Consider the following 144,179-nt stretch of genomic DNA (forward strand, 5'->3'; position numbering starts at 1 on the left):
ACTTTAGAAACCTCTAAAATTATTAGCGTTTCTCTACTATATTGTGCATGTATTATATATGTAAACCTTTGAATCAATCTATATATTGTAAAAAAGCGCATCAAAATCCGTTGTGTAATTTTAAAGATCATAGCATACACAACAGAAAACAAAGTCGCTTACCGCTGCAAACAAACAGACAAACAGCGGTAAGCGACTTTGTTTTATTCTATGTAATAATAAATTATGTGAATTTCTCGCTACCGTAAAGTCGTTTAATTTTTAATATAAATATCATATCGTAATCCAGCATAATTTTTATCACTTCCAGTACTATCTTATCTGCTGTAAACTATAGTATTAAGGGGCCGGGTATGATTTATTGGGGTCTTAGATATTTTTACCATCAAATCGAAATGGCTAGATGCTTGTGGAATTACAATTTACAGCCGAAATAAATAACTTTTTCTTATTCCATTCAAGACATGTATCATATTTAAAGTCAGACTGTTGTCGAGAAATTTAATATTAAGAAGAAATATTGCAAGAAACCAAAGTGACCCAGTGGTTAGAACTCTACTACTAGCTTGACAATATATACAAATATACATTTATATACATATACTAACTGTGCCCGTGACTTCAAGCGCGTTTGAATTTAACAAAAAGTTATTATTATAGCCTAAATTACTTCTTATTACACTAGTTTTCTGCCAGTGAAAGTCCCATCAAAATCAGTCCAGCCCTTCCAGGGATTAGCCTGAAATAACCGACAGACAGACAAAAACTAAAACAAAAGTTATTTTGGTATATGTATCGTGTATACATACATATGCATTTAGTAAAAAGCGGTTATTTTAATATTACAAACATTTACTCCAATTTTATTACAGACAAATATAGATTTACCGGCCGACAACTGTATATTGAAAACATCCCAGCGATAATCTGAGCTTACGCTCCGGCGCACCGCACCAACGAGGAAGACACAAACGATTTTTTGGTCTCGTCACTGATCGCATGTCAAATAATATTGTTAATTCATTACTTTAAATGCCTCGCACTTTTATCTGATACTGTTTTCTTTTCCGATGTTAATGCTTCTACTGTTTAGTCTGAACCATTTTGCTTTGTGTATAGTGCCGCCTTAAATTCTTCTTGTGTTGGTGAGCATTAGTGTGGAATAAACAGTTGAACTGTAAGTCGTTCATAATATATTCTCGTCTCTAATTACGTAAGTGCCTATAATATGTCCACGATGGTATATGTCTATCTCTGAGGCATAAACCCACAATAACCATTTTTAATCTTTTACTTTATACAAGAAATAATGGCTTATTTACGAAGTGGTTTTAATCAATACAGCATTAATACTTATCCAATTATTTACCTTAAATACATTGTGCATTTAATGTAAATCAATATAGTTCTTTATAGCATGTAATTTAAATGAATATTTTCGAAGATATTAAATTGTTTTAAAAGTCATAATTTTGTAATTTATCAAGTTGATTTACGTATAGGATACATTTTATTGTTGAATACCATCGAACAAACTGTTTTAGTAAAGGTAGATGAATTTATTTTCTGTTCATTACATCTAAACGGAACTGCATTCATTCGTGAAATGTTGGAAGCCCTGCAGTGATACGCCATTTCGACACGTGTATCTTTTAATTGCTATAATAATTATTTTTGATGATCGTGTTTTGAGATGTATTGAGTATGTTCACACAACGAAGTTAATTATATATTTTTTTAATTTGGTGAAAAATTTCAATTGATTATTATTTGTATAATAAAATGTATAAGATATAATTCTTATAAAACCGATTCGTACCGAAATATTCTAGTTTATTTTTTATGTAAGTACGAATGAAAATGTAGAGAAATACTAGTGTAATAAACCGTTCAAGGATAGATTTAGCGCACATTATAATGCAAATTTTGCCCCGTTTATATTGGCAGCCATCGAGCTCCGCACACAAGTTTAATGTTGTTCTATCGTTAACTGTTTTAATACTTCGATAAAAAAATACGCATAGTACTTAATCATGTATTATAAGATGTGTTTGATTATATAAAGAGTACTAATTACTTTGGCTAGATGCAGGGCCGGCCTCAACCATTTAGGCGCCCAGATATGACCAGGATCGGACTAGGATGGTCAAAGGCCCTTGGAAAAAATCGAGGTCCGATTCTAACGATATGCATAGAGTGTTACATACACTCGTATGTAGGACGGGAGGCAGAAGACTACAGATCTTAGCGCTCCCCCAAATTTTTCGCCCTGGGCCGTCGCCCAACCTAAAGCCGGCTCTGACAAGATGTATGAACATAAGACGTTTTAATGGAATATATAATTTTATAATAATGATGTTAAATGTTTTTTAGTTTGAAACGTTCGTTAGTGCGATTAGGGGAAAGACCAACTCGAATGCTTTAACGGCAAAAGGAATGACGCTCTCTTGTCATTACGCCCTGCCCTTCGTCGCGTGCGTGAATCGTATGTATTATACATATAACTTTCTTGAAATATATTTATTTTATTAACGAACCCTTTTTGTTATTCAAAAATTATAAATGATTTTAATAACCATAAATTTCGATACTTTTCTGCCAGACCAGCGCCATTTTTTTATATCGATTCAAAAACATATACGTTAATTATATTTAACTGACAAAAAAGGAAGGTGGTTATCTGTTTGTCGATCATCTAATATTATTTACTATTTTCTGTGTTTTAAATCTTTAATTAAGAACATCTCCATTCATTGCCTTAAATCTATCAGAACGAATTATATAAAAGCGTACTAAGTAGTAGTCATTCAATTTGCTCCTCAAAGCGCAGTAAGTTTTCAAGTAGGTCTTATATTTTATTCGGCGCCATAAATTCCCCAAACGTAGGCCGTAAAATGTTTATTGGTAGCTTAGAGACCAAGTTTCGTTGACATTTGCATGTCTCTCTTTGATAGTGACAAGTGTACAGGCGGCTTTAAACTTTATTATAGAAGCGATAGCGTTTCAAATCGATTAAATTAAAGTGTTTTGGTTTTGGCCAAGCACTTCGTAATAGTTGGAAAAGTGATTTAATGAGCGAACTTATAGGATAAATTATTTACATTGAATAATAATTATTTATTTTACTTAACTTTAGTTCGAGATTAATTCGTGAAAATACATCTGAGCAGGGGAAGACTCGCATAAGCAGTTTTAATCAAAATTAAAATATTCTTTATTCAAGAAGAATCATACTCTTGCACTCTTGAATCGTCATGATATAATGTTGAATCAATTTAAAGCTAGCACTGATTCGGAAAGTAGATTCTACCGAGAACAACCGATTTTTTATCATAAAATTATTTTAGTAAATATGTAAAAATTATATGTATTTATTATGTAATTGTATATTATGTAACAACTATTACCGGTTTCCAAAACCGCGAGAATCAGCGAGATTTTTTGCATGATGTTTATCGCCGAGCGCAGACGCAAACTCCACATGTATAGACAGTATGAGTATAACGTAATGATCGGTTTTGATAAACTTGTTTAGCCAGTGGTCAGCTCATACAAAAGATAAACTTATCAATTGAAAATCCGCTATAAAATCTATTTATAAATTTGTATACAATAAAATAAGGAAATTTATTATATTTAACTAATTATTGTTGAATCTCTTGTAGGTACCGCCCACTTCCCCAATATTTTACCGTTACACAGCAATAGTTAGTATAGTTGAACTTATTATAGTTATTTTCCAGTCTAAAGTCACAAGAATATAACACATTAGTTCCCGTGGTTGGTGACGCATTGTTGATCTGAAGAATGATTAATATTTCTGAAAGTATCGGTGTCTACGGGCAGTGCTGACCAATCATTTTGGTAGCATTGTCCATTAATACCATGACTTCGATCAAATGACCTCCGGATATACAACCAACTGACCTCTAGACCAGCGAGGCAGTTAGTTATGCAGCGTAATAATTACAACTCATTACACAACTTAAAATTTCTCTCTTTACAATGATTAAGCTTGTCCAGAACCGTTCCCGAGAGATTAATCACAGTTAGACGTCCAGTTCTAAGCGCTGGGGGTCTTTGCTTTAAAATTTACGTTCTAATTACCTCGCATTAAACTTTAAATGTAAAACTTTATTTCCGTTTCATTTGTTGAAATAATTAAGAAATAATTATAAGGCTATATGCAAGTCGCGTCGGGGTAAAACAACTCACTCATCAGATATTCTACCTCCAAACAGCAATCCTTGGTAGTGATGTGTTCCGGTTTGAAGGGAGCAACTGTAACTAAAGGCAAAAGAAACATAACAACGTCGTTCCCAAGTTTGGTGGCGTATTGACGTTATAAGGAATTTTGAATATTACTTGAAATAAAAAAAATAGAATGTCGCGAGCAAAGGTTTTTGATAGGGAGATGTTTTGGAGCGAGTAATACCACAGCTCAGTGCAGAGAAATTAGTTTATGGGTGTTCTCGTGATATTCGTTCGTCAAGCAATTCATTCAGTATTGTTCGGATTAGACTTGCAATCATTTGTTATTTATATATTTATTTTTTTGACAAGTAAGCGAACTGGCAAGTGGCTACTACTGTCCATAGACAATGATGACGTAAGAAATATTAACTATTCCTTACAACGCACGTGCGTCGCCAACCTTGAGAACCTTGTTATGTCCCTTGCGCCTGTAGTTACACTGGCCCTCACTCTTCAAACTAGAACACAACAATAAAGAATTTCATTACTGAAGGTCGTGCTTGTCCTGAAATTTCACCTATGTGTCGACTAGCTTCCTCCACACCACTCTGTCCTCGGCTAGTCTCAGAATAGTCGGCATATTGAGTCCCGTTATATTTTGAATCTTGTCGGACTAGCGGGTAGGTAATCGAACGCGTGATCTTTTGCCTTCTATTTTGCCTAATACAACCAGTTTATTCGGACTATCTGGTTGCCTCCGGGCAATATGACCAAATATCTTAGACCTCGTTAGTAGCATTTAGTGCATAGACTGGTAGTAATCTTTAGTCGTTCTAGAATAGACTTGTTGGCTCTTTTTGTTGTCCACGGTAGAAACAGGGTAGAGGGTACAATATTTCCAAAAAAAGTGAGGTTTTAATGTCTGTATAAATTTATTTTTTAGGAACAAGATTTTTATTTTTACTTAGATTTGGCAGAAATGCAAATTTTTTGGAATTGTTTCACTGCCCCTAGACCTATGCATTGTAAGAACGGTTAAATATCTTTTCTAATAATAGAGAAGAGTTTTCTTTTTAACGTGGAAAAAAAATCTAAACCAATACATAAAACACACATACACTTTTTTGATCATAATATTGTCCCTTTTTCTATAACCACGTCTAAAAACAACAAAAAGTTATTACCTAATAAACGTCGCTAATTCTATTGTACAAGTCACGTACAATTATTAGCCCGTTCACATCGCAATATTTAAACATTTTTTTTATGTTATGTTGACTTCCGATTAATTCCATATGACGTCTGTTGTAGTCTAGATAAAAAAATGTATAAAAATACATAAAATAAAGAAAACTCGTGCTCGGTGGTGCAGGAAAACATCGTGAGAAAAACCTGCATGTGTCTAATTTCAACAAAATTCTGCTTCCTCCAAAACGACCTTCTTCTCAAAGGGAGAGGAGGCCTCCCTTTGAGGAGAATATTTGGAGCATATTCCACCACGCTGCTCCAATGCGAGTTGGTGGAATACACATGTGGCAGAATTTTGTTGAAATTAGACACATGCAGGTTTCCTCGCGATGTTTTCCTTCACCGCCGAGCACGAGATGAATTATAAGCACAAATTAAGCACATTAAAATTCAGTAATGCCTGCCTGGGTTTGAACCCGAAATCATCGGTTAAGATGCACGCGTTCTAACAACTGGGCTATCTCGGCTCTCATAAAGTTTACCATGGAGTCATTTAGTCATTAATAATTATAAAAAGGCACAAAATTTTTGAGCGCATTGACTTCAATACATTACACAATGTATTTTTAATTCAATCTCTTTTACCTACTTTACCTCGGAGTGGATTAAACTTGAATGAATATTAAAAGAATATAGTTTTAATTTTTAATGATTCTGCATTAATTATAAAACTGTTTAAACAGAGCTTATATAAATGTTGGAAAACGCTTCATGATTTAAACATCCATTCATTAAATAGAATAATACTTCGTTAACAGATATAATGATATACCATTTTTTTTTAATTTTCCAGTAATAAATTTTTCAATTTATTATAAAATAGTTAATGAATAGTATACCAACTTTACGTTGGTATGGCTCGCAAACAAACACAGCTAACACACACATATACGTACTCATGATTACATACATACATATAATCTACACTCGATATTATCGATATATTTACACTTTATACATTATATCAAAGAGTTAGTGAATAAAATATTGCTGTATTTTATAACAGCTTATGTATATCTCAGAACCGGGACCAGGTGCCCCCTCCTTTTAAAAAAGGTTAGGAGCTTATTTAGACGTTTCCCACTTTCCTCGTGATGTTTTCTTCAGGGACAAGCTTGAGATGATTTATAAACAGAAATTAAATATACGAAAATTCGGTGTATCAATGGGTTTGAACCCGCAATCGTCGTTTAAAATTCACCTGAGCCATCTTTTTTAACCTTATTATAAGATCTCTAAGAAGATCAAAACAACCCGTAATAAAGATAATCAGTATCGTATATCTTAGATGTGAAAAAAAATGTACTTTTATAACAACTCACACTGTACTGGCCTCTTGGACAGTACCTCAAGCTATTAGTGTATTGTATTAAATGTTTTTTATTAGTATAAACTGTTCATTCTATTGTTATACAGTCCTTATAGTATTCTGTCCTTATAGTATTCCATAAATAAAATCTTATAACTATTAATATTATGTTAATTGATAAATTGAACGAATGATGAAAACGCGTTGTATGAATATTTATTGATTGTGATGCAATATTTGATAAAATAAAATAATTATATATTTATTTAAATTTGCAAAAGAAAAAAAGACTCCGTTTTTTAAAGACAAAAGGTATTTAATAAGTGCGTTGTCAGTACTTCTCGTCTATACAAAAAGTGACTCAGTAGGTAGTATAGGTAGGATTATAATTAGTCTTCTTATCTACATTCACTTCCTTAAATAAGATTTTGCAGATATCTTTATTATTTGTTTTTTTTTTTTACAATAACTAGGCCGAGCAACTAGCTTTTTTAGTAGTAGGACTTTGTGCAATCCTGGGTAGGCACCACTCCCTATTAATATTTTAGGTTTAATCAAATGAATCCAAGTGTGTTTCGGTAGTTTTCTGTTTTGATAATTTTGGTATTAAAGGTTTTCCTAAATTTAAATTTTGACAAATTTATGTAGTATATTAAATGACAAACATCTAAAGATTTCTTTTATCTGAAACTCGACAATGTTTCATCATAATCTGATGAATGGTTTAGAGACGCATAGATGACAATTATTTAAATATTTATTTTCATTTGTTACGAGTAGAATTAAGAATAATCATTTTCATTCGAATTGATGACAGTGACTCTTTTAACTGAATGAAATCTCGGGGAATGAATAACAATAAAAATATTCGTTTTTAAATATTTTAAAGAAACTTAATCTATGATATATCAGACAACATATCGAGTATTATAAAATGTAATGTAATTACTTAAAATATTACATAAAAGTTCGACGTTCGTCCTCAATTTTTGATTTACCAAAATTATTTTTTAATTATCTATCACTCAGGCAACGATCCAATCTTTTGTGCCTCTGATGACGTTCCGTTGAGAATATTTAATCCTTTTAAGAAAAAATAACCAGTACGCCATCAAACAAAATATTTAAAGTGGTTTTAAAATATATATTAATTTTAAATATGCTATATATATGTATATTATTATATTGCTACAAAGAAGATGCAACCAATTCCTTGAAAAAAATTGCTGAGTTGTTGTTTCCCAATACTTGGCTTTAGCCAAGGTTCTGACCTAGTCGAGACAATTAAGGTTATTGGGAATTCTGCCAAGAACACTTTTTTTTTCTTAATTTTCTCTTATAATCGCCACACATGTATTGTCCGAGTCTATTGTGTATCTGCCTATTGTTAGGTTATTTTTTTACTGGTAAATGGGCCGACACATGGTAAGAATTACCCATTTCTGACATCGTCTTTGCGCCACCAACCTTGGGAATTAAGATATTATGTCTGTTGTGTTACATTCACTCACCCTTTGAACTGGAACATAATTAAATTATATATTGCTGTTTGGCGGTAGAATAGTATAGAAGAGTTTCGTAGTTTAATATGCCGAGAAATATCACAATTAAAAAAATTGATTGCAGTTTTTCTTTTGTATTTTCATTGTTATCTATCAGTTTTTTTTCTGGACTATTGTCAGTCAATCTTAGTAGAATTATGGATTCATAGACTGTTTTAGGTTACCTGTATTTCGATAATTATTTGTAACACGGAGTTAAGAAGATGGTGAGACACTTTCGAGTACGTGAACTCTCCGTCCGATTCGGATTGCTCTTATGAGACTACGAAACTGAGAGAATAGGATGTGCACTCTGCACGTATTATGCTTATGGTCCTGCACTAAAATATTATTCTACGTTTACCAGTCGCTATTGGGAATAGCTAGTGTGACTGAAATCCTTACTGAAAGACTTCCTAAATTCAATTGTCAAAACCTTGTCGAATAACTCAAACTATAATAATTGGTTAAGAAAGCATATTATTCAATACAAGATTACACAGATGATAAAAAAGCCTGGAGTTAATACTTGTTGACTTCCAGCCAGGATGTATTACATACATATGTAATTGTATTTAACTAACATGACTATTAAATGTTAAAAAGAGTATATGCTGAGTTTCTTGCCGGTTCTTCTCGGTATAATCTACATTCCGAACCGGTGGTAGCTTCACTTAATGTAGTTTGTTAAATGACGATTCAGAAGTGCTTATTTAATGTCTACTTGAATAAAGTATATTTTGATTTTGATATGATTTGATATTAATCTACCTCTTATTTCATATTTTTATTTTCAATTTCGAAAAGTCATAACGTTACGTAATTCCACAGAAATTTAAACTGTACTAAAATTATAACATTTTAAAATTAAATGATTCATGCAAAATATTTTACACGATTTATTTCACTGAATCATTACAAAATCGACATAACATCGCTGACACGTCAAATCCACAACGTGCTCGCAATAACCGCTAGGAGTCGTACTAGTATTTTATTTCTCTTTTCTTTCCTATACTGCGAAATTGACGATCGTTGGAGGCCTGATGGTATGTAGTACGCGCACTGCTGGAAATACAAATTAAAATTTTATTTATGCTAAGAGCGCACCTATAGAAAGTAAAATTTCAGATTTCACTTGCGCGCCTATTACACGCTTCTCTCGGCGCTCGATCTCATTTTTATACTTCTTATCTACTCAATACAGAAATATTCTGCTTTTTTCATGCTGTATGTATTATTTTCAAGTTTATAATGTGTTAAAGTCATCGCTACGACCAACGCGTATATAATTTAGAACCTTATATTTATTTAAGTTAAGTTGATTATAAATTTTGTTTCAATGTTATTTAATTTCGTGATATGATTTTTACATCTTCGGTCTTCCAACATTAATTATTATTAGAATTTTGTATAAATGGCGATGTATTTACAGTGAACGACTATAATTATCGTTGAACTTGAGCAGAGTGGGTACTCTGCCGACTTGGTAAATATTGTTTATAACGATACAATTCTTTCGCTGTCCTGGCTCGCCTTCCATTTCAAATGTTTTTTTTTTCATATCATAATAATTAATAAAGACTTCTGGCAAAATATTTTCCGATTTAGAAGTCTCAACAGCAGCGTGTAGTTTAGTAATTGCCAAAAGCGTTTTTATTGTTATAAAAATAAAACCAAAAGGTTTTACGAAAAAACTTACATTATTTATTATTAATTAACCAAATTCCGTCTCAATTTTATATAGTAATGCTATAGAAAATTGAGACGAGAATAAGTCAAAAAAATTTAAAGATTCGAGATTGGAGAATTATTAAAATGATTAATAAAATATTAATTATTTTGTATTTTCCATTGAGATAATTTTATTATGTTTTTGATCAAACACAACCCTTGAAAGTATAAATAATAATAATTATTATTACCATATTATTTCACTTGATAAAGTAAAGTAGGTCTTAGTGCAAGTCCGTCTACGGTGGGTACCATTTACCATTACCATTTTTTAGCACCATACAGTAATTCTGTTGTGTTCCGGTTATGAAGGGAGAACGAGCTATGGTAACGCTAAGCAGAAAGGACATAACATCTTAGTATCATATTTTGGTGATAACTTGCCATCATGTGCTCCAGACTATCTACTTAGTAAATTTCTAGTTCTTCTCAGACTACATAACATATCCATTTAAGATTATTTTTATAACGCATTGTGTTTTAAGGTTAATTTATTCATCTGTCTGTGCTACTTACCGTCACGCGCCCGACCTACCGACTCGTCACGTCCACTGCAAATTGTGACACATTCGCGCGACCGCAGTCTCCCGCGCACGTGTGTTGAGCATTATCTTTTATTTCTTACTTCTCGGCTAGGAGATTTTCTCATTGATCATAGTATGGATATTTTTTTAATGGTTGAATTAGCTATTACTGAAAATGTTAGCCATACCGAAACACGTTTTAGCTTGCATCCTTTGGTTAGTGTAAATCTAAACTTTTTTAACTTTGCCGTTTCATAAATTCAAATTTGTATAAAATACATTGGTAAAGAAGGCATATTATTCGATACAAGATTATATAGATGATAAAAAGCGTGGATTTAATGCTAGTTAACTTCCAGGCAGGAGACATAACACACATATATAATTGTATTAAACTAACATGACTGTATTTTTAGATGTTGATAAAGAGTAACTTGCCGGTTCTTCTCTGTAGAATCTACATTCCGAACCGGTGGTAGCTTTACTTAATATAGTTTGTTAAATGACGATTCAAAAGTGCTTGCTTTGACGATTTAAAAGCCTACTTGAATAAAGTATATTTTGGTTTGATTTGATTTGATAAACAAATAAATTAGCAGTATATTATATTTATGTACCAATTTAAATAGTGTAATGTTTTATGATATTTATCCTTCAATCCACAGCACACCCACACAGCCTCGTGGGTCTTGTTGCTAGGTACAGCTTCATCAGGTACGTTCTCGTATCTAAGTTCAGGCCAATTAACTCTTTATTGGGTTTTACTATCAAGAAATTCTCAGTAGACTTCGATCAAAGTTGTGTCAGAAATCTCATAAAATGTCGTGTTCGTATTTTAAGATATTCAAGATGAAAGAAAGGTTACAAAAATCTGTTTTTCTTAAATAACTCGATTTCTCTCTATTTATTTTTACTAAAATACCGTACAATTTTTGTTTAAAACAGTTTTTATACTATCAATGGTTTTTATGATTAGCGCAGTTCTGAGCCAAACGTGATAAAATTAATCCGAGTTTCACAGTAAATAGAACGATGTATAAAGTTAAATTTTACTAAAATTAATACATTAGGAATAACTTTAATTATTTATCTACTAATGTATACTGATACATGTTACGTCTAAATCAATAAATATAAAATCAAAGCAAAGTTTAGGTATATAATATTAATGTTAGATGGGCCGAATGTGGATTGGACCGAATACAAAATTCAGCCGAACATTCGGTGAAAGTAAGAAAATGACCGTAGTTCGATCGTACAAGTAAATCTTAACTTGAAATAAAATAAAAATTTAAATATCTTCCTTTGTTTCCAATATATTTTATAATAAAAAGAGTTATTTGAAATAATCAGCAAAATCGAAAGCAATATCGAATATAAATAAATAAATAAATGTTATTTATATATATAGAGTTAAATGACCATGAGAATATAAGGGCCTTGTTTTATTTTACAGTTATGTTCGATAGTATGGTATCCATTAATTTCAGAGAAAATAGTGCAAGTAGGTATTTAATTTTACTTTTCTCTTGCACCGAATGTTACAATTTTGTAACATTACATCAGCGAAAGATAATAATCGAGCATTATGGTATATAAACTGACTCGACCTTTATCAAATGCAACGTCGAATCTATATTTTATTTTATGATATCGGAAGGCGGACGATCAAATAGGTCACCTGATGGTAAGTGGCCACTACCGCCCATAGCAAATGCCCCTGTAAGAAACTTTAACCATTCCTTACAACACCAATACACCAGCAACCTCGGGAACTAAGATGTTATGTCCCTTGTGCCAGTAGTTACACTGGCTCACTCACCCTTCAAACCGGAACACAAGAATACTGAGTATTGCTGCTTGGTGAATATCGAATATCTGATGAGTGGGTGAGAGATGAGATTATTACGTCGCAGGTGAATGTTTAACAATCAGTACGTAATCCTAAAGTAACTAAGTTAAGTACATGAAGTACTAAGTATATAAGCTAACATCAGCATAAATAAATAAATATTTATTGAATGTAAATATTATAAGATACAATCACAAGTACTTTGTACTTCGGGTACGATTAACTTCAAGGTTATTTAGTCGATTTTAATAATTCTTGCTACTGTATCTATTGGCTCATTTCCAGATTACATATTTTTTTATTTATTATAATCTACTGACTATTATATCATTGATATTATTATTATTTATATTATAAGCGAACGAGCAAGTAGGTCACCTTATAGTAAGTGAGTTGTTGCAGTTGATGACCATCGCTGATAGACATTTAAATTAATTATTGACGTAGGATATATGAGAGCCGAGATGGCCCAGTGGTTAGAACGCGTGCATCTTAACCGATGATTTTGGGTTCAAACCCAGGCAGGCACCACTGAATTTTCATGTGCTTAATTTGTATTTATAATTCATCTCGTGCTCGGCGGTGAAGGAAAACGTCGTGAGGAAATGTGTCTAATTTCAACGAAATTCTGCCACATGTGTATTCCGCCAACCCGCATTGGAGCAGCGTGGTGGAATATGCTCCAAACCTTCTCCTCAAACGGAGAGGAGGCCTTTAGCCTAGCAGTGGGAAAATGTACAGGCTGCTAATGTAGGATATATGAACCATTCCCTCCAAGGCACCACCAACTTTGGGAGCCAAGATGTTGCATCATTTGTGTCTGCGGTTATACTCACTCACCAGACCACAAGAACACTGTTTGACTGCTTATATTTGATGGGTGTTTCCTACCTTGATTTGTTTACACAATACAACCAAGTAAATTAATTGTCTCAAATTTGTATAAAATTTAAGTTTAATAGAGAAGACGTAATTTGAGTTATAATAAAAATATCTATTACTAGACAGCGGTATGTAAAATGTCAAATACGAGATCTTATGTGACCCTCATCTTGTCTACTATAAAGTTCTTAAGCTTGTAAAACTTGTATTTCAACTTTTAGAGGAAATTTTAATTGTGTACATATATAAAGTTATCATTGAACTATATATTACATTCCACTGTTAGCTAAGCGTTGCCACACATATAAAGATAGCCGTCGATTGCATAAGGGAGTGCGTAATTAAATCCGTAGACAATTTTGTGCTCAACATTTTTGGTCTTTTTGTTGAATATACTAAAAAAAAAAAAAAAAACTATCACTTTAACTTCATTTCATAATATGTTTACGATATTTAAATGATATTTAGAATTCCATTTTCAAAGACATTTCTTTAAAAAATATCGCCGTAGTTAGCGTCACTAGAGCTGTAAGTGGACGCAGCGCCTCCAACGACGGACAACAAATTTAGTGTACATATATACTTTGAAACAGTCCGATACCGGTTTTAAGCCCAACTGTACGTACAGATATTACTCGTTGATAACGCGACGTTACGAAGCAGGTGAGCCAAGAAATGCATTGAAATAGTTACTGATTGAATATTATAAAAAAAAATCTTATAAATACTTACAAAAAAAAAATTAAAGTGATAATTATTATAAAACACTATGAATTTATTTACTGTAAAAATTGTTAAAAATTAAAAACCTACTATGGATATAAGAGCGAGAAAATATTTAAAAAAAAACATATTCTTGTTCGAAGTTGTTATTATCAAGTGTTTAATTGTTTAGTTAAAATATTAACAAGTTATATATTTCAATAAAACACAAAAATACAAGTTATGTGGACATCATTTATATGGTTAGATAAATATATAGGCTCTTACTTACAATATACGCCTATCTGTTAATAAATATATCAACCGAAATGTGGTGTTCTACGTAATATGTGTTTACAAGGGTATAGTTACGTGGATAAATCATACGGTTCCTTAAGGTGAGGCACGTGAAACATCGAAATTGATCATTATTGAAAGAATTAATACTTACTAATTAAATAATATTAAATTAAATACGTAAAAACAAAAAGCTTCGTGATTATAATACATATATTTTCTTAATTAACTCAATAATGTCTACCGATTTATTATTCGTCTTTTCGAATAGAAAGAGGCGCCGGAGAGGCCGCGCGAGGGTCGCATGAGGATCGCATAAGAGAACGTCATGGTGCTTGGCCTCGCGGTATTCTATTCGGTTTAATCTATCAGGCGTTATTCAAAAAGTAATTGACTTCGTACAAGCCCATCCACAACATAATTACCGCCAAGCATTGTAAACACAATACACTCAGGATTGTTGTCTTACGGTCCGAAGGGTGGGTGCGCTAGTCTAGCTACAGGCATAAGTCTTAAAATATTTATTATTTAATTAATAGTTTTACAATATAATATTATGTATTAAGCTATTGGTGTATAAATATTTGTATGTAAGTTTATGGCGGCAACACCTACCCAGATAATGTTTTTAAAAATCTCTCTCAGATTAGGTTGTCTGGAAGAGATGGCTAATTAAAACACATCAAATATTTGTATATATTTTGTTTTTATTTATAGTATTATTCCTTTCTTTTTTTTTGATTATTCCAAAGATTTCACTATTTTATGTACAATAAAGAATATTAACGTAATACGTACCTATTAACATGACAAGGGACATAAATCTCAATTCCCGTATATACCCAATGTTTATAAGCAGTGGTTACACTCGGGTTGCCAATTGCCAGCCTACCTATGCGAAAAGTACTACAACATAGTTTTTATTATAATATTCAAAATATTAATATTTAATACATTTTGTTATTTTAATAATTGTATGTGTAATCTGTTTTATTTAAACTGTTATCTACACAGATCCGCTTTAACCTTGCGAATAGTTGAGGTTCGTTCTCGTCTAACTCTTGATAAATAATAAAAATAAAACAACTCGACGTTGATGGAAAAACACTAGATTTATATGTAATCTATTATTATCTATACGTGCTATATAATATGTAAATTCATAATGTTAGTTTTATTTGTCTATACATATATTAAAGTCGTAACTGATAGAAATCTGTACATGGAAGATCACATAAATATGATTTTTAGATTTTTTGTCTGTTCGTTTGTTACCACACTGATGTTCTCTGAGGTATTGTAACTTAGGGGTAACATATACATAACATAACAGCGTTTGTTTCTGGTTGCGTGTTCGCAAATGCAAAAAAATCTATGCTAAAATCCCCAACGGCACTACGTGTAATATCGTGTAATTTTATTATGCAGTTAGACACAATACATTAAAACTTTTTAATATTACAATATTATGTTATAAATTTAAAGCACTCAAATAAGTCATCTATAAAAAAAAAACATAATCCGTCCATCCATTTGGAAACTAAAATGCCACGACAGACGTAAAGATACAAATATATTATGTCAATCATATAACACCCCTACTTTTGAACAAACCAAACCAACGGAGTCTCGGGAACCTGCTAGGTAGTTAATAATAAACTACAACACTTAAAATTTTAATAAAATTAAAAAGATAGTGCAATTGGAAGTATGCCGAATATTCTCGTACCAAAAGTTCGACTTACGAAATTGACATAGTGACTATTGTGGGACTAAGGAACGAAATTACATTACATTACATTAGCAGCCTGTAAATTTCCCACTGCTGGGCTAAGGCCTTCTCTCCGTTTGAGGAGAAGGTTTGGAGCATATTCCACCACGCTGCTCCAATGCGGGTTGGTGGAATACACATGTGGCAGAATTACGTTGAAATTAGACACATGCAGGTTTCCTCACGATGTTTTCCTTGACCGCCGAGCACGAGATGAATTATATACACAAATGAAGCACATGAAAATTCAGTGGTGCCGCCTGGGTTTGAACAAATCATTGGTTAAGATGCACGTGTGAAGAGGAACGAAATAATCATACGAAATGCCTTAGGCGGACGATCCAGCTCTCCTCATCCCGCGGGTAAAAAAAGATAAATACGTATTTTTAATTAACTTGTACAAAGCGCTAAGCGTGCAGTTGCTAATCACTTTGTTTATTAATAATGAGCGTACAGCGTTCACCGATTCACGATAGAGGACGCGGAGGCGGATCAACTCTTGATTTAACATCTGTTTCTAGGGAAATAACTATTATAAACTCTAGGAAAAGAATATATTACAAGATGTAGATATAAATATAAAAGCCGAGTTTTCGGAATTTCGTAAAGTCACTGATACTCAAAATAAAAATTAGTACAACTAATAGAAACTGAATTAAAACATATTAAGACAATCACAAAAGCAATCAATAAAGACAGCAAATGAAATTATTTTACAAGAAAACACAGCTGTACGTACTGAGATCACTGAACTAAAACAATCCCAAACTCAAATGCAAAATCGTATTAAAGATCTTGAAACCGATTTACAGTAACTACAAAGCCAGGTCACAACACATCGTGTACAATCGAACTGTAGTCAACCTATACCAAAATCGCTACCGCTTGTTAATGAAAACGCTGTCTACGAGTTAGAAGAGCGATCGGAACGACAATAACTATATATTATTGTTTTTCAGAAAAAAAACGTAACCTTAAAGTATGTTTAAACGTAATCTTAATAACAGTTATATTTGCTAGTTCTGATCAGACGCCTGCGCAAATAAAGTACACGCAGTCCCTTATAGACGAACTGTCACTTCGTGAAAAGAACGGTGAAAAAAATTGGCTATAGAGTACATAACCTATACCTAAAATAATAAATAAATTACTGTGACATATGCAACACACCCACTTCATAAATTTTATATTTCTATGCTAATATACGCAGCATTTGTAAATTCGAAATGAGAAAGAGCTGATGATGGAAGAGCTTAATGTATACTGAGTAACATACTTGATTATTTAACTGAAACCTGGATCAAAAATGAAAAGGATGCAAATTCATACTGATTGCCTAACTATTCGCACATACATAATTATTATCGCTCAACTAAAAAAGGCGGAGTATCGATTTATATTCACGAAAGTCTTCAGTATTATGTTCCAGAGGAATTACGAGACGATAGAGTTCACTACTTATGGATATACTTAAATAAATATATAAGCTCAATTTATGATGAGACTAAAAATTAAAATAAGCCTATAATGTGATGTTCCCTACCTTCCCTTATCCTTTTCCTATGATTAAATATTAGCTGATAACAAAACTATTTAGATAGCTTTAACTAACGGAAAATAAATACTTGAAAAAAAAAAGAAATGTAAATGTAAAGTAGGTTTAATAGCACTTTTGCGCGTATAGGTGCCGACCTCGCTAGTAAAATACATCGTAATCAACCCAAACGAAATATATAACACTTTCACTTATATAGACCGGAAACCTTAATCTAAACTTTCTAATTTTGATTCATGCACTGAACAAAAAATTATCAGGCATTGACGGTATTTATGTTAAAACTATTTTATGTTTAAAAGATCTCATTGCTCATACCTTACACGGTGTATAAGTAAATTATGGCAATATAGGCACAATTCTTGATAGCTTAAAAATTGCCAAAATTGCACCAATTTACAATTAGTCTGGTTCTAAAACAGACCCTAAAAAATTATCGTCCATTTCCAGTATTTTTATATAAACGACATTATATCGTGAAAAATTTAGTATCTTATCAGCTGTAATTGACCTCTTTACAAAAATAAGTCTATAAATAGACAACAAAAACATAAGCTTAGGAATATTTATTGACTTGGAAAAAGCATTTGACACGATAAGTCACTTACTAATGCTCGCTAAATTAAGTAACATCGGAATATCTGGACCAGCCCTTAATTTATCGAAATAATATCTTACCAAAAAACACAAATAATAAAAATAGGAAAATTTTCAGGTACCTTATAGAAGTGCTACCTGGAGGATCCCACAGGGGTCACTACTGGGTCCTTGTTATTTTTAATATACATATATAATTATGTTAATAAAATTGGCTTATCGGGGCATATCTCCTTGTATTCTGATGATGCTTGCCTCTTTATTTTGGTCGAAATAGAAAAGAATTAGTAGAAATCGCTCAAAAAGATCTAAATAAGTATAATATCTAGTGTCATAACATAAACAATGATATACTCTCTAGATTTTAATAGGAGAAATACTTAGGTTTAATTCTAGATGAAAAATTATCATGGAAATCTTAAATTATAAAAGTAAAAAAAAATATAACGCTCATTAGTTCACTGCGCAAAATGGCCTCTTGTGTACCACATAAGAACCGGTTTACAATGCTCTTGTTAAATAAAACCTTGACTATCTAATATAAGTCTGGGGTTGCGCTCCAAAAATTAGTCTTAAGCCTCTCGAAATAGCACAAAACAAGGTTATCAAAGTACTTTTTAATGACGATAGACTGACACACAGCCATACTATATGAAGAAACATGCAAATATGAAAAAAATACTCAGCTTCGTCAAATTCATACACAGCTTAAGAAATAAACACAAAATAAATCTTTATAATCCTAGAACTAAATACGGTAATAGAAAGCGTTCTATATAAAGGGGTAAAATTATACATGTAATAGTTTATCGAATTGTAAAAAAGTGTGTGCAAGTATTATTAGTATATAGTAATATTTTTGTATGGGAAAATGTAAAGGGAATATCAACTTTGTATGTACGTTATATGTTTTGCTCATTGTACAAGTGAACTGTAAGGTTCTTTATGAGTAATGAAAGTTCTTTAACCTGAATAATAATGCGTAAAAGCCGAAAGTTTCAACTTTTCTAGTTAAAAAAAAACAATAACTTGTATAAATGCCCTTATTGTACTCGTATGAAGCCGGAAAGATTAGCTAATCACATATCTACCGGAAAAGTTGTCGTGTGTTTATTAAATAGGATGATTGTCTATCGTCATGGTGCGAACAATCGGACCACATGCGTCTGTTCGCTTGTTAATTTAGTCACAATTGTAATATTTGGTTTCAGCATGAATCTTCAACTTTTGCTTGGTGCTGGACTGTGTTTTGTGTGCTGGTTTTACTTAAAATGGTCGAAAATCAAGAGGTACTGGGCGGACCGTGGCGTTCCTCATCTCCGTCCAGTTCCAGTACTGGGCAATCTCACCTTCATACAGAAAGAAAATGCTGTTAGTTCTGCTATTACTGTTATGTTGTAATCATAATATATTAGAATAATATTATTGGCACAATTATTTTTTTCTCATAAAGCGAGAGTGTAAATATACTTTACAAGCACTTCTATAATTTACATAATCCTATACACTATAATATGCCTTATTTATTTTGTTATTTACATTCGTTTACAACTTAGTTATAGAAAAAAGTATAGAGTTCGGCAGAATTTTGGTATAGAATCGAATACCCCCAGGTTGTACTAACTTTGTCAATCGTAGTCACTTTCCATCAGGTGAGCCCCCTGCTCGTTTGCCACCTATGATATATGTAATAAAAATACAAGTTTATCAGAAAAGTGACAAATATAAGAAATAAAGACAGACTTGTTGCTCTAAGTTTTCGTCTTCAAAAAGTGAACTGATAGTGGTTGGCTTCCTTTTATAATAAGATTTAGGCTCAGGTTCCATCACAGGACTAATTGAACACTGTACTAATTGTGAATAGCAACATTGTAAATCAGTTTATTTGAAAAGAACAAATATGTGAATTTTCTGTCGTTTCATCTTGCTGAAGGCTGTTTTCCAAAAATGTTCAAATATTTACGATTCAGAAACTTTTCATAGTGATGATTGTGTTAACTTGAATAAAATACAATTGATTCGATTTGATTTGAATAAAACCTCCTCACCTTTTTTCTTTAGGTTTTTTTTTTTCGATCGTGGAATGTGTTCGTTAATAAATAAAATTAGATTAATTTTTTGGTCAAGGATATTTTTTTCTTTCTTCATAGGGCATTTGGTTTCGTCGTATGAACCAACATCTGAAAAGCCCGTACATAGGCATCTGGATATTCTGGAGACCGGCAATAGTCATCAATTCGCCAAAAATTGCGCGTGACATCCTGATCAAAAATTTTGGAAGTTTCCGAAATCGCTTCTTAAGCAGCGGTGAAACAGATCCAATTGGAGGACTTAATTTGTTCACTGTAAATGTAAGTAATATAACGCTAGAACTGAATTCTTCTTTGCTTGATTAATTGGATATTCATAGCTTTTAATATTCTAATAGGATCCTATCTGGTCCACCATGCGGAAACATCTCAGCAGCGTGTTCACAACTGCCAAACTTAGGATTCTCCAAGATTTGATGCAAACCAAGGCTGAGGAATTGGTTCAAAGGATTCACAATGATCGCGATTTTAAAATACACCTTAAGGTAATCAGTCTGTTTGAAATTTAAAGTATAATGATACTCTCAGTTTATATTTGCATTTCCGTGTAAAATTAATTTTACAACAACATCGGTATTTTCGTTATATACTTTGTCAAACCGAAATATTAGATCCCATTGGAGTTGAGAAAATATACGTATTAATGGTAAGGCTTTGCTCATTTGAGTAAGTTCTACCCTGGTCTGGTATTCTGCCAGTAAACAGCAAAACTTAGTGTTCGAGCGTAAACATTCATTTAACCATCTACAAAGCGCAAAACTGACGTCAACGACTGCGATTGGTCTTTCAACGCAATATTAAATTATAACAACACAAACCATCTTGAGTGAAGCGCATATCTTTTCAATTCACTTTTAATTTGAACTCCAATCATTAACAACTAACACTTATTACTGTTGTGTTCCGGTTGGAAACGTAAGAGCAACTACAAGCACGAGGGACATCTTAGTTACCAAAGTTGGTCACGCGTTGGCGATGTAAGCATTGGTTAAAATTTATTAGAGCACCAATGTCTTTGAACGATGGTGACCACTTGCCATCGGGTGGCCTATTTGCCTGTTCACCTAAATATATATTTAAAAAAAAAAGAAACTAAAAATTCCATTAAAGTAAAAAGGAAGCCAGGCAAAAGGACATAAGTAAATTGTTTTGCTTATATGTAACATGATATTTTCTTTCTTATATTTTTTAGAAAATGTTCGTAGATTATACGACGGATATAATTGGTTCATCGGCGTTTGGTGTTAAAAGCGACGCGACCCTCACGAGTGGTGGGCCTCTTAGGGACGTCACAAATGATTTCTCAGCATTCAGCATCTATAGAGGCATTTCGTGGTGTAGCATATTCTTTTTTCCAGAAATAGTCGATTTCTTTAGGTAGGTTAATATTCTATCAATGTATTATATTATATGAACATGTAATTAAAGTTTGTCACGTCAAGCTTAAAACGGGTAAAACTGCTAAGCTAAAACAGCTGCCTATAATAATATTATGTCCTAAAACATTCTGAAACGCGTTGCATCTTCTGGTATAAATTTTATGTATTTTGGTTTAAAAGTTTTTTATTTAAATGTTACACTTGAAATTTTAATTTCTATCAATTTAATAAATCATTCTCATCTCGTCGATGTATTTAGTAAATAATTCGTCTATAAATTAAGTTTTAAAATAATATTGTTATTTAAAAATACAAAGGGTCGTAAGATATATCATTGTATTTAATCGTATTCGTTTATGTTATGAAATGAATAGTTACATAATAGTTAATTTGTTAAATGGTTTTATGAAAACAATACAACTTCGGTTAATATAACAAGATCTGATGGAAATTTAATTTCTAATATTTAGAATATATTTATTACTTACATCAAATGTGGTTAATGTTATTATTGCCAAATGTGTTACTCTGTAAAGATGTGAATGAATAGATTCTCGTAATCATCACTACACAGTATATGATGTGGTCTTGTATCAATCTTATACAGCTGATGTCCCTCACTAATTCTGAATTTAACATAACATAATACCAATTTAATATATCAATATATAATAGTTGTATCATCTGAGCATCATATTACGTCAACGTCAGTCATAGTACGGTTCTAAATACAATTATATAGCATATGAATAATATCTGACCTAGAATGCTTATCGGCGTGTTTTGGTTTGTTGATAATATAAATAAATAAAATTAATTGACGTAGATAATGATATAATAATGTTTTGTTATTATTACAGATTTAAATTCTTTCCAAGAGCTTCAACAAAATATTTTAAGAAAATATTTAAAGCTGCGACAACAGAACGTAAAACAAATCAAAATGATGCTAAAGATTTACTTGAAATTTTGATTAGAATCCAACAAGAAAATGAAGGTAACATATGCGATTAAGTTTCTATTTAAGAAGGAGAATGACTATAAGACACAAATAAGGAAATATTTACGATATAATAATCTCTGTATGAGTTCTTATCGTAATTTTTTTATATAGATATAAGTAGTGGTATTTCGGCTTTATATTTAAATACATAGTATAAAACAAATTCGATTACCACTGTCTGTCCCTATGTATGCTTAAATCTTTAAAATTACATAACAGATTTTGACATACTACAGTGTTGTAAAAAGTCCCCGATGGTATATGTCTATCTTTTAGGGATAACCCACAATAACCATTTTTTATCCTTGACTTTATACGAGAAATAATCGTTAATTTTTGAAGCAATTTTAAGCAATAAAGCATTAATCCTTATCTAATTAAGTACCTTAAATACATTGTGCATGTAATATAGATCAGCGTAATTTAAATGCATATTTTTGAAGATATTACAGATTAAAAACGCGGGGACATTCAGGGTTTGTATTATCTAATGTCTGAAAAACAGTGAACGTTGTAAGACATTCTGTAGTCTATTTAGTATCAGTATTGCACCCGTGCGAAGACGGGTGGGTCGCTAGTTTTAGATATAAAAAAGCGAAATACCACTCACCGATTAATCACGAGATCTCAGAAACTATAAGACCTACAAACTTGAAATTTAGCAGGTAGGTTCCAAATAGGGTATAAACATTCGCTAAGAACGGATTTGACGAAGCTCGGGATTGAAAGTTTGTATGAAAGACCTATTTCACTGAAGTAAGAACTTGAAATTTAAAATGTATGCTCTTTAGATAGTGTGGAGGTGTACTAATAATGTAGCTTAAGAAATCAACCCACTTTAGGGGGTACAATAGAGGATGGGAGTTTGTATGAAAGTCCAATGTTATTGAAGTTAAAGTAATTATGGCAGAAGGGTTTTATATGATATTTTAGAATAAGAATTATTGAAAACAACTACTTACCATTATAAGGAGGGATGTTTTATTACAACATTAAAAAGTATTGTATTTTGTTTCACTAACAATTTAAGTCTCCTAACCTTAATAGTTTGGAAGGTAATGTGTACCGTTGCGTGGAATTAGGGAATAGTACAGTAATTTCCAGTCGAGACGTGATGGCTCAGAGGCTAGGAGACGTGAATCTTATTGATTGGGTTGGATTTGGGTGATTTTGATTTATAATTCCTCTCGTACTCAGCGGTGAAGGTAAACATGCCTTTGAAGGATGAGATTAGCTACGCATTATAGCACCGTGAGAGAGTAGGTTCCAAGCCGTAGGATAGGAGGTCTTAGCCTGGTAGTGGAACATTTACAAGATGTTACTTTTACAGCTTTTTCTTATTTTTTCTGATTTCAGGTTATTCAGATGACCTTATAATTTCTCAAGCAGCTATCTTCTTACTCGGTGGATTTGAAACTTCAGCGACTGCTCTGACGTTTATTACATACGAGCTGGCTTATAATCCCATATTACAGGTAAAAGTAATTTATACGGATCTGTAATCAATTTCAGATTTATCTTCTCTATGAAAGATATCAATATACCAAGCTAGACAAACCTAATAATTGAACTCATAATTTATTCCAACAATTTTAGATTCCATAATCTCAGCCTTCAAAATTTTTAGATGTTAATTTTTACAAGTAAAAATAAATACTAAGTCTAAATATAATGCTTATTAGTTTGCGTTGTTACGCCTCAGACTCGATAATTAGAGTAAAATTACTTTTTAGATAATGAAAGACTAATGACTGCAAATAAATCGTTTAAGGTCAAGTGACGTCCGGACGCTGATGTTAGTACCGCTCAGAGTTGTTAGTATTTACCCAATACAATTTTAATATTTGGTATGAAATTTATAATTGAGGATATATTAAAAGTCATACAACAAAGGCTTTATATGTTTCCAATAGTAGTTTTCTTTGGCTTTGTACAAGCCAGTCTGGGTAGGTACATCACACACATCAAATTTTCTACGTAAGTACGTACGTAATTTCATAAGCAATACTTTGAGTTTTTGTGTTCCGGTTTGAAGGATGAGTGAGCCAGTGTAACAAAGTGCACAAGAGGCATAACATCTTAGTTCTCAAAGTAAATCGTGGTAAAGGCATTGTAAGAAATACATTAGCAATGTATTTCTTACAACGCCTTTACTATAGGCGTTGTAAACCACTTACTATCAGGTGTTCCATTAGTTCGTCCATCTCTCTATACTATAAAAAAGTATATATACATATAAGTCCTGTGAGATTATTAATCAAAATCAAAATATTCTTTATTTATCATTTTGAATCTTCATAATGTTTTACAAATAGCCTTACGTGTAAATGTATTGTGGTCAAGTTTTTTAAACGATTTGTCATAATTCTTCTGTCTCCGTGAATTATTTGATCTCTCCGTTATCTTCCTACGTAATTGTTATTTTGTAGTTACGGTGTATTGCATACATACAATACACCGTTTTAAATCCGGGCCAGCACCACCAAGTTTTTAGGTATTTAAGTAACGGGAAATACTGTTTAAGAAGCTAGCACGTGACAAATGGATATTCACCAACTCACACTGGAGTAACGTGGTGGAATAAGCACAATCTTTGAGTGATGGAGCCCAGCTGTGGGATGTGTTTGGGATTCGTTCTTATTCATTGGTTGCTAATAACAATGTTTGTGTAATTTTATTGCTCTCTTTTATTTCAGGATAAACTATATCAAGAATTATTGGAAGCCGCACAACAAAACGGAAGCGAGAAATTCGATGCTAACGTACTTTCAAATTTAACATACCTCAATTGTGTTATTAAAGGTATCATTTAAAACAAATCTATTAAAGCTACCAATGACAACCAGTACACTTCAATCTTGATGATTGCTGATCGCATTGACAATCTAAGGAACGGTTGGCGGTGACTTTCTATCAGGTGGCCCATTTGCCCATCTTAACTAAGCTATATTTAAAAAAAATTATGATGTTTTCTTGATGGGCTTGTGTGAGCCCTGTATAGTAGGTAGCACAGACAATCAACGACACGTGTTAAGCCAGTGTAATCACAGACATATAGTATATAACATCTTAGTTCTCAACGTAGGTGGCGATGAAGGAAAACATAGTGTGGAAACGTATGTATCCATGAACCCAACTCTAAGTCCTCTTCCTTAAAATGAGAGGAAGCCTTAACCTAACAGTAGGACATTCATTTGCTATTGGATTGCAACAGAGCTTCAATCTTAGCCCATTCGACCGTATTGTCTGATTTTAATCCTTTTTTTTTAATCGAAACGATTGTCATCAGATTTAAAAGACTTTTAGGGTTACTGAGACGGTTCTGATCTATTGATTTAAGATATTATTGTTTAATTTGCACTTCTAACTTTATAAATATGGATTATCACTTAATTGAACTTAAAAATATCCATAGTTTGAATATTTATTATGAAAGAACTAAGAAACCATTTTAAACATATTTTTAACCAAACTTTCACAGAAGGTCTTCGAAAATATCCAACAATGGGCTGGCTCGACAGAGTAGCCATGAAAGACTACAGCATAGATGATAAGTTAACTATAGAGGCTGGCACGGTTGTGTATATCAATAGTATTGGAATGCATCATGACCCTGAATACTTCCCTGAACCTCACAAGTTTGATCCAGACAGATTTTTACCAGAAAACAGATCTAAGATCGAGCCATACTCATACCTACCATTTGGAGAGGGTCCAAGAGGCTGCATTGGTAAGAATATATATTTTTCATATCATTTTTTGTAACAAATTATTTAGGTAAGGACATAAAATTAGTAACATTAAATTGCTCGTTTAAATTGTAATAGATAGATTTATATTAAAATCAAAATAAACTTAATTTGAGCGAGCTTTTACGAGAACTTTTAACTGTCCTTTTAAAATATATTTAAAAAAACACGATCGAGAGGCATGTTGAATCTACCGTGAATTTTAATCGTGTTGGATTTTTTTTGTAGAAGCATCACCTTTGTTCTAGTTGATTCAAAACTAGTTACCTGAAATAGTAGAAACATTTACCATTCGTATTTGATATGATAAATATATCAGCACACACATGCGCGCACACACACACCTTGATTAATAAACTATTATGTATTATAAAAGACAAAATAAAATACGACTAAATAAAAATGTTACCAAAAACACTCTATTCCCAGAAATATTGAATTTCACGATGGATACTCTCATATTCATTCTTTTGTAAATTCACGAGAATCATTATCCTGAATTCGTTTAATAAATATATATTATTTTATATTTCAGGCAAGAGATTTGCTTATATGACGATACAATTCGGTCTGACGTCGGTGTTACTTAATTACAAGATCAAATCTTGTCCGAACATGCCTAAGCCTGCAGATATTAAGATGGATAACTGTGGACTGTTGTTACTGCCCGGAGAAACGCTTAACGTCGAATTTATTCCAAGAAAATAACACAATCTATATAGTTATAGCATTCAATTAAATATGTTATGAATATAAATTTTGACTTTGTTTTATTTATTTAAGAAAGGCAGCCGAATAAAGTAACTATTTACCATCATCCATTTAGATGGTTAGGGGTCCCTGAAGGAAGCACAAAAATTTCACTACGACTTCAATGCGCCGCTAATCACAGAGTATCAAAGTTGGTGTACCGAGTATTTTTGACAGATCGTTACTACATACAGAGTACGTGCACCTTAATCGAAGCTTTCTAGCGGTAAATAAGTGATATAGTTTTTATATTCAATGCTAATAAGCCTCTATGATAGATTTCTCAAATATTCGGTACAAGAACAACTACTAAAATTGGCTCACGATGGCCAAAAGTAATAAATACAATGTAGATTTCTAGTTTTATTTTACAATTATGATTTAAACTATTGTGTATAAGAGCTATATTACATATTAGCTAATATCTCACTTACTTACTATATTTAGCCGTAGATCAATCCAATCCAAAGAAGAACTATCAAAACAGTATCAATTTATCGATTGATTTATTTCTTATCATTAAACGTGGTCGTCATGCATCAGTAAGTCGTGAAACATTGAAATTGATTAATATTCAAGCGTTTTTTAATTATTATTAAAGAAAACCAATATTGTAACATAACATAAGCAGCCCGTAAATGTCCCACTGCTGGGATAAAGGCCTCCTCTCCGTTTGAGGAGAAGGTGTGGAGCATTTTCCACCACGCTGCTCCAATGCGGGTTGGCGGAATACACATGTGACTGAATTTCGTTGAAATTAGATACATGCAGGTTTCCTCACGATGTTTTCCTTCACCGCCGAGCACGAGATGAATTATAAACACAAATTAAGCACATGAAATTTCAGTGGTGCCTGCCTGGGTTTGAACCCGAAATCATCGGTTAAGATGCACGCGTTCTAACCACTGGGCCATCTCGGCTCGCTTAATATTGTAATAATAATATTGTAAAGATGGAGTAAAATAAATAAAATACTTGGTTTAGTAATATGTGGTATAGGTTTTGACGTCACCGCATCCGTACTGGTTTTGTCTCTAGTGACGATAGATTTTTCAAATTAAAAACCAACAAAACTAATAAAATCTTCCTGGGTCCTTTTGGTTGGGGTCTCTTTAGCTGGTATAACTTTTTTTAGAAAAATAAGTTAAATAAAAGTGATTGCTAATTTAAATTACGCATTCCATCGTACCATCGACTGTTAAATATGATATATTTTCTGTTTCTCACACTCACTCTCATCACTAGCCCGTCTGTCAAAAAGATCAAGCTAGCTTGAATAGGGTAAAATTAAAGTAGTAACCAATTGACGTAACTCGTACATTGCTCGGACGATTTGATGATAATGTCCGATTGACATTAAAGAAATAAAGAAAAGAGTTTGGTTAGAGTTTTATAATTTAACTAAAATTCCCTTCGATAGATTATAATCTAACCTTAAATAAAGCGTTAACTTGTAAACTGTGAACTAGATATAATATATAGCCTAACGGTATTTACAATTATACGGTGCTATATATTTTGTAAATACTCATAGTTTTAAGAAATATTTGTATCTGTTATTATTACTAAAAAAATACTTATTTTATTTTCAATTTTATTGATATTATAAGTCATAACAAAAATGCTCTAAATAACATGACGTGTGAATATTTACTTTAGAATAATCTTTATGTTCTCGTTAACGAGGGTCAGGTCCAGTGATGGTCAGTTTCGTGATTACGAATAATTATAAATTAATTTAATAACTTTGATATACATATGTACAAAAAAAAAAATTATACAAAATATGTCAAAGAGGCAAGCTTATTCCTTGAAGAGAGTCGAGACGGTATCTTAACCGATAATTGTGGGTTCAAACCCAGGCAAGAACCACTGAATTTTCATGTGCTTAATTGGTCTTTATATTTCATTTCGTGTGAAGGAAAACATCATGAGGAGACCTGCATGTGTCTTATTTAAACGAAATTCTGCCACATGTGAATCCACCAACTCGTATTGGAGCAGCGTGGAGGATATGCTCCTAATCTTTTCCTCAAAGTGGATCTCCTTAGAAGGCCTTAGCCCAGCAGTGGGAAATTTACAGGCTATTACTAATGTTATATTATACTATTATTCCTTGAAGATATTTTTTACAGTTCAATCAAGTTTTTAGTTATCAAAAAATATGTATCTGCCCTTTCTTGGGGTTCAAGCTTGCTTCATATCGAATTTTATCAAATTCTGTTCAGTGGCTTAGCGTAATAGACAGAGTTACTTTCGCATTTATAATATTAGTATAGAAGTGAAGATTACACGTAATTATACAAATATTATACATAAATACTATAGCTAAATATACACTATACATAATATACGTACGAGGAATTTTCCATAGTCTCGCAGCATCTACAGTAAAGCAGTAGGAATAAAAATTAAAGCGCTCTCGTAAGTATTAAAGGTTTTAACTATTAATACAAGAAATAAGAATAAACTTGTAACCCCGCTTTCCACTCGCATACGGTACAGAGAACGTGTTCGGACAATGGTATACGCATATATAATAAGATACCGGAAAATATAATTACCATTTAACAAATTTAAATTAATGTTGTCTTAGATTTTCGCGATTATTACACATTGAAATAAAACTAGTTTTTAACGGATTTAATCGCGTATATTAATTATTTTAACATCCCGACGTTTCGAGCACTTTGCAGTGTTCGTGGTCACGGGCAGACTGCCCTAGTTTTATTTCAAATTTAAATTAATTATTAAATCTTTTTATTCATCGTGTTTCATCACAAGACTGATTGAAAACTAATTGTGAACAACAGCATTGTAAATCTGTTTATTTAGAAAGAGCAACTATGCGAGTTTCTTGCCATTTCTTCTCGCGGGATGCTGCTCTCCAAAACGGTGGTAGTGTTTAAATATTGATGATTCTTAATTATGAATTTTACTTGAATAAAATACATTTGATTTCGAGCCGCCCCCACTTCATTAGCATTAGCATTAGCAGCCCATAAATGTCCCACTGCTGGGATAAAGGCCTCCTCTCCCTTTGAGGAGAAGGTTTGGAGCATATTCCACCACGCTGCTCCAATGCGGGTTGGCGGAATACACATGTGGCAGAATTTCGTTGAAATTAGACACATGCAGGTTTCCTCACGATGTTTTCCTTCACCGCCGAGTACGAGATGAATTATAAACACAAATTAAGCACATGAAATTTCAGTGGTGCCTGCCTGGGTTTGAACCCGAAATCATCGGTTAAGATGCACGCGTTCTAACCACTGGGCCATTTCGGCTCACTTCGCACGGGGGCAATGCTGATAATAATTATCTCGTAAAATTTTCCATGATTATTTCTCGTAAAAAGTATATATAAAAAATGGTTGTTTTGGGCTATCCCTAAGATATATATATATATATCGCTGACTTTTATGAAGACCTTTTTAAAGTGTACGATACTGTAAGTCCATTATTTTGATCTATCTCGTAGGGTTCAACCAGCGTTTGCTGTGTAAGTGCAAAAAATGTGTTCATTTACGCCATTACTTCAGAAACCTCTAAAATTATCAGTGTTGCTCAACTATATTGTGCATGTTTTATACATATAAACCTTCCTCTTGAATTAATCTATCTGTAAAAAAAAAGCGCATCAAAATCCGTTATGTAATTTTAAAGAACTTAGGGTACATAGGGACAGACAGCGGTAAGCGACTTTGTTTTATACTATGTAATAATGATGTCAAAGCAGCTTCGAAGAGTTTATAAGAGGCGAGTATCAGGGATACCAAATATCGTAAAGAATGTCACTCGAAAGGAGTTATGCTCGAAAGGTGACATAGTGGTGATATGGGGAACAGTTAATATTTTTAAAGGACCAAAGTCTATGGGTAGCGGTAATCACTTACCACCAATAGCAAATTTGTTAGTCTGCCTACACATATCACAAATAAAAAACGTCAAAGAACATTATAAATCGATTAAAATATTTAGGTTATTGACATTCGATAACAATACGTGACTGCAATGTTATGATAAATAGTACAAAGTAAGGTCAACTCTCATTAAAAATACAATACAACATATATAAATATATAATATTTCGAACGTCATTCAAGTTTAAGGTTGTGTCTCAGTGGCAGCGGGGACCAGTGATGTAATATCAAATCTTCGTTTATAGAGTTGTTTCATCATCCTAAAAACTTTTCATTGACAAAGTTCTAGATGAATCCAAAGTCGACCTAATTAGGTATGAAGTTTAAATCTTAATTATTTATTCACATTTTGATAGCATCACGTGGTAATGTTGTGATTTTTCTTTTTAATGATTAATTATAAATTCCTGATAAGACTATGAAGATAATGAATGAGAAGTTTTTGATAGTGATGAAACATATAAATATCAAAAAGACGTCAAAGTTAAGTCAAGTGGTTTATTTTGTAAAAGTGCCTGATTGTCAAAAAAGTACCACCTGAAAAGAACCGGCGAAAGAAACTCCTAAAGGAATTTGAAGTGCTTAAATTCGGTTAACAATTTAATTTTTGATAGCCACACTCAGTTCAATTTCATTTGTGCTATTTCTAATTTATTTAAAAATGTATTATAATTCGTATTTTTAATCATTTATTATGATTAATTTATATTCTTAATACGTATTGTGCAATGTGCGAGGCTGCCTGTAAATAATAGAACATTTGCTGTGACAATTTTCCAATGCATTTTTTTTTATTTTGATGTGATATTGTATCTACTGTTGGTTGTCCTATTGAAAATAAAATAAAATCAAATAAAATATGCTTAACGACAAACTTAATTATATATACCGCATACGTTACAAGTAAAGTCTAAAATGAAAAGATTTGTCATTCAATGGGAATTATTTAGATTCGAACCTTCTTTTTCATAACATCATTCATACATCTGACAAAACAAGATTTACTTCAGTTCATTTTTAGTGCCGTTAGTTAGTCAGGATATTTGGCATCTATGGATGTCTGGCAGTTATGGATAAGTAAACACAATTTAACAATTGCGGCTTTTATAGACCAATCACATTTGATCCTTAGACAAGTCAACTTTATAGTCGTTTATTTAACGTTCATAATTGCAGCACTCCTAACCAAAGTTTGGCCCTTATTTGTTTCAGTTGCACAATCATGTATCTGCTGTTCCTCGGCGTAGTTGTGTGTTTTGTAGTTTGGCTTTATATCAGATGGCTGAACATCAAGAAATATTGGGCAGATCGAGGAGTACCTCATTTACCGCCACTACCGTTACTGGGCAATTTTACTTTCCTGCTAAGAGAGAATATTGTGAGTCCCTATGAATAATTGTTTTTCGCTTACTTTCAATTATTTGTTGTCTTGATTATAAGTATCAATTTTATTTAGATAAGAAATATGCGAGCCGAGATGGCTCAGTAGTTGGAATGCGTGCATCTTAACCGATGATTTCGGATTCAAGCCCAGGCAAGCACCACTGAATTTTTATGTGCTTAATTTGTGTTTATAACTCATCTCGTGCTCGGCAGGGAAGGAAAACATCGTGAGGAAACATGCATGTGTCTAATTTCAACAACATTCTGCCACATATGTATTCCACCGACCCGCATTGGAGCAACGTGGTTGAATATGCTCCAAACCTTCTCATCAAAGGGAGAGGAGGCTTAGCCCAGTAGTGGGAAATTTACAGGCTGTTTATGTATGTTTATGTTATGTAAGAAATATGCCATTGCCTCACTACCACCTAACTTCAGCATAAAGCATGATCGCGTTATCCCTTTTTGTTGAATCAACATCTACTGACCAATAAAATGAACCAGTCCTTCTCTCATCGGTAGTAATAATAAAATTTAGATTTATAAAAAATTATATATTTTAAAAATGGGTTTGCTCTATTATATCTAATTCTGAGTTTTTCAAATGTAAACAGAACTGAGATATATTTGTAAACTAACGATGTAAGTAGTCCTTTGAACTTTTATTTAACCGGGACTTGTGGATTGTTTATGTTCAATGCAAAGAGAAGGTCTCTTGTCATTAATATTGTATTATATATTCTATAAATCTTTAAATGTAAACAAGTGTCAGACGAGAACAACCTTACTATTTATAAGATATTTGTTAAATATTCACTTTCATCTTCATTGTTTTAGGGAGTTTGGTTGCGTATGTTATATGAACAATTCAAGTGCCCATATGTAGGAATTTGGGTATTTTGGAAACCAGTTCTTGTTGTCAACGCGCCAGATATTGCTCGTAACATTCTCGTTAAGGATTTTAATAACTTTAGGAATCGCTCAATGAGCTGTGGATATACAGATCGTATTGGGGGACTGTCTTTACTCATTGTTAACGTAAGTCAAAACTTAAAGGATTTATTTTAAAACAATCAATGTAATAATTCAAGCTTACGCCTTTAAAACATTATCGGATTTTATTAAATGACAGGATCCTGTGTGGTCACTGCTGCGAAAACAACTCAGCACCACATTTTCAGCGGGTAAACTTAAATCTGCCCAAGAGTTCATTAGAAGCAAATCAAAGGAACTGGTGCAAAGGATCCATAATGATCGTAACATTAAGATTGATCTTAAGGTACGTAGTTAGTTACTATATTATATTGTTATTTTTTTACTTTTAAAAATATTTGAATTAATAATAATTGCGGTTGTGGCAAGAATGCTGCAAGAATTCATCTGTTAGGTTATATGTTAGGTATGAAAAACTCACTCATCACATATCCTACCGGAACATTGTAATACTTAGTTTTGTTTCGTTTCGGATAGAGGACTGAAAGAGCCAGTACAGCAGGCACAAGGGATAATAAGTCTTAGTAATCATCATGTGGATCATTTGCCATTCTGACCAACCACTATAAATACAAAAATAATACACATAAATAAATATATATATCTATATATAAACATTGGACAACATCACTTACATTACTCTGATCCCAATGTAAGGAGATAAAGCACTAGTGTTATGGTAAATCAAAAGTAACGACGGTACCACAAACACCCACCGGGACCTCGGAGTGGCGTACCCATGAAAACCGGTACACCCTACTCTACCACGGAGGTCCTCATGGTTTGAATAGTTAGTTTATGCAAAGCCGTTTATATATTTGCTAAAATATTGGGAATGAAATGAGCAATTAAGTAATTATCCTTAATAATCTTTACTGATATTGATTATTGGGTAATGGGTGGTTTATTTACACCAATTTGCACTCAGTAAATATCTTGACGTGTAGAAGTTTACAATATTTATTTTATAATTGCTATTAAATTGAAACATCAAAATATTTCATGACAATTTCTTTTCAGAAAATGTTTGTAGACTACACGACGGATATAATTGGTACTTCTGCGTTTGGCGTTAAAAGCGATGCGACGCTCACAAAGGGTGGACCTTTGAGGGATGTAACGAATGAGTGGACGAAATACAATCTCTATAGAAGTATATCTTGGTGTAGCATATTCTTCTTACCGGAACTGGTCGATATCTTTCGGTATGATACATTAGCATCTAATTTATTATGTTGCCGAGTAAAAATGATTGTAATAAATTACGCTAGATGGCGTGGACTTATTATTTGTCATAGCTTGCTAAGTGTTTATCAAATGGCTAATGACAATGTGTTTTATAATGAGTAAACTGTAACTAGACAGTACCTACTACTACTGCATGGCGGTGATTCGATCCAAAGTCTTGACCAATAAATATGTGCAACGTTTAAACCGCTAAACCTATTTAGATAAAGTATGTTTTATAGATAATTCGAATCCCGAAGAAGGACATAGTCTTCTTTTAACCCCTTGAGGGGCAAAAATGAGAGGTATAAATGTTTTGTAAATTTCACGAATGAGATAATCAACTTGTTTGTTTTTTTAGATTCAAAATGTTCCCAAGGTCTTCGATGAGGTATTTTAGTAAAATATATCATGAAGCTGCTTTGCAAAGAGAGAAAGATTGGAAAGAAGAAGAAAATAGAGACTTACTTGATATATTGATAAGAATTCAAAAACAAAATGATTGTAAGTGCTCTGTCTTCTATTTCATTTTAAATTAAATTAGACGTGACAATAGATATGCCTAAAAACTAAAAAAAAAAAGACATTTTAATATTTTAAAGTAACTTTAACATACATTTTCTCATATCTAAAGTAACTTAAAATTTTGAAGTAATTGTATTAAATTAACCGTAATTAATTAAATGTATCAGTGCTGGTCAAAAGCCTGCTTTTTCTTGAACCATGAATTTGTAGGCTTTGCACAAGTCCGTCTATATTCTACCGCCAAACAGTGTTCCGGTTTGTGAGATGAGTGAGCCAGTGTAACTATGTATAACCACAAGAGAGATTACATCTTAGTTAACAAGGCAGCGCATTGGCGATTATTTATTAGAGCGCGATATTTTAAGTAATGTAATTGTAGTTCTAAAGGATATTACAACACTAATGACTTTCTAGTTGACTTGGCACACCTTGGCAATGAGATGTTCGCCTCCAGGCTGCTTCAAATCAAAAATATTTTTAATTATACATGTAAAATGAAAATAAAAAATATATATCCCGCTGAGTTTCATTCGCCGGTTCTTTTTAGGTCCGAGGTGTTGAATTACGAACCGGTGATATATTTTTGACTATCAATAAGCAAGTGAACACTTCTATATTGAAAAAAAAATTTTGACTTTGACTTCGAATGGTGGCCCGATATCCCGTTTTCTCGCGATGTTTTCCTACACCATCAAACGATTTATGATTTATATTAATTCTTACATACAAATTCATCTCGTGAAATAAAACTGAAAACAAATCTGATCTCATGAATGTCAAACATATTAAACATTTATTTTTCTAGTTTATTCAGATGAACTGATAATGGCGCAGGCTGCTATTCTCTTACTGGGGGGGTTTGATACATCAGGAAATCTTATGACGTACATTACGTATGAACTGGCCCATAGCCCTGGAATACAGGTATACATAATTACATCACTAATTTTTAGTTTTATATAGCTTTAAAATATATGTATATTATAATAAATATTTATTTCTGTACACTGTAGGAAAAACTATATCAAGAACTAACAGAAGCTGCCCAACGTCATGGCAGTAGAGATTTCGATATGGAAGTCCTCTCAGAGTTAACATATCTTAACTGTGTTATTAAAGGTATAATTATTATAATTGATGCGTTCTAGTCATCCTATGTCGGCTTTTTAAGAAGGAGACGTAGTATATTTTTAAACAATAATCAAGTAATATTTCCGACAATGAGGATATCTTTAACATAAAAATATAGTGAAAATATTTTACCATTTCTTACTTTGAATCTTACAGAGGCTCTCCGGAAGTATCTTCCAATGGGCTGGCTCGATAGAGTCGCGGAGAATGACTATAAAATAGATGATAAATTAACTATAGAAGCTGGTACGACTGTGTATATCAATAGTGTTGGAATGCACTTCGACCCTCAATATTTTCCCGAACCTTACAAATTTGATCCTGATAGATTTTTACCAGAAAATAGAAATAAGATCGAGCCATTCTCGTATTTACCATTTGGAGAGGGGCCAAGATTTTGCATCGGTAAGTTAATTTTACATTAGAATATTTAGAATGGAGAAAAACATAGGGAACGTAGAACAGCTTCCTAAATGACTGAAGTGCGTTCTTTCAGGTGGATTCTTAACTGGTCGTTTCGTTGACCAGTGAGGACCTTATTTTTGATCTGAGAAGATAAGAACTAATATGCGGTCTATTAAAATTATTGAAGCGTTGTTTTGTTTCTGTACGTTGCTGTAGCCTAAGTTATTACATCAGCTATCTGCCAATGAAAGACCCGTTAAAATCGGTCCAGCCCTTACAGAGATTAGCTGGAACAAACAGATAGACAGACAGACTGACAAAAATTGTAAAAAAATGGTATTTTGGTATATGTACCGTATAAACGTACATATGCGTTTAATAAAAACTGGTTATTTTAGTATAACTAACAGACACTTCAATTTGATTATATGTATAGATAGATTATGTATAACTCTAAATTGTGAGCAATTTACTGTCTTATTCTAGGTAAGAGATTTGGGTTGCTGGCAGTAAGAATGGGCATGGTGGCAATTTTGTTTAACTACAAGATGGCGCCTTATCCTAACAGCCCCAAGCCCTCTGATGTAAAGATGTCAACTCGGACGATATGGTATGTTGCTAGAGAGTCTTTGAACGTTCAATTTATTCCTCGATCGTGAACTTAAATGAATGCGTTGGTAAATACTTGTTATTACTTGCGAATAAAATAATTATAAAAATATTTTTTGCATTTTATTAGAAAATTAACTTGCGAAATTTTCAACATTGTTGGAATTTGCAAATACGTGGAAAACGAAGTTAAAATAAGCTTTCTGGTAATAGAGAATAATTGCGTATTATTTGTTTAATTATGAAATTATTGACATTGCTCGTGATGGTCATAATTAATATAATTAAATTACTATTAAACATATAAACATAAATCAAATTAATACCTACTAGTTCGAATATTTTTACCTAATATTTTATTAGACTAATAGAGTCCCTCGAATCTTAATGTTCTAGACAGATTTTCGGAAAAGATGGATAATCTCCAATGCTTCCCGAATTATATACAAAATCAAAATATACTTTATTCAAGTAGGGTTTTACAAGCACTTTTGATCGTCATTTTACAAACTATATTAAGTAAAGCTACCACCGGTTCGGAATGTAAATTCTACCGAGAAGAAACTCAGTAGTTACTCTTATTCAACATCTAAAAATACAGTCATGTTAGTTAAATACAATTATATATGTATGTTATATATTCTGCCTGGTTCAACAAGCATTTATATATTATAGTGGAGTTATAGTAGATATATATTATAGTGGTCCATTGTCTTCGTAAACATAGCTGCATTTTCTGTTGCATCATTGATGTCGGATTGGCTCCTAATGGCTTATGAATCCAGTGGAAGGTAGTTTGACATGACGATATCCATTTCTGTTATAATGTCAACTTCTAACCTTCAGGCTGCTCTTGAGAATGTCTTAATAGAAAAACCCATTTTTAATCGTCGAGCAGGTAAGGCATGTAAATTTACAAGACTTGCATCGAAAGTTCGAGAAGACATTCTCAGTACTGTGCACAAAATAATTTCCTAACACGTTTATTTCGATAAAATATAAAGAATCCATTTGATTTACTTCATTAAATTTTTTTTGCTGTGATCTGTGTTTGAACTCGATTTGAATCCACAGCAACCGTTTGTTTTTGGGATTTAATCTGTGAAAAATTGCAATGTAAAAAAAAATAGCAGTTCCAAGATGATGAATACAACTATTTTTAAACTAAACGATAGATTATTATCAGGATATATTCGGAGGTTCGACAAAACTGTACATCCAACTCGAATATTAATTTTTTACTACTCCACGATATAATACAGCAGACTACTTTTTAATTGTAATTTGTCTAGCTTTGATCAAGTAATAAGGTAAGCTTGTCAAGGTGGTTTCGCATCATTCTATCAGTAAGGTTAGGATGATAATATTAGTGCAGGCGGACAGATGTTCGAGAACGCCTTCATTAAAACTTCAGAAGCCTCTCTTTGTGTCGGATCCGTGATATTTACGATCAAGAAGTTTTAATTTTCGCAGAAATTCTTTTTTAATTCGAGAAATGCGTATGTTTTGAGGGACTGTCGTCAACAAGAGAGCACTTATGATAATTGATGAGAGTTTTCTCTATATATGTATGTCAAACTGATAATATAAATATATGTTTGGTAATATAATGTATTATATTACTTAGAAAATATAAATAGTAATACGGCGAAAAGTCAAAGATAAAATAAAGTCAAAGTTGTAGGTACGATTATAACTACTAGGGTTTTTACTATGTTCACTCCAAGCGTTAAAGCGTTTGTTAAAATCTGTCTTTTAGGTACGTTCCACTCATCATATATTTTACCACCAAGAAGTAATACCTAGAATTGTTGTATACTGGTTTGAAGGGTGCGTAATTCATACATACATATGTGCGTATAAGTAAAGGTACTAAGGGCTATGAGATCTTAATTCCCAAGGTTGATGTCGCATTGGTTATATAAAAAATTAGCTTTGCCCGCGACTTGGTACGCTTTTGAATTTGACAAAAAAGTTGTTGTTGGCTAAGCTATTTCTTATTACAACAGCTATCGGCCAGTGAGAGTCCTATCAAAATCGGTCCAGCCGTTCCAGAAATTAGCCGGAACAATAGACAGACAAAAATATTAAATATTATTTTGGTATATGTACCGTGTATACATACATATGATTTTAGTAAAAAGCGGTTATTTTAACATTACAAAGAGACACTCCAATTTTATTATTATATATATAGACGACTAAAATTCCATATGACGCCAATTTCTATGGGCAGTCGATGACCCCTTATTTAGGTAGGCTTTATTTAGTCCAAGCCATTAATTGCCATAATTTTTAAAAGACCATTTCGTACCAAGTTAGTAAGCCACTTAAAGTCGGTTGCAAAGAAATATGAACAGAAACACAAAATTGACGTAAATCAAAAACATTTTCGATATTTTATGTAACTACAAAGTTAGGGTAGAAACCACAATGAACCAGGGAACTGTACGTGCGAGCGCCAGGGGCTGTCAATCAACCGCGCCACGGCCCGCACAATTAAACTTTTAATGACGTCACGCCGCACGCATTCCTCCACACAGTTAATATATTTGCTATAGTACTTCTACAGAGTTTTAGTGAAATGTTACAAAAGGAATCATGTATTTTCTGATTTAATTTAGTTGTACTACTAATATTCTTTTGGTAAGGTAGGCTAGACTATCGGATAGCTGAGGTTACCTAATAATAAATTGTAAAACAGTAATAATACAATCTGAATTACCAGATCTTTTATTTATGATTACAATTTCTCCGCTCCTCACCTCACCTCAACACTCCACTTCTCCGCTTACAACCTCTTTTCGCCTCAGCTCATAATGTCATCGATATCCACGTACACTGTGATGGGATTGAAATATAGTAATATAATATGATTTCTGTACTAGTACTTTTTTCATGTCAAACATATATTGGCGTATCTCTTGGGTAAGAGCAACTTATATGCGGTAACGGAAAACGACATGACGCTTATGCCGTCGTCTCCTTCCCGATCTCTTATGTATACGTGGGGTGTGTAACATTATACTTCTTTAATAAACTGTTATGATTTGTAAATTTTGTTTATTTTATTATTAACAGCATATAAAATTCCCACTGCTGGGCTAAAGCCTGCTTTTCCTTTAAGAAGGTTTGGCGCATATTTCATGACGGTCTTTCAATATTAACACGTAGAATTATTATTATTATGAACACAATTTCAATACACAGTTATATTTTTTTTCAACGCGCGTAGTAAAACTTGGTGATTAAGCATTGTGTAAGGCCGTTTGAGTAGGTTCAACAATAGTACCAGTAAGGTACCTGTTATGTTCCGGTTTAAAGTCAGTGTAACTGGGTCTGTATTAGGAATACAAAATCTTAGTCCCCAAGGTTTCCCAATAGGTGGCAAACCAGCAGGAGGTTTACCTGATGTATAGTGACTTCCATTGGACATCTGCAATATCGGAGTTGCGTTGCTTGTCTTTGATGAATAAGTTGATCTACTTTAAATGGAAGACAATCGAACTCCTCGGAATAAAATCGATCTATCGGTTTTATTATTAAAATAAACAAATTAATAAAATACTTTAATAAAATGTGAAAAAATGTATACCATATTGCCACGATATTGACGGTATTGACCAAACGTATTAGGATATCGACTTCGATTCTCGCAACTGCCCATTGATAAAAATTGGTTGTTCACCGAAGCGAATATTTGAACAAAAACTTGTGAAGAATATTCATGTTCCACAGTTTATTAGTTCAGGACTTGTCCGGGCGAGGACAAAGGTGCATCAATCACGCAGTACACGCCGTCCATCAACGGTCAGCCTTTCAGTTTTGTTGAAAAATGTACGGAATTACGACCTCTCTCAACCTTTATGTAGTTTTAAAGGTGTAACCTTTTGCGGTGACAGTTCCATAGTTTCGTCTCATTTATCTTGGACTAAACAAAAAAGCGTTTTATCAACGAAACGTTTTGTTACAATATAAATTGTAAGCGACACTATTCGCTTAGTGCGATATATATCTCTGAGAATATTTTACGACTTGGTAGTAAATTGCGTCCAAAATTCTAGAAATAATCAAGTCAAATGTTACATTATTACCTAGAAAGGAATTTACTAATTTTAATTTTATTTAAATGTATTAATTTTATATTTTTACAAAAAATAAAAAATATGGTCTTATCGAAATTGTTTCTGAAATTTTTATTTCCTTTACCTTTTCACAAAAAATTAAATAAATCATTAAATTTAAAGCGTGCAATATACCTACTATTTTAAAAAAAGGTGGTAACTTAAACGACAGCTAATAAGGATCCTGATTGATGAATTTACATCAATTCTCAAAGGGCTCGGACTTTCTGTGAGTGCCTCATGGGGTGACATGTTTGTCTCATTTCATGTCAGAAAACGAGTTAGGGGTTGATATTGCTGCGGAAAATGTTGATTTTCGTGAACAAGCGAATATTCTTTGTTTTCATGACGGTATCTTTCTGTTATTTATCCAATTTGGATCTTCGAATAATAGTGTGTTCGAGGGCGAATCGTGCAAAGACTAAAAACGTTTCTTATTTTTGGTTTTATGTATGTTAACATTTTAGACTTTTTTATTTTTAATAGGAACATTAATTACCAAATGGGCCATAGTCAGTGGTAACAATACCTTACATTACCATTGCATGACCAACGTTGGGACTAAGACGTTAAATGCCTGTAGTTACACTGGCTCGCTCATCCTTTAAGCCGTAACACAACGCTTCTGAATATCACTGATTGGTAGTAGAATATAGGATGAGTGGGTGGTATCTACTCAGACGGGTTTTCCCAATACCTTACCACCAATATTATATTAACTGGGTTTAATTACCAAAAAAAAAAATATACATATACCGAAAAAATTTGGAAAAGTACGAAAAATAGTTTATGTACATATATATAAATAAGTTAAAGCACAGACGAAACTGCACTCCTCATTTATACAAGCTCTTTAAATGTCTCGGAAAGTGTGAAATAGACGTAATTTAACATTGTTAATAGCCCTTCTTAACGCTAAGTGCCCGCTCTTGAGTCTAGGATAGTTTTTGCATAAGTATGGTCGTTTGTACTTTAGTGTAGTTGTTACAATCTGAGTTTAACATCAATCGATTATTTTTTAATTTATGAAAAATAATTAAAAAAAATATATGGTCATTAATTTCATGTTCAGTGACGTAGGTAACCACAATTTTGGGATTATTAAGTATTTGGATTTTTTTCGATTCTTTAATTAAACTTATTCGAAAATTTACAGATCTCTATTCGCTTCGTAAATTGCAACCTCCGACCTGAGGAGAACTAATAAAAGAAAAATAAAACGTTTTTTCACAACTTTCCAGCGTTGCATTTTAAAAAAAAATCCGGTTGCGATTATATTTTTTACTCGAATAATTTTATAATAACTGATTACTAAATCAAATATTATAAACTAACTTTATAATTATTGCCCTGATATTATTAATAATTTGCAACCTCTTTCACAATTTTGCATTTTAACAGTAACTGTAAATATATGGTTCAACATAGAACACTCATACAATAAACTAATGCCAAACAATGTAATATGTGTTGATCTTTAGCACACGGATAACAGTATAGATACCTGTCCATACTGCTACCTATATGTTACAGCACGGGTCCCTTTCTGATGCGCTTATTAAATTATCTTGTAAAAAGTTAAGCTTAAACTAATGATTTCACAGTCTCAATTACAATGTTTACAGAACAGATACGTAAAAGTTTGGAGGTACTCTGTCTATATTTGTACACCGAACTTTGTAGAGATGAGATGGTCCACTGTCACAAATGCGTTCAAACTAAGGCCAGTACCACAATTATCATCACTTGTGTATTGTATGTTTATGATTCATTTCGTGCTCATGATAACATCGTGAGGTTTCTAGGTGTCTAATTTCAATGAAATTCTGCCACATGTGTATCCACTAACTCTAATTTCAGCAGTATGGTGGATTAAACTCCAAAACCTTCTCTTGATTTACTACTTTGTATTGATGTCTTACGCAACAAACCAATATTTATAACAAACACAAAAGAATACATCATATAACAGTCAGGTTACGAAGTAATTTTAGGGCGAAGGCGGCCTTCTAAATCGAATAAAATTAATATAGAGAAAAACAAAAAAAATGTCCCTGAAAATGTATTAAATTTCAATAACCATGAAATGAATATAAAATATAAAATAGGACAAGCTATTTAAGAATTCCCAATAACGCAAACTTGCGGAATCAATTTCCGCGGGCTCTTGAGATTACCGACGATCCTTTTTAATTAAACTGAGAGGACAAAATATTTCAAAGATGGAATGGTACAAAGGAATAGGTTTCAGTTTCGAAGAACGATATTGATAGATGCCAAATATTGAGCACCAAAGTTGTACATGATATTTTGACGATATTATTTCCAAAAATAAAGAGGATGTTAAACGACATATTTTAAATTTGGAAGTTGAAATTTTGACATTTATCTACGATTTAGTTTAATATCAAAATTTTGTGTATGTGTGTGTATTTTAGACGTATGTATTGCTTTGCATATCTCAAACTTAAACTCGAATTCTTTTATTCAACATGGAAGCATTACACTTACTTATTGATACGTCTTCGTTCTACATTCTTGATACGTCTTCGATGTAAATTACTAACTCAAAAGTTGTTTATTTTGACGCATAATTTAGTTGGTTACTGGTTAAGGATTTGGTGCCAGTTTTTTTTATAGTATAGGTCATCACCATCGAGGACAAGGCGTTGTAAGAAATATTAGACATTCATTAAATCGCCATTGCGCCACCAACATTGGGAGATAAGATGTTATGTCCCTTGTGCCTATAGTTACACTGGCTCACTCACCCTTCAAACTGAAACACAACAATACAATGTAGTACTATGTAGTGGTACTTACGCAACAGGCTTACAAAAGCCATCAAGTAGATGAATTTTATACAATTTAAGTCAGTTTGTTCTGCACAGACGTCAATGAATGGTGCCGTAATAAGTTTTCATTAAATTATATACTCATATTTTTTGTTTGCTTTGCGTAAACAATGTCAAAATCAAAAATCAAAATCAAAATATACTTTATTCAAGTAATCGTCATTTAAAAAAATATATTAAGTGAAGATACCACCGATTCGGAATGCAGATTCTACCTGGAAGAACCGGCAAGAAGCTCAGTAGTTACTTTTTAGTCAAATGTCAAAAAAATAATTTGTCTTAGCTAGCGGTGATAAAAATCGTTTATGTTATTTACCGACAGCCAGCTGAACGGCAGACATATAAATGATTAGTTCTACTTCTACCTGTACCCTAAAACGATCAGTAAGTAAATTGCCAAATAAATCGTTTTATTACAATTATTGCCACCACTTTTTTACATATTCATGATCTCAATAAAAATAGAAATCCTATTTGTAAAAGTTCAGCAACAATATTTTTTCCTTGCGAAATTCATTTGATCCATAAATTGACTGAGACCCCCTGAGTGATTACCTCTATGTTAAGGGAAACAAATAATAAAAAAAATTAACGAATACATTGCTATCTGGATATATAAAGGTAAGAGTTTAGGCTTTGGTGATGCAGTATTGTATATTTAATACGGAAGAATATCGTAGTTGATTTTTGCATAGTAACGAAAAATGTTTATATACACTATAATCTAAAGGGTCGTTTTAGATTAATAGACTACCTTTTAGGGCAGCCCTTAATGGCCGCATTTGTTTCTTCGCTTGTAAGAAAATGCTGCGAATATTTATGTAAATGTTAGCCGATATTGTTTTAGTTTTCCATTAATTTGATAAACTCGAAAATAATTTAATCTGGTAAGAAAATAAATAATAACTACTAAATTAAGAATATACAAAGTAAAGCAACATTGAATCTTCATGTGCTCAATTTGTGTTCATACAAACAGAAATACTTAGAATAGTGTGAGTCCCGTATGCAAGACATTCGTAGATAATGTCGAAATATCGAACTCCTCCAAAAAAAAAACATGATAAAATATCCCGTTTTAAATACTTGTAGTAATAAAAATAACCATGTTAATTTAAAATCTTATACTTAGAATACTTTTGATCCAGTTCAACCTGAGTTACTTCAGGCACAAGGCACATAACATCTTATCTAAGGTGGGTGGCGCATAGGCAATGTAAGGACTGGTTAATATTTCTTACAGCGAAAATTTCTATGGGTGGTGGTGACCACGTACAATCAGATGGTATTTGCCAGTCCGCCTGCCTAAACTATAAAAAGGTAGTTTGCAGCCAAAATCCAGATAGCGGTGCTGCTAGATTTGGATAGGAGAGTCCACCGCTTTCTCAAATTAGCTTCCTGTGTCCGTACCGTCTGGTCGCGTGGTGGGTGTAATCCACCGCCCATTATAAATATTAATTTGTGTAAAGTGTATTTAAGTTTAGTATTGTTAAAGGGCGTGAGACCGTGTAACTACAGGTACGAGGGAAATAACAGGTTGATCGCACATTTGTATGCACATGTAATGAATGTTTAATATTTCTTAAAAATTAAACATTCATTTACATATTTAATGTTACGTGTCAATTAAATTAAAATAAAAAAAAATCCTTATTCCAATGTATAAGTCTAACTAAGATGCATGAAATCAATGTTCGTGTAAAAAATATACCCTTTAATTTTTTTAAATAATAATCATCGGTAGATGTTTAAAATTGTTAAGTTTCTCGGCGTTTTAAAGTAAGTATTAGATACAAATATTTAGAATTTTAGTAATAATGAAATTTTTAAAATATCCAGTAAAACGCCACTGAATTAATTTTTTATTTGATTTCCACTCCTAAAATAAATATATGTGTAAAATGTTCGATAAAACAGTATTTCTTCTTGTACTTGAAAATAAACGAACTGTCATAAATTCTGCGATAGATTTTTCCTACCTCGATTATTTTCAAACGGCAGAGGTGAGCGCGTATTTCATTTCACCCGTTTAGCACGATAGTTCCTGAGTTATAGGGAGAATCATTCTCCTTTGTGGGCTTTCAATGCTTCAAATATTTTTAGAATACAAAAAAAATACTACATCAACCAAACACGCCTTATTCTATTACGCTTTTAGCAGTTCAGAATATAGGTTCTAGAAGAATTGCCGAGAAAATTAGTAGTAACATTTTTCTGTTTTAAAATAATTATGTCAATTAAATGTAATTAAATACACACAATAATATCGTGCCTAAAAACTTATCGATTGTCAAGAAGAAAATGTGAGATGAGAATGTGATGAGAACCGGCGAAGGAAACTAACGGGACTAAAACTGCCAAGGCTTGAGTTGTGATCTTATGTTGCTTGATTGTGATTGACGATCGTGGATTCAAATTTTATCAAACACCAATTTTGACGTACCTAATATGATAATTATGTTTCTAAATGATCTCAAGCTTGGTTGTGAAGACATTGTAAAAAAAATCTGCACGGATCTAGAAGTTCTTCAACAAGTGCTTGAGTTTATTTTATAAAATATATTCGTGCTTTAATATTAAAATAGTATTTTAGGTATTCAATTATATAAATAATTTAATTAACAATAAGAACGTTTCGGTATCATAGGCTGTCAATACGTATAGTAGTATAATAAAAAAAAAAAAACTCGACAAAACACAAACGCTAACGTCAGTCAATAAATGATAATAATATAAAAAAAATACTATTCATGTCACAGCTACACATGAAACATCATCATCAATCTTGAGCGTTACTAAAATACGAATGATTCTATCAAAATAAACTTCAATCGTCTCGGGAATATAATAAAATTTAAGTTCATGTGTCTATGTCGCTGGGAGATTTATGTGTGTCGTTACTTCAATAGATTTCGTGGGGGGATTGAATGCAGTTCGCTCGCTTTGGTCTCTATCGGTTTAGTGTCCATTGATTGAGTGTTTTGTTTTTTGATTATTTTCATGGACAAAGCAATTTTATTGCCTTTCAAAACGGTTCGACGAATCCGTTCTTTATTATGTTCAAAATGTTATTCAGGCTTATCACGCGAAATAGTTACGATGTCTTTTGTCGAGAGGAATTCGCAGCGAGAAAATTTTGTACGAAATTGTAAAGTAACTGTTAGAGGTTAAAGTTGTACCGTAAAATATTCTAATCCTTATAAATGAACACGTTTCGATTTAAAGACTAAGAAATGAAGACATAAGATTATAGTTTTTAAATATGATAGGTTTAGTGGAATTTGCAATTGAGGGCTAATAAAATTACGAATCTGAACTATACACAAGGACTTGGAAGAATCACATTATCTACAAATTTAAAGGAAAATCCTCACCAAATTGACGATATAATTAACACCAAAATATCTTTATATTAGGATGATTGTAATTTAATTCAAAATTTTCACTAGCTAATTTAGCTAAACTTAATACAGGATTATTCAGTGGTTACAACTCGCAAATATAACCATAATATTTCGTGTTCAAACCCCGACAAGAACTATTTACGTTTGCTCAATTAATTATTGATTTCATTCAATTTATCATTTATTTTATATCTCTCACATAGACTGGCTAAAAGTTTGTATGCACAAGTCGCATGAAATACCACATGTGTGCACCAACCAGCAATGGCGCAGCTTGGTCGAATAGGCTCTTAATCATCTCCAAACAGATTCAAATAACAAACATCTCAATATTTTTACCAATTAAAACATATCATAAAAAGTGATTAACTTTATAAATAAAAGCGACGATTAAAACAAAAAACCATTTACACTTAACGTAATCCAAAATTAGATTTGATACAAAAAATATTTCAAGCGAAAACTTTGAAAATTTTACTAAAGAAGTTTTAATGGCTAATTAGAGCGTTAAAGTTGAACCAATAGACCCTTGTGCTGAATTCTGGACGGCCAAGTGCAATTAATCCTTTTCTGCGCCGGTTTTTGTTTGAACAGACTTTATAAAATATTTTTAACCTTTCGGTTAGTGATGAATCGATAACTTGCTCTGAACATTATTTCTATAGACCTTAAAGGAAAAAGTTTGGCTTCATGAGCGGAATGGATACAATAGGCGTATCAAAGAAAATCTAAATATACTTTATTAAGCTTTTACAAGGACTTTTGTATCGTTATTTTACAATGTTTATTGTAACATAGAGCTACTACCGGTTCGGAGTGTAGATTATTTTGAGAAGAACTGACAAGAAACTACCTAGAAATAATCTAATATTACTTGTAAATATATTTAAGATGAGTTTTAAATTTAGTTATTATGTGGTCTGTGGAATTTAAAAACGGAATCCTTGAAATTAGTATTCTTATACTAACTATATGAAGTGATCTATGGTGTTACAAATGCATCTTACTTCTTGTGTATACAACGCTTGTTCACTGTTTTTATCAAAATCATCGACTCCTCGCCAAATACCGTGGTTTTTTTGTAGGTCGTTGGACATGCACTTGGCCCATCTGATTTTCAGTGGTTATCATTTATATACTGTCTAATTTATTTTTGTTTTCAATATTTAGAAATCCCTTGTGGATTTCGTTAGCTGAAATATAATAGCAATGGATTTACGAGTACATTAACGTAGTCATCAGACATTAAAGTCGACTCTACTCTTAATCATTTAACACACAGATAATTATTTAATGTAGCAGGATGCCTTAATTAGGACAAAGTTATCTAAAATATGATTAAAAAAATATAATAAATATTGACATGAGCTTAAATCCGAGGTAATTCATGTAAATAATATTAATATATAAAATGAGCGGCCATGATGTTGATAAGAGACTGCTTTTAATTAAGGACCGGCAAGGAGTTTGTACAGCACAGTCGAAAACCAAATTATCCTTGGCGTAAAAACCTTTCTCAGAATTTACCTTCTGCATAAAACGGAACGCTTAGTTTAAAATTCAAATTCGGAGCGTCTAACGCGACGGACGGCTCAGTCGATTTACGTACAAATACGTCTAAGTTGGAGAGTCGTTGGACATTCACTATGGTAATGGAAGGTGGGTTCCAACCGCTCGTGGCCGGGTAATTCTATTCATGGCTCGGCTACAACGGCCCGAATGCACCGTACAAATAGCGAATTATGTAGCTCTGAATAAAAGAACGTAGACCCTTTCGCTTAGTTTCTCTTACTGCAATCTGTGCTGTTTCATTTACATAAATGCATCTTTGCCTTTTTGTTTCAGTGTAAGTCTTTTATGGTTTTACGTCGAAATATTTTTTACATATCTGAATGAGTAATGTTTGCGTCCGTCTGTCGAGTTTTATTTGTACGTTTTTATGGATGTGTTATTGATTTGAAAAGTCAAAGGGTAACTTTTGCTGATCATGCTTTATGGAGGAGGAATGTTTTTTGATAACGATTAATTAAGTCGACTCTGAAAGCCGAATATAATTTCAATTATTTCGGCAAATAATATCTGTTATTAGTAGTAATTATTCGTTCTGGAAAATTATATAACGCATAGTTATGGAAATAAAATTATCGCCTCCTGGCTATTTTTGTCTTATGTATTTATTATATAATACGTGACTGTAAATAACCGTGAATTAAAAAATCATAATTAATTTATTAAATTTTAGAAGCACCAAAAAATAAGCCCAAATTTTTTCCTATAATTTTTTTTCATATTTTTTTTTTGGATTGCTTACAGTGAAAAATGTGTAGTATACATATGTTAATGTATTCGTTATTAAGATATCATTATTCTTGATATCACTAGAGGAAATTTTTAGAGGAACCTTAAAAAATTGTCAAGTAAATCCTACAAGCGTGTAAATCTTTCATTTTAAAGTTTAATACGTCATAGTATTGTCGTAACTCACGAACTATCGACAAACGGGTGAAATGAAATACTCTCGCCTCTGAATATAGCCGAGGCGGGAAAAATCTAGCGCAAAATTTATGATGCCTCGGTTCATTGCTTGTCTTAACTTACTTTGTTTTAATATCCTACACATTCTATAATATGTTTTGATGATTATATTTTATCGCACTACTATTAGTTTATACATGTATTGAATTTCTGTTTTCAACTGAGTTTTCGTGACCTTTATTTTTGCTTGTTGAAACTTCTTGTGTCGAATAAAATTAGTATGAACATTGCAGCAGTATGGTAGAATTAGTTCAAAACTATTTCATCGAGAGGAAGCCTTCACAGCAATGGTAGTTTAAGGCTGTTACAAGCTCACGTTAGACTTTTAATACGATATTTATTGGACCGAGAGACTTCTTTATTAACATTAAACATATTGTTTTATGCTATGGTTAAATTTTAAATTTATATTTTTATAATTACATCTTTGTCACTATTGACATGTTTTGTTAAGTTTCAGTACTAAGTTCTGGATATACCCTCATGATGAGTTGCTTTATCGCCTGAATCAGTAAACTTTGCATAGCTGTATTCCAGTTTGAACGGCGAATAAACCAGTACGATTACATTATAAACCATTAATGGTGTAAGAATTTAATCATATTTCTTACAGTACCATTGTCTTCAACACATGTAGATTTTGCAGTATTTTTTAAATATATTATATAGCTGGAACGGTCAAATGGGCCACCCGATGGTAAGTGGTAAGTGGAAAAAGTATTAACCATTCATTACATCGCCAATGCGCCATCAACTTTGACGAGATGTTAGTTACACTGGCTCACTCCTCCTTAAGACTGTATCACTTTTTGGCGATAAAATACCTGCTGGGTACCTACCACGACAAGAAAAAGTTATACCAAACTTTGCATACTCTATATATTATGTACACCATGAGGTATATAAGGTTTTATCAAAAGCATTGATAGGTTCTTATATAAATGACGTTCATTCATTGCCCAGAGTTGAATCAATCTCTGAGGTATCGTCTGAAGAGACACAAGACAAAAGCAAGCTGATACTGTTTCCATTCAATTTGCTCCTCAAAGCGCAGTAAATTTGCAAGTAGGACTTATATTTTATTCGGCGCCATAAATTTCCCAAACGTAGGCCGTAAAATGTTTATTGGTAGCTTAGAGACTAGGTTTCGCCGGCATTTGCATGTCTCTTGTATTCGGGTATACACGCGATTATTGTCTTTATGTACTTAGAGTTTGAGGTCGAAATTGTGTAAGGTTAAATGTTTTGGTTTTGACTAAAATGTCCGTAATATGATGGGTGGTTTACATCTAATATACATTATATATTTTAAGTATAAGAAAAGATTTACAAAGTGATTAAAATAAAATATTAATAAAAGCGGATATGTTTTTACTGGTATTCCCTTACTGAAAATGTTACTGGATAAATCAGATTACCAGAAGAATTAGCGCGTTTTAAGGTTTTAGCATATTATATTATTATGTAAGTAGTAGTAGCTTTGTTCCGCAGTTTCGCCAGTTTATAATTTAAGGCGTTGTAGTCAAAAGTATGAATTTCATGTATTGTAAGTAATACTGCAGCACTATTTGCTGCATTAACTAAGAAACAGGGGGAGAAAAAAAGGAATTCAAAAATTTTCTAGCCATGAACTACCCATGGCCTCTGCTTCCATTGGTCATATACCGAGACTGATTGATTGACGCACAAAAAAAAAATACTATATATATTTAACTTAAAGACAAGATTATTTTCGCTTTTTCATATATATGGGTAAAAAGTAGACGTAAGCCTCGACATGACATTTATTTGGACGGATTGACAGCCCGCGGGCTACACAAGTCCCACGTCGATTGACGATCTCGCAGTGAGCTCTAAAATATAGAAATTACGTGAGTATTTCTAGTAAGACAGGTATTAAAATAAGAACATCTCGTCGTTTTTGGCATAGATTACAACATAGTACTCTTTCATTATTTTGAGTTCAAGAGAGACAATCTTAATAAGACAATGTATTACATTATAGTTTACTTATATACATGATAGTTTGTTTGCAATGTTATATAAGTATTACGAATGATTTTTTTATTGACAATCGATGTTTTTTTTGGCAATTGTTTTTATTATTATACTATTGTATAAAGTCACTAAAAGTGTGATGAGCATGTGCGTAGAGGGTTGGAGAGGAAGAGGACACCCTAAGAAGATATAGATGGATGTGTACGACCGGATGACGAGTAATAGAGGTGAATGGAAGGAAAATACATGCTCCGCTGACCTCAAACAGCGTGGGACACGGGTAGGGAAAAGAAAGACTCTTGTGTCACGGAATCAAGAGTGTTTACATTCCATGTACAGGTAATTTAAAGAAAAAATTCTGCATTTTTAAAAAAATAACTTCATACTATAGATAGAAAATAGCCCAAAAACATTTTCTGACAATAAGCTGTGAAACCGAAAAACACTGTAGTGATAAAAATCAGTTTCTTTTTATGAATTTTATTTCAGTATAACGTAATATTTTAAGATTTTATATTTTTTAGTTTAACTCGGAGATCTGGCAAAGAATAGATTGTTTTTTATCGTTATGGATCGTACTACATCGTACGGCTGATCGTACACGTACTCGATTTTTAAATAACCCGTGATCTGTTTTTATATCTTTGGATAAGTGTTTCAAAGGTTGACAATATTCATTGAAAATATACATATTTAAATTTTTTAACTCCTTACTTTTATTTGCAATGGACAAGTAATAAAAAAAAAAACAATTTCGTAGAGTCTACAATGTTAGTAGCATTAGCAGCCCGTAAATGTCCCACTGCTGGGATAAAGGTCTCTCCCTTTGAGGAGAAGGTTTGGAGCATATTCCACCACGCTGCTCCAATGCGGGTTGGCGGAATACACATGTGGCAGAATTTCGTTGAAATTAGACACATGCAGGTTTCCTCACGATGTTTTCTTTCACCGCCGAGCACGAGATGAATTATAAACACAAATTAAGCACATGAAATTTCAGTGGTGCCTGCCTGGGTTTGAACCCGAAATCATCGGTTAAGATGCACGCGTAGCACGTCTAGCCACTGGGCCATCTCGCCTGAATGTTAGTGCCTTACATTTAATCTATTACCTTACACAATAATTATTATGATCTTTGTGATTATGACATACTTTAAAAAACGCAAAGCGGTAATAGATTATATTATGATGTCACTTACAGTAGGTAAGTGACATCATAATATAATCTATGATATCTTGATAAATATTTTATATTCTATAGATATTAAGTCGCGAAATTTGTCGACCAGTCCTCGATAAAAAAAACGTCGAACTGGAACAGATAGCAATAACAAGATAAAACGCTGTCGCTATTTTATTAATAATGAACTCAAACTATAATTTTATTAACACAAATAAATAATTGATCGATTTATGATTATTGATATTAATTTAATAACAATAATTAATTGAATAAACCGTTATTTATGTATTGCCTTTGATTTAATACGATAACATTTTACGATTTTCTTGGTGGTAGGGCTTTGTGCAAGCGCGTCTGGGTAGGTACCACCCACTCATCAGATATTCTACCGCCAAACAGCAGTACTCTGTATTTTGTGTTCCGGTTCGAAGAGTGAGTGAGCCAGTGCAACAACAGGCACATGACCTCTTAGTTCCCAAGTAGGCGCATTGGTGATGTAAGGAACAGTTAATATTTTTACAGCGCCATTGTCTATGGCCGGTGGTGAACACTTACCATCAGGTGGCCCATTTGCTAGTCCGCCTACCGATACCATAAAAAAAAATCGGCTGGAAAAAAATAAGGCACGTCCTTCGAGTAGGCCCTAATTATTACCGGTTTCGTGAAGACATCTTGTCTCTAAAAACTCGTAGTAACGTTTTTCAACCAATTACATATTATATATTATAGTTGGGTTATAAATACATTAAAGTTCTTTTTTTTATGTTATAGGGGGCAAGCGAGCAGGAGGCTCACCTTATGGAAAGTGATTACCACCACCCATGGACATCTGCAACACCAGGGGGGTCGCAGGTGCGTTGCCGGCCTTTAAGGAATAAGTACGCTCTTTTCTTGAAGGTTCCCAAGTCGTATCGGTTCAGAAAAACCGCCGGCGAAAGCTGGTTCCACAGAGTGGTTGTGCGAGGCAGAAAATGCCTTAAAATCGCGCTGTTGTGGATTTACGGACATCTAAGTGGTGCTGGTGAAATTTAGAATTTCGACAACTAATTTATACTGTATGAAAATATACATATTCAAACTATTTTGTGTTCTTGGTTACAGTCATGTACTTACCTAATAGAATGAGCATTCGTGCAAAAACGTATCCCGCGCCGTTTCGCACATCCTAACTTTCGAATTATAATATAAACTAAGCTGGTTGCTTACTCTATGGTTTTCAAGGGTCTCAGGTGTTATTATTGATATTGTTCGTTATATAATTTCATTATTCCGCTTTTGATTCTCGCTTCTTATAATGAACGTTCAACGTCAGATATTACTCAAAGCAAGAAGGTCAATGCCCTTTAGATTTAATTTTGTTTTAAATATTTTGTGCAATAAAGGCGCAATTCCTCATCTTTTTCTTTAAATTTTAATTTGTATTTTTTATAATGATATAAAGAAAATAATATCATACAACCCATATAAAGTTTATTAAAAAGAAACGAATTAAAAATGTTTTATAAATGAACTTCTTTCACGTACCCTACAGAAAAATGTGATACATTTTTTTTTATGATACATCGTGACTTTTCAAACGTTTCCGCATGTTAGGCTTCATAACTTCGTGAGAAACAAAATGAAAGACAGAAACTTCGTTTTCTCAATTAATGAAAACTGAACTTGGTTCAAATAGCGCTTTTGAATTTTTAATGAAAAGCCGCGGTGATTACAGCCTCTTTGAAATTGCTGAGCTCGACTTTAAAACGCGACTGAAAACAAACTTAGCGTTTATTAACGTAAAGAGTGCCGTGACGAGTGACCTCGTGCCGGCTCGGGGTTCTTATATCGAGTATCTAGCCTATAAATTATCTATGTATCGATACGAGAACATCGTTTTTTTTTAATTTTTTTTTTAATGGGATACAAAATACATAACAACTCACTAGGTATCATAGTAAAGTAAATGTTTCACTGCCTCATGGCCTCTTCTCTTGAGGAGGTTTCATAGTTAATTCCACCATGCGGCTCTAATGCAAGGTTATAAATTTGGTAGATTTTCATCCAATACATTTCAGCTAGGTTATTAAACATAAATAACATGATTACTGAGCGGAACTTGCCAGCTAGTACTTCAAAATTTGTCAGGAAGAATTACCACACTGAATTTAAAAGTCCCCCATACAAACCTTATAAAAAAATGACGTCAATATTTAAGTTTATTAGCGAAATATTAATCTACCTATCTAGTTTTAGGTCATGAGAACTGCTGAATTGAGCGAAAATGCAATCAACAGAGCTAAATTAAAAAAAAAAACCCAGTGAATCATATTTTAGCCATAAATTATTGACAAAATCAGAATCATTTTAAATTGCCTTTTCAAAATTAAAAATGGGGCTGAGTTAGAGTTAACTGTAGTTATAATTGTGTCTTCAAAATACTGACGTAATGTTTTTAAATTTCCTAACAGAAGAGGTAACATTAGCTCAACTTTGAGTTATATCCTGATATATATTTATTTTCTTCACCAAATATCACAGAATAAATTTTCTAGACATGATTTCATTTTTACGGCTTCTATCGTATCGTAATGCATTTATTTTGGATTATGTATTAGTCAAGTTTTTTGGAAATTTCTTAAAGGGCTTAGTAATCATTCGTAATGAAATGTAACAAAAACGAAGAAATGAACCGTTGCGTAATTAGATTTTTTATATGACAAATGTTTCAATAAGTGCATAAAAACCTGTTTCAAAACGGGACTATACCGCAAATTCAAAGTTGTTTAGCGTGATATGTTTTTGAATATCCCTAAAGGTTACAATCAGAAATGAGATTATCTGGAGCAGAACTACAGTTTGGTGCACTTTGGGAGAGGCCCATGTTTAGCAAGGGATTACGATTTACTGTATAGTATAAGTTAGTTACGTAGTCGAATATTTCTAAGATCTTCTAAGCCCGCAGAATATACGCCGCGCCTGCTAGCCCGTAACTTACGAGCTATCGACAAACGGCAGAAATAAAATACGCTTTCACCTCGGCCGTTTCAATATAACGGAACTAAAAAAATCGAGCGTTCAATTTATAGCAAATTTCATCACTTTTTTGTTTCTAATTATTTTAACAGTTCATTCTATCATTGTTTCTTTTTTTCCACAGTAAGACAGACAGGCAAATGAGCCACTTTTTGACATAAGCATTGTGAAAAATGTAAGATATTATTTATTTAAAACGTTATAAGAATATACATATTTTACACCTTTTTTTTTTTTTTTTTTTTTTCTCGCTGGAAAAACGCTTTACGCGCTTCCCCCACGTGATGGTAAGTGGGGGGGTGTGTGGGACTCCCCGGAGCCCTGGACGCGGAGTGCGCCCAGGTACGCCGGGTTTACCCACTAAAAAACCAGCGGTACCCTCTCCGCCTTTCGGCGAGCGCCACGGGATCGCTTACGCATGCTACCGTGACGCCCTGACGGTCGGCCTCCAACACCTAGAAGGGGTTCTCAGGGTACTGAGACCCTCCTAGTCCCTGCGACGCCTATTGAGGCGGGGGGAGAAGGTGCGCGTAGCGCTTCTTCCTCCTCCCTGGTCGTCTTCGGCGGAGCGGGTCTGCAGCGGCATCCTCTTCCCGCTCCCGCTCTGCGGCTTCCTTCTGCGACATCACGTTTTCGCAGAAGGACCGCATCGCCGACCAGCACGTCTCGCTACTGAGCATTTCGTTGACGATGCTCGGCAGCGAGAGGTCTCCGCCCATAGTCGCCGCCAGGGTGTGCCTCTGGGGCCCCCACGCAGCACACTCACTCAGGGTGTGGTGCGACGTGTCGACTGGCGCACCACACTCGTGGCAGGAGGGTGACACCTCCCGCCGCGCTATTCCGTGCAGGTACTTACCAAAGCACCCGTGCCCGGTAAGTACCTGTGTCATCCTGAAGGTGAGTGTGCCCTTCTTTCTCTCGACCCAGCGACTCAAGTGGGGACGGATCGCCTCCACTGTCGCCAGGCCCGCCGTGGGTGACCCCAGATCCTCCTGCCATCGGACGATCAGGGCTTTCTGGACTAGAGCCCTGATCCGCCCGACCTCCGCCGACCCTGGACAGTCGCCGCGGTTCCTCGATTCGACCCGGAACCGGTACACCTCCGCGAGCACCTCCGCCTGGAGCTCCCAGGGAGGATCGCCCGCGAGAAGTGTCGCCGCAGTCCATGACACCGTACGGTACCCTCTGATGCCTCTCACCGCTATGACCCTCTGCGGCTTCCGCAGCAGGGCCCGATTGTGAGCGGTGAGGGCGTCAACCCAGATCGGAGCACCGTATAGCGCCATCGACCTCACTACGCCGGAATAAAGACGCCGGCATAGCGATCCCGGTCCTCCCACATTCGGAAGGAGGCGGCCGAGAGCGGCGGCGGCGTTGATGAGCCTCGGGCCGAGATGGACAAAATGCTGCCCGAAGCTCCATCGACCGTCCAGGATGAGGCCCAGATACTTCATCTGGGCCTGCACCTTGATCACCGTCCCCCGGACGGTGATACTCGCCCCTCGTGGGGGTCCTTTCCGTGGACCGTGGAATAGAAGGGCCTCCGTTTTATTTATGGAGACCCTCAAGCCCAGCATTCCCATACGGTCCACGGTGAGAGCCGTTCCGACCTCGGCGAGGCGAGCTGCCTCCCGAAAGTCCCGCCCAGTCGCCGTGACGAGGGTGTCATCAGCGTAACACAACACCCCCATCCCGGGAAGGACGGGAGCTCGCAGGAGCCAGTCGAAACCGACATTCCACAAAATTGGGCCGAGAACCGACCCCTGTGGAACGCCGCAACCTACCCGACGCCGGACCAACCGCCCATTGACCCCCGCCCAGAGGACCTCCCTGTCCTGGAGGTACGCCTCCAGTAGCCTCCTGAGATAGGTCGGCACCCCATGGTATCGGAGTGCCTCCCGTATCGTCTCGAAAGGGAGACTGTTGAAGGCGTTCGCCACGTCGAGTGACACCGCCAGGATGACTTGCCCCCGGGCTACCGCTTCTGTCGTCCGAGTCTTCAGGGCGTTCAGAGCGTCGACCGTCGACCGGCCCGCCCTGAACCCGTACTGAGCCTCTGAGAGACCCGGACCGACCTCCTCGAGGTGCTGAACGAGACGGGCTGCGAGGATCTTCTCGAAAAGTTTTCCCGTCTCGTTCAGCAACACAATTGGCCTGTACGCCGAAGGCGAATCCATCGGCCGACCTTCCTTCGGCAACAGGACCAATTTCCCTTCTTTCCAAGGCTTCGGAAACTGCCCGCTACACAGGCACTCGTCGAACAGCTCCCGAAGCCTTGCACCCAGGAATTCCAGGGCGTCGCACAGAACACGCCCTGGAACCCCGTCCGGACCCGGCGCCGTGTTCCTGGCCCTCAAGCGGCCGAGGGCCATCTCCATCTCCCGCTCCGTGGTCAGTGGTGGAGCCACTGCGTCTTCGATCACGGAGCGGGCCATCTGTGGAGGGACATGCTCGCCTGGATGGGGGAAGAGTTCCCCGACCAGGCGTAGGAGGAGTTCCGGCGGCATCGTCTCAGTGACGGGGGCGCCTTGGTTGCGGAACTTCCCGCGCACACCGCGATACGGACGCCCCCACGGGTCTCGATTGAGACCCGCCAGAAGCTCCTCCCTGGCCTTCTCCTTGGCCTTGCTTATCGCCAGCTGCAGATCTTTTTTCAGCTGGCGATAAGCATCCAGCATCTGTCTCTCCAGATCCGTGTCGAGGCCGTTGCGCCTTCGACAGCGGACGTAGGCCCTCCGCGCCCGGCAGCAAGTCGCCCGAAGGTCGGCGATTTCGGGTGACCACCAATAGACGTGCCGACGCGTAACCCTGCGCCGGGTCCGAGGCATGGCCGCATCGCAGACTTCCTTGAGCGAACTGCGCATGCGGCCCGCCAGCTCCTCTGCGTTAGCGCCCTCCGTCCTCCCTGCGGAACCCCACCGCTGCACGATCGCGGCCTCCTTGACCAGTTCTCGATCGACCTGGCCGAGAGACCACCTCGGCAGCTTGGTCGGCACCCTCTGGGGTTCCGCCGGCCTGCGAGAGGTGGAGATGTCAAATCGGATGTAGCGGTGATCCGATAGAGTCTCCACCTCCTCCTCCACTCTCCAATCGACCACTTTGCGTGCTACGACAGGGGTGGCGAACGAAACGTCCACCACGGAACCCCCCTGTTGGCGCACGCAGGTGTGAACCTGCCCCTTGTTGAGAAGGGACAGGTCGGAGAGCAGTGCCCACACCTGGACGGCCCTTCCTCGCGGATTTGTGGCAGGGTTGCCCCAGGCACGCGACTTTGCGTTTAGGTCACCAAGAACCACTGTCGGTTTAGGCGACTGCCTGGCCACCGCAGATCTGACGAAGCCGAGATAGATCTCGAACTCAGCCAGGCTGCGGTTCGGGGAGAAGTACGTTCCAACGACCACGTACTCCCCCCACCCCACCACTACGTAACCCGAGCCCCTTTCAACGAGTGAGATAGAGGGACCCGTTCCGCTTTTCGCGAGGACCGCCACGGTACCATCCGAGTCCCCTACCCAATGAGGTAGGGGCGATACATATTTTACACCTAATTAGACGTCGTCGACGACAAATTTTAACATGATAACTAATTTCTTAATATTAATAAGTTTGATTAAATCTGGTATCCAAAAGTATATATTTTTCACGTTACCATAATTTGGTAACAAATAGGAACTTAGCTGTTTTGTCTATTTCATTTGCTTTTTACGCTAAATCACTGAACATTTGGCTCTTCTAACCAGAACACATAAATGGTAATTGATAATGAGTGGATGCTTCCTAAACAGGCTTTCGCAGAATAATATCAATAGTAATAAGTTTTTGTAAATTCCCGAAAACATATTATTCGTACACGTGATATTGATTTATTAATGTTAAGAGCCGAAATGGTTTAGTGATCATAATTCGTGACTGATCTTGGCCGGTTTAAGGACGTGCAAGCACAATCATACGTCGGGTAATAAAATTGTCCACATGTGTAATTTGCTTTAAACTCATCTGAATATAAATTTAATTGTATTGCTTAGGTTATATTGGGAAAAAAATGTAAATAATTTTATTTAAGCAAATAATTATGTTTCTAAACAATTTAAAAAAATGACTTACTGTTAATTGAAAGACTAATTAAGGTTATATTCACTGGGTTAGCATTACTTAAGAAGGCTTACATGGTGGCAGAGCTTTGTGCAAGTCTATTTGGGTGGGTGGTCATATATTCTATCGAACAACAAACATTTAGTTGAGTATTGTTGTATTACCACAAGAGAAATAAAGAGTCGAGATGGCCCAGTGGTTAGAACGCGTGCATCTTAACCGATGATTTCGGGTTCAAACTCAGGCAGGCACCACTGAAATTTCATGTGCTTAATTTGTGTTTATAATTCATCTCATGCTCGGCGGTGAAGGAAAACATCATTTCAACGAAATTCTGCCACATGTGTATTCCGCCAACCCGCATTGGAGCAGCGTGGTGGAATATGCTCCAAACCTTCTCTTCAAAGAAGAGGAGGCCTTTATCCCAGCAGTGGGACATTAACGGGCTGCTAATAATAATGTGTATTACCACAGGCACAAGGGACAACGTTTTGTCTCTGTTCTACTTTCTGAATCAAATTCTTTATTTAAATAAGGAATCACATAACATAGTCATTCAATTTATGTAATTTAAAATTTTAAGTTTGTTTTATTAGACCAAGGACATCGAAATCCGAACCCTCAGAGAAATTATTTGATAGACAAAACGTCTTAACAACTGCGAATATTTCAACAGCGTGTTTGTATTACGCAATCTTAAAGAAATATTATTAAATAGCCCCCGCACCTCTATTGTCATATTTTCCTTAGAAATAAAATAAGAAATCTAAACAAAGAAAATGATACAAGGTAATTGAAATTCAATAACAAATGGCAATATAAAAGTACAGACGAGAATGGAAGTAAAATTTGAGACGAATTTTTTTCCCCTAAAATTTCACGAGCCGTACCGTTTCTTTGTCTCCGTGAAGTCATTGATCCGACGTAACAAATAATAATGGTATTGTAATTCAATTACCGGGAAACCCGGGATCGATTCCTGGCCAATTATCGAGGCATAGATGGCTCTTTCAGCCCTTTCGATTGTCAGAATGAATTTTGTGCCGGGTTTTTTATTTGAGCAATTTGTAATGCTGAGTTCGGTTTTAGGACAAAAGGAATTGTTTTGATGTATTTATTTATTGTTATATTTTATGAAATAGGTAGCCGGACGGGCGAATGGGTCATCTGGTGGTGAGTGGTCGCCACCGCCATGCCTTGCCAATGCGCCACTGTACTTGGGAACTGAGTCATGTCCCTTGTGCTTGTAGTCACTTATCCTTAAAACCGGAACACAACAATACTGAGTACTACTGTTTGGCAGTACAATATGCTACGAGTGGCTGTTACCTACCTAGAAGTCCTTGCACAAAGCCCTACCACAAGTATACTATATCATATTATTCAAATATAAACGTTATTATGTACTACTAAATAAAGCTGAAGTGTCCGTCTATTTCTATATTCCAGACATTGGTAACATATTACTCATAAAAAATATTATACATTTACTAGAACTTTTGCAAAACGCGTTGCAATTTCTGGTATAAGTTATACGTATGGTTTAGTCGTTTTTTCTGTAAAGCATTACAAAAAAAACGTCCCCTCATAACAGTATCATTGGGTAATATTTCGAAGGGTACAAAAACGACACAAATAATAGGTATTATTTGTTCAGTCTACTTGACTAAATAACAACTTTTAAGATGTTATTTATTATTTTAAAAACTAATTGTGTATGAGGCGAGATGGTCCAGTGCAACATGTGATTTGTGTTTATACTCGTGCGCGGTGATAAAGAAAAACATTGAGAGGAAACATGTATTACATTTTTTTTTTTAAATTAGCAGCCTGTAAATTTGCCACTGGACTAAGGCCTCCTCTCCCTTCGAGGTTTGAAAGTTGTACGTCTTATTGAAGTTTTCCAGTATTGTAGAAAATGTTACAAACCTGCTCTTCAAAGGGAAGCAGGTCTTGGCTCCGTGGGGGTCAATTTCAGCCGTTTACCTTTTATAGTATTGATTTTGTATACAATTTTGTCCTCTTTATCGTTGGTTTACTTTACACAGAAGATGATAGAGAAGATTTACTTTTTCCGTAGATCCTGTATAGATTGAAATTTGCACAGGTGAACAATTAAATGAATATCTTAACAATTTTAATAATGCTTGAAATAATTAAGAATGAATAGTTTTTCGAAGTATAAATATTTGCTCACACTATTAGTATTATATTTGAAAATCGTTTACACAACTGTGTTACAGAACAATACCATCGCATAGGTGAAAATTGTTTTGTAAGATTAGGTTGAAATTATATATCGTGCATGTCATCTGCGTTGGTGGTGTAATGGTCAGCATAGTTGCCTTCCAAGCAGTTGATCCGGGTTCGATTCCCGGCCAACGCAGCGTTTTTTTATTACTTTATAAAAAAATATATTTAATTTCTCATATTTGAAGCTATTGAAAATCTATTATTTCTGGTTATTACTAACAAAGTAATTTAAAACTGTTACTTTTTATTGTAACAAAATAACTTCATTTAATATCGGTATAATTATAATTAGGGCATAAAATATAATATGCTGTTGCTATATGACATATATGACGCAACTACAGTATATTAAAGAATCGTTATCAAGATATAAGGACATGGAAGAACATAAAAACATAACATTATCTGCGATTAGGCGGTAATGACCATAAATCGTTAATTAAGCGAGCTACAGACTGGGGACAAGTCACGTAATATTCATTCCTTACCTTACTTTACTTTATTATACATACAAAGAGAAAAAAATCTTATATGAATTGAAAAGCAAAATCATAGTATACTTTATTCGTGGTATATATATAATGAATAATACTGATTGCATGCTACCAGTTTAAGCGTTTTGACGCTTAAACTGGTAGCATGTAATCAGTAGTATCAGCGCAATGGTTTACGGGCCAACTAGAAATGTAAAGAGTCGCAGGATCGATCCCCCCCCCATCCGATGATGACCCCTTGGGCTTTTGTCGTCCCCACTCCTAACACAAGTGATAAGCTTAAAAGGAGGTAAATAGGGATATTAGTAATTCCTTAATTAATTTGTCAGTTATTCAAGTGTAGATTCTATTGAGAAGAACCAATTAATTCCAACATTTCAAAACCATTTTTTGAAATGATGTAGTACACTTGGATCTCAACCAAAGTTTGCAGTGTAAATGAGTTGATTTTTTTATAATTCATATGGCAAAAGAAACCGACGACCTCCGTGGTCGAGTAGTGTGTGCACCGGTTTTCATGGGTACACTACTCTGAGGTCCCGGGTTCGATTCCCGGCCGAGTCGATGTAGAAAAAGTCCATTAATTTTCTATGTTGTCTTGGGTCTGGGTGTTTGTGGTACCGTCGTTACTTCTGATTTTCCATAACACAAGTGCTTTAGCTACTTACATTGGGATCAGAGTAATGTATGTGATGTTGTCCAATACTTATTTAAGAAACATTGCGAGAAAACTTGCTAGTTTCAAATCAAATCGTAACATTTAAACACTATTAAGTAGGTAGGGCCCTCTTGGTACCATCCAATTCTCATATAACCTACCGCCAAACCTTAATACTTAGTATTGTAGTTTTCCAGTTTGAAGGGTGAGTGACCTAAGTGTGTGTGGGCTATGATAACTAATTACTATCAGGTGGACCTTTTATCCGTCCGCTTACCTTATAAAAAAGGGTACCCAGGAACAAAGCACACAGTATTTGCTAGCAGTGGAATATTTACTGTTAGTTAAATTACAATTTTTAGAAAATCAAAATACTGAAAATTCCCCTCGTCTGACGACAATTTTATTTGATTTAGAATACGTATTATATACATACGAGTTTTATGTATGAGTTTTATTTATATTCGTCCATTCCATGTACAAAAATACAAACTCGGTATTCGTAGGACATAATTTTATTGATTGGGAAAACCAAATCCCATCAATATTCTTGATACTTTCGAAAGGAACGATAAATAATTAAGACTTTTTTATTACTAAGTCTTAGATGGAGAGGTCTTAATTCTGTGTTGTCTTTCTGTCCAGCTACATGTCTGTCACGTCTTTAGAAGTTTGTAAAAGTTTCGACAGCTGTGAATGAATCGAACCAAAAGACGGATAGATATTTCAGATACAAATTACTTCTTATACGAGTACGTGTACGAAATATCTAATTGTGTCTCGTTGGTGTAGTAGCTTATAAGATATCATTAAGATCCTAGGATCAAAGTCCCTGGGAAAAAAAGTTCTTTTGTTTTTGGTACAGAAATTCTCTAAACTAGCCCTGAGTCTAGAAATAAGCATTATTTACATTCTCTTCTATTTTAAACTACATCGTTAGTTGATTTGTTTAGCTTTGGTAAGCTGATTTAGCACAAAGAGTTGTTTGTGATACAGACGTACAGATGGAGGCGTAGTTATTTATATAAATATCGTTTACTTAATTTATATTTAACAGGATATTGTTTAAAATAATACAATTTTTTATGTATTTTTTAACTTAGTAGTGGGTTTTTAATATTTGATCTTGTTTATTAAGAATACAGGATTTAAAATAAGAAACAACTAGTTAGTTTAAGGTTATCTCGATATTAGTTTTTACCATCAATTATTTATTAATATTTAATTAAAATATACTTCTTTTCTATTTTAATACAACTCTGTCTAATGTATGTAGTCGCCCTTAACCTGACTTGTAATAAAAGTAGCGGACGATATCATTTTCATGTGATCGTTCGTTTGCGAAAGCATATTTTTTCCAATATTACAGAATCAGTGGTAAAAATATTATGTTAGAGTCGTCTATATTTATGTGTTAATAAGGTATTAGAATAAATGTCTATTTTTTCTTCGATATAAAATTATTATTATATCTTGATATTTATTTTTTGTCTTGCTAGGCTATTATCAAATAATTACATTAAACGACAAAGAACATTTACGACCTCCGTGGTCGAGTAGTGCGTACACCGGTTTTCCGGTTCCGGGTTCGATTCCCGGCCGAGTCGATGTATAATAAAGTTCATTAGTTTTCTATGTTGTCTTGGGTTTGTCGTGGGGTAGGTGGTACTATCAATACTTCTGATTTTCCATAACACAAGTGCTTTAGTTACTTACATTGGGATCAGAGTAATGTATCTGATGTTGTCCAATATTAAAAATATATCTATATATGTAAAGAAAGAAAATGATTTCTTTCTTTAATCTGAATACGCGCGCGCACCGTTAGTTCGACAGTTAGCCGCGGCGCGTCGCGTCAAGCTGGCTGTCATTGTCAATTTGCATGAATTGTAATAAGTTTAATTAGTGCCATCGAGAGGTGATAACAATAAACTTTTATTGTCGTTTCTTTGTTTACAGGTAAGACTGTGCTATTTTTGTAAAGTTTATTATGATTGTGTGACCTACTCGATAAATAAAATTTTGCATCCTTTGTTTACAGAGCAACAAATTGAAGTTTTATTTCTCCTCTTACAATAAAAATTAATAATTGTCTTATATATATATATAAAGCGACTAAGTATTACATAACATAACATAACATAAGCAGCCCGTAAATGTCCCACTGCTGGGATAAAGGCCTCCTCTCCCTTTGAGGAGAAGGTTTGGAGCATATTCCACCACGCTGCTCCAATGCGGGTTGGTGGAATACACATGTGGCTGAATTTCGTTGAAATTAGACACATGCAGGTTTCCTCACGATGTTTTCCTTCACCGCTGAGCACGAGATGAATTATAAACACAAATTAAGCACATGAAATTTCAGTGGTGCCTGCCTGGGTTTGAACCCGAAATCATCGGTTAAGATGCACGCGTTCTAACCACTGGGCCATCTCGGCTCTACTAAGTATTACTAAGACCGAATCTTATTAATAATTCAATTAATTATTTTTGTATGTTTTGAAGCTTAGAAATTACTATAATAAGATTATTTTCGTTTTTGAAAATAGCCAAACTACATTAAAAACTAGTACATACACAACAATTTAAACCTTATTTGACAAGAAACCCCATATTGTAATTAGGATAGATTTTTAAAACGGCTCCATTTTTTTATTTCGGTGCTGCGTAATATTTATCGTTAGGCATTGTTTGTTTTGTTTGTTATTGTTGGGGTTTTATATATAATCAAGATATAATGTTTTTTTTTTGCTGTACACACGTTTTTTCCGGTGACTTTATACGAAGAAAATTTGAATATTAGCGGAATATTTTGTGTCCCGAGTAATCCGACAGCTGAGTGAGTCTCGGTCCCGTCGGTCGGGACTATGGCTTTAGGTCGATCGTCCATCAACTCAAAGCAATACACAAATATGGTAAAAAAACCATCTGATGTCAGTTTTCAAGTTTAGTCGTACCTACTTCCTGTTACAGATTATTCCATGTAGCCTTAAGACGATTTATAGAATATCAGCACAAAGGTTATCTAGAACAGTTTCTTTGATCTTCGAACTTAAAGGCGTTTTATCATGTAATTACTAATACAAAAGAGCAGTCAAGTGCAGCTCAGACGTAATATAGATAAAAAGGAGACGATAAAGGTTTTCCTCATTCCAGGGTATGAAAATAAATAATGAAGCGAATTTTACTTGATCGTAAAGTTTAGTGCCTAAGCAGCATTCATTTATTGGATTCATTCTACCCCGAAAAAAGAAATATTTGGTACTGTTGTGTTCCGGTTTGAAGGAACTACAGTAACAACAGACGTAACATCTTGGCTCCCAAGGTTGGTGCTATATTGGTGGTTGGTTAGGGGGCTTAATATTTCTAACAGGGTTAAGTACTATCATCAGGTCGCTTATTTGCCCATCCGCCAACCTTGATTATGAGATGGCCTTGATCGGCTTTATTACAAAACACAAGAAAATTCAGTAAGTTTGTCTATATGTATTTTAATCAACGTAATATATTAACTGGCTTTGATCCTGAAGATAAATAAATCTTATAACATCGCGCGATCGTACGCTATGTTTCAGTGGACATAAAACAGTAATTGGAATTAAAAACAGGTGCCGTAAAATGTTTCGAGAATTTTCTTCTCGTTGAATATTTACAATTGGAAAAACGGATGTCAGAATTTTGTTGGAGATTACGATTTTTGTAAGAAATATTTTATTTAGAGCTTGCAGTGCACCTTAACTGGAGATCGAAAAATTCCATTGAATATTTAAAATGGTATTTTTCAAAATAAAAAAAAAGGACTGTTCCTTTTAACTCCTTTATTCCCTCTGAAAATATAAGGTTTCCTAGACGCTTATTGTATATTTTAAATACAATATTCACAAAATTAAAAAAAAAAATCCGCTTAGTTTTAGAACGACGGCTTCAACAAAAAAATATAAAAGAAATTATTAAGTTTGGAAATTGTATAGGGACGGTGCGCTCTACAAGACTATACAGAATTATCGGAAGCATTATTGTCAAATAACAATACCCGAGATGGCCAAGTAGTTAGAACGCATGGATCTTAACTGATGATTTCGAGTTCCAGCCCAGGCAAGTACTTCTGAATTGCACACATTCACGTGTTTAATTTGTATTTAAAAAATTACCTCATTCTCAGTGGTGAAGAAAAGCTTTGTGAGGTATTAGGTTTCATGTGTCGCTTAGAGCTTAGTAGGATCCTGAAGTAGAAAAGGCCTTATTCCAGAAGTGGGACATTTATTTTAGAATTGCCATGGTTTAATGGTTTTATCAAGCCAAGATACGACTACAATACTATACACCACTTTTTCAATAGGCGAAGAACGCGCATACAAACCCATTTTGATACCATTGCTCGTTAACTTCATTTCTGTTTATCATTCTTCTAGAGCTATTTTTTTCATTTTAGATTCTGCTATATTTTTTCTTTTAAATAATTATAATTACGAAGATCAATGTGACAAAATATTTTATAAAGTGTTTAATTAAATCTACTATATTTATTATTTACATTTCTTAATACGTCATTGTCTCGGCCGATTTCGAGTCAAATGTTTTAGTATGATATCATTTAATATTCTATACAAGTTAAAACAGAACTCATAAATTGATACGGAACGTAAAATACAATCGGTTCTTTCGTATCGATTGGCCTACTAAAGTGTGAGTTATACATATACGCACGAACGCACACATAAACATTAAATGCCTAAACTTGATAAACTCATTGCAGAAAAATTAATTGATTTTGACAAAACCCTTTAAGTAGTAATTCTAACTAAGAATAATCAGTCGTCCCGCCGTTATACCTGGTTTATAGTACCTTGTATTATAATCGGATGTGGCATAAATGCTCCTGGTTTTAGCTATAACATCAAAATGAACCGTTATTTAGGTGTATTAAGTATCCCAATCCAGTCGTGTATTGATCCTCGTAATTGGATCGAAAATAATTAATTAATTTGACATAATTCGTTACAATATCACAATGTAAATGCGTGATTTTAATCACCATATCACTGTTATACAAGGGACATGTTTGTTCATTTTATACTTATAATACTCTTTCATTCCTGTACCTAAATATTGTCCATATTACTGATCTAGCCGTAAGACCGCTTTTGCTTCATTGGAAGAGCATTTCTTATACGAATCATGTTTAAGACGTTAGCTTAGAAATTGATTCCATTAAGATGTATTAGTTCTGAATGCGAATATATAGTTGGATGTTGAGGTCTTAGATTGTAATCCGGGACGGGCCGATAAATTTTAAAGGTTTTTAAGTAATTTTGTAATTAAATTTTCAGTAGCAATCCAGAGTTTGGAAGTTGGCAGTACTTACAATCCCGGAAGGCACGTTAAGCCGTTGGTCTTTAGTCCGAACATTTTCGGTCGTGTCGGATTTTCCGTCCCGACGAATAGTCAGAGAAAATAGAAAGTGCACTTGAGTTTATAAGTCTATACTTATAGTCCTGCAGAGTTTGTTATTTTGACAATAGTCACCGTGGTAGAAAACGCCCAGAAAAATATCATGCTTAGTTGACAAATCAATAAGATTTATTTTATTGTTGTATTCAGTTATTATGTTCTAATGACATATCATTGGATATCATTCTAGTGTTTCCGTGAATTGTTGAGTCTGTTTGCAAGTGTGACATAAAGCGATTTGACAAAAATTTTACTGTGACATTTTAAATGATGACTAAAAGTTATCATGTGGGTAAAAAACTTTATATTAACCTTAAGAGTCTATTACAAATGTTGTAATTATTTTATATGAACACTTAATAATAAATATCCAGTATCACAAAATCCACTTAAACATATTATGGAATCGCCCATCAGTATGAACGTTCGCCGAATGAACATAACATTGCATCAAGTCTAATCAAGATTTCTAGTTCATGGTATAAACGAACTGCTGTTTGCCGCTTTGAAAACGTCAAATGAGCAATTTTCGGGCTATTTCAAATGCATAAAACTTTATGTCCCACCGCAAAACCACTAACCAGTCAACATTGAACTTCGCATAAACACGAGAGTTCCACAAACGTTCAGCTCGTAGTAAGAAATTTGGGAGGGGTGGTAGCTTAAGTTAAATTGGCCGCGGGAATCGGTGTAACTGTTAATTTTCAAGAATAGCCGAAACCTTTCCTCTTAACGAGCGGAGGTCATTAAGGAATGTTTAACAGCCGACGGAAATGCTCTGACCCGCGAGTGGCTTACGGAAAGTTATCAGCAATTAGTGACGGCGCCAGGTTAAAGTTCGCCAATTTCATTACTGAAAATCATAGATGGGTCTTTATTTGAAGAATTACTGCTAAAATTCAAAGTTTAATTAGGTTAAACTTACTTAAGCATTAAGTTCTCTCTTGCGAATTTCTTCGGAACTAAAAATAAAGAGTACGACTTTTATGAAAAAATGGTAAATCGATCTAGTGAATCTTATTCCAGAAATACAGGTACATGACTATTTTTTTTTATTAATATGGTTTTACATTACTTCTGATATAATAATATCTTTAACTTATATTATTTAAGAAGATAAATATAAGCCACATGTTAAAATGACAACAATCTTACCTTGTAGTTTTATCAAAAATGTTCGCGTCTGACTATGAATTAGTATTGGTACATCATGCATTGGTATGAGTGATAGACGCTCGGGCTTACTAGGTATTATGTTAGTGTGCATGGTACGACTAAATATAACCGCAAAAAAACATAATTAGATTTGTTAAGATAATTTAAATGTAGATACATATATGTATATAAAAGCCAATTTCAAATTTATCAAGTATCAAAGCGGAGTAGATAAATATTCGCTGTGTCCTAGTTCTACACCCAAAGTTCGATTACAGGCTGTTGATTTACAAGCCTTTGCTATGTATTCAGTTAAATAAATAGTTACCATACGCTTGCTTTTGTTTATTTTTATTTTTTTTATGGCATTGGTTGGCGGACGAGCATATGGGCCAACTGATGGTAAGTGGTCACCACCGCCCATAGACAAAGGAGCCGTAAGAAATATTAACCATTCCTTACATCACCTATGCGCCACCAACCTTGGGACCTAAGATGTAATGTCCCTTGTGTCTGTGATTATTTTATTTAAGATCGGTGTAGTATATTTTATCATTTTTAACACAATAATATAGATTTAACAATCTAATGGCAGCTTGTCGGATGGACGGTCAATGCGAAATATTTTTCTATAAGTCATTAAACAAGGAATATAATTTTTGAATAGTTATCGAATGCTAGTAGGATGCGATAAAAATATAAATCTTAGTCAAAACCTCCTCTTTACCAAAACCCTTGGGCTAACCTAACCTAACCTAACCACACTCTCTAGTAAGAACTAAGTATACCAGAATATATATTTTTTTAATATTGACGACCTCTGGGATCGAGTAGTGTGTACGCTGGTTTTTATGTGTAAGCCACACCGAGGTCCCGGGTTCGATTCCCGGCCGAATCGATTTAGAAAAAAGTATATATATATATATATATATATTAGAAGAAGAACAAACAAATATGACACCTGAGGGTAAGTAGTTACCATCGCCCATACACATGGTCGCAGTATGTTGACCACTTACAGTTAAATGAACACTCGCTCATTATTTTCAAAAATATAAATTCCTTAATACTATTTAATGAGTATATTATTATAATTTGTATTCCTAACCTATTCAGTCCATTTCAATGCCAATCTTTTCTGTTCTGTTTACTATCTTATCAGACATACAAGATATTGCAATATTCAGTTCAATATTTAGGTTATTTTTCCGAAGTCGGAGACCATTTTCAATATAAGCGGTAATATTTCCACTATCGTTATGTTTTTCTTCACACAATCTCTACTCGATCACGGTCGGATTGCCGATGCGTCCGATAAACGCAGACTCCAATTTCCTGGTTACGTACAGACTAAGACGCTTACATATTTTCAGGGGTATCGGCAAAGTCTTGAGATATGAGAATATATTTTTAAGCTTATAACCATTTTCATGTTGGAAATTTTTCTAGTCTAGCTATAGTATAGTTTTTAATTAATGTCTATTTTTCTAAGTATAGTTTCTTTTTTTTAATTTCTAATTTTGCAGATCTCAGGGTGTCGTGCTTAAAGTCCGGATGAGGTTAGTTTTTTAAGAAATTTATTTGCTTTAAAATGAGCGTGTAACATACCTATATCTCAGAAAGCACGTAGAAGTAGTTTATATTGTATCTGAACTCTACTTAATCAATCGGATTGAGATTTCATTGAGTTTTGATAGAGTGTTTGCGCACAAACTTGTGTACTGTAACATATCCTTAGATATGAGATTAAGTGCTGCGGCCGCAATGACTTCAAGAGAAGGTTTTCATTGATATTTATTTTAACAAAGACTGGCCGTAAATCTGCTTCAAATTTGGACAAAATGACAATATTTAAAAAAGTAATACGAAATGAAATCTCGATAGTAAGTCAAGTTATAAGTCCCTCTTCATTCATTTGTACAAGTGTTTTTTATGATATTGTTAAGCGGTCGGGAAATTAGACCATCCCTACATCGCCATTGCACTTGACTTTGGGAACTAAGATGTTATGTCCCTTGTGCATGTAGTTACACTAGCTCACTCCCACGTCAAACTGGAACACGACAACGCTTAGTATTTCTGTTTCGGTGTAGGCTTGCTAAAAGCCCTACCACTAAGAACGATGTTTATACCTATTTCGTTTACGTATAAATTAGTTTTTGTTGAACTGAAAAACTTTAAGGAATATAAATTTTATTATAAACAAATATATTCTTCGTAATATTTTATAGTTATATAAAGTAACAGCGATCGTTGTCTGTACGAATCTAGAGGCTCGGAGACGATGTCCCGCATTTCGCAGTGTCCGGGCTAAGATTATAACGGTTTTTATTACCGCTTCGGGATATATGGACGGATATCCGCGCACTGAGCCATGGTCTATTAGTTACGTTAGGATATTCATGTTTATTTATAAAAGTCACTTTGTAATACAACCTCTATACAGTCACATAAGTACAGCAGTGGCTAAATGCTCGTAGATATTTTATATATTAATAGTGTAAGCCGATTTTTGTTATGGTTTTATTTTGATTTGCTTCTGCCTTGGGTATGCAGAAAATTAAAGAGAATTCTTATTAATATATATTTATATAGGGCGCATTCCAACCAGGTAGAGTGATGATCTGAAGTATTTGTTGGTACAAGGTTAGCCTTGTTTGGCGTCTTAAAACATACATATGTACCAACAATAGTGAATTAGCAGTGGTTTGCTTAAAGATGATACATGTACTTGTACTCTATATAAGTGAAAATAATCCATGAATAGTGATTACATGATAAACAAACTGAGTATAAAACTTGGCAAACTAATGTATTTCTTTGAAAGTTTTCGATAAACAGATATAAAAAAAGCCTCACGAGTGCTATTTCAATTATTGCTTTAAATGTATCCTGAATTTGTAAAGGAACTAATGTGGAGAGAATTTCATTTCACCGTAGATCCGGACAATTCTCGAACGAATCCGCAACCAATCTCCGAAGGAAAATAAATTACGGATCGCATTAGAAAGCTCCAATATCCAGCCAGCATTTCCAATTTTCTACATAAAACTACACCATAACTCGTTCGATATAATATATCTCGTACTATTTCTAAGTGGAGTCTCGTATCGGTTAACAGTTGTGGTGCTCCGTTGCCAACTTTGTTTATTTAATGTGATTTTAAAGCAATTGAGGAATTTCGGGAAAGATTTAAAGTGGTATGTTGGAGCTGTTCCTTGAAAACTAATTTAGTAATATTTTTTACTTTAATTATTGTGATTTGATATGTTATATATTTATGATTATCTGTCACTCGCTGGAAAATAAATGCGAATTAAATTTAGTTTATTTGAAGATTCGGAGTTATACGAGTATTTAAGTTAGTTAAGATGAAAAAACCCAGTGCAGAAGACTCGTGGCTTGCTTAAGATCTTGACTTAAAATCCGAGCAAGACTAATTGAGTTTTAGTGTAGGTACCTCATTTTTGTGATTTACCCGGTAATCTGAGAAATATTCGTCAAATTTCGGCTGAAATTCTACCATATTCATCTACTTCGTACTAGAGCAGCGTAGGAAACACTTCAAGCCTAAATTAATAGATAAGTTTACAAAATAGTAAACTAAAAATATTTGACTTGGAACATTTTCACGGGCGATGATTTGGACCGAGCGAACAACCTCAGTTAAAAAGTAAAATAGGACAAGATACGGTTTCACAAATTGGTATAAATACAGTAAAACCACTCCTTGGCTTAGATCCAAAGCACTTATTCTTATGCCACTTAAACTTTCAACCCGAGATTTGATACTGGAACTTGTAAAATAAAAAGTTGATGTGATTCCGATGAAGTAGAAGATGCTACGTTAAAGTATGCATTTGCTCCTGGTTGTTGGAAATGGTTCAAATACTCGAGTGGCTAAAGTCTGAATTTCAAAGTCACATGTCGAAGCATTAGTATTCAATGCTGAGTGCGATGAATAATTTCGTGGAATAAAATATCGAATTCAGTCTTTATTACGCAGTGAATCTCGATAACTGAGAAATCTTTATAGGTACTCGGTGCAAGTTCACAATATTTCGTTAAGTGATAAAACTGAATTCTATATGTTTAAGTTTAGTAGCTAGGTTAGTTAACCCTGATGGAATTGTAAGTTGGGAGCCAATATTACCTGAATGCTTTTATTATTATAATGGACTTATTGTAAATTTATTGGCAAAAGTATTGTTATTTCAGCTAAATTGGAATCTGAAGAAATAGATTGTTTATAGTTGTATTATTTATACACGTGATTGAATTTAATTTCAAGTCCATCTCTCTATACAAGTTCGTACCTATGTATGATCCATAATATCTTGGAGTTAGACTAACTGATTTATTTTAATATAAAACTTTAGGATTGCTGATAATATACTTATAGTTTATCGCTAGTGTTAACGAAGCCTTTGATCACGAGGAAGTGAAATATATTAAAAAATAAATAAACTACCACGTAGCTCAGTGTAAACACTTTTCCATTAATTAAATTACATAATTATGTTAATTGAAAATCAATGTTTTTAATTAACCTGTGGACCTTGCTATTAAACAATTGCCTCCAGGCAAATAAATATAGTACTATACTGATAACATGAAACATATATAAATCTTATGTATAATAGTACAGGTGTCATATAATTCTTAATTTGTTTCCGTTGATAGTTTTCAAGAGCCGAGATGGCACAGTGGTTAGAACGCGTGCATCTTAACCGATGATTTCGGGTTCAAACCCAGGCAGGCACCACTGAAATTTCATGTGCTTAATTTGTGTTTATAATTCATCTCGTGCTCGGCGGTGAAGGAAAACATCGTGAGGAAACCTGCATGTGTCTAATTTCAACGAAATTCTGCCACATGTGTATTCCGCCAACCCGCATTGGAGCAGCGTGGTGGAACATGCTCCAAACCTTCTCCTCAAAGGGAGAGGAGGCCTTTATCCCAGCAGTGGGACATTTACGGGCTGCTAATGCTAAAAAAAAAAAATGATAGTTTTCAGGTTAGGATGTTTTTTTGTAAAAACAGCTGGTAGATTTTCAACAAACAATAACAAATAAAACGAGTACACTGCTGCTGAATAATTTTGATATTTGAATATTATAAACAATTGAAACGTGTTCCATATTTAAAAAAAATCTTCATTGAAATTTATTTTAGCAGCAACCAATACGTGATAAGTGTAATAATGATAAATGAAAACGTCTGTTTGTGTCACGTATTAAGATATGAAAGACTGTCCCCGGAGTCGTACAATACGTGTCCATTGACCTGGATAAACAGGGGAATGATAAACCACGCTCAATCGATACATTGCTTGTCTCGTGAAATGTGTCCGACACAAATGTACTTTTAAAACACGAAACAAAAAGATAGATAAGATTATTATTGAGAATTATGGCAGTGTCGATCAACAAATGTTTCTATTTTGATGTCGGATTGTTATTAAGATGTGTTATTAAGAACTAGCTTAAAAGATTTATATTTAGGACCTAGTTTTAATATTGTAGAAAACTAAAATTTTACAGTGCATATAAAATTATTTATCCGAGTTCATAGCAGGTGAGATTAATGACTCGAAATGGTACAGTGGTTAGGTTAGGTTAGGTAGGTTAGATCTTAACCGACGATTGCGGATTCGCACCCAGGTAAGCACCACTATCAATTTCCGTGTGTTTACAACAAACAGCGTGTGGATAAGGGTCGGTTGATAAATTTTAGTTACTTCAGCATTATTGCATTTTTTTAGACTAATGCAGCGGATATTATAATATAATCAGGTATCATTATATATTTCTTAGATATAAATGCGAAAGTAACTCTGTCTATTGCCCTCTCACGCTTGAACTGCTGAACCGATACAGATGTAATTTGGCTTGGAGTTTGAGTCCCAGGGAAGGACAGAGGCTAGTTTTTCGTCTGTTTTTCCCCGGGAAGGTTAACGTTTTCCCCATGGGGGATGTCAGTTTGTGTGCTATAGGTAAAGTTTTATAAATTTCGCAAGGTGCAGCTAGTATATAATATTATGACAATGTGTAAAATCATTTTTTTTATACTAAAAACTGTACCTTGCTTTGATTATCAGGCACGAGCATGAGCTGGTTACGAATGTTACCAAAAGACTAATAACTCGTGGGTCATTGTGCTCTTTTACATCAGGATTCCAGATTCAAATTATTCAATTGAAAAATGAATGTTTACTAAAGATTGGAAATGAAACAACTACCTCCAGTTTTAAATAAATAAAAACATCGCACAACTATTATTTCTGAAATAAAAAGTACTAAATCCCACTTAACTTCTTTTGCCGGTTCTGCTCAGGTCTGAGTTTTTTCCTTCGATAATCATTGGAGATTTATGCCTATCAGTTATTGTAATGCTTTTAAAATAAATACAAATTTTGACCTTATCAGGCTTTTGTTTACTTATTTTAAAATTTATCAATAATTCGAGGAAAAGTTAAAAGAGACGAAATGTAAAAGTAATTTATGAGATAAGGCCGAACATACGACATTCTTCATATTTAAATATTGTAAAGATAAACGATAGTACGTCGGTGATAATTATTATTAATTTTATGTGATTCAGATATACAGTAATTACTTGACCGAATAACTTAGATCGTATCATTATCTTCAAAATTAATGAGCTTACAAATTCTGCAAGTTCAATAAGCTTTTGCGTTTCACAGTTATAATTTTATAAATCAAACATCCCTCCATAGGGAGGGATGTTTGATTTATAAAATGATGTTTGATGTTTGATGTTTTTATAGAAAAACACATAGATATTTTATTTAATAAACTCACATAATCGAAAATGAGAGGGCTTGCAGGTGCGTTGCCAGAAATTCATAGCTAAAGTTAGGTTAATGTACGCTGAGCGACCTTGTACCTTCGTGTACCATAAGAAATAGATAACCCTGCGTTAACGAAATTCAGATTAAAGGAATTCAATAAAAAAACATTTAATTATCATAAATAATTGGATTAAAGTGATTGTTATTGTGTATTTAAGTACGATATTATTTTTACCTGATTTTTTTTCCATGAAAATATATTTTCAAATGAATTAAATAGCATTCACCGTGACAGTATCCAAGATACGTCTGAAGTCCTCGGAGACTAACTACAATATGTAACCAGTGACCTGGAAACCAGGGGAATGACGAACCAACAGTATTGCGTTGCAAAATATTTTGGTATGGAGCCAGGTTGCTTTTTCTATCTTTTTTTTATGTATATACGTTGTTTGATGATATATTTATTCGAATATTCTGGAAACTGTTCTCGTGGGATCAGTTTCTGGAATTTAGATAAAAATATATATAGAGTTATAAATATGTATTTTCAATTTTATTAATTGATGTATCTATTATATTTTATATTGACTGCCTCATTGGTCTAGTGGCTACATATAAGGCGGCAAATCCCGAGGTCCTGAGTTCAAGCCCTAGGTCGGCTCGATAAAAAGCTATTTTATTTTCTGTCGAAAAGGTCTGAGAATCTGAGAGAAGAATCTGAGGTCGTGTTTCTGAAATCTTTCCGGTCGTGTCGGAATTGCGGTCTCACTGGCTTATGAGAATAAGGGAATAGAGAGTATGCCTATGTTTGCACACACTTGTCTCCCATGTAAAATTCTAACTGCCGTGCAAACGCCTCCTTTATATGGGAAGAAAGCTTAGAACTTTTTTTACCACTCTGCCCCAAAGTCGGTTGGTGGATGTACACGAGGCGGAATTTTATCGGACAAAGAACAGGAAACTTATATCACATAGTTCACGTTTTAGATTTGTATCGTTATTTTAATATTATATAGCGTCATAACTCTTTATAATATTATTTGATATATGCCGTGACGCGACTGCAAATTTTATTCTTTGTATAAAAATCCATTGAAATATTGTCATAAATAACAACAAATAAATTCATATTCGTTTATATAGTAATCATAAGATAACCAAATATAAAAATATGTTTAAATAAAAAAAGGAAAGAAATACGATTTTAAAAGTACCAGAAGCCCTTAGACGAAATATTTTTTTTTTGCGTCCTCATTTACAGTATAGGTTATTAATTTAGATGAAGTTGTCAAAAAATCAGGATAAAATAAGTTGCAATCACGAAAATAAATAGATAGATTAAAAGTTCATTGCATTAAAAAAACAGCATTCCACGTCGATGGCAGGTTTACATTTAATTTAAACATCATAATAGCTTGAATGAATTATATTTCGAACATGATTATGTTGGTAGATCATCTATTATATGGAAATCGTTACAGATTAAATATTCAGATAAGTAATTCTACTGTTTGTATTGAGTGACTTATCATTTATGGTGTCATATACATATATGCCTACATCTAGCATAATATAAGGCACTGGCAAACAGGCATGCCAGGTCAGTAGGTGGCATGTCTGCTGGCGTCTGTACGTCAACGTCTAAGCTTGTAGCTAGCTTGCTATTTTCTAGAAACGCTTAATGAACTAAGACTTACTTATCGATGAAATAATATTGCTAAGCTAGCCTGGAAAATACTCAGACGTAATTTGCATCTAAAATATCATAGATATGTTAGAAACCCCAAAATTTATCACTTTACAAGTAAAACAGCATATACCCGTCTGTTTGTATGTATTTGGGCTGGTGACCGCAAACGACTGGGTCTAGCGCTGCACAGCTGTGACCGGGACCAGCCGACATCATTTGACACTTAAATTACGACAAAATGAACTTTATTTTAAGAGCAATAAAGAACATTGCTGTCTTCGAATTCATTGGTTATCTTAAGCGTTATATCTGGGGGTCGGTCATATCATGGGACTGTATTAAAGACTTAACGCTGAAAAAGGTCGTGATATTAATCTGTTATGGACAGACTTTTAGCCGTGGCTTTATCTACGTGATCTGTTGCATTAATGTTGTTGTATTAGAAAAGTAGGATCTTAATTTCCTTTCAACTTCCGCAGTAAATTCTGTATTTCAGATTTGTTGGATAAAATTTAAAAACATCGAGTTAATAACCTTCTAGAAAATGATTGTAAGAATCTACTAATGGCTACTTGAGCATAAATATTTCAGAAATAAAACAATAATTAATACAATATTTGCTATTTTTATATATTTTCAGCAATATTCATTGCCAAGTAATCAATATAATTTAATTTTAATAATATATATACCCCCTAAAGATTTTCTATACAAAAATGATATAACTTAACATATATCATTATTATGAAATTTATGTAACTGAAAATGTTTGCGAGTAAATAGACGATCTAACATAATCGATTCAGAAATCAGAATAAGTCAGAACTGAATCAGCTGTGAAGATTAGCGCCATACAGCAATAATTAATATTCTTGTGTTCCAGTATGAAAATCGAATGAGCCAATGCCACTATAGGCAAAATATCTTAGCTTCCAAGGTTGGTGGTCCATGGGTGATGTAAGGAATGATTAATACTCCTTACAGCGCCAATATCTATGAAGTATATATCATTTCATTATATGTAGGGTGTTAAACCATTGTAAGCCATCCTGCAATTTCTCAAATCGGCAGAAAAAATATTTAGCACGAAAATAAAACATTAACATCCTGTTCTAATAAGACTCCGATTCGTTTAATTATTTTTCTCTAATATATATATATAATATATTTACTGACGAGGCAGGCAGATTAATTATTAAGGACAGTATGTGCTTAAGTGTGCTAAAGAAAATTCTAGGTTCACATAATGTTGTCTTAGATTTTCGCGATTATTACACATTGAAATAAAACTAGTTTTTTAACGGATTTAATCGCGTATATTAATTATTTTATTTTAACATCCCGACGTTGAGTCTGCCCGTGACCACGAACACTGCAAAGTGCTCGAAACGTCGGGATGTTAAAATAAAATAATTAATATACGCGATTAAATCCGTTAAAAAACTAGTTTTATTTCAAAATTCTAGGTTCCTATTAATAAAACACCGGTTCAAATGTGCACGATATTCTCTTTGAATCTTTGGCAAGTATTTATTGGTTAAGTTTCTCGATAAATTGGGGACCGGTGCTATGGATCAAACGACCTGCGACCTACTTGAAGTTTTTAATTGTCGTCAATATTTTAGTTTGGTGAAATTTCTATGTATATTTAGTAATAACATAGTATTATTCTTAGTTTGAATTATCTATACGTAGAAATATACTAAAAGTGACCAACTAATGGGCTGACGCTTCGCCTTTGGTAGAAAAGTTTTGGAACTTATTCCAACTCGCTGCTTTACTGAATTTTGGTGAAATTACATGGCAGTTTTTCATCTGGAAATTGCATATTTTCCGACGACGATCGTCATAAGAAATAAAATGATTTCCTCTGAATTTATTGAGTGAAATTGATATTAACTAATTTCATATTATTCTTATGTCTTATGTACATTCAGGTTTGATGTTTGTAATGTTGTAAGTACACCGCGTTGATTTTGTCGTGGACGTTACTCTTCCACACTCACGGATCATATGGGAATAATGTATGTTCTATAACCTACCTTAATTAATAGGCTATCTATGGCAGAAAGTATTTTTCAAATCAGACGGGTTAAATATTCTTAAATAAGCACGCTTAAACAAACTCTTAAGCTTTGTAATATTATTAAAGAATATTCTTTTATTGAGATCCTCCACAACAATGTGGGAATTACTTTATGTTGTGAAAGTTTAAAATTGAATAACATTTTTAATTCCGTAGAATGGATAGGATGAAATTGACCTTACTTCCGTGTTGTCATCATTATTTTACGTTAACCGTTCGCTGTAAACATACGAACGTACATGTTATAAGGAATATTTTCTATTTTATCACTCCAATGTTTTATTTTTGTTTTAACCAAAAAAACCTCCGTAATTTTAATGGAATCGGTGATAATAACTGTGTAAAGATAAAATTAAAGAGCTTATAACACTAAATTTTCGTAGATATTTATGATTTTATTAATTTAAATGTGGAGCCAGTATTCGTTTTTTTTTCAATTCAATTTTACTTGCGTATACTTTTCATCATTTAACTTGAGAAAAACGCAGCGAGTTTCTTATTGGTCTTTCTTAATAGAAAGCTTTAGATTAATATAATTTCTTTATAACAATTTAAACGAAAAAACTAAGAGCCTATTTAAATAAAGTATATTTGACTTTTGATTGAAGCGGATCCAAGATTGGTGGCGCATTGGCGATGTTTTTTTTACAGTGCCAATGCCTACACTATAAAAAAGAAACAGTCTTGCTCATACTAAAGTTTTCGATTATATTAATTAGTGTTAGCTATTATTTAATAAGTTAAAAGCATTTAGAAATAAGTGCTTATTATACTGTTAATAATTCAGAGACTGAGCCTTATTTTTTTTTTAAATTACTTATTTTTTAATTCTTTTAATTTTTTGATTACCCTATTTTTTTACAGTTGCTTAATTAGCTTATAAGTTTAGTCTACGTTTCTCACTATTTGTGTTTTTGTGATAATATGATATTAAATAAGTATTTTCATTTTCAATATAAAGAAATCAACGTACGTGTGTCCTCGCTCACTGCTGGCGACATTTCAATGACATTTCGATCTGATATGAAAACAGCGCTGATTGAATTGTGATTGAAGCTGAACAATCGTTGATGGGCCTTTATACTGGTTCCGCGGGATTTCCCATTACGACCCATTCGACTCTCGTCGCCAACGTTCAACGTACTGGCATCACTTTTAATAGTTCCACACAGGGTTATTAACCTTTATTTTATTATGAGAATTCCTAGATAACTTATTAAATAACAGCAAATAATTCTTGTTGACTTTCAGTTTTTGTTGTTGTATTATATAAATGTAATTGTATTTAACTGACATAACTCTTTATCTCGAATGCTGGAAAAGAGTAACTAATGAGTTTCTTGATAGTTGTTCTCGGTACAATCTACATTTCGAACCGGTGATAGCTTTAAGTTTAATGCATTACTGTAAAACGACGTTTCAAAAGTGTTTGTAAAAGCCTACTCGAATAAAGTATCTTTTGATTTTCTACAATATGAACTTGAACGATATACCAACAGATGATGGTGAAAACGAGCTGATTGGATCTTGACCTTTGAGGACTATTGGTGATTTATTTAAAGAGAAAGTAGAATATTAGTAATTGCTTGAAAAATGACAGTAACATTCGGGTTGTTCAGACGTTTAGTAACAAAAAAGATAGTGATGACGTAGCGAAAATGTTAGAGCCAGTAGTTAGATAAATTTTTGAGTTAAATAGATATCAAATACAAACGAATGAACTTTTCTTTTCACCGCTAAACATATTTCTCAAATCCCATAAAGTTGTAACTAACTTTAATATTAAAACTATGTATAACGACACTCAAAATCTCTGTCTTCTCAATATTTTATGAATGCAAAGGTTCGTGAGATTAACAACAATTGAGTTTCTTGTCGGTTCTTCTCGGTAGAATTTACATTTCGAACCGGTGGTAGGTTTACATTAATAATTCAATGTAACATGGCGATACAAAAGTGCTCATTTTTTTGTTGCCTATACAAAAAAGTATATCTTGATTCTGATTGGATTAATTGGATTGGAGAGGCTGGAAGATTCACATCCGGAAAACAAATCATCATTTAATAGAATTGCATTCAAATTAAAATAATAAAAAAGCATATAATTAAATAATTATAATATATTGTAATTACAGTATACTTTTTTTTTGTTAATTCGGCTTTTTTAATCATTGTTTCTTACTTTTACATTTTATTGTCAAAAATTTGTGTTGCTAATTCTTTTAACTAATATTAAGTTTTCAAATTTCAATGGAAAACAATAATTGTCTGTATTGTTTATATATAGTATTTTTAACGATAATTTTTTGCATTATATGCTGTTGATTTCCTGAAATAAATAAATTTGGTATTTAAAATATTTGGTGGTAGTGCTTTCTACAAGCATACAACAATACTCAAGACTCTTTGAAAGGTGTGTGAGCGTAGTATAGTGAAGCCATAACATCTGAGTTCCTAAAGCGAGTTTGATGCTGTGAGGGAAGGCAGTGGTGACCACTTCCCATCAGGTATTGGTATAGCCAGTATCAAATAAAAAAAAAGCGGAATTATCTTATAGTTAAACAGCAAAAGTGAACCATATAGTCACAGGGTGACTAAAATATGTGAATATTAACCGAAGATTACAGGTTCTTTCCCTGGCAAACACTACTTTACTAATATTGATATGTCAGGTCTTATACACTGAAGGAACTTATCGTGAGGTGACCTATTTGCTTCGAATCAGGATCTGTCACATGTGTATCTACAATTCGATTGCACCGGCATAGAATAAGCTCCGAATCGTCTCCACGAATGAAATCCTTAGTAAAGTAACAGCACATTTTCAGACACTCACTCCAAGAATTTCGAATTCTTGTATTTGTTTCAAGTAAAATGCACTTGAAATGCAATTTAAAATATAACACTCGAGTGACTGCTGCATTTGAATTAACTCACCGGGATGTTTTCTTAAGAATCCTAACCTAAAATATGGAGGCTTAGAATACGTTTTGTCATTCGCATCTCTCAGAACTTGGAATGGTTTGAAATAATAGTTTCCCAACACGATTTAATATGTTTTATAGTGAAATCTATTCACTAATTATTTTTTTCGGTAAATAATTTTGGTTGCAAAACATATTTGAGCTTCATTTTCACTTTCACTTCAGATTCTAAACCTTCGATTAAGATTTTGAGGCGTGCAATCACGACGAACTCTCTCAATTAACAAAATTATCCGCCAACCAGCAGTGCTCAGTATTGTTGTGTTCCGGTTTGAAGGGTGAGTGAGCCAGTGTAACTACAGGCTCAAGGGACGTAACATCTTAGTTCCCAAGGTTGGTGGCGCATTGGTGGTGTAAGGAATGGTTAATATTTCTTACACCGCTATTGTCTATGGGCGGTGGTGACCACTTACCATCACGTGGCCCATCTGCTCGTCCGCATACCGATATCATAAAAAAATCTAGATATACTTTATTCGAGTAGACTCTTGCCAGCAGTTTGATATCATCGTATTACAAGATAATTTAAATTTATTGTTATCACTATTTTTAAAGTAGATTCTACCTAAAATAATCTTTTCTACTAATCATATCAGTAATTATAACATCATTACATAGTATAAAACAAAGTCGCTTATCGCTGTCTGTCCCTATGTATGCTTATATCTTCAAAGTTACACAACGCATTTTGATGCGGTTTTTTTCAATAGATAAATTTATTCAAGAAGAAGGTTTATATGTGTAATACATGCACAATATAGTAGAGAAACACTGATAATTTTAGAGGTTTAGAAATCTCTATAGTTATGTCGTAAATAAACACATTTTTTGCGCTTGACATAGCGGTTTGATTGTCTAATGACTGAAAAACTGTGAATGATGTAAGACATTCTGTAGTATATTTAGCATCAGCTTTGCATCCGTGCGAAAAATAGTTTAGCACGCCAGGTGTGCTAACTAATTTCTAATTATATGTTAATATATAATTATCATTTAAAGGGATATAATTTCTTGACACTGAAAAACCATGTAAATGGAAATGGCATCGGAGACATAATGAACTCGTTCCATTAAGAGTACATGAAAGACCGAAAAGGGCTAATAACTAAACCGCAGATAAATACTCGCGCGAGTAGCACAAAGTCGGGGTCACACTGGGTTATTATATAATGATAATAATTGCAGTTATATTAAGCCGCGTCATTTATTTATTTATTTAAATTAGCATTAGCATTAGCATTAGCAGCCCGTAAATGTCCCACTGCTGGAATAAAGGCCTCCTCTCCCTTTTGAGGAGAAGGTTTGGAGCATATTCCACCACGCTGCTCCAATGCGGGTTGGCGGAATACACATGTGGCAGAATTTCGTTGAAATTAGACACATGCAGGTTTCCTCACGATGTTTTCCTTCACCGCCGAGCACGAGATGAATTATAAACACAAATTAAGCACATGAAATTTCAGTGGTGCCTGCCTGGGTTTGAACCCGAAATCATCGATTAAGATGCACGCGTTCTAACCACTGGGCCATCTCGGCTCAATTAAATTAATATTTAAATGCTTTAACTTTAATTAACCATAAAGTTAATGGGACAAAAGGTGGACTTAATGCCTGAAGGCATTCTCTGCCAGTCAACCTTCATTCTTGTAGAACAGACAAGAGCATCTTTATCTTTGAGAATATCCATCAAATCATTATTATCGCCGCGTCTGTTTATCATTTTGTCGGAACGCGATTAACTCAAAAAACCTAATACGGTTTAGGTGTATAAGTCATTAAGTTTCTGTATATTTGGACTAAAATATGACGACAGGTCTTAAAATAGCCTATTTTGTAGAGTTTTATTTTAACCTTGTTTTAGGTAGTATACTATTTTAAAGAAACAAACTGTCAAAAACATTTACAAATGTGATTTGCACCTTGATTACGTTCAATATGACTTTCTTGTTTAAATACGAAGTCGATGTTTATTATTACTATTATTATTATTATTTTTTCATTTTCTTTCGCTTTCATTTATCTCGATGTGTCACTAGCTTTACTCATTCTCTCCCCCAGAACAAGGGGTAAATCACAAAGTAATTTTCAAAGTTGCTTTGTATCAAGGAAATTATATCTGATGATGTCTTACGAACAATTTCGCCGGAAATTATTCGAAATATTAACAATATCTTCGTTACGACGCGTGATTACAAAAGATATGACGAAATGAGCTATAAATAACCTCCCATTTAAAATTATGTTATCTTATTTGTTCGGTGACTTACGGCTTCCTAAATGAAAGAAGATCGATAGATGGATATGCTCATTAATACGCCTCGGCTTCACACTCAGGTACCTATTTTTTTTTTTGTTATCCAATAAATTTTATAATTTTTATAGCCAATATACCATACATGTCGGATCATCATGAGGGTCTTTAAAATGTTCTTGGCTGTTATCCTTCATGGTGGGCGTGATAATGGCAGAATATCACAAATAAAGATACGTTGTTATTGTTAAGTACAGTATTATTTTATTTCCCAGTACAAACACAAAAAATATAATACGGTTAGGTTGATTAACTTAGATTAAGAGCCAATACGTTAGAAAGTGCCTCGTGCGACGGTGACAAGTTGAATGAATCAGCTGTCAGCACGTTTTTCGACAGACTACCCTATTCGGGACTACCGGTCTTAATATAAATATTCGATTTTTCGCACGTGACATTGGCGAAATAATCTGTGTCTTTTTGGCACAAATAAAAGCCAGAAAAAAAAATATTCGATTACAAATAAACAATTTGTTATAACAAAAATATCAAACCGGGTACAAATAATTGATTAAAAACAACACGAACGATATTAAAAATAATCAAACTATGATTAATACTAAATCTCCCTCTAAAATTATTAACGCGCTGTCATATATAAATTCTGACATTTTAAGCTCGTTTTCTGTGGTGAGATTCGAGTTTCTTGTTACAGAATAGCCCAGGGGCTGTGTTTTTATTTCAAAATCAACGGGTTCGGGCTATAGATTCGATTTTTCAAAAATCGAATGAAGTACTTTAAATTATACAAATTGAGCCGGAGTGTCTGAATTTTATTTGGCTATTTTTCACAGTTTTGGATTTAGCCATCCACGTAATCTCCGTTTGAACAGTACATAAGTTGATAAGTTGCAGTATCTAATAGCGAGTTGAATAAAAGTGAATATTAAAAAAACCATCCTCCATAAAAAAAATCTTATTTATCAAAGTCAAAAATCTTTTTTCAATATAGAAGAATCGTTACAATTACTTATTGACTGTTAAAAATCTACCACCGGTTCGAAATCAAACACATCGGACTTTAGAAGAACCGATGAAAGAAACTCAGTAGTTTTTTTTAGATGTCTTATTTTACAATTATTATTTTCATACAATGATAATAACAATATCGTTAAAATATGAAATTGCCTTGGAACGAACATCTTCTTCCTAATGTGTGGAATAAACCAAGAAGCCATTAGTTTTGTAGTCATTAGGTCTGCCTTTAACAAACAAACGCTCTTTAACGATTCTTTAAAAATTTACAATAGATATTTTTGATGGTTTTCTGGGACCCCGTTAACTTCCATGGTAATCGTTTAAAAGTCTAAGTCTATTAATCTCATGCATATATGTACCGACGTCTTTTTTATATAAGACATACCCAGTTGAAATTCATTTCAAGCAGTTCCACTCAACGTGTATTCGAGTAAAATAAAAAACGTACTATAAGTAAACCTACACGAGTACATTAGCAATATTATCCTGAAAGTTCTCGTCTAGAATTACTTTCGCTTATTTTAAACGTATATCTTTTAAATGAGACCAACCTCTTTCTCATAAGGATTATCGTTCGTGAAAGCGTGTAATTTTTTTGCGAAAAATATCAAATTATTTATTTCCAACGCCATTGTTCGATTTTAAGTCGAAATGTGTAATTTCTAGTTATATTAAACTCGAGCTGGGAATTGAGTTGCTAAAATTTTGGAAGCTGAATTTTGGTTAGTACGATTTTGTTCCTGATTTACGTGAGAAGTTTATAAGTGATCATTTTATTTTTAAATTTTGAATAACTCATCGGTTTTAAACATTTGCCAATAATTGTGGATTTTGTGGAAATATCGTGATTAGTTCAATATTATTTACTTTTAATTAGCTTACAATTATGGAACTATAATAGTGATTCAAATACTATCAAAATAAACTTTATATAAGGAGTAAAGACTCCTTATATAAAGTTACTCCTTATACAAGAACTTTTCAAGATTCATTTAAATGTATAGCTACCACCGGTTTCAAATGTAGATTATATGAAGACTAACCAGATAGAAAATGAGGACTCTTTTTCAGGTACAAAGAGCACAATTATGTTAGCTTGCAATTTATAATAAGGTTAAATATTATATTTTCCATATATCCTGCATGAAAATCAACGAACGCTAAGTATCTTGGCTCACCGTTAACAACAGCTAAACTTCGGGTTGCTACTGAAAATAACATTACATTTTTTAAATGAACAACCTGTAAATTTCCCACATCTGGGCTAAGGCCTCTTCTCCCTTTGAGGCGAAGATTTGGAGAATATTCCAATACGCTACTCCAATGCGCGTTGATGGAATACACATGTGGCAGAATTTCGTTGAAATTAGACACCTTTAGGTTTCCTCACGCTGTTTTCCTTCACCGCCGAGCACGAGATGAATTATAAACACAAATTAAGCACATGAAAATTCGGTGGTGCTTGGGTTTGAACCCAAAGTCATCGGTTAAGATGCACGCTTTCTAGCCGCTGGGCCATCTCGGTTCTGAAGAACTGAATTGAACTGAAAATAAACAGAAGAATATTTTTTTAATATAAAATTTACTATATTTTATTTAAATAATTTGTTATCCGTGATATTACTTCTGGTAATAATTATTGTAAAAGTAATTCTCTCGCTACATTTTTTACAGTAGTAAAATATGGATCTGCCTACGTTCAATTAAGTCCTGTAATTAAATAATTCTTATCATCTATAGTGATATGTAGCCTCGTATGGACAACCTTGAAAGTTAGCCATTTATGTATAAATAAACAAAATTTTACGCAGACGAGGCTGTAAGTATTCGCTCTTATTGGATAAAAATAATCATAGTTTGGTAGTGAACAGATATGTGTATATATACGAGTATATCTATAATCAAATTATTGAGATAATTCTAATGTATCATTAAAGTAATGGGATACTAAAATTTGTATCGATCAGATCAGTAGTTCCTCAAACCCTTCAACAACTAGAAAAGAGCTGATGTTCTTCAAACACCCGAACACATTTTCTTTTACCATATTTAAGAATATTCTCGATCAAATCATCTTTCAAACAAAAATGAACTACATCAAAATCCGTTTTTCCATAACACTTTTTATTAAACACCATTATAACGATATTGACGAAACACATCCTTTCAGTTCACGATAGTGCATATTTTTTACTGAGCAAGAGGTATTGGATATCTTCTCGTAATTTAAACAAAGTAAGTGCCTACTTGCAATCTATTTACTGAGGTCATGACTAGTAAATACAGGGTAGGTGAATTATTAAGGAGACTCAGGAAATATCTCCCTTCTTCGACGCATTCGAATATAAGCCTTAAAGTTTTATATTAAGGTTTTAAATTGAATAAAATTTGTAGCGAAATTGAAACACGATTACAACTAAAAGAAAAGTTTCGTTTAAAATTCACTGACAATTTATTTTCTTGACCTTTGTTTTTTATCGTAACATGTTAGAGGAAATTAGTTGCTTGCTTTAAAGGGCACTTTATTTTACGTGAACTTACTCAATGGGGAACGGGAATAGTAAAAAGATAGATGAGCTGTTTTTTTCCGGTGTTTTTTAACTGTAAACGACACTTACCACCTTTTGTAGGATGCTTATTGACAGTGTTGGAAATCTACTAATATTGAAAATACGAGAGATTGAATGGATGAATGTTGTAACTTAATCAAGCCAGAACGGTTGAACGGATTTGAATGAAATCTGGCACAAAGATAAACTATCTTCTGCAATAGTAGATATGTAATTATCTTTTTATCTGTTTTATTTTTATGATATATTTTAAGCCCTAATGTCTGCCCCTCCAGCTCCCCATACCTACACACGACAATAACAATAAATATTTACACTAACACTGATTAAGAACGAGAATTGTCACTTATTCGGTTGTACGTTTACTTCTCTACTTTGCAATAAAGTCGGTAAATCGATTTTATTTAAGCATTTCCTTCTTTTTCATTCCATTGTGTTATTTTTAGGTCGGCTTTATTCTGTGAGCCGAGATGGCCCAGTGGTTAGAACGCGTGCATCTTAACAGATGATTTCGGGTTCAAACCCAGGCAGGCACCACTGAATTTTCATGTGCTTAATTTGTGTTTATAATTCATCTCGTGCTCGGCGGTGAAGGAAAACATCGTGAGGAAACCTGCATGTGTCTAATTTCAACGAAATTCTGCCACATGTGTATTCCGCCAACCCGCATTGGAGCAGCGTGGTGGAATATGCTCCAAACCTTCTCCTCAAAGGGAGAGGAGGCCTTTAGCCCAGCAGTGGGAAAAATTTACAGGCTGCTAATGCTATGCTAATGCTTTATTCTTGTTTCTTGTCACTTATTTTACGAATTGTGTTTGATAGTTTATTTTAATCTATAAAAATAAAGTCTGATATATATCTAATATACTGGAAAACTTAGTGGGCAATAATATGAAATATTTTACATATATTATGACGGCGATTGGGATATTAAAATGATCAATTGTTTGCGTCCGGTCTGATATACTATTTCAATTTCTTTATTTTCTAAATGACAGTTCTAATTTGATAGTTGTAGTGTTGTGACCAAATGAGTAACGATATCGATCACATATATTTATTTTATTATTATCTATTATTTAAATAAAGATTACCTGTCGTTATAATTATTTCGTTTCATTGTCGAGTAACTACCTATACCTACTTATTTTACAACAACTTCGAAAATTTTAAAGAAGTTGGCATTATCTTGTAATGAAATATAAACTATCCGGCAGTAGTTTAGTTTTTTAAATTTTGTAATAAAATATCAGGTATTGTATCGTGTTACGTTTATCGATATAGCTCCATCCCTTTCAGTTTCTCCGACTTTTGTATAACTTTGTACGTGTATAAACGTCATATTTTTATCAGCAGCATCAGAGCAGTCATCGAAAAAATAAATAAATATAAATAGTAAAGTTATTGTGATATTTGTGATGATAAAATGTCTGATTTTAGTAATCCATCTTCCATGAGAGTTATTGAGAGCTTATGACAGTTAGTTACTTGTAATCGAATATGAGAATTATGTTAAGAGCGTGTAGCCCTGAATAATGTGTCGTCAAACGTACTGATAACATTCAACTTGTCATCTTCGCACGAGACAGACACTTCCCAACCTATTGGCTCTCAATCTAAGTTAATCAACCTAACCGTATTATATTTTGCTTAAATGTACTAGGAAATTGAATGCCAGTGGAATGGACAGTTAAAACGTCTCTTTATTTCATTCATTCCGCCATTATCACGCCCACCATTGAGGATCAGACCTAACATTTTAAAGGCCCTTCTGATGTTCTGATATATGTTAATGCTTGACTCAAATGTGCACCACATTTGAGTCAAGCATTTATATCACGTCACGCTTTTCGATCTGCGGTAGTTGGTGAAGGAAAATCCGAAAAACAGTTTTTCTTAATCTGTTTTATCAATTCATGACACGTTTCATGGCGAAGACAAACAGTTTGAGGTAGTTTTTATTCCAACCAATACGTGCTACGTGGTGGTACGTTGTACGTGGATCAATAGGTAACAGTGTTTATTCCCAGTGGTGGGGCGAGTCTTAAAATATCTTGTTATTATTGAAAATTGTGGGTAGGAATATTGAATGGGTAGATAGCGGGTTAAATTTCAAATGGTAGTAATAGCGAAATTAATGGTAAGGCTCCGTTATCGGTCATTTTGTATGGTAATGGAAGTGCCTAAGACTTAAGATGGAGACTCACTTTGAAAGATGGTGGATTAAAGTTTACGAATTGATAGAAACATTTCTAATTTTGACTATGTTTCGGAAATTGTGCAAATCAGCTTAAAAAAAATTTTAAGTTTTTTTGTGTCTCTATTATAATTACTTGAAATTTATTATCAAATATGTAATAATCATTAACATTTAACGAAACGTATAACAGTTTAACGAATATCAAAATGCTTACAACTAACAGTCAATGACCGAAACTATCACAACGATCAAAGTATTTAATAAAAACTAGATGTTTTCTTTCGATTAAACAGTCTTAATCCAATGTGTATTCTTTAATTGCACGTTTCAAAGTTTACGCTCGACTCACGTACCTTCGAGTGTGTATCCAGCTTAAATGTACACTGCATCGGATCCCGCAGCGCAGAACGATTTACGTCAATGTTATTGTCTAGCGTAATATGAAACTGAAGGAAATCGATTCTGAGAGAACTGTTTTGTTGAATATCTTGACTTAACTTTGATTTAGCTTAGCGGTACTTAGATCTAGCGATGCTTGAGCCATCTGATTGTAAATTCTGGATACGTAGACGATGGCAAAGTAAGTACTAGTCAAGTTACATATCTTAGATGTGAAGTGTATTGTCTTGTGCCCGTGATAAAACAAGGTCACTCACCCTTCAAACTGAAACACAGTTACGTTTAGCAGTTGAATAAGCGATGAGGTTAAGTAATCTGGGTACACAGACCGTACCTGCACAAGAAGAAAGAAGTACATAATGTAGAGTTAATATATTTTGTTGCATGTATTACATGCACAAGTATTAAGTTAAGAGTGGCGCTGGGAGGAGACGTGAGGGTTTTAGAGAGCGTCATGCCGTATGCTGTCACGGCATATAAGCCAACTTTAATCCCAAGACTTGCTAATATAATATGATTCAAATCAAAACGATTGAAATGATTATTGGTCGAAATTTAAATAATAACCATTATAATCCGAATAAAAGAGTACCCACTAGCTTTCTTCCCGATTCTCTATTACAGGATATATATTCCGACTGGTCATTACATTAGCATTTTTTTTTTAGTTTATTAAAAATTACTATTATATAATATACTATTAGTTTATTACAAATTAGAAACATGCAGGTTTTCTCACGATGTTTTCCTTCATCGCCGAGCACGAGATGAATTATAAACACAAATTAAGCACATGAAAATACAGTGGTGCTTGGGCTTGAACCCGAAATCATCGGTTAAGATGCACGTGTTCTAACCACTGGGCCATCTCGGCTCGACTGGTCATGTTTAATTAATATTTCAAAATGACACTTCAAAATTGTCCGTTTAAAAACTTACTTTAAAGCATTTTGTGATTTTGATGAATCTGGATGACTCAGTGGATTATAACACTTGCTTAAATAAACTTTTGCATCATTATGAGTTGAGCCCAGCTGGCCTGCGGGTTAAAATACATAAAAGTTAAGCTAAGATTGCGACTTCATATCTGGGCAAGCAATATTGTATTTTAAGGCGCTTAGTTTGTCTTTACTATATTAATCTCGTGCTGGGTTAAAGAAATCTGCCTCATTTACCATTAACTAGAATTAATAATTCTATCTGCTATAATTAGCAGCGTGATTAACTACGTTTCAAGGCATTTTTTATTCCTTTACATCATAGTTTTATAAGCTCAAATTTAATAAGAACTCTAAATATATTCGTTTTTAATTGTAAAAATTAAACTCCGATTGGCTTTACAAAAAATTTTTTTTTTTGTGAAAGAGTAAAATTGGATTTTATTTAATTATTTTTATGGATTTGGTCTAGAATCATAAGCTGTGTCATCTCACGAAGCATTTATGTTTTTACTGAAGTGAACTATACCGTACACTTACATTTACAGTTATATTTAAAGGTCCTATTGATTCTATTATACTATGTCAATAAAAAAATTATCCTTAATCTCAATTTCTATAAATTTATTATATATTAAATTAACAGTCAATAAAAGTTCAACTGCCGAAAAAAGCAAGCTATTGAGAATTTCTTGTACGTAATTCTTATTAAATTTGACCTAACCGTGGATTAGAACCAATGTGCTGATCTATATGTTAGCCTTAGGACGCCTTAGCAGACCAGTCAAATAAATATCGAGACTGTCTTTTTGTACTGAACCGAGTTTTGATAAAGATATACTAAGGATTTTCGATTATTTTTTAAACAATTATTTTTTTACAATTACAAGATATATTTAGAGGGTAAAATGCTTGTTCCAAATCATCTAAGCCGCTTAATTCCTTGTTCCTTAAAGTTGACTCTGTGGCGACTCTATGTTTGTCTTATCTATAGTTCGCTTCGTAATCCAACACCCAGACGAGACTTGGTAAGAGCTGTTCAATTTTATCTACTAGTGAAGTAAGCACTTCGTCTCTCGTTTATATTTATAGGAGATATGATAGGGATACTTTTAGTCATCCTGTCGAGAATGCAGATGGGAAATTGACCACCTGAGGTGATGTCACTTTCTGATTTTCTTTAGTCGTTTCTTTTGAGGTCAGATTTTTGCTTATGCACGTCTGACGCTTATACCTAAATTTAATAAATATTTAGATGCTAATAAATATTGGCATTCTTCTTCTTGTAAATAACACCTTTGTGACATTTGGTGGCGCAATATCAGTGGAAGAAAAAGGTGTCGTGTCCCTTACGTCCCTCATCCGTCAAACTGCAATACAATACGGTACTTGCTAGGCTTTTGAAAGACTTTCGAAATATCAGCAGTATTACCATAATGAATTGTATCCATTTATTACAGCGTAATTTTTATATTTATTTTTTTTATTTTGGTAGCGTTTTACAATTAGTATTTCTGAAGGAGAATCGTAAGTTTAAAGATATAGCTTAAATATGGATTCGAATCAGAAGAGTACTTAGTACATTCTTCCGATTGCTAAAAATCTATTGTAGGTATAGAATAAGTAAGATTTTGCGAGTACTTAGTAGTTTAGTACTTTAGTTCTTAAAAAAGTTAAGTAATTAGAAAAAAACAATTTTATTTTCCTTGGCTGTTTTTTTAACCGATTTTAGCTTTTTCTTACCTCAGACCTCAGTTTCGTATAAACCGATTTGGATTCTTAATATGCAGAAAATTTTTAAGTATTTTTGCTAACATTTTATTTCCTATTCTTTTAACAAATTATTTGTTTATTTTGTCCTGTTATTTATTGAATACTTTTCATACTCCCAATGTGCTATTGTGTTGCAATTAAACGTACAAGTCACGTTCACAGCAGTTCATATGTACGATGCGATTTACTGTATTATCGTGCATAAGCTGTTTCAGTGAAATTTAACCAAATGCTTTGTGTTTTGGTATTTGTATATTACTTAACAATCGTTAATCATTATTAACTCAGTTAATTATACTGAATATGTAAGAAAATTAAGCTGAGATAGAATACGTGAGTCTTAACTGAATTGGCGATTCAAAACGGGGAAGCACCACTTCATTTCCAGCACTAGAAAAAACATCGTGAACTTTCGTATCCAATGAAATTCTACTACATTAATATCAACCATCCTGCATTGCAGGATCGTGATAGAATAAGCTTTCGAATATGTTCGTCGTCTAGAGTATCAGGCCAGCAATAGGACATTGTTAAGCTGTTATTATTATATAAGAACCTGATAAGGAATACTGGTTTTTTTTCGAGGAAAACTTTCGACTAAGTAAAAATTTACAAGCAATGAATACGGGATCGATTACTTTTTTTACTAGTTTATGTAAGAATAATTAATAATTAATATTAAAATTAACTCCTAAAATATATACAAATATAAATTAAAAATGGTTAGTGTATAAATCTGGGCCACATGGAATGGTGGCAAGAATGCTAGCAGCATTTCCCCGTTGGATCACAATGCACAACTCTGTGCAAAAAATGAACCAGCTCTGCCATCTCGAGTGGAGGCCTTTATGTATATCTAGAGTTATTTAAAAAGAAGTAATGTAAAAATTACGACTCGCTTAAGTTATCCATGATCCAGCACGGTACATGATTGTCTAGATTGGTCTAGGTCATTGCATCTGGCTGTAGTGGATGAATATTTAAAGAGAACGCGTCTTGAGCTCTTAGCAAATTACTTCGCTTCAATAAATTATTCAGTCAAATCACACTTGAGTCCCAAATTGGTCATTTGGTTTACTTGAGAGGATTTGCGCTGCAGTACGTACTGGAAGTAACGACTGGGCTTTCCAAATTGTATCAGCTCATTAATTATATTACCAACGTAACGAGATGTAAGAAACGTTTCCATTTATTGTTGTTGCTTGGGTTCCATTTATTACATATTTTACGTGCCAATCCGTAAAATTAGTATTGTTGTGTTCCGGTTTGAGAGGGTGAGTGAGCCAGTGTAATTAAAGACACAAAAAATGCAATGTCTAAGTTTGGTATTCAAAATTGGTGAAGGAAATAATATTTCTAACAGAATCAGTCTATGGGCAGTGGTGCGCATTTACCGTCAAATTGTGATATAACAAACTGTAAGTTGAAAAAGATTCTAAATACTGATTGACTAAAAATGGTCAAATTCTTGGGTGACATGACCGAACCAAATGTTATAGTCTTGTTTCGTAGGACTATTCTTGAATATGAAATACTGTATAATAAGGTTATATAAATTACATTTTTCTAACTATCTCCTTGGCCTGGTGCTTGCTGATGAAAAGAGAATATAATAAAGCAAGTAAGTACTTGTTACACTTGATAATCACAGAGCAGTTGACCCTGTGTCTGACTTGTATTATATCTTGTCTTGAAATAAAACTAGTTTTTTAACGGATTTAATCACGTATATTATTTATTTTATTTTAACATCCCGACGTTTCGAGCACTTTGCAGTGTTCGTGGTCACGGGCAGACTAAGGTGACATTTGTCTGTTCGAATTAAAAAGAAATATTATTTACAACTACCGCCAACGATTTCTTAATTGGTATCTTGAGTAGCGTTCCGGTTGCACGCAGAAGGCACTAACTGTATCTTTAGGTCTTGCAGTCTGTTGGATTTGGGATTTTAAATTTTTAATAAGTGGATCCCAAGTGTTAGAAAGTCTCCAACCATCTTCTCTATTGAAGTTCGGATGTTTTTGAATTTCAATAGCCTCACGTATCATTCTAGGAATGAATCTGTGTTCTCTAGCGAGGATCTGTGGTTTATCAAATCGAATAAAATGGTTGGGTTTATCCAGAGCATGTTCACAGACTGCAGACTTTGAAGAACGCCTATTTTTGACATCTCCTATATGTTCCTTGACCCTAGTACCGATGCTTCTCTTTGTTTGACCTATGTAACCATATGTGAAGGGAGTTACAGACAGGATTGGCAATATCTTGAAGCGAGCTTCGATTAAAACCATTTACAAGCCTCATAAGAAAGTGAGCCAGTTCTTGAGACCTATCAAGAGTAATATCCCTTTACAAACTGCGGGAGTATATAAACTCGAATGTGAGTGTGGTTTATCTTACATAGGTCAAACAAAGAGAAGCATCGGTACTAGGGTCAAGGAACATATAGGAGATGTCAAAAATAGGCGTTCTTCAAAGTCTGCAGTCTGTGAACATGCTCTGGATAAACCCAACCATTTTATTCGATTTGATAAACCACAGATCCTCGCTAGAGAACACAGATTCATTCCTAGAATGATACGTGAGGCTATTGAAATTCAAAAACATCCGAACTTCAATAGAGAAGATGGTTGGAGACTTTCTAACACTTGGGATCCACTTATTAAAAATTTAAAATCCCAAATCCAACAGACTGCAAGACCTAAAGATACAGTTAGTGCCTTCTGCGTGCAACCGGAACGCTACTCAAGATACCAATTAAGAAATCGTTGGCGGTAGTTGTAAATAATATTTCTTTTTAATTCGAACAGACAAATGTCACCTTAGTCTGCCCGTGACCACGAACACTGCAAAGTGCTCGAAACGTCGGGATGTTAAAATAAAATAAATAATATACGCGATTAAATCCGTTAAAAAACTAGTTTTATTTCAATGTGTAATAATCGCGAAAATCTAAGACAACATTATATCTTGTCTTATTGCCGTTCCATCGAACATAATAGTAGTGCAATATATCCAGGAAATTGTCCATCGTTGTCAAAATTCGGTTCGAAAAATACATATATTTTATTTCTCATACAGATTAGAAATTAATTAAACCCGCACAACTTCATCCGTAAAGACTTTTTCGCTACCGATACAAAATTGACAAGTTCAAAGAATAAAATATTCATAATTATGAACCTATAAAATTTAAAAAATAGTTTTATATCAAACTTGATTTCACATAAATACCCAATAAGATCTTGTGTCTGATATAGTTGAAGCTATTTCCAAGCTGACCCAGTTACAAAACAGATAGAATTAACATGAAATATTTTATCATGTATTGGTCGAGATACCCCTGAGGCTAAAATGAAGGTCAGCTAGAAAATTAAATAAGTTCTTTTCTATATTATCTTAACAAACTTGCAATCGTGTATTCATCGTGAATCCAACTGTAATTACTATTGAAAATTGTGTCTTTTCAACTGTAATGTTATTATTTTTATAATGCACTAGTGATTTTAAAATCTATTTAATAATGGAAACGCAATAAAAATACTCGGTTAAGTGAACTTAAAGTGTAAACCGTTTAAACTGAAATGAGTGATGTAGCCGCAACCGTTCCATGTTCGAACTTTGCCAAGAATATTCGTTTAAAAAAGTTGTATTACATCATACGTTAAAGAAAAAATATCTCTTTTACAACTACATAAAGTGCAATTTGTAATAGTATGGATATTGGAATAAATTTGAGTTTGGAAGGGGCGTTCGAAATTCAAAATGTGCAAATTGGCTGCCAGCGGCGCTAGACATCAGTGCGGCGGCCGCCCTCGCGGTTGCAGGAAGGAATGCGGTCTGCGCGCACGCGAATTGTGGTGACCATGATTTTGATAATATTTATATTATAAGACTGATTAAAGCTATAAGAATGTTATTTCAAAATATTATTTTTATTTAGAGCTATTAAGGCACATATATTGATGAAATTATATCAATTTTAATTTATGAACAAGTCCGGCAATATTGTAAATTACTGTCACATGTCACTATCATATAAACATCATTTCCACGAGAGATGAAACATCCTGTCCCCACCAGTAAGACATTTACGTTCAGTTACTTTAAATATTATGTTGCATTAGCACCTTCCACTCATTAATCATCGGTGATATATGTTTGTCACTGTATAATTATAAATACCTATAGATTATAATCTACCGAAGCTAATTAAAGTTAAATTATAAAAACTCTAACCAAATCTAACCAAAATGTCATAATCTATCGAAGGTTTTGACGTTTTATAGATTACAATCTAATGATATTTAAAGTTTGACGGTGATATATACAACGTTTATTTGTAAAAACATTCAGAACTATCCCCTTAAGCTATACAAGCATGGTCACTGTATACAAGGCACTGCAATTTGATTCAATTAACACGAGGTAGTGTTACCTCGTCTAATTAGAGCTACCCGCAAGTTGCTAGCGAAATTACCCCACCTTTTATATACCAGACTGTTTCTCTACTTTTCTGTAGGACTTGGCTTATTTTGTACCTAATAAAATGTACCTACTTGTACTAATGTTAAAAATCTTGTTGCAAAAATATTATAAACAAATTCTTTTGGTTGTTTGTTTCTCAATTCATTAAAAAAATTGATAACTTTTGTGTTTCCAACACAAATCGATCTCAAACGTTGCTCTTATTACCTTTAGTTGTGATACGAAATATTTACGTTATGTATAATATAATATTGTAAAAATTTTTGGTGAATTTCTGAATATTTGACAAGAACAAAAACGGAAACGGAGTGTTCCATAAATTTTACTTCACTATATCTTCTAGTTTCAAGGCAGACATATTTGAAGTATAGTAAACTAGAAACTTCGGTTCCAGAATTTGTACAGAATAATTCAAAAATATTTCGTTTGTCAAAATGTATTTCACGATTCACAAATTTGAGACGTTATTTGGAAGGCTTATTTAATCCCAGGTAGGGTCGATAAAAATTTATTCGGATTTTGAGTTGAAAAAATTCAATAGTTGCCTGGAGTCTAAAAGTTGGAAGTGTGTACGCTCCTCTGTATCAGAAGGCACTTGATAGCACCTGAACTCTTACCGGTCATGTCATGATTATGAGACTTTTGTTTGCGGACACACTTGTGCTCCAAAATTTGTCAATAAATAAATAAGGGTGTTCACAACATCTTGTCATGGGCGAGAATATTAATTATTGATTTTTAACAGTAGAGAGCTTAATACTTTCCCATATAAGTCTCCTCTAATTTCTGCGAGAAAACATATTGACGGAGGTTAAATTTGAACGTTGAATATAATATAATTTGATTTTAAAACTAATATTTTTCATTCAAGACATTAATCTCAAAGTTAAGCGCCCGAAAGTTTAGAAGTCGTAGAACTCAACTAAGGTGCCATAAATTAACCGTCGCTTCACAAGAGACTGCCCGTGAATGGGGGACCCACATTGTTCTGTCAGTTCAGACAAAGCTTGACTGTCTGCGATTAACCGGAGTACATTTACTTACTGTTCAGAGTTACCTGTTCAATATACGACATACCACAGACTGGATTCGGATAATGAGTTTAATCTTTAACCATAGACAAGAAAATATAGACTTAATTTTTTAATAAAATAGTAATATTTTGGTTCCAAATTGTCAATATGTAAATATTATGACATGAGTCGAGATGAGTCAGTGAATAGCACGTGAATCTTTCGGACTATTAAAATTATACCATAGGGCACGATGCCCTACTGATTACGATATGCTACGCCATTTTTTACCTTATATTGGTATCAAACTACAAAAGCCTTTCCTGGAAGCTTACAAAGTAATCTTCTGATGACACTTGTGAAATTGATTATGTTATGAAAATCATGAAATATTAATTTCACAGTTTCTTTGCTGATTTCTGTTCTGCGTTCGCGTATTCAATGACCCCCATAGATAAAACTTACAAAGAATATTTCTCAAAACTTTATTATGATTCTTTGATAACAAATTCTATTCATAGTATTGCTTAATAAGTAACGATTGAATTTTAAAAAATATTTTAGCAGTTTTTCACCGGAAACATTCTAGCAGTACATAAGTGAGTGATAAGAACTGAGCATTGCAGTACGGAGCCAGGAAGTTGACAACTTGTTCGTCATTGTAAAAAAAACCTACTCGACTGCTAAAGAATGCTCAAGTCGAATCTTTGATTGTTACGCGATTGAGGCGCGCGGTGCTGTCGGTGAGGGAACGCCTTAAAACAAATAGTCACTTGCGTTAATAAGCAAAGCTCATTCACTTACTCTTTGGTTGGAGCTGTACATGACACTACCTTAACAAGACTTATTTGTCTTTATGCTAATATTAATAATCCATCCTGTCGTCACCTCTATATATACCAAAGTATTCTATGTAGAACTATATTTAATAGAATATCAAAAATACCGAAATTATATAGGTGGTATGCTGGTGGTGGTATATTAATCTGGTGCCTGTAGTTAAACCGGTCAACTGTCTTTAAACCTGAACATAACAATACTAAGCCTTACTTTAAGGTGAATATCTGACGAGTGCGTACTACTCAGACGGGCTTTGACGAATGGACTAACGATTTGTTTTTAACTTTACTAGGTGTTAATTTAAAAGACGACAAAAATGTCTGTTCTTTTTGTCGTGGCCTACATGGAGGTTTTACGTCAAAGCAATAAATTGGCTAGCAGGTGGTTCAAGTTTATCACTCGAGCTCCAAATCCCCCTTATTTGCAAATGAAGCAACTCATAATTACCCACTCGCGTTGAAATAAACCTTCATTGTTCTGTTTGAATATTATATTTGGCTGTTGTTTATTATTTGACCACATGTATCGCGTTATATAAACACGATGATCAAAACTTTAACATTTAATAGCACTCGACGTTGGGTTGTGTTCTCGAAATAATTTACTTCTGTTGAAGTTGTTACGTAATAGGATATATTAGCAACTAAGCCAATTGTGAGATATACATATTGTACAGTCTTCCTGCTTCGTCTGTCCGTCTGTCTGAACGCGATAAACCAAAAAAAGTTGCGAAAAGATCATATGTATTATCAGTAACGCACAAACTCACTAATGGTCATGAAAAATTTGATAGTATCATTGAGATTTTGTGTAAATTGTATGAATAATGACGTTGACTGTTGAAGATTTAGAAAAAAAATACCAAGTGAGAGTTCTAATGGCGTGAACTACGTCAACTAATATAGTTCAATATATTCCAATATAAGCCTTTTAAATAGATCCATATTCGAACCGTGTGAAGCTGGGATGAGTACTAGCGATAAATATGTTAAAGCTACAGACGAAGTTTGTTAGTTTGGAGTATTTTGTTTACTGATGATTCCATCAACTTGTTAACTACACATTTAAATGTGGCTGCACTCGATATAAGTGGTGTTATTGGGTGTAGTGTGCTTAAACGCGATTATATTAATTTAATTAATTGTGTCGAAAAGTGAGATAGTTTGAGGAACACGCTGTACCCTTAATGTGTGCTTAGAATTCCTCTCGTGCTTGATACGGAGAAAATTTGTACATCTAGCTAGAAATGGAATAAGCTCCAACCCTTTTCCAAAAGAGAGCACGTCTGTTCAACTTAAGGATAACGACTTTGTCAATTAAAGATCATGAAGTTTCAGAGTATAGACTAAAAAAATATTTTTTTATGGCAACTGTGGGCGGTCGGGCAAAGGGCCACCTGATAAGTGGTTACCACCTTCAAACCGGAACACAACAATACTAATTATTACTGCTTGGTGGTAGAATATCTGACGAATGGATGGTACTTTTATTGATAGGCATGCATAAAGCCAAGTAATCACATATCTCATGATTGGCACCAACAGTAAAAAGATTAAATCAATATTCTTTACTCAAGTACGTACGTAAGAGCATTTTTAATCGACAAGTTACAGTATTGATATGAACGTAAAGCTACCATTGGTTCGTATTGTTAGCTAGAAGAACTGGGTAAGAAATTCAGTATTTAATCACTGTTTCAACCATAGTCCACCTGGAAATCAACAACTCATCGCTCAAGGTGTCGATATCTAATGTTTTATCTATTTCATGTAATGTTTTTTAAATTATTGAGTGAGTGTGCATGTGTACACTAAACTCAAACACGTATGACTGTGACGACTGTTTTAACAGTTTAGTAGAAATTATTTTCACCATTAAATTCACCTGATCGTATGAGTATACTAGTCTAATATTAAATATAAACAAATTATAATTCTAATTTATTAATATTTATTATTTATAATTATGATTACTCACTCGAGAATATATAACATAAATAGTCAATTCATTCGCACGATTAAACGATATCACGCGATGTACCGTGAACCCGTAGAAATGGCAGATAATTAATAATTTCCTCGAATAGATTTCCAACTTAAAGTGCAAAGGTCACTTAAAAACAGGAAACCTCACGCCACTGGAACAATAATCAGAGCAAGAATCAAAGAATCTTAATGGATAGAAAATGGATAGTGCGGAAAAAACATCGGAGTCAATTTTGCATCGTCAATACCACGGATAAGATACACTGGAATAGACAACTTACGCATTTGTTACACCTAAGGCATGACGTCAATTTTTAAGAATTTAGTTAGTATTATTTGTTTGTTAAGTACATTTTATTTTCTTTAGAACTAGTGGCAATGGAATTAGGCCGTGGAATGCTAACTTATTAATATGTCGTTAACGATACGTCAACTACGGATTTGCGGATAATTTTACTAGCTCCCTCACTTATCGCTGTTTGTTGCATAGTGTTTGATGAGTATGAAATTCTAAAAATCTATGCCATATCGCGTGCCTTTATTTCGATTGATTGTGTAAGTAATTTTCAATCGGAGATTGAATTAGTTTTCACAACGTAGACGTATACGCTTATTGAGCAATTGTTGATGACGGAAATCTTTATCTTGCATCGTTTTATAAGATTTTGAGTTTATGATTTTCAAATTCAAATAAATTTTATTCAAATAATCTCCTAAAAATACTTTTGAAAGTTATTTTAAAATATTATATTAAAAGTAAAGCTAGTACCGGTTCGGCTTTGGTTACCTTTGGTTTTAATTACATTTTTGTTTCGTGTACATCAGTGACTAATATTAGTGTTAGTTTATTTTTATAAATATAATTAGATTTTAGATTTCATATTACAACTGAGAGCCGAGTTGGGCAAGTGGTTAGAACACGTGCATTTTATATCATTGCGGGTTCAGAAGAACCACTGAATTATCTTGTGTGTGGTTTAACAATTCATCTCGTGATCGGTAAACGAAAACATCGCGAGGAAACCTGCATTTTAATGAAAATTTGCCACATGTGTAACCACCGACCGGTATTGGAGCAGCGTGGTTGAATAAGCTCCAAATCATCTCCTCGAAATGACGGGAGATCTTAGCCCAACGGTGGAACAATAATAGGCTATTACTTAACATTTACTTTACTTTACTATAACTATAATATAAAACATTCCTTATTTCTACATACATTTTTACAATTATTTATTGTCATATCAATAGAATATTTTGTAGCGTGGATTCTGCAATCTAATGGCTGTTCGCTTAGCTTCAAGGACTCGCCTCGGTTGCTGCTCGGTCTTTCCTTGTTATTGCCATTTTCATGTTGTAATCCCTGCTTTCGCTCAATGCGGCAGTCTCCATCGACTTGTGAGCACTGATAAATACTCGTATATTTCCACGCTCTAGCAAACAATATTGCGCCATCCAGTTCACTATAGCTACGTACCAGACAAGTTGGCCTTTGGAAAGCAGCCAAGCGCCCGCAGTTAGGGATGAAATTTAATACGCCACTGAATATTTATTTATGATAATGCTTAATGATTTATTCCCGCTTTCTTTAGCTAATGATTCTATATCGTACGAGGTTATATTGATTACGTAACTGGACGTGAGTATACGACTACTTTATTTAAATGTATACATGTAGTTATTTAAAGTAAAAGCGTAAAGTGCAACACAGCTATAGCAGAAGTTAAGCTAAGTCTAGTTAGTTAGGCCACAGGGCTAAAGAATCTGACGAGCACCTCTGAATTTGTTAGTGCCTCGTGTTGTTGTATTTTCAATGATAAAGGCGGATGGGCAAATGTGCCACCTGGTGGTAAGTGGTCGGCACTGCTCATAGACATTAACGCAGTTAGAAAAATAATAATATTACCTAGATGTGGTGACGCCAACGCGTTGGGGAGCTAAGATGTTTTGTCCTATGTGCCTGTAGTTACACTGGCTCACATATCCTTTAAACCACCACCAAGTAAATATATGTTTTTTATAATTTATATTGTTCTCGGCGGTGAAGAAAAATATCTTAAGGAAACCAGTGTCTGTCGATTTAAATTCAATCTGTATTGGATTAACGAGGTGAAATATAATCATGTAATCTAATTTGTTTTTGTTTTTTGCAGTCTGTACTTTAAATAGTCTCACGCACACTAAGAAATCTTGTAAGCACGATCGTCACTCATACTAATGCACAGCGATAATTCAATGTAAAGGGGCGTGTCTTCGTAAGTGAATAAACCATAACACACAATGTTCAATGTCGTAATTCGTCTAAATTGTTACGATTAAATATCAAAATGCAAATTCTGAACTGTTACTCAGTTGACATACATTTTTAAACGAATTTAAAAACAAGAATAACATTTCAAAGAGTAAAAAGTAATTGTAAGTTACGATAAATATTTCCAAGAAGATTTTAAAGCTTGTGTGTTGTATCTCAAAATGGCGTTCAAGAAACTATTTTATGGTAATACAGTTAGACTGGCGAAAGGATTTTTCTAGAAATGACTTAAGAGAATAATGGAAAGCTAACGTAGTTTGTAGAAACCCCGAGTCTTTTTTTACGAGATTACGACCGACTCTAAAAGCAAAAAAGTTTTTTTGCGTCACGTAAGTTGATAAATCTATAACGTAAGGTTTTCAGGACCGTAATAGCCACTTGGAATCGTAAAAATACAATCAATTCATTTTATATAAAACTAACTGAAAATCGAAAATCTAGTGTTTTGATAATACATACATTTAATAGAATAGGTAGGCGGACCTGCATATGGCAATTGCGTTTTTATTAAAAAAAAAAAAAACATTTTGATATGTATGGAAAACATATTTATTAAAACGATTAATATATAAGAATTTATACAGAGAATATTTTATTTTGCGCTAACCGTTTCACTTAGGCATTTTAATTTTAAAAAACACTTAATATTAGACGAAATAAACTACGCTTGAATAACTAATCTATGAAAATAATTGTTGAGTTTAGGGATTTGCAAAAGGGCTGTAATAGCGGGCAACCGGGCCGGAATTATTAATTTTACTTTGCTACCAACGATTTACCATCAAAGAGCCTTAGACTGAGACTTTACTTACCGAGCGTGACTTCAAATAATATTTTGTCATACCTACTACTACAGTTTATGTCGCAGAAAAATTTACTAAATAAAATTTTAAAATATATGACGCAGGATTATAATATTTGCAAAGGAATTTCTTATCAATCGTGGGGTTGAGAAATGTTTTTTCAAAATTCGTCTCCTGAAGTTTTTAAATTGAGGTTTGTAAGGAAATTCTTGGACACTGGTTTTAAAAAATTGAAAATCGGTATGTAGGCGTATTTTAATGAGTATACGACAGTTCTTTTTTTTAATTAAGGATGGGTGTCATTTAGGATTAAATTTAGTATGGAAGTTGTTATTATTGATTTTTCTATAATGTTGGTAGGCGGACGACCAAATGGGCCGGCTGATGGTAAGTTCGTACTACCGCCCATAGACAATAGGCGCTATAAGAAATATCAACCATTCCTTAGATCGCCAATGTGTTACCAACCTTGGAACTAAGTCAATTTTAATGTCAATGTTATGTCCTTTGTGCCAGTAGTAACACCGGCTCATTCACCCTTCAAACCGGAACAGAACAAAACTGAGTACTGCTGTTTAGTGGTAGAATATCTGATGAGTGGGCGGTACCTACTTAGACGGGCTAGCACAAAGCCTTACCACCAAGTGAATTGATATTAGAAATATCGGAATCGTACCAGTTTATCAGTGACAGGGAAACCTTAGGAAAATTTGGTGGATTTATAAATACTTTTTCCAATGGAAAATCCATGGAAAATTTGTCATACGAATAGCATATACGTTAAATAAATATTTATAATATATTGTTATCAATTCGAGTACATCATTTTTATATCCGTGGGTTCTGTCATCGCTGTATTATGAGAATGGGAGCTCTAGTATTTGCGCCCACAATCGCTCACTATACTATCTCCTGTATTGTTTAAATAGATTATTTTCTCTCATATTTCCTAATTATTTATACAAATTATATTACTGATTATTATATGTATACCTAAACAGATATTTTAATTCGCGATGGCAAAATACATTTAATTCACTTACACTTAAAAAAATATTACATAACAAAAAAATTTTTTTTATTCTAAAGGCAGTAGAAAAGTGTCCGTAAGAGCTTAATTGAATACAGCGTATTTTGACTTTTAAACAAAGTCGAAATTCTACGAGCGTTCAATCACGAATAAAATTTAGTTCGTAATCGGCTTTACAACAAAACCGCTCCGCCTATCAGCTCAACCCGGCCTTGAAGTTTTTTAAGTGGAATTTCGTCCAAATCTCCATCCAAAGAATTATACAATATCACACGGTAAAGGAATTCGGGGTAGCTGCGAGCTACATAGAATATCAAAAACATTTTTCGTTTTCTTGTACCTGTAAGTCCCCGAACTGATGTATTTTTAAGTTCCTTCGATAAAATAAAAATATACATTTAAAGTTAAAATAAAAAAATCTTATTATATATGAAGTATATAACTGGCTATGAACTTATTTTTAATTATAAATAAAACTGCTTGTAAATGTCCCACTGCTGGGCAAAAGGTTCTCTACTGCCTAGAATAAAAAATATATTTTCGTTATGTAAAATTTTTTAAGTATAAGTGTATTGTTAGTATTTCAAGATCTTGTATCGAGAGGAAGGTTCTAAAGCGCCCACTCATCACATATTGATAGAGTAAGTGTCAGTCCAGTACAACGGTACACCCCAATGTCTATAGGCAATAAATACCTCTTACAATTCCCCATTTAGGTCATCCTCAATATTCTATATAAAAAAGACACTGTTCCAATGCCTCTTGGTACATGCGTATCCAACATGTTCCGGAATTTTATGCACAAGCAGGCTTACGCACGATGTTTTTCTTCACAGCTGAGCACGCGATGAATTATGAACACATATTATAATTAATTTCGTGCTCAGCGGTGAATGAAAACATGAATGCTTACCTTTTATGTGTACGATATGTTAAATATGGAGATTTATTTACCTTTTAATGCGTCAATAAATATTTTTATCTTTTCGGAAAAAGTGACTAGAGCTTTGTTCGGGGTCCTCTGGGTTTGTTCATTTTACTAACAGACATAAATGCTCTCTATATCTTTATACTGGAACACAGATATAGAGAGTATTTATGTCTGTTAGTAAAATGAACAAACCCAGAGGACCCCGAACAAAGCTCTAGTCACTTTTACAGTCACCGTAATCCTTTGAATACGGTGACTGTAAGGGGTAATATATTCTTAGATTAGATTCTATGTTTTTTTTTTTAAATGAGTGTAAGCAACTTAACTTGTATAATATTTATACATTTATTTATTAATTTACTTGTTTGTTTGTTTGTTTGTTTGTTTGTTCGTTCGTTCGTTCGTTCATTTATTTGTTTATTTTGTTTGTTTAAAATATATTACAAAGTCATTCGTCAACAAAGACCTTGGCGATTTTGATGATGACCTTAAAAGATTCCGTTACAAAAAATATACATTGTAGTAGTCGTTTTTCTAAAAAATTTCCAAAAAAATAATTTACTTGGTGGTAGGGCTTTGTGCAAGCCCATCTGGTTAGGTACCACCCGCTTATCAGATATTCTACCGCCAAACATAGCTATATGTCTTATATTTAAGGTTGGGTCTCTCTAGTGAGCATAATACCTACTCGTGACAGAGGGACCTACTCTTCCAAAACATCGTGTGTTATATAAACAACTAAAGAATAAATAAACTTTTAATTAATATAAACAAAATAAAATAAAAAAAATAAAATAGATAACTGTAGTAACTGTAGTATAAGAAAATAAATTAAATTAAATTCAGTTACATACAAAAAAATATTACGAAATTCATCAAGAACGCAACTGACAGTTCAATTTTTACCACCGTGACAACCCAAGATGGAAGCCCCTTTCTTTTACTTCGTATGGCCGATGACGTCACTTCCTTGACTATGTCACTCAGTTTTCGTTTCGTAATAATATGATAAAAAGCATGAAGTTAGTATTCATTTATTTTATGACTGATACATTAACTTTATTGATATTTTTACATGTACTTTGGAAGATTAATGAAAAAAGTAACTAGTGAGCTTCTTGCCAGTTTTTTAAGATTTCGAGTACTTCTTAAAGTTACAAGCGTTTATCTATCTCGTGCTGGTATTAAGTGAATTGTACCAAATACAAATACACTTCTCGGTTACTGAGACATTTTGTGGTAAACATTATCTGTTTGGCAACACGCCAGCGTCTCGTGAACCTGTCGTCCCATCACTAAAAGTTAAACTACATTACATCACTACATGAGCCGAGATGGCCGGGTGGATACAAAATGTGGAGCTTAGAGTTTTGCGACTATCCTATTCGTGCTTATCATTTTTATTCTTCTCTGAAGCTACTTTTTATTTATAATTGTTTAGATAAAAATAGGTAAACAGGCAGGAAAATGGGCCACCTTCAGTGTATCAACAGGCAAACGGGACAGCATCTTATTTAGTTCTTAAGGTTGGTGGCGCATTGTGCAAGTAAGGGATGGATTTCTTTATCTATGATATTGACTGTGTAAGATTCGGTAGTGACTGGTGACCACGTTCCATAAGGCCCATTTGCCACTCCAATTCTGCCATATATATATAATATATGCCAAACAAATTCTTTTTTTTTTTCTTTCAAATAATGATATTCATACGTCGGTGACATTTTTATGCTACACAACGCTCGCTTAAGACATCTAGCATCTATAGCTGAGTCTTATATTAGAAGCAAACTAATTATATATTTAATAAAAAATTGTTATCCGTATGAGGTCTACGCCCAGCAGTTTATTATACACATAACCGCCTCTACTAAGAAGAAAACACAAATTTAGGAAAGAACAAAAAAGGATCTTTAATAAACGTCACGTTCAGAAACAGTTAAACAAATTGTAACTGCAAATAGACATTTTAGTTAGAGACAGTGGAGATAAATACCAGTATTATTACTTGGCGCTGCGCCAGCCTCTTGGGATGGACCTCAGTTTCACCCGTTCCCATTCGTACCAGTTGCTGTGGATATCAATCTGTAGCAAGTGAAATTAAATTTTAGACTTCGAGATTGTATTTCGTTAATAACCACATATTTTTAAATGATATTTTATTTCTTTCTCAATAGACTTTTCCGTTCTTGAATATTTGATTTTGCTCTGTAATACATGTTATCCAATCTTTACAATGAAACAATGACGCAGAGCCAAACAGAGGACTTGAGGTGTTCACTAATTGAACACCTCACGTCCTAAAGGGTTTATTTTGAAAATTAAATTTGATTCGGTGTACTTAAAGTTTTGTATTGTAAGCATCAGCTATTACTATTATGTAAATGTCCCTTTCTGATGTTCTAAACGCGAGTATTAAAGTGAATCTTAAATATTTGTACTTAATAGATTGTATGTTCAAAATTCAAAAGCACTTCTATGTAATACACAAACCGCTCAATGATCGGCTAAGGAAAATATATTGAGGAAACCTGCATTTTTATTGCCAGATATGTCAATCTTTTAATCGTCAACCTGCATTGGAACTCTCTCTTTAAGAGGAGAGATCGCGTAGCAGCAACTTGACAAGCAATTATATTGAATTTAAAAAGAAGTTTACATATCAAAACATTTACCCTCTAAAATTTATACATTAGGTTGTTTAATGGAATATATTAAAAGAACATCATCTTCTCGAAGCAATTCCATTGCAATGCATTAGCTTATTACAACAGTCTTGCGCGTTTGCAGTTTTGGTATAAGTTATCTCGAATAATGCTGACTACGCCCCTCCCCAGTGACCAGCTGACGAGTTACACTGGGAAATGTAACTTTCAACTTTGTTATTCTTTCTTTGTGCTTATATTTTTCAGACTTTATTTTGACGTGAATAAGAACACTTATATTTGTCCGTAATTTAGTTATTATTTGTCTTGCAGATTTATTGTTTTTGTTACCGTTTCGTTTATAATATAACTGAAACAAACCAAGTGAATTGGCTTTTCTGCATGTCGCTCTAACTTTAAAATAAAATTCGACTCCGAAATGTTATTTTCTTTTAGATGAAACTATTTTAATAGTTTCATTTCTACTTGAATTCTCCGTCAAAGCTATGATTCATTAGAAGGATATTATTTGTTAAAAGACTTACGAGTTTCAAATATTTGTATTTTGTATGAGACTAGTGATCCTAACCGGCTTCGCACGGGTGCAATAATATTTATAAGAAAAAGTCAAAATTGTCGTATTTATGGTGTTACGAGTTTCTTATATCTTTATAATTGAATATTTCAAAGTATTTTATTTTAAGGTAAATATAATAAATAAGTTTTTTGTTGTGTTAGAATGAAATTTAACCTAAAATATGACGTTACAATAAATTTTTAATTTGTTTTATTAAAGTACAAAGGAAAATTTCTATTATGTCTCTGTTATGTTATCATATATCATATATGTATATATAATTATAAATGTGTATTCTCATGCATATATATAATATTTTATCTATGTTTTTGTTTCATTATTATTATTATCGTATTTATTGTAAAATTTATTGTTACCGCCTTCATGACTATCTGTTTGGCCTAAAGGTTGACTGGTAGAGAATGCCTTCAGGCATTAAGTCCGCCTTTTGTTCCAACTTTTGTTGTTGGTCAATAAAGTTTTTAAATAAATAAATAAATAACAAAAACACTCGTGACAGAATCAAAATAAACACGCAAATTATTAATCAAGTCATTTTCAATTCAAGGGCTAATGTTTTAATAGCAGCTCACGTCGCTGGGTAATCATGGCATGGCATGGCATTAGGTGATTAGTATCAAGCGCCTCTTAAAGAAACAAGTTTAACAAAGCAAGCATAACTAATAGTATCGAAACTTAAATCAATTTTGATATTTGGTTAAGATAAAAACTATATGTTTTGATAGTGAACTTTATGCAAACCTATCTGGGTGATGAGTACTTATTCTATCGACCAATCTGCCATTCGTAGTATTTTGGTGTTCCGCTTTGAAGGGCGAGCGAGTAAGTCTAACTATAGTCTATTCCATTCAAAGAAGGAATAAAGATAAACAAATCTCAGATTTACGTATGATTCCCTAATAGCTCAACTATATTGTGCACAGCTAACAATTCTCGACTAATATATTGTTATAAGATTTTAAATTAACATGTTTTTTTTTTATTACTAACAGTATTTAAAACGGGATATTTACCATGTTTTTTATTTTTATTTGGAACTAGAACTTGTCTCGTGAACAAGACATTCGTAGATAATATCGAAATATCGAGCTCCACCAAATAAAAATAAAAAACGTGGTAAATATCCCGTTTTAAATACTGTTAATAATATATCGTTATTTAAACAACACAATTCCACTAATCTGCTTATATCCACTTTAATTTTACTCCCAAATTTCCTACCAGCTTCAGAACGCCGTTTTTTCGTAAATCCATAATGAATATGGTTGATTATTCACGCTCTCGACCAATGATATCGCTTCAATTCGATGTCAAATGTTGTTTCTTTGGCTTTTATCCTCTTGTGGTTGGAATAGACTGGCACAAGGTATATTATATCTCGTGTCTTATTTCCCGAGGTAAAGAACGGATATCATTTCTCATAGCGGTAAATTTTATTCATAAATATAACAATAATAAATATGTTTTTTTTTTATGGCATTGGTTGGCGGACGAGCATATGGGCCACCTGATGGTAAGTGGTCACCACCGCCCATAGACAAAGGCGCTGTAAGAAATATTAATCATTCCTTACATCACCTATGCGCCACCAACCTTGGGAACTAAGATGTTATGTCCCTTGTGCCTGTGATTACACTGGCTCACTCACCCTTCTAACCGGAACACAACAATACAGTTTACTGTTATTTGGCGGTAGAATATCTGATGAGTGGCTGGTACCTACCCAGACGGGCTTGCACAAAGCCCTACCACCAAGTGAATAAGTTTTTTTTATACGAATAAAATAACTTTTATAATTTTATTAAACACGTGCGATCGTCGATGAGATTAAAGATGATTATATGATTATGATTGTTTCCTAATTGTTTACTCCATTACAATATGCAAATCCATTAAAAAATTTCATTCTACAAAATTCAGCATACACTTGCCAAAATATAAATTTATCTCGCTAACTTAATCGGTATAATTACAGCACTAATTATACAACCCATAACACAGCTTCCTCGGAGCAAACTGCTACTTGTTTTTAAGTTTACACTAAGTGGAACTGCTTTTCTTTTATTTGTTACAAATAAATAGTTGTACTACATAAGCCCAAATAGTAAATACCGCCATTTAATTTTAATCCGCCAGAAATCCCTTCAAGGCTTAGCAGTTTATCTGGCATGAATTATTTATTAATATAGCTATGAATTATTAATGAATCGCTTCTAGATTCTAGATGGGTAAGTGTTTAAGGTTTGCGGTTAAAATTAGTTATATAATGGGATATCCTAATTATTTTGAGGTTTATAATATGATTACCATTTATAGCAACTGGCACATTTAATTTTTATTATTTTCTTAAATATCAATAATTGAGTTTAAATAAAAAAGGAATTTTAGATATAACCAGTTATTGCTATTGAAATATATTAAATCAACTTCGAGATATCTACGAGTATAAATATCTTGGTAGTAAAACATAACGACGTTAAACCATTTCACTCGTGCCTGTAAAATAATGTTCCCTTACGATTTAAACACGGCTATATCAAGTATCAGTTTTGATGGTGGCAGAGTAGATGCTGCTCTAAATCGTTCGTCTGTAGATATACTATCTCTTAGTTTATAACTAACAAGTAACTAAAATGAATGTTTAATATCTAAATAAAAAAATTAAGCAACAAAATCGTAATCGTTTTATTGTTGAACACTGTCATTGTATATCATGTCATGAGAGGCTGACAGAGCTGAGAATGCGTCGAAGAAAATAGTGTCAACTGGCCGCTAAGTAGATGCATACTAGTAGAGTAGTAAGACGTTTGACGAGTGTCAAGAATACCTATCACGCATAGCATAGATAATAAAGTAGATTCATTTGTTTTATATCTTTTGTAGAGCGACACACTATCTAGACGTAAAAACGAGCTAAGGTTGAACGATTAAATAAAAAAGCGCCCATCCTCTTTAGTGATTAAGCAACTTCCAACAGAAATAAATTCAATCCTTGTCCACTTAAATTTATAACACTAATAAAGCAACATGGACAAAATCCCAAAGCGCCGTCTGTTAGAAAAACAATTTGCCCAAACTAAAGATCTCGCTGCGTTTAGAATCACATAGATTCCTTATCGAGGGAGTCTCGGCCTAGTGACTTAAGTCATTAATCTCCTATATAAAGAATCATTGGATGCCATGGGATTAGGAATCCTTGGGTATAAATAAAGTGGACACACTGTGTAATGGCGCGTGGAGCAACAACTCCATTGTCAGTGCAGTATCGTAAATCTTTGCTAATATTTTTTTTGCAATGGACAGTTTCTTTATGAAACATACTTCATATTCCTTTTTCTGAAACTGTTATTATTACAATGACAATGCACTTTGTAAACTTTATTGATGAATGGGAAAAATATTTTTTTCAGAACCAAGTATATTCATTCAAATCGACTTTCGCTAGTTGATTTGAATAAAGCGTTACCGACACTATGCAATTGATATTCATAATGCACGAAATGAAATATAAGTTAAAAAACATATATCATCACCTTGAAATAAAACTAGTTTTTAACGGATTTAATCGCGTATATTAATTATTTTAACATCCCGACGTTTCGAGCACTTTGCAGTGTTCGTGGTCACGGGCAGACTAAGGTGACATTTGTCTGTTCGAATTACAAAAGAAATATTATTTACAACTACCGCCAACGATTTCTTATATATCAATATATCCGATTATATCCGTTAAAAACTAGTTTTATTTCAATGTGTAATAATCGCGAAAATCTAAGACAACATTATATCATCACCTTCTCCTGGGTCACCCGTAACGAAATTGCTTTCGTTATACATTATGTATTAAATAACAGACAATGGAATAAATAAAAAACGTTTGAGAATAATAAAATTGTTATTAAAAATCCCGTGTAAAATAAAACAGTAACAAAAAATAAACATAAACAATTTTATCTTTATAAACGTTCGTAACCAAAATTGTATATTTTAAAATCTTATTTAATAGAAAGTAGAGGGAAAGGTCGCCTGGACGGGTTAACGCTTTTTTTTATGTGACGTTTTTTTGTTTCTACAGTAAGCCGCATAAAAGTACTTAGTTCTAAAAAGAAGTTCAAGAAATTATTTGGCAGTCCTTATAGTGTTAGTTACTGGAACTTAACAGTATTGAAAAAAATTGAACAAAGTATCCGATTCACAACAAAATGCATACATTTCGATGTATATAATATTTTAGGTTAGATGATATTAATTTTTTTTTTTACTATGTCAAAGTTGGCGTGTTTACTGCTGATACCCTTATTAAATATATAAATACCATAAAACAGTTGAATACAAGTAATAAAGACACAGTTATGTTATATAAAAATAAAATAAAGATTAGGCACTAATTGAAATATAAACTTTCGCTTGAACACTTTTCACTATTTAGAATTGTATGACAATTACAGTTTACAAAGACAAACAGTGAACCGCATTTTAATAAAAAACCCCATTGTCTATAATGTGAAGACAACTAAATTATTCTAAATTCATTGAAATCTTCGATATTTATCGTTGAATTCAAAAACGTAGGAACAGCTCAATAAATCCGAAATCGTGTTACTTAACAGAGCGTTGAATTACGAGTGTGTTATGTTTTATTCGTTCTAGTTTTCGTAAAAGGTAGCGGGACTAGAGCCTTTTATGATCGTAGCATACGCTACAATAAACTTTTATTGCTGGGTCGCCAAGCCCCGTTTTTTATATATATATTTATATATGAATGATTTTTTTTTGTTATGAAAACGCTTAGGAAACTGGCGTATTGCGGCTTATTAACAAACTAGCTTGCCTAGCGATATTTGATAATATCCAGTATCCTCTGAAAATATTCGCAAAATAATTATATTTTACTTTGTGGTAGATATTTGTTCAAGCCCGTCTCGGTATCACACACTCATCAGATATTCTACCGCCAAACAGCAGTATTTAGTATTGTTATGTTGCGGTTAAAGGGGAGTGAGCAAGTGGGCATATAGGAACATGCGACGTAATGTCTTAGTTCCGCGGGTTGGTGGCGAATTGGTGACGTGAAGAATATTTGTCCGTTACATTGACATTGACTTAAATTATTTTAAAGTAACTATTTTTATTATTAAATTTGTAATTGCCTGTAATGCGAATAATGGCTAATTAATATGCAGATTTCACGAATATCGATTAAATTCCAAGGTTGGAACCAATTTCAAACATTTGGTTTTTCCTTTAACACATTTTCAGTAGTAGCTCGGAATTAGGTAGTTATCAATTTTAAATATGTTGGTCCTGTGCCAGATCTCACTGTCATCGTGTCGGATTCAATGGGAATACCCTGGAGAATACACCTGTGTTCACATACACTTGCTTGTGCATTAGTACGCACAGTGGGATAGGGTTTAAGTTTTTGTGTACAAGCATTTTTTAATAGAATTTAATATTAATTGTTCTATTTAACAGTATGTTGTCGTGTTTTATAGTTTGACGTTTAAATTGTAAATTTAATATCAATATATTCGTGGTTGAAGACATCGTTATAACTTTTGAATTGTCATATGACAGGATTAAATTGAACGTTGATTCTATCAAGGAGACCTAGCGATACATTGCGTCTAAATTAAACCTTGTATCAATTATGTATTAGTGTGCTATATATAGCATAATATAGTTCCTTTGAATATCGTAACCTGAACTAAATAACTTATAGTAAGTTGCGGTTGCAAAATGCCACATTTTTAATATCGGATATTTTTTATTTTTAAAAAGTATTTTGGTCGCGAATTTTATAAGGATATCAATTTCAAATAAACTTGAACAAGGTTCGATAAAATTGGTCAACAAAGTACAACATTAAAAATCGTTTTAATAAAAGGCATCAGACTGTTGCTAAATTACTTTGAAAAACCCAACCCTTTGTAGGGCACTACACAAGGTTAGAAGTCTTTGAGCTAGCTCAATTAACATAAAATATTTAGCAAGAAATTACAGGGCTGCCTGGAATGCGACGTAATTAAAAAGTTACGGGTAGATGAGGGCGGAGCGACGGGTGGAATTTATTTCTTACCTCTTAAGATATTTTGGTATATCGTACTTTCATCACATGAAAGTCTTTTATTCAAATATGCTCTTGCATCATCATTTTACAAGATAATTAAAATTTTACTTTACTTGGTGTTTGTAAAACCCATCTGGTTAGGTACCACCCACTAATCATATATTTTAGCGTCAAGCAGGAATACTTAGTATTGTTGTGTTCCCGTTTGAAAGTTGAGTGAGCCAGTGTAACTATAGGCACAAGAGATGCAACACCTCAATTTTCAAGTTTAATGACACATTGGTCATTTGCGAAATGGTTAAAATTAACTCAGGTGGTCCATCTGCAAGAAAGCCTACCGGTGCCTGAAAAAAAAACAACTGGTTTGCAATATGGAGTTTACCTAGAGGCGTTGGGAAGAAACTCCTACTGAGTTTCTTCCCCACGCCGTGATCGTTACTCGTCAATCACGATCATCAATCACGTGCAATAAACACACACAATTTATGTGCATGTATTGTATAAAAATCAATAAAATGTTAAATCCAAGTTCTTTCATCTACAGTCTCGTACAAAATACCATTAAAAATAAGCAATTTTTTTTTAATGTAAAATGTTTTATAACGAAGGAATAATTCGCTCGTCGTTACAAAAATGGTGAGGTAATACCTGGTACAAGGGACATAACTTCTTAATACCCAAGGTTGGTGGTGCATTGGCGATGTAAAAATGGATACTATATCTAATAGCGCCAATGTTTAGGGGCTAAGCACTTTCCATTGGGTGACTTATTTGACAGTTGGCCAACTTAAATGAAAATAAAAGATCGCATTGTAAGTTTGATTTGTATATAACAAGTAAAGATGGGTACAAAATGTTATAAGTTAAATTTAAGTCTGCAAATGTCTCTCTGCAGGGTTAAGACTTGGAGCTCACTCCACAAAGCTGTTACAATGCGTGTTTGAAACTCGTGGCAGATTCTCGTTCGCCACATACATGAAAATTCAGTGGTTCGAACTCCGAATAATCGGCTAAGATTCACGCTTTCTAGCCACTGGACCATCGCAGTTCCAAAGTAAAAATATACAAAAATTATAATAAAGCCAGTGTAAACTAAAGCAATATACAATTGGCAATTAATATTTACGTTCGAATAGGGATGCGAAATGTCGACGTGGAAACAATTTTAAAACACCAATATTTGTCAATAACTCACTGAAATTCCAATTAACTATCGCGATTGGTAACACGCTGTAATGGTTGAACGGTTGATACATTTGATGGGTGGGGGGGAGAATGAAATACGAAAGGAATAATTCAGACCGGGGGCTTGAGTGCATTTGAATGGAGTTCTTGCGCTACTCCTCTAATCCTTCCGTGATTTGAATTCGGAACATTCACGTTAAATAGAAATTTTGGTTATATTTAAGTTGGAACAAAGATTTTACTTCCTTTTCATTTATTAGTCGGAAGAGGGTGCAGGTACCTCGTATCCTTCTCTGTATCCCTGACAATGTACATGCAAAATTTAACGTTGATTACTTCACACTATTTATCTAGGGGAAGCCTATGTCGAATGACAACTTGATCTGATTATAAGTTATTTATAAGCATTTTGGTTAACGAATACTGGCTTTTATTATTTTTATTATTTAAGACGTAAGAGCATAACAAACAAAAAAATTAACTCAGGTTTGCAATTATAAGACTACTAGCTAAACCTGTGGTATTAATAAAAATACCCGCGCGGAATTAATAAAACTTTACCTAAAGACTTTACCGAAAGCCTTTACACAAACCGTCAATACCCATTTTACCCCTTCGAGGGGTGAATTTAAAAAGTAACCCGTAGTTCCGGGGACTCAAACTATCTCCACACCAAATTTTATCTATAACTGTTCAGCAGTGTAAGCGTGAAGAGGTAACAGTCAGAATTATTTTCGAATTTTTAACATTAGTAAACTAAGGATTAAATATGTATGTATATTAGATATCGATTCCAATAATTACGTCGATTTAATATGCATTTGGTTCATTGGTTAGTCGTGGTAACATACAAACAGATTCCATAGTTGATTACTTGCTTTTCTGGGTCGCTTTGGTTAATATAGTTGATAATTATCCAATTTATTTTAGGATTTTAAAGGAATCTAATCTTTATCAGTAAAAAAGTAACAGTCTGTGCATGACACATTAATAAAGTAATTAGACTATATAGAAAAAAGGGAGTGTTTTTATATTTACACATCTGTGTCTCATCCCCCGTTTTGTGCTCACGATGATGGTTTTCATAAATCCAATATAAAGTTAAGTTAAAGTCTTTTGTAATATAAGGCACTACCTATACGCCTAGTTTTAATTCTGTACAATTTGTTCATACGTAGGATTTTTTATTTAAAAGCTACAAAAAACTGTACAATAACAGTATCTATTTATAATTTTTGACGCTTACTCAATAATATTTGGGAGCTGATTTTCAAAAGCCACAATTAAACGAATGAAAGGTCGAATCGACAAAACCCAGAATAAAATTATAACAATAAATAACCACGATAAAAAATATACTGTAAAATAGTCTGATGAGTACGAAAACAAAAACGTAGTCAGGTGGAAATAGTTAAAAATAAACGAACAAAATATGCCACGTTAGACTTTATTATCATAGGAGCATACACGGTATGGATTAATTGTAGGTTGTAGGTAAATACTTTAAATAATACACCAGTAAGTTATTATTAAGCCTCCATGTCTTACACATTCTTATGTATTAACGGAGGTAGTCGCGGGTCCTTCCGTGCCGTGATTCGCTCGTCGCTTGGCGGGGCTCCTCGCTAATGCGTACGGCACGAGGTCATCACGGCTGTCATGTTCTCCAGGGCTGTCTAAGCAGGACATACCATTTTATACAGCGTCAATGTCTAGCGCAAGTTATCACTCATAAGGGGTTTATTTGCTAGACTTTGACACAATTTTTAATTCAAAGAAGAATTTTCAACTGTGGATGGGACATGCGATGTCAATCCGACGGCCATTCTGAGGCACGGTGGTACTCATAGTACTAGTACTAATACTGGGCTAAGGCCTCCTTTCTCTTTGAGGAGAAGGTTTAGAGCATATTCCACCACGCCGTTCCAGTGCGGATTGGTATATACATGTGGCAGAATTTCATTGAAATTAGACATATGCTTTCACGATGTTTTTCTTCACCGCCGGGTACGAGATGAATTATAAACACAAATTATGCACATGAAAATATCGGTGCTTACCTGGGTTTGAACCCGCAATCATCGGTCAAGATGCAAGTGTTCTAACCACTGGGCCATCTCGGCTTCAATTACACATTTCCATGACATCTACTTCCGGGCGGTCTGCCATTCTAAATTTTTGAAGAAAAATCTTAAATAATAAAATTATTTTTATTGAACTCACCTGAGTTCTGAACCCAGGAGTTTGGGGTTTGCGAAATAATAAACAAGACAACATATCAAGGAGCCTTTCTTAGAAAAAGGAGGAACGTCGTCTTTGTTCTTTGAATTAATTTAAAGTTTTTTTTTTTTTCGTGACTTGTCTAATCCATTATTATTAAGTTTATTAACTTTATTGTCTAGACAGATTTATTACAAGCATTTGTATTGTCAACGCACGTGTTTCAGTATTATCATTTTATTTTATTAATACTTTTTTAATCACATTGCCTTAAATAAATACATTAGATAATACATTTTTCTATAGTAATCTTTATTATTTTTATTAATTTAAATTTTTGTTGAGAAGTAAAGAAATATTAGTTTTGTATGACTATATTAAAAAATATATGAATACTTGTAAAGATCCCGTGTCTTCGGAACTCTTATACATGTGTTTGTGTCGTGAACATAAGGTTTAACACGTACAAATGTGCCTCGAAACTTGTGTAGAAAATATTATAGAGTACAAGTTTATTCGCGAGAAAGGGGCACTCTCTATTTTAGTTTGATAAGGCAACCTGAATACATTTCAGAGTTAAAATCAGGTGCAGGACCTTCCGCTTTTCATTATGGTAAAATCTTAATTATTCTAATGCTGCTGATAATTAAAATAATTATTAAAGGATTTTTTTTTGTTTTACAAATTCATTATTAGGCCCATTGTTTAATGTTTCATCCACTGTATCATATCAACTCATTATAAAAAAAAAAACTACAAGTAACATATCGTCAGCCAATAAATATCCCAGTAATGCTCAAAAGCCTACCCGGGTATCAGACTTGGGTATTCGGGATAAAAAGCGTCATAAATTATTTATCTGATTATAATTTTTCACATTTTGACTATTTTTATAGTTGAAAATCAGAGCCCCACTTACATTCACGAGACAATATTCGAGTTTAGTTTTTGCAAACTTTCTAGAAATAGCGAACGAAGCGGTCCTCGTGGAATTACGAGAAATTTAATATAAAACTATGGGACAGGATGGCCATATTTCAACTCGGCGGAACACATCTGTGACGAACTCGCTTGTATTTTTTTAAACTGGAAATTTCGTTTCGTCGGAGTTCGGGAAAAAACGTATTAACAGTGAAATATCACTATCGGTGTTTGACAAAAGTTTAAATTAAAATTTTGTATTTTGGGCTATGAAAATTAAAATTAAAATGCTTTTAACTTTGAACACGAACGTACTTTTAGCATTTTTTCAAATTAACCTAAATGTATACGACAGTTTTAAAGCCTAGCGTATGCTTGAAAATTGTTGACAATACATGACAACATGGCAAAAGTAATATAACATCCCGTAAAATATACCCCACTGCTGGGAGAAGATATTTTCAATAAAAACGTTTGATTATTATTCCATCACGCACATTTTCCGATTCTGTTTTCCTTTAGCTTATCTTAAAAAGTAAAATCTGTAGTCCCTTGCTCCGGTTTGTTTGCGGCATAAACTAAAAACCGTTGTGACACTTGTATCTTAAGTTTGAACATCTTACATTTTGAACGCATTTATCGCTACTAATAACATACGTTTTTTCTCATAATGATCAGGAGGACCTGACCAATTTAAGTCACGGCAATCAATCGCAAAGAAAAATAGCAAACTAACTACACAGGACACAATTTTGGGCAAAAGTACATGTGCCAACAAAGGTTCACTCACTACTCCCCAATTCTCATAATCCCATGCGTAGGCAAGTGCAACATGACCAGAAAGGAGTCATATACATGACCAAAGGAATTACGTGCTTTCTGAAGCACGATTCTAACTTCTAGATTCCACCGTCAACTGTGAACATCCAGGCTGCTACTCAAAATTATCCGACAAAAAGACTGAATCACTTTTTATCAGGGTCAGTCTGTTTTTTTTCTTATGATAAGTATGATAAATAGAAACATGGTTCCGCATTGCGAATTTCAGATATTATTTTTCAACGATATTGTAAAATAATATTGTGGTTTCATTTGTATCAGATAAAGTTGAAAGTGGAGTTAGAATTTCTTGATTTTCAAGCATCATTCATTAATTTTCTGAATAGCAGATCAGAGTTATCAACATTATATTCATTTTAAATTAAAAACGTAACTTAGTTCGTAGGAGTTACTTCTGCGTTTTCAGAGGGCCATTAGGATCTAAATTCCGAAATTGTGGTAATATAATGTTTAATATTCATTCTGTTAACGGTCGACTCTCTTTTGCTTACAAGGACCGGTTCGAATAAAGTACAGTATAATTTTGGTTTTGATGGTATTCTTCTGGACAAAGGCGGTAGGCAATCTCAAGGGATAAGTGATTACGGAAAGTTTACTCCCTATTTTTTCAATTTCATTTCCAATGTTCCGATATTATGGCAAGTTCAACACAAGCGGTCAGTAAAAGGCAAATAAAATGCTTTTTAAAAAAATATGTGTAGTCTGGAACAATGGGCCATCTGATGATAAGTGATCACCACGGCCCGTAGGCATGGGCGCCATAAGAAATATTAACTATTCCTTACAATCACAATACACCGACGTTAGGAACTAAAATGTCCCTACAAATATACTGGCTCATTTATCCTGAAAACCGGAACTCATTAATACTAGGATCGCTCTTTGGTGGTAGAATATGTGATGGTTAGGTAGTAGGTACCTAGGGCTTGCACAAAACCCTACAAAGTGCTACCGAGAATTTCGGAACGGAAAAACCCAATCATAATTTTTACTTGTTTATTTATTTTTAATCTTTTGCTTTATAAACTAGCCACAAATCCGACGAAGCAGTCGGCTTGGAATTTATAATCATCGAGAATATATTTCTATTTTGGTGATAGATGTTTATCTTTAAATCCCAGTTTCAAAGAACACTTAAAGCTATTTTTCTAATACATTTTAGATATAAAATAATAATAATAAAAGTAAACGCGAAGTTTCCTAGAAAATGTTCAAAATATATTCACGTATGGCGAAATGAAATGTATCGAAAAGTTATCTAACTCTGTTACAACATGCACTGGAAACTGGAAGTTATGCAGTGTAGGAAATTGAGTTTTGGATTGTATATTTTTAATGTTTTCCTGTTATATATTCGCAAGAGTTGCGCTCGTGTTGGGCGAATTTGTTTGGATATTTGACATGATGACGCCTGACTCCACGAAATTTCATAATAACTGGTGGACTAATTCTTGAACTAATGGGGCCAGTGACTAGAAAACGTAAATCCTTATTAAAGATTGCGAGTCACACCAACCGTGGAGTTTCCATGTACTCGGGTAAGAGAAACTTTTTTATATCTTAAGGATATCTGAACGTGGCGAAGCCAAAGTCGAAAATCGACATTCTGTTGAGTTAGACACATGGATATTAATTAAAAGATCAACATTAAAGTGTTTTCTGATGGCAACATGGTCAATCATTTTCAACTTATATCATACGTATTTTTATAGCTTAGGAACTAAGCATCTCATATACTAAAGTTTATATGGATGAAATATATATAAGTAACAAATAAATATTGGAAAACATCACATACATTACTCTGATCCCAATGTAAGTAGCTACAGCACTTTTGTTATGAAAAATCAGAAGTAACGACGGTACCACAAACACCCAGACCCAAGACAACATAGAAAACTAATGAGCTTTTTCTACATCGACTTGGCCGGAAATCGAACCCGGCGGGACCTCGGAGTGGCGTAGCCATGAAAACCGGCGTATACACTACTCGACTATGGAGGTCGTCTGACTAAGTTTTATGTGTCTTGTGGTCTTAGGTGAACTGGCTTTTTCAACCTTTAAGATGGAACAGTGGTAGAATATCTAATAAGTATTACTTGGGTTTAGTTACGTGGGTTTGCACAAAGCCTAATCACCAAGTAAAATGTTGATTATTTATTTTTATTTTAATGGTTAGCGAGTCAGCTAAAAGGTTTTAAAATGTTTCAATGTCCATAATTCATGTCAAGCTGAAAGGAACTTAGCTTTTCTGTAGGAACTCACTTAATATGTCACTCGTGAAAGGTTGAATTGAATACAGACTTATACGCCTTTTTGATGTGTGTATCCCTTAAATGGTATAACGATAAAAGTCAATGTTACATATCCCTTACTGACATTTCATAATCCTTTTTCGAAATTCTCATAAAGTAAACATTCTACAACAATAAAAACAAATTTTCTTGATTATACATTAAACTTGTATGAATAAACGCTCTGAATATAGAATTATATTAATTATTTATAAATATTTATATGTACATATTTTTAATATAATATATGTATATAATAAGAGCCGAGATGGCCCAGTGGTTAGAACGTGTGCATCTTAATCGATGATTTCGGGTTCAAACCCAGCCAGGCACCACTGAATTTTCTTGTGCTTAATTTGTGTTTATAATTCATCTCGTGCTCGGCGGTGAAGGAAAACATCGTGAGGAAACCTGCATGTGTCTAATTTCAACGAAATTCTGCCACATGTGCATTCCGCCAACCCGTATTGGAGCAGCGTGGTGGAATATGCTCCAAACCTTCTCCTCAAAGGGAGAGGAGGCCTTTATCCCAGCAGTGGGAGCAATAGGAAAATTTACAGGCTGCAAATGCTATATGTATATAATAAAGGCACGTGAAAACACAGTACTGCTCTCCAGATTTTAATACATGATAAAAAAAAAAAATATTTAAGTGTTCTGCCCTCTAAACTATCTCTATATATTTGAGTACTTTTTGCTTTATATCGCTGTACCTGAATATTGGCGAACAGCTAAAAACTGGTTGATACTTAATACAATTTTGAAATGCCTGACAGACGTACAACCCACACCATTGTTCTAATTAGATGAAATTATGCACAGGATTTCCTTATGGAAAGTAGGTAAGAAATAAGAAAGGTTTTTTTAAAATTCATTTCCTAAAGTGGTTAAATGGAGGATGATACGTAGAGGTATGTTCAGAAATTCGTCATTTCTGATGTTAGTATGAAAGTCAATATTTTGGCTTATCTTAATGACTTAAAGAAAGTTCAGTTTGTTTTTTTTTTTTTTATTTATTTATAGAGAGTAAAACTTAGAAAGAAAATTTGTATGGAAGTTCATCATTCTTGAAAATTATGAATATGGAAATTAGTATTTAGGAATAAGTCTTAGTATGAGTAAAATAAACCTATTATACCGTTTTTAAAAATCAAGTTTGTACAGAAGTTCGTGTTTTTACTGTTTTAAATATTTTAAACCAGTATATGGGCATCTTTTTGTAAGTAGAAGACGGTTATTAAAAATGATAAATTTATCACGTCAGAAGGTTAAAATGTGATTATGAGTAATGCAGCTTACCAAAAACTCTGTTAGTAAAATTCAGTTTATTTATGAATGATACTCCCGATGATATATCCCAACGGGTACAAGGTAAGATTAAAAATAAATTTATCGAAACATGATTATAAATTATATCGAAAGTTCAGGATGAAAATTTTACCAACAATAACAAACAAAGAACTCTGTTGTTACTCTTTTCCGACAATTAGTTACATAGATAAAATTAAAATAATTAATTGTCGCGCGTGGAAATCAACGAATACTAACTCCACGCCATTTTTATCAACTTCTCTTTTATCGAGTCATACGGTTCACTAATCAAAATTTTTGTTACATGTGATTGAAAATAATTGACTGGAAAAGTTGAGGATTTTTATTATAGAAGCGAACACCTTGCCCAATAATGACTTGACTTTGCGGAAGCGGAAACCAGGTGTTACAAGATCTTCTATACTTCTCGTGTTCATTATTATTATGGATATAATAATATTATTATTATGGATACTTGAAGTAAAGAGTATATTTCATGTAATAAATGTCTTCTAAAGTACCATTATAACCTTATTATTATAAACGAAAATTCTTACACAACCTTATTTTGAAATTTCTTCCATTAAGTATTCCCTTTGTAAGACAAAACAAAAACTAATTGAATTTCACTGAAGCTGACAGCCCTAACTGCCTTTTTTTTAAACTTAATCGCTTTCAGAGTAAAAAATCCGTGTTCCCGAGCAAAGTTGCAACTCCATTAGCTCGAAAATGTTTAGTTTTGCCGAAGGCGACATCAGATGGGTGAATATTATCTGTGTATATTTCATCGAAGCTTCCTTGAACACTATCGTACTGAGTTTATAAAAAACGTATTTGCATGAAATAATTAATAATGTTTGTATTTACGAACCCGCCTTGGGCACCAGCATAAGATCAGCTGATCGATTGAAAAAACATGTAATGTACATATATGAAGCCAAGTTACGAGGATCAATTTGCTTGTACTATATTGTTTATTAGTATGACTTACTCTAACGGCCCCTTTGTTCCAGTGAATAGGTATAAGGCCGTAAATTCTCTTAACCTTATATGCTCAAAGTCCTGGCTTCAAACTTAACATCGGGTCATTATAAAAATTTTGGGTTTAGAAGTTAAAATGAGAAGTACTTAAGAATTTCAAACTAAAAAAAGATACAGATATAGACACGTTTTTAACTTTTCATGTCACATGTGACTTAAAGACTTAAAGAACCGACGTAAGCGACCCGTTAATAATGTTTAATAACGATTTGTTAAATATAAGGACTGGGGAGAAAAATTTGTCAACTGTTTAGCCATCTTTAATTATAATACGACTTTGCATAAGAGGTAGGTATCGAAACTCGTCATTTAGATAATTATTACTTGGGCAATATCATTTTATTTTGTTATATAAAGAACTGATAATAATTATTGTATTTTTATTCTGTATTAAGATAAAATAAACTATTTATAGGCAGAGCTCTCAAGTTACCACATCAATCTTTATCGAGCGTATGTTTCACGACACACCAATTAGCTATCCATCTTATACAATGGTTAATAAACATAAAATTAATGATGACAGATGAGAACAAAAGAGATTTGGATTTGTGTCAGAGGCAATCAAAATTATAATTGATGTCAAAGAATAGTTACAAAGTATAGAAATTTAATAATAACTAATGGATCGCCCGAAATCCTTCGCGTTTATTCAAAAGATTTTTCAGGAATTTCGAAAACTATGATAGGTTTTGTTTTGATTTCATTTCTTTATAAACTGCAAGTCACTCATCTACATTTGTCGCCAAAAGGCAATCGCATATATGTTTCCATATGCAGCTTGCCTTGGTTATTTCGAAGGAATTTGGGCCTAATACCTGTAATGGGATGACGATAGTCGACCAGTAGTTACTGAAATAGTTTGCCTGCTTTGTGGGTGACACTGAACTGCGGTTGGTCTAAGAGTAGAGACGACACAAACCCTTGATACGTGACGTTATTTCGTTAAGCAGTAACTCTAGTTTCGCGGTCACTTCTTTGGTTGTGATTAATGTTGTGCTGCATGTTTTTGTGCCAACCGGATTCACCGAGAAGACGTAATATTGGATAAGATAGAAGGTCCAATGCTTGTCATGTCCCATGTTTGGAGGACTGCACGTGACGTTCGTGTTTTCGGGTAGATTTCTCCGTCATTGAACACAAACACTGCTGCTCCCTCGCCGACTATTTGTTGTCATCCTGGATGAATAGCCGGATATGGCTCGTGGCTAAAGTAAATTCCGACATCAGGATTTGCGAGGCCGGACTCAGAGGATGTCAGGCTTCATCATCAAAGACTTGAACGATTGATTCATACAGCGCAACAAAAGTATTGACGCATTAAGTTTTATGAAAGAGCAGCCGAAGATCTTGGTTGAGATTCTTGTTACGAGCCTGGCATTTGTCACATTGTGCAGTTAGATTTCCAATGTGTAATGACGGCAGTAGTTTATTGGAGTCGAGTGCCGCCAGTATTTGTGGACTGTTGAAACGTGTCACACGTTCTTGGTTTTCATTGACCACTCGTACCACGATTAGTAGCCTCTTCGAATGACTGTAATAAAAACTAGTTAATATTCTATTGAACTGCTGTTACAAATATGTCACAGTATTTATTTTAGTATAAAAATCATAGTTATTTTCCTTTTTTTTTAATATCAAAACTTTTAAAGCGAAAAATTATTCCTTACTTGTTTCGAAATAAACGTGTTAATAAACTCTCGCGGTGCTAAAATATCTTAACCACTGATTACACATTATTTAAAGTTATTAAATATTTTTTATTAAGACACAAACAAAGAACAACGTATGTCATAGCTTCGAAGGTTTTTGTATTTCGTCGTTTGGCATTCAGAAGCTTTTTTTTCGTCTTATATCGAGAGTATTTATATAAATAATAAATAAGAAAAAAAAAAATGCAATATTTTCACATTCGCGCTTATGAATGCCAAACGACGATTTGTTTTTTTTTTAATATACAGTTGTAGCGCTGCTCTCTAACCAGCCAGTTACTTTTCTCCGCTCTCTAAAATTAATTGTTTGTTAAATTGTACCAATTAAGTAAAATGCAATCAAGGATCATCTTTAATTTTCTGCACATCTACGACTGGAGTTATTCAAAATGAGATCATAATCATTTTTTATGTGCAGCATTCGTCCCATAATCGCTGGGACAAAAAACGGCTCACGCTATTAATATAAGATTAGACAATATTCACCTTTGTCTTTTGTCATTATTTCTCGTTAGTCAAAATTCAGCTTAATAAAAACATCTTGTAAATGTCATTTTTTATAAAACATCTCAACTTTAGCCTTAAAACCAACTAACTAAATTTAAACTCTCATTACGGATTAATTATATCATGGTTGAAGAAATTCTATCTGTACAAAAAAAGATAGATTATTTCCCCGAGTCGTAACCTTAATCAAGTAATCTGGTCGAATAACCGTATCATCAGTCCAATAGGTTCCGTTTAATCTGTAAAGTGTTTATTGCATCGCGAGGGTGCTCATCAATCTTCCTGGACGTGTGATCGACGTACAGAAATGAATACAAATGAACAAACGTGCAACTTGTACGATTTACATGTAGTTCAAAGCAATCCAGTCTTTATATCTCAAGGATTTTAGTTTAAGGTTATTTCTAAGGAATTATTTATGAACTAGTAATAATTATTTCAAAATTAAAAAACAGAGAGGTTATCATTGACTCGTTTTATATTATAACGATTTGAGTCGTAGGAACTAGCACTATTAAAAAAAACCAAATCGATAAATACCTTCCTTTTTCAAGCTGAAAGTGAGAAATAAAGTGGCCAAGTATACCTAGTAAATGGTTTATAGTCGAAGACCGCGGATATATCTGTCGAGCAACACTGTTTTTTATATTTTTATTTTGATTGTTTTTAAAATTCATTTCGTAAGGAAACCTACACGAGTCGATATTGCTTAGCGCCCAAAACGCAGTTACGAAAAAAAGCTCTAAATATTCGCCTGAAGGGGAGTCGGCCATTTACGGGTTGTCACTTGAATTGTACGAGTAGATCAATGAATATAGCAAAAAGTATAAAAAGTTCTCATTAATATATTTGTCGTGACGTCATTAATATGACATTGTGATCCTCTATATTTAATTGAGCCGAGAAGGCCCAGTGGTTAGAACGCGTGCATCTTAACCGATGATTTCGGGTTCAAACCCAGGCAGGCACCACTGAATTTCCATGTGCTGAATTTGTGTTTATAATTCATCTCGTGCTCGGCGGTGAAGGAAAACATCGTGAGGAAACCTGCATGTGTCTAATTTCAACGAAATTCTGCCACATGTGTATTCCACCAACCCGCATTGGAGCAGCGTGGTGGAATATACTCCAAACCTTCTTCTCAAGGAAGAGGAGGCCTTAACCCAGCAGTGGGAAATTTACAGGCTGCTAATGTAATGTAATGTAATATTTAATTACCGGAACACAAACGAATCGAAATCGAAACACAACGTGCTACTAGGTTGTGCCGTACAGTCTGGGTCGCAAGCGGTCGCTGTTGCTTAGTGAACATTTGTAACCACACTACCCACACAGTAACTGCTCAGTGTTCAGTGAATTATTGTGAATTGAGATTACTTTACTGTCTGAAAATTTATTGATTATGATGAACGTTGTCTCATTTTGTACGATACCCACGTACGCCTACACTATTGCGTCCGCAAATGTTGCCTATAATACTATTTTTGACCAAACAACCCACATATTTATAAAATAATTGCTCAATTCCCGCTTATAATATTCCGTAAAATAAGTCGCGGATTTTATTTAATTACACATGAGCGTTACGTTTCGTTGGTTCCGCACAAAATTGAAACAAAATAAAACAATTTCATGTTAATTAATAAAAAATATCGAGGGAAATTACTTAATGAAGTCGAAAAATACAGTATTATTTGGTAAAAAATCACTTACTATCTCACTTGTGAAATTTTGATAACCGACACAAAGTGCTGCGCTATTTAAATGCGTGTTTACTTCAAATTTTATAATTTTAAACGTCAATGTCGCAAATCAGCTTCTGAACTTTCAGGACTACGTTCTGCGGTGAGTTGCGAACTCTTATAGAATAAATCTATACGTTGTGTTCAATTCTATATCTTAATAACAAGTCCTAACATTGTCGATAATACATAAAGCCCATATGAATCTTACTTACTTTTGCTAACATCTCTTCGTCGTTTAAATAGTACAAAAGAGTACGTACTGATTTTCTTGTACAAATTATTCTGAAGAGATAACTTTTAGATTTAACATCTTAAATTAAGATTCAAATTCTTGTATTAATCTATTTCAATATAGAATAATATATTACGTATAAAGCAAAATACAAAAAGCAATGCTAAATGTTAATTCAATAGATAACAGCAGAGTTTTTTTTTTATTTTAAGTAAAATATTTAAAGGAAAGGCATAACAAAACATTTAATATGTACATGCAAAATGCTAAAAAAAAAAAAAAATATATCCCGCTAAGTTTCTTTCGCCGGTTCTTCTCAGGTCCGAGGTTTTGAATTCCGAACCGGTGGCAGATTTTTGACTATCAATAAGCAAGTGTAAGCACTTCTATATTGAATAAAGATTTTTGACTTTGACCTTGACTTTGAAGTCAATAAATTGAGTTAAAATCTTTTACACTGTGACAACATTAGGCTTCTGCTTCTGAAACAATATTCTAAAATCGTAGTGTCGTATCAAAGTGAAGTCGTATTAATGACCTGATTAAGATCTACCTATTGGATTGAGACTCGCCCACGGAGGGTTCCGTACCACCAGATAGATAGGAAACAAACATACATGTAACAAATTCATGGTTTTCGGATGTTACTCCTATCCTATACATACGGGAAGGTAAGTAGACGGGTACCCTGTAGGGTTTGATTTCTTTTGTGAATGTATGGGAAAACTAGCTTAAACGGCTATAGCTTTTAGTTGCGTAAACTTAGAGGTTTGATTACACACAGCTCTAAATGACCGCAGACCTGAGTATTTAGTATTAATTTCAACTTTATACCTTTACTATCGACCCGCCCGGGCATTCGCATGAATGCAATTCAGATATTAAATATACTACAGAATGTTAAGGACATTAAGGACATCCTTATATACAACGTTCACAGATTTTTTGTTTTTACAAAATAAAAACTGCTATGTCCCTGCGTTTAAAATTTGTAATATCTTCGATAATATTTATTTAAGTAAGATAATGTAAAAGCCATATTTATCTATATTAAAAGCGCAATGTACTTAAGGTTTTACCTATTAACTTAAGGATTAATGCTGTATTGCTTAAAATCGCTTCGTAAATAAGCCATTAACTCTCGTAAAAGTAAAGGATAAATAAATGTTTATTGAGGGATATCCTTAAGGGATAGACATAAAACATCGTCGACTTTTTTGTAGAGCTTTTTAAGGTGTACAAAACTGTACATTATTTTAAACTATCTCGTAGGGTTCAGACAACGTTTGCAGTGAAACGCATAAAACAAGCGTTTATTTACGACATCACATTAGAAACATCTTAAGTTATTAGTGTTTCTCTACTCGATTATGCACGTATTACATATATAAACCCTCCTCTTGAATCACTCTATCTAATATAATAAAATTGCATCAAAATCTGTTGCGTAGTTTTAAAGATCTGTATACACAGCGACAGACAAACAGCGGGAAGCGACTTTGTTTTATACTATTTGGTGAAGTGTTCCAGAGAAAATGGGTCTTGACGGACAGACATACGGACGGACAATAAAGTGATTTTGATTGTTTTAATTTTATTAGGGTTCCTTTTTTACCTTTAGAGATACTGATTTCTTTGTTACTCTATTACGCTAGAATGACTAAAGGATGTTAATAAAATTGTAATTAATGAGACAAAGGCTGCTTTTTAATTGCAATAAAAGTATTATTAATATTAAATTTACTCCCAGCGAAGCAGGAAGCGGCAAGTTTAAAAATTAATAGCAGCGATGTACCAATTTACACTCGTATGCATTCGTCTATGTATAGAAAATAATAATATACATTTATATATTTACCTATAGGCTTTGAAGAGTTCCACTGTCAATTTCCAAGTAAATTTCGCTAACAAGATTGAACGACACAAAATAATAATAATAACACCGTTATACGTTTCACGAAATATCTTAAAAACAAAATGGCGGAGGACGATTCCCGCGCAAATTGTCACCGCACCCGCTTTGGCTCAAAGCAATTTTACAGCCGTGAAACATTCTAGTTACGCAAATCATGTCCCAGGTACATGCTACGGTGGAAACTGGGCTCTTTGTTTTGAAATGTTACAAAAATTGCTGAATTTGTGTATGAAATTTACGTATATATTTACTACTATATTATTGATAAAACTACTATAAATATATATGACATCTAGGTTATGATAGTAGCATTTCTACTGTTTGATAAAGGTTGAGTACAACTGTTAAGGAGAATGTAAAGCTTATTCAATCACGCTGATTTAAGGTGGGTTGGTGGAATTTGGCAGAATTTCAGCCAATAGTTCCTCTCATTTCAGATTCTTCAGTTTCCCAATAATGTTTGAGTCAGAAAGGCGTTACTGTTGATGCCAAGTTGCAATGGGTCCCACATATAAACTCAAGGAAATTAGACTATTTACCGACGATGATAAGGCTCGTAAATATTAATTATTTTGTTAGACAATGTGATAATTATAGCATTAGTTACTTGACTGCATAGCGATATGCAGTCGATGACTTTGTTTAGGCAACGTATACGGTTCTACAACAGGATTCCAGAATGCGTTAAAAATGCCTCTGTTGCTAAATTTAAAAAAATTGTTAACGAACGCTTGTGTATGAAAGCCTATTATACAATTAGTAAATTGGTACATGGTTAATAATTGACCTTGGAAATAAAAAAACCTACCCTTGTTTTTTTATATGTAAATAATCACCAATTGACACAAAAAAAGAAAAACCCTGCTGAGTTTCTTTTGTTGGTTCTTCTCAGGTCAGGATATTCTATTTTCAGAACCGGTGGTAGCGTTTTATTTGACAATTAATAAGTAAGTGTAAAGCTTCTAGATTGAATAATAGAATTTGATTTGATTTATTTGTTTCAATGCCGAGCGCCATGTAAATGAATTAAACACAAACTAAGACCACAAAAAAATAATATAGTACGGATTTAAAATCAATGCTACATACAAAAACATTTTATCACAATCCTCGTGATTAGAATTCATGATAATAATCGTTACAAAATTATTAATTTTGACAAATTTATTTATTAGATTCCTGTGATATCACTTCGAAAAAGTTTATAAGCAGTTTAATAATGTTAAAGTTTAAAAACTGACTGACTCCCTTATTGCATTGTGGCCGTCATATCGTTGCTTTACAGGTTCGCCGTTCGACACGTGTTGATTTGTAATTGAGGTAAATAATTGGCATGTTTAAAAATATTCTCAAATAGTCAGTAGTGAGAAAAAATGCCTCAAAAAATATTTTTACAGCATTTTTGTCGGCATTATAAAAAATCCAGCAAGTCGTAGTCAGAAACTAACTCAAGGAATTATCATTAGGTTAATAAATATATGTTCAAATTGATAATGTGCTTGCAATAGTCCTGATAACTTATTATTATTTAGGCAGCAGAATTATACAATTATATAACATTAATTGCTGATCAATTAAGTTATGAGCTGCATCTAGTGAACGCTTACTTTGTTTGCGCACAAAATACACTTTGAATCCTAACCTAAACCACTTAAATTAGCAGACTGCCTAAATGAGAACCCTTTGCAAGGGACAGCCCGGGGGACTCCTCAGAATGAAACTGGCATACATGTGATTATTCGAATAGTTCATTTCAGTTCTCTATTACAATAGTTAAAGCTTATTGTTGATTGCATGAAATAAAAAACCGAAGTTACAAAGTCTTTTAATGAAATTAATTATTTTTTTTACATATATTGTCGACATACAATATTTTAATTGATAAAGAATCTCAGTATTTACCACATTTTGCGGATTTCTGTGAAAACCAATAATATTCATTCGATAAGTAAATTATCAGAAAGTTGAAAATAATCAGAGCGATTTTAAAATTTAAATTAAATTAAATTATTGAAAACGTGAAATTCGCTAGAGCGTGTTCATCCCGGCTTTAAAATTTTGCAGAGGCATTTACAAGCGTTCGTTACGTCGGATCCCATATTGTTCAACGATGTTCACACTTAGTTCTTTGCTATTAAAGCTTAAAATATCTCAGCAGTCGTGATATGTAGGAGGATATTTGTGATTACTTGACAAGCATTTACGAACGAGTAAGCCTATTTCGAAATTGTTCCAAATGACGAATTTAAAAGGCAGCTATGAAATTAGAAAACGGAAATCCTATTAAAACTTACGACAAACAGAGTTAAAACTCGCGCCTCGAATACGCAGTAATTAAACTATCTGTCCAAGTGTCTGAGTTAACGAAATACTTACAAAGTACTTTGTTTGTTGTGACAACGGTGCGTCATCTCCGATTTTTCTTTAAAAAAAAACAAACTTCTATAGCAACTTGGTGGTGTGTGTGGCAACTCTGTGCTAGCCCGTCTAATGTTCTAACGCCAAACAGTAGTACTCAGTATAGTTGTGTTCCGGTTTGATGGAGCCAGTGTAACTACAGGCACAAGGGACATAACATCTTAGTTCCCAAGATTAGTGGCACATTTGCGATCTAAGGAATGGTTAATATTTTTTATAGCACCAATGGCTATGTACGGTGGTGACCCCTTACCATCAGATGGCTCGTCCGCTTACAAGCATCATGAAAATTGTAGCCTAAAAACAAAATTCCTCCTGACTGATTTCAGTCACAGCTGCCATTCTTAACATCGGAAATCCAGTTACTTTTTTTGCCATGACAGGGATTTTGTACTTTGGACCTTACGATCTTCAGCCTTATATGGTAAACACTAGACCGGGTAACGAGGCAGTCCAAATATCTATCATTATACTAGAGACGTAAAGGTTGGGGTTAAATAAATGAAAACTAAATGTGCAACGCACCTGCCCTTGGTTGTGGTAAATATCCATGAGCGGTGGTAGTCACATTCTTCAGGTAAACCTTCCGCACGTTTGCCGCCAATTCTATAAAATATAAAATAATAATAATAATAGTAGAGTTTTGTTGGGCTTAAAATATTTTTAGAAAATGTATCGTTAAATGAGGTCTATATATTTAGTGTCTTCATAACGACTTACATAATGAATTTTACTAGCAATAAAAATATTAAAAAATCAAATTATACCACATAGAACAAAATATTTTATTTTATAATAAATAAAATAACAAGGATTGTGATCTTGGGATCTACACTAGTATCACAAAGAGGTAAAATTGGTTTGTTTATAGGAGGTAAACCCCGAAAGTAATGTTCCAATTCTAACGAAATATTCACTGGTAGAAACCTTCATTATTTCTGGGTAGTACACCCATAGCTTATATATCGCCGCGCGAAGCCGGAGCTCACTAGTAGTGAATAATATAATATATAACAAAAATATATAAAATATCTAATGAATTCTGGATGATATTTTATATATCGTGGATTCAGTTCTTCGGAAAAAAAACGATAAATTTCAAATATATACATTGACAAACACAATGTGTAATAACACATTTTACGTATACAAATTAATATTCGTATTGACCTATCCACCATGGAAGTACACCATCAAATTATTTATTTCACCTTTTACATCAAAAAATACACAAGAAACCTCCAAGAAAATTCGTATACGAGACAATATCGGCTAAGTTTCACAAATTCCGTTTTGATTTGAATTTGGAACACATCAAGATGACTTAAATTGATACAAATTGAAACACAAACATGTCTCGTTACGATCATCGCAACAAAGATATCTAATACTTGCCAACCTACTCCAGCAATCCTGCGTCAATGCATCGGATGCACACATTTCCTCTGCAATCCAATTTGCAACTACATAATATCCTATTATTGCTTTGTAAGCGAACGACAAAGGAACCGTGTACAATATGACACAGGCCGCAGATACACAAGCCCGAATAGAAGTTTAAACCAATTTAAACCTTATGTATATTGTAATATGGCATTCAACAAACACACCTTACAAACTCAGGCTGCAACTGTATTTAAATTATTGTTGTAATATTAATTGTTATTGAGTTTATTTATAATCTTAAAGGTTAATAATTATTTTTGGTGTATACATATGGCATTTTTAAAGCATTTTACAAGACTGTCTGGAATGGTACCCACTCCTTATAGAATATTCTACCACCGAGCAGTAATACTTAGTATTGTTGTATATCGGTTTAAATGGTGAGTTAGTCAGTGTTCCCAAGGTCGGTGGCGCATTGACAATGGAAGCAACGCTTAATATTAATAATGGTGTTATTGTCTATAGGCAGTGGTGAATACTTACCATCAGGTAGCTCATTTGCTAATTTTATAAACATAATAATAATTAGTGAAGCCGATATGACACAGTAGTAAGAACACCTGACTGTCTAAGTCGAAAGTTATACGTTAAAATTCGGCCAGCAATAAAAAGACGATGAAAAATTTCGAAAGGAAACTGGGTTAGACGAAAATTTGGCACACGTCTCCACCGTTCCGCGTTGCTCCATCCCTTTCCTTAAACGGAGAGTTTTTCTTAGCTCAGCAGTAGGGCGTTTACAGTTGTTATTATTAAAATAATAAAGGTCATTCGATTTGGTAACAATGACTTTGTAAATAAGATATGAAAATAAGATTATCTCGTGTTTCAGACAATTCTAAGTGAATACGTCATTCTTGAGGCAACATATTCGTTACTATAATTAGATTCCGTGAATATGCATTCCATTGACCATTCAAATCTTAAGTTAAAAAACCTTTTTTTTTAATTTATATTACACAATTAATTTGTTTTATTAACAAAAAAATTCAATGTCTTTGGATATAATTATGTACGACACAGTATAATATTTGTTATCAAATTATATTATCGAAGTCGATAACTTATATCACTGAGACTATCTGACTTTGAACATTAGTTACATGACAATTTAAATTAAGATCCCTGTATTATCTAATTTATAAAATAAACTAATTGTATCAATGAAATATTTAACTATGTTAAACTAATGAATAGACTCACAGAAAATGCTTGAAATAGATTTATACCAAATGATAATTTAATAGCTTTATAACTAGCTTTCAGTCCCGGCTTCAGGCAGGTAAAATAAGGGTATATACACTGCTTTTAGACGAAAGATCTAAGCGTACAGACGACCAGAAGCGACTTTATTTTACACTATTTAGAGATAATTGATAAGAAGTGACTAAAGAGAAGAGATTTAGTTACATTACCATAAAAATAGATCGACTTGAGGTTAGGATCGAACCGTATGCCACGACGGCAAACGGCATGACTCTCTGTCGCTGCTCTCTACTTCGAGTACCATATGCTATATGCTTATATATGCTTCGTCACTATACACTATTAATTACTATAAATATATATATATTATTTTTATAGCGAATTTATAGCGAAAAATATCCTTAAACAAATGAAAAATTAATAAACTCTATTATTTTATTTGTTCCACTTCAATGTGTTGTTCAAAAAACATCAATTTCAATATTTGCTGAGAGTCACGCCCGTCCGTATTTATTTATATTTGAAACATGTAACTATGTCTTGATTATGCCGCTGCCTGAATTATCTCGTATGCAGGATATCAGGTTCAAATTCTGAGGCCTGATCCTTGGTTTATCAACCAACATATTCTGAGTAGCAGGTAGAAGTTGGCAGGCTTCCCATGACTCCAAAAGCTAGTACAGTTCTATGTCTGAAATCTGTCCGGTCGACAGATTTTACGAATGGTCAAATATTTAGCTTTATCTTTAGCATTGTATTATTTTAGTACATATAGCGTTTTCTGTTCCTCTTTCAAAAGCCTCGGAGTAAGCTAAGAATACATGAATAGCATTTTATGATTTATTTCGTGCCTCGTTTTATATTTTGTCTAAGTATTTATAGTATTCCGCCATGTGATTTCGAGTGACCCCTATTAAAACCACAAAAAAATACGTATGCGTCTCGGGACGCCCGACAGAAGTAATAACTCAAACTGTCCGAAATATGGCTAGCGCTATGGATTAGAGTGAGAGAGGAGGACTGCCTACAGCATTCGTATGCGTAAGAGAAAGGGAAGCCAGACAGACTGGCGCCGTAACGCGTTACGTAACGAAGCGGTTTACCCTCCCATAAGAAGTTATCACTTCAGAAATATAATTTTTACCGAAGCAACGAAAAGTTGATTACATTTATACTTCGTTTGGCGCAAATCAATAAGCGGATAAGAAATACATTTTCTTATTCTTATTTCCTTACACATAAAATCACAATAAAGGTTTTTTTTTTTTATATTCCACGTATGTTATTCGAATCGTGAAACCGATAAGGAACGAACTCAGCATTGATTATCTGAGACAGGTAACAGGCAAAGTGAAACACGCGTTCAATTTAACGTTTCGCCAACAAAAGGCTCTCAACAGACGCTATCGCCTCTGAAGGACTATTATGTAACGGATACTATCTATTCACAAAGCGACCTAACTGACATTTGTATAAAAAACAACTTCAGAATGTATTTTTCTTGAGTTTCATTAAGCGTTAATGAATAAAGATAATGGCAAGGGGAGACCTTTCATACTGTTTACTATTTATAGGTTTAATGGATAATATTTATTGTTAAAATAAAATATAAGATCTTTCTTGAAATTTCGTTTCCTTAAATAAAATTTCGCGAATATTTTTAATTATTATTAATATAAAAATGGCATTTAGTTGGTAGTTATTGTATGTAATCCATACTGATATTAGAAATGAAAAAGTAACTCTGTCTGTCTGTGTGTTCTTCTTTTAAGATATTTCACCGAATCAACCGAATTTGATTAAATTTGGAATGAAACGAGCTTGTATCACAAGGAAGGACAACGACCTGAACTAAGTACTTTCTAACTATTTTGAGCTTCTTGCCTACTTAATTAAAATAAAAAATAATAATTTCTACACGAGATTTCTACGTGATAATTTAATATATTGAGTAGTATGAAACAAAAATGTTATCGCTTAATTATATATTTAGATTAAATCAAAAGCGTACGCGTTGTCTGATGAGAAACCTCGACTGGGACCGCACACTTGTCCCTTAGCGTGGGCTGTGGTTGAGTCAAGACACAATTTTGTACTATATTCGAATAACAATTTGAAATTTGGCAAATTTGATAAAACTATGATTCTAAGTTCTTATGCAAGATACCTCAGGATGTTTACCATTAGCACAAGCACGACCACAACATTGAATTCTCTTATGCTACGCGTGTCCACTGACTATAAAGTGTCAAAAATATGAACGGTAAAGTTTATAAAAACTGTTTAAAATAAATCAATTTACAAAAAAAACGATCTCAGGCGGTTAATTTTTATTAAATAAATAATATGTACACTAGTTCCTTTTACGCCGTTAGTGTTACTAGCGTACATATTAAAAAGTACAACTGTTCGGCTTCCGGTGGTATATTGTAACATTTTAATTGTTCCCAATGTTTAAACTTTTAAAATCGGTCTTGTTCAAGCAATCGGAGCTTCCGCGTTTACTGTAAAGTAATTAATTTAATATAATACTCTTTAAAACATATTTTTCGTTTTGCAAAATTTAACACGCAACCGTATTTTACAATGACAAAAATCTCCACGTTAAAGTCAAAACACAATACGTGTATACATTTCTGTTCGTAAATAGTTACGAAATATTATTCAAAAATATGAATTTCAATATTTCCTTTCCGCTATGAGTTATATGTACAAATTTCGAAGAAAATTTACTTATTCCCGTCCGTATTTTCCTGCATGCAACCCACCAAAATAAACTTTCGTCGTCATGAATACGTATTATAGGTTTATATTATAATCGAATAAGTATGGGGGCGATAAGATATCGTTTTTCATATGTACTTAGTTGTAACTAAGTAACAAAAATAACAGCAAAGAAGATATTTTCTACATTGGAATTGAACTAAGTAACGCCTTTCTTTTAACAATCAAAATTAAATATTTAAAGCCGTAAAGGAATTGTGCATATAAAAATGCTTAAGTTATGTTAGTGCCCTAGTTTTTAAGTAAAATGTAACTTTCTTATTTTGAATGATGAATATCTTTAACAATAGAAAACTTCGAAAATTCGTTGTGTATAAAATACAAATATAGGAATTTCTTCCAAAAAATCTTTGAGCATTTAGGAAAACACTTAAACCTAAAATGCACTCATGGTTTATACATTAGACAATAGAAAAGGTGATTCTGTAAACTTATTCGCACTTTATATAAGTATTTAGCCTCAAGCTGTTTAAGCAAAACAAGGATGTACATTGGCAGAAGGTTCTTTGTAACGCATATGTTCATAGAATTATCTGTGTAGAATATATATCCACGAAATAGAAGCGTATTCAATACTAGAATGAAAGTGAGTTATAGAGCAGAACCGAAGTTAGTTACTGTTTGAATTCCTGACCGATTCTTAAAATAAAATCATATTCATACACTAATATGTATAGTGTGTTATATTTTGAATAGTATTTGTTCCTTGCGTGAAGATATTAGCATATATTGATATATTTTCACAGCCCGTCATAAATACATAGGGTACCATTGAAAATCAGCGTTTGGATTTTGGAACCCAACTTGGAAGCTGAATGGTACCTATTTAGGACACGAGTACTATCATTGCTTACCAAATTTATTTTTTTATATCTATGTTCCTTTTTTGTTGCGTTTTTCTAACACGCTTATATTAGCTTCACTTGTAACTATGTATGTATGTAAGAAAATCTTCGAACCTTAATTTGCACACGCTCTGAGTTCTGATGACAATACATGACTAGCTAAGAAACGTCATTACAAATCCAATATGGTCGCCTCCCCAAGATGGCGGACTGGCTTTTTGAAATCCACCCAATATCAAATGAAAGGGCTTGCTGTCAGAAATACGAAAAAAATAGTCACGTGACTTAAATCTAATATGGCGGACGTCCAAGATGGCGGGATGGCTATTTGAAATGCACCCCCATGATATGGGTATCAAATGAAAGGGTTTGCTGTCAGGAATATGAAAAAAATATTATATAAAAAAACGCTCAAATTGTAATTTTTAGTGCGTGCTAAAATCGTGTGTTTTAGTTTTATAAACTATTATATTATTTTGTAGATTAAGTTACTACTTTGGTAATCTACAAAATTATTTATTATTTCTGTTTTTTTATTTTTTATACTTTTATAATTGTGCCGTTTCCTAAATAAACATTTCTTTTTTTCTTTCAGATATCTTAATCTTAACCATAACGTGTAATAACTTACCAAACATTACTTTAAGTAAAGTAAAATATCAAGCGCTTCGACTACAATTACTATCACGGATAACTTGGACTTGTTCGCGAAGACTTCACATTACAAGTAATACTTAACCTCGTTGTGATTAATGGCTCCAAACGAAATTTCCATAAACAATAAATTATCCAACTACAAGGAAATTATGTCTTCACAATGGACTATTAATTTGTATTCGGGATGTTCAAGTTTTTCTTCGTTTTTTTATGTAGTTCTATTTGTTTGTTTTCGTTACGTAGATTTAGTGAAATAAAAAACATTTTTCATATGTAATAATATTATATTAGCCTGTAAATTATTCGACTTTTAGAGAAAGGATTTCTCTGCCTTTACAGATAGCGTTTAAGTTATTTCACCAAGCAAACCAGCAACACTCAATATTGTTGTGTTCTGATTTAAAGCGTGAGTGAGCTAATGTCACTATGGGCAGAAGGGACATAAGTTCTTAGTTACCAGGAATGCATTTTGTAAGGTATGGTTAATATTTCTTACAATACCATGCTTATAGGGTAATGGTTAATAAACGTAATAAAAGTAACAGAAAAGTTTTTAATGACACTTTTGGTATCATTGCGGGAATTCGATTTATTGCAAAAAAAATAATTTACCCCTCTTTACGCTTCAAGAAAGCTAGTCTTGTCGACATTTTCAAATTAAGCTTTTCTAAGTCTTCCCTAAACGATTTCTAAAAATGAGTTCTCATTTTTTATATTCTATTTCCATTACATTTAAATTTATATGCCACATAGACAGTCTAATGGCTGGATATATATTTTCTGAATCAAAGATCAATCGGAGCAATCTTCTTTAATAACAAGCACAAGGGACAAAGGATTGTAGATCTATTGGTTG

At 33.6% G+C, this 144,179-nt stretch overlaps 2 protein-coding genes and 1 non-coding gene across 5 annotated transcripts; all 3 read left to right on the plus strand.

Annotated features, from left to right (window-relative positions):
- Positions 1–13,883: 13,883 nt before the first annotated feature.
- Positions 13,884–27,184, plus strand: LOC125067812 (cytochrome P450 6k1-like). 2 transcript variants are annotated; one of them, XM_047676600.1, is made up of 11 exons: positions 13,884–13,947; positions 14,555–14,762; positions 19,418–19,577; positions 20,357–20,557; positions 20,635–20,781; positions 21,489–21,673; positions 22,536–22,672; positions 24,035–24,153; positions 25,375–25,480; positions 26,160–26,408; positions 26,963–27,184. In XM_047676600.1, exons 3-11 carry the CDS (start codon positions 19,419–19,421, stop codon positions 27,133–27,135), a joined length of 1,476 nt encoding a protein of 491 aa, XP_047532556.1. In that variant the 5' UTR covers positions 13,884–13,947; positions 14,555–14,762; position 19,418; the 3' UTR covers positions 27,136–27,184. The 2 variants fall into 2 exon arrangements, with proteins under 2 accessions (XP_047532556.1, XP_047532557.1); XM_047676601.1 differs by lacking the exon at positions 14,555–14,762 and having other exon boundaries at positions 13,885–13,947.
- A 2,367-nt stretch (positions 27,185–29,551) lies between these two features.
- On the plus strand, positions 29,552–37,485 carry LOC125067757 (cytochrome P450 6k1-like). 2 transcript variants are annotated; one of them, XM_047676508.1, is made up of 10 exons: positions 29,552–29,601; positions 32,313–32,478; positions 33,321–33,521; positions 33,616–33,762; positions 34,497–34,681; positions 35,065–35,207; positions 36,034–36,152; positions 36,242–36,347; positions 36,516–36,764; positions 37,251–37,485. In XM_047676508.1, exons 2-10 carry the CDS (start codon positions 32,323–32,325, stop codon positions 37,421–37,423), a joined length of 1,479 nt encoding a protein of 492 aa, XP_047532464.1. In that variant the 5' UTR covers positions 29,552–29,601; positions 32,313–32,322; the 3' UTR covers positions 37,424–37,485. The 2 variants fall into 2 exon arrangements, with proteins under 2 accessions (XP_047532464.1, XP_047532463.1); XM_047676507.1 differs by lacking the exon at positions 29,552–29,601 and adding an exon at positions 31,303–31,414.
- Positions 37,486–62,893: 25,408 nt separating this feature from the next.
- Trnag-ucc lies at positions 62,894–62,965 on the plus strand. Its single transcript has one exon. It is a non-coding gene; the product is annotated as a tRNA-Gly (tRNA).
- Positions 62,966–144,179: the final 81,214 nt, after the last annotated feature.

The sequence above is a fragment of the Vanessa atalanta genome, chromosome 12 (assembly GCF_905147765.1).
Source record: "Vanessa atalanta chromosome 12, ilVanAtal1.2, whole genome shotgun sequence".
Lineage (NCBI taxonomy): Eukaryota > Metazoa > Arthropoda > Insecta > Lepidoptera > Nymphalidae > Vanessa > Vanessa atalanta.

Bases quoted from the DNA above. Each gene is read 5' to 3' on its own strand.
- LOC125067812 (XM_047676600.1), top strand. From the start codon at position 19,419: ATGAATCTTCAACTTTTGCTTGGTGCTGGACTGTGTTTTGTGTGCTGG. The intron at 21,674-22,535 runs GTAGGTTAATAT...TTATTATTACAG, and splicing joins GAAATAGTCGATTTCTTTAG to ATTTAAATTCTTTCCAAGAG. The intron at 26,409-26,962 runs GTAAGAATATAT...TTTATATTTCAG, and splicing joins GGGTCCAAGAGGCTGCATTG to GCAAGAGATTTGCTTATATG.
- LOC125067757 (XM_047676508.1), top strand. From the start codon at position 32,323: ATGTATCTGCTGTTCCTCGGCGTAGTTGTGTGTTTTGTAGTTTGGCTT. The intron at 32,479-33,320 runs GTGAGTCCCTAT...TCATTGTTTTAG, and splicing joins TCCTGCTAAGAGAGAATATT to GGAGTTTGGTTGCGTATGTT. The intron at 35,208-36,033 runs GTAAGTGCTCTG...TTATTTTTCTAG, and splicing joins AATTCAAAAACAAAATGATT to TTTATTCAGATGAACTGATA.